At 41.0% G+C, this 142,133-nt stretch overlaps 3 protein-coding genes and 3 long non-coding RNA genes across 6 annotated transcripts in view; 3 read left to right on the top strand and 3 right to left on the bottom strand.

Moving 5' to 3' along the window:
• The window catches only part of LOC109490066, a 3,281-nt gene extending 402 nt beyond the window's left edge, over positions 1 to 2,879 (bottom strand). The window contains exons 1-2 of the long non-coding RNA XR_002143259.2: positions 2,811 to 2,879; positions 448 to 618 (exon numbers count right to left, since the gene is read on the bottom strand). This is a non-coding gene — a long non-coding RNA (uncharacterized LOC109490066). The remainder of the gene's footprint in view (positions 1 to 447; positions 619 to 2,810) is intronic.
• A 9,391-nt stretch (positions 2,880 to 12,270) lies between these two features.
• LOC105238832 lies at positions 12,271 to 13,947 on the top strand. Its single transcript, XR_004626979.1, has 3 exons — positions 12,271 to 12,494; positions 13,138 to 13,306; positions 13,809 to 13,947. It is a non-coding gene; the product is annotated as an uncharacterized LOC105238832 (long non-coding RNA).
• A 9,899-nt stretch (positions 13,948 to 23,846) lies between these two features.
• CEP126 (centrosomal protein 126) lies at positions 23,847 to 105,798 on the bottom strand. The gene is made up of 11 exons (XM_034665633.1): positions 105,401 to 105,798; positions 100,700 to 100,819; positions 68,502 to 68,647; positions 65,963 to 66,074; positions 54,826 to 55,024; positions 49,378 to 51,493; positions 37,140 to 37,252; positions 34,422 to 34,497; positions 32,595 to 32,804; positions 27,841 to 27,905; positions 23,847 to 23,948 (listed from the first exon to the last, which is right to left on the bottom strand). Exons 1-11 carry the CDS (start codon positions 105,526 to 105,528, stop codon positions 23,871 to 23,873), a joined length of 3,363 nt encoding a protein of 1,120 aa, XP_034521524.1. The 5' UTR covers positions 105,529 to 105,798; the 3' UTR covers positions 23,847 to 23,870.
• On the top strand, positions 28,591 to 38,393 carry LOC117803299. Its single transcript, XM_034665634.1, has 2 exons — positions 28,591 to 29,194; positions 38,251 to 38,393. Exons 1-2 carry the CDS (start codon positions 28,615 to 28,617, stop codon positions 38,280 to 38,282), a joined length of 612 nt encoding a protein of 203 aa, XP_034521525.1. The 5' UTR covers positions 28,591 to 28,614; the 3' UTR covers positions 38,283 to 38,393.
• A 4,697-nt stretch (positions 105,799 to 110,495) lies between the features above and the next one.
• ANGPTL5 (angiopoietin like 5) lies at positions 110,496 to 125,914 on the top strand. The gene is made up of 8 exons (XM_011228438.3): positions 110,496 to 110,624; positions 112,430 to 112,574; positions 114,596 to 114,699; positions 115,215 to 115,308; positions 117,445 to 117,545; positions 120,055 to 120,175; positions 122,150 to 122,335; positions 125,595 to 125,914. Exons 1-8 carry the CDS (start codon positions 110,529 to 110,531, stop codon positions 125,912 to 125,914), a joined length of 1,167 nt encoding a protein of 388 aa, XP_011226740.1. The 5' UTR covers positions 110,496 to 110,528.
• Positions 114,653 to 121,676, bottom strand: LOC117803298. The gene is made up of 3 exons (XR_004626978.1): positions 121,260 to 121,676; positions 119,403 to 119,626; positions 114,653 to 115,685 (listed from the first exon to the last, which is right to left on the bottom strand). It is a non-coding gene; the product is annotated as an uncharacterized LOC117803298 (long non-coding RNA).
• Positions 125,915 to 142,133: the final 16,219 nt, after the last annotated feature.

The raw sequence follows: 142,133 nt of genomic DNA, 5'->3' as shown, positions 1-142,133 counted from the left end.
CCTGGGGGCATTATTTTTAAACATGAAGAAAGAAAGAAAAGAAAGAAAGAAAGAAAGAAAGAAAGAAAGAAAGAAAGAAAGAAAGAAAGAAAGAAAGAAGAAAGAAAGAAAGAAGAAAGAAAGAAAGAGAAAGAAACATTGACAGATTCATATGAAAAATTAGAAACATACCTGCATATGTAAAAAAAATAACCAAAAAAGCAAGTCAAATGATAATTGGAAAAATATATTTTGAAATAAATAAAATAGATTAAGGATTGCTATCCTGAATATATAAATGGCTCACAAAGGTCAATTTGAAAATGGAAAATTGGGTAAAGTATTTGAACAACCAATTCATAAAAGAAAAAATATTAAATAACCAAGCAAAATGGACCCCCCCACATTTCTAATAATAACAATAAAAAAGTGTAAGTTAAAACAGGGATGTCCTTTTTCTTCACTTACCAACTTGTCGGAGTATGACACATCCTGTTGGTGGCCTGCCCAAAAGTCTGCTCAGCCTTCTTCCTCGCCCACAGACGCATCGTGATGTTTTCACACTGGGTAGAGGTCCAATGTGCTCAATGAAGGCCGTTCCAGTCCCTCGTTTAGGGGTAAACCTGAGGTCAATTTATGCTGTTGAAATAGAAGGCTAGGTCAGCTAGAAACCTGCCAAGGAGGACTTTCCTCCCTGGACTCCCAACATCGCTGGGCCATCCTGTGAGATTTCTCCTGTGCGTTCTCTTCCCCACTTTCCGAAACCCTGGACCACAACTTCATCCATAGCCTCTCAATTGTACATTCCCTTTCCCACCGCAGCTGGTGGCCTTGCCTCCTACCTGAATGAGAAACAGAAGCAATCAGAGAGACCACCACCATTTTCACAGCATCTAGTGTGTCAGCCTATTTGGATCACTGTTGCCCCTTATCCTGTCAGACTTTCAACCCTTCACTTCAACCCCTCTATGTCCTCAAGGAGTTACCTCCTGCATTCGTAATAATTTTTAAGCCAGGGGCCCCACATTTTTTATTTGGCTGGGTCCTGCCCATTATAGTCGTCTTGATGGCATGATTCCCCTGATCTGACTTTCTAGACACGGTGAAATGCTACTGACCGCAGATCAGAGGGGAACGGCTGTGGAGAAGGAGGAGGAAATTTTTTGAGCACTGAAGATGTTTTACATCATAGATCATGGTGTTGATGACACAATTGTGTTTTTAAAAACTAAATTGTAGATTCAAAATTGGAGGATTTTACTGTGTCTGAATTACAGTCAGTAAAGCTGACGCACACGTGTTTCATACAAAATAGTCACCAATGTCTTCCCTTCACATGTGCAGTGGAGCTCCACACCCCTCTCTCCCCTGCCGGGGGCCCAGGCTGGCCCAGGCTCTCTGCCTCATCTCCCCGCTGCGCTGTGGTTGGTCCCTCAGCCTTCTTGCCCTTTCTCATGTGGGGCCAGCTTATTCCTGCCTTAGGCCTTTGCACTAACTTAGCTACTTGTCTGCAAAATTCTTACCATCATCTTTGCATTTGATCTCAACCCAAGACTGGCAGCGAAGCTTTCTCCGACCATTCACGTGCGAGGAATCTCACACAACCACATCACCTTGTTTTCATTCTTTGCATAGCACCTCTCAGCCCTGCGTTTTCATTCTGTGCATTATTTCCTTCCTTTCCCCTGCAGCAGCCTGACCCCTCCTCGAGGCTGGGAACCCTCTCTGATGCTCACCACGGTACCCTTGGTGCCTAGGACAGCACCTGACATGTGCTGTGTGTCCTGTCACTGTTGGCTGAGCAAGTGAAACATCTGATTAAACATCACTTATTGGTATGGAAAGAGCTTCTTGATACATCATCAAGCAAAAAAGAGGAGCTATGAAAGGTTACGTAATGATGATCCCGTCATTTGTAGAAGTCATACATAAGGAAAAAGCCTGGAATATACTGCAGGTTGTGGTCCAGCTGCTCATTACACTGAAACCTGCTCCAGAAGAGGTGGCCTTGGCTGGCGGACAGGTATGCTGAGGGCGATGGTGGTCTGCAAGATTGTCCCCGTGAGTGATACCTGGGCTCGGATTCTGAGGGTCAGCCATTTCCCTCATTTGTTGCCTCTAAGTCTCAGTCTCTGTTGTTTGGAAACCCACACCCTACCCTCCTTTACCTCGGACTTGTGCCAACAGCATTACCTAGGACTCCCATAAACTTGCCCTAAAGCTCCCCCTCCGTCCCAGCTTCCCAAACCCCACGGGCCTTGAATCCTAAACAAAGGTTACTTAGCAGAGGATAGTTTCAGACTCCCAAGTTTTGCCTTCATGGCTCTTTACACAGGTTTTAATATCTGTTTCTAGATTATTTATTTGAAGTTCACTCTGGCTTCTTGATGTTTAGTTTCCTGTTCTTCTAATTTGGGCATTGTGACCTTGTGGTCTTGGGAGCAATCTGTTTCTGCAGCTTGGGGAGCAGGGCGGGAACTCATACAACTGGAAAATGAACTCTGTGCTAGGAGGGAGGTGAGTTCACTTTGGGGTTTCTTAAATTAAGATGAAGTTTTGAGTCCTTGGACTCCTTCAAAAAAGATTTCTATGGAAAATATTTCACATTTTGAGATGTGTAAGCCTGAGCTGCTCGTGGCTCACGCACTCTTGGATTACGCCAGGCGATAATTTGCCGCTAGTCCCCGTCTGTTTCATAGGCACATCGCTCATGACTTCATCCGAGCTACCGATGAAAGCTGTGCGACGCGACAGGGCCAGATACAGAGTCCGTCCACTAGAGAGGGGAAAATGTATTGTTGCTTAACTGTATTATACGGAGTCGTGTTTACCTCCTTTGTCTACGAGAACATCAGTAGATATTTTGTCCAATTGGCTTTCGGAAAATAAGATCCACTGGGTCTACGGCAATGTCTCTGTCAACCACAGCGATTCTCAGGCTGTCTTCCACGAAACCCCGAATTCTTGGGAAGGGTCTGGGGTCTGCTGGGGAGGAAGGCATGTACGGCTCTGCCTTTCCTACTTTCGATAAAATGACACCATCCTTACCTGTTTGAGAAATTGAAGTGCAGGATAAGATTCCACTTGTAAAGAGAATTCTTTGCCTTTAAAATGTTTGAAATCCCCTTTCTTCCCCCAAGGTAATGACCATTGCTAAAAATGGAGCTAAAATACTCCTTTTGCAACCAACTCCTTCTGTGTCCTTACAGTCCAGCTGTGGGTGTGTCTGGTCTATCGTCTAGACACGTTTCTAGGCTTTTATGGACTCTCGACAGTTACAATATGGGCCAGAGAAGATTCACTCTGGATTTTAAGAGGTACTACAGGACTTAAGAGTGTAGGTTCTGTGCTGAGGTCTCCTGGCTCACAGTTCCAGCTTCTCATACTCTGTGTGTCTTTGGGCAACTTTAACCTCTCTGTGCTTCACTGTTCCCAGGTGGTAAAGGGGGAGGACTATCCCACCCACATGATAAGGTCTTGAGAGCATTAAATGAGGTTATCACACACTGTGTCTGTCAGAATGCCTGGCAAGTGCTCGATAAATTGTCATTAAATTATCATTGTCAGCGTCAGTTGACATCAGTTATAAAGGTCAAGACAATGTCATTACTGCAACTTGTTCCAAAGCTGCCCAGAGCACACGTCACTGTTTGTTTCTGAAGATGCTGCCAGAGCACCTTCACTGATGGAGGCTTGACGCAGGGCCCTCAGCAAAAGCTCAGGGAGACTGCAGTCAGAACTTCCCTGCCTTTCCATTCATGCACTGCTGGAACCTATCGTCGGGTCACAGATGTTAACTTATTTTGTTTGCTTTAATCTTAAAAAAGGCATATCGAAATATTTCATTAATAGCAAGTTTGAGTTTTACCTTAAAACTAAATGTGTTCTGGAAATTGTGGGACATGAAACTGATCACTCTTTTTGAAAGTGGGAAATCCTCCGAGTAGTACATCCAAACAGGCACATTTTCAAGTATGTTAAGGTTATTTTCACAAGAGTAGACGTACTACGTGGATTTTAACATGGCCCTAGCATTTCTAATTCTTGCCATCGAGGCAGACAGACTGGTTGGGCGTAGCAGCACAGCCATGCCTTCCAAATGTCCGAAACGAGGTGCTTGAATGCCCTACACCTTGCTCTGATTCTTGTTTTGTGGTTATGCTTTTTACAAATTTCTAAAAGCCGCAGCTACACGAACCCTTTAAGACCTGATCTCAGAGAGAACATGCTGGAGAGGTCACTCAGCACGTGTTTCTGGGAAGACATTACATTTTGTTTCTATCTGACTCACAAATACGACTCAAATGATTAAAAAACTAACTCTGCCAATTAAATCCCTTGTCATTTCTAGCTTGTTTGTCATGGAAATAAACTGGAAGGTGAGGACATAGTTTTAAGTAACGGCTGATTCCATTTTCCCCATTTAACAGGATGCTGCTGGCTCATGATTCATTTGGGTGGAAGGTCCCCTAGGCTTCCTGGCCACGCACACCTTCCAAGCCCTTTCTTGTAATGCTCCGATAGCATCTCTGGGTCTCCGATGATATTTTTGCCTTCCTGATCCTTTTGGTAAAAAGCCATCTGAAAACCATACTCACTGCAGCTAATAAAGCACATTTGGAAAGCAACCTAAATAAATACAATGGATATTTTGCCCTGGGGTAGGTCAGTTAGACTCTCCAAGTAATTCAGTATTGCTTGTTAAGCCTGAGGCTTTAAGAGCTTTTTTTTAAGTTTATTTATTTGAGAGAGAGAGAGAGAGTGAGCAGGAGGGAGAGGGAGAGAGAATATCAAGCAAAGTCCTCGCTGAGCACAGAGTCCAACCTGGGGCTCGATCTCATGACTGTGAGATCATGACCTGAGCTGAAATCAAGAGTCAGACACTCAACTGAGCCACACAGGCGCCCCGATAGTTCTTTTTAAAAAAAAATCTCATTTTATTTTTTATCTTCTTTGTCCAGCCAAGGAGAAAACAATTCTGCTTCACTATGCTGATAAAATAGGTCCTGTGGTAGGTTTTTACACTAATCTCTAGACCTTAACAATGTCATCTTGAGCTATTTGAACTTGTGTGTGTGGTAATTGGTATGTAAGAAAAAAATTTTCTATATAAATAACACATTAAAAGAAAGATGACTCAGGGCTCCTGGCTGGCTCAGTTGGGAGAGCATGTGACTCTTGATCTCGGGTTGTGGGTTCGAGCCTCATGTTTGGTGTAGATGTTACTTGAAAATACAATCTTCATACAGGAAAGAACTATGACTCATACTCTGTTCGAATTTGGGACGTGAAGTCCAATCTGTGACACCATGAGTACGGATCTCTGTGATGGATCACTCACATATTTAACCATGAAACATATTTGTGGTTTTTTGGTTTTCTTATATCTCCTTCTCTTTTAATCTTACTATTTTCGTCTGCTCTACACTTCTCATTTTTAAAAATATTCAAAATTTTTTTCTGTGGTTTTATTTTTGACAAGTTTTATTGAGATGTAGTTCACATACCATAACATATACAATTCAGTGGTTTTTAATACAGTCACAGAATTGTGCCATCAGGGGCGCTTGGGTGGCTCAGTCGGTTAAGCGTCTTCCTTTGGCTCAGGTCACAGTCCCAGGGTCCTGGGATCCAGTCCCTGCAGGGAGCCCGCTTCTCCCCCTCCCTCTGCTTCTCCCCTGCTTGTGCTCTCTCTCTCTCTGTCTCTCAAATAAATATTTTAAAAAAAGAATTGTGCAATCAACTCCACTATTTAATTTTAGAATATTTTCATAACTCCATAAAATAATGCCACATCCATCAGCAGAAACTCCTCATTTTCCCCTCCACCATCCTCTGGCAACTCATACTAACTAGCACTAAGCTATTTTCTGGTCCTGTGGACATTTCATACAAGTGGAATCATACAACATGTGGCCTTGTGTGACTGGCTTCTTTCACTCAGTGAGATACGTTCAAGATTCATCTACGTTGCAACGTGGATCAAAATACCATTCTTCTTTGCTGCTGGATACTATTCCATTACGTGGGTGCGCCACCTTTCATTTGTCCATCCTTCAGTTGCTGGAGAATGGTATTATGGGAAACACTGGTATGAACATGTGGGCACAGGCTTGTGTGGACATGTTTGGATTCTCCGGGATATACATCTAGAAGCGTGGTCATTGCTTTTTCTATTTTAACCTTAACTAATTCTGAAATGAAATGCCTTTATGTTCTTATTCGCATTTTTAGTTCTCTTACGAATCTTTTTATTTACATGGTGGTATTTGCTTTTGGTTGGTTTGTCAAATTATGACTGCCACATAGGGTTGTCATATTTTACAATCTCATTTTTAATAATTTTCATTTAAACTCTACCAAAGTTACACATAAAAATCTACAATTATTATGATGAGCTCGTCAGCAGTACCAATCTCCACTCCTTCTTATTAGACACACTTTTAATTCTTTCAGCTTTCTTTTGTATTTAATTCCGTATTTCCAAACAAAGTGCCTATGCTGTCATTCTTCTTTTTCCTGACAGTTTAGTTTCATGTGTAGTATGTTAAACTCCTCCTTGACATTTTTCATACCACTCTCCACCCTTCTCCCCACATTTCCCCTCCTCTCAGCCTACTAAAATACTCACCAATATATTATAATTTTTTGTTAATATTTAATAATTGCATTATTATGACTATGTAATTATATATTTTTGCTGTTGTCATGTAGTATACTTTGAATGTATTTTTTTCTTGTTTGACTTTTTATTTTGGTTATTAAAAATTATGAATTTCTGTTTGGATGTTAATGTAATTTATTGCTAGTTTTTACTTGGCCAGAGTGCAGGGAATAGCATTCAAGCACGGTAGGTTTTCTGTTATTTTTATCTTCTTGCAGCCGTCCCTTCGGCGCTGATCTTGACCAGTTGCTTCCTAGGCCTGGTGCAGAGCGCCAATCTTCCTTTATCATCATCCTGGGGACTCTTTTAGCCTTTTCCTGTGTTGGCACTGGGTCCTCTAAGGGTCAGATACCAAGACAGGGTTACATGAGCAAAGATTCTATTAGGGAAATGCCTGTGAGCAAAAATGGAGAGAGAGGTTGAGGGGCTCATCAGCCCATGAGGCAAGTCTGGCTGTGAGGGACGGACGGTGGGATGGAAGGGTCTTCAAGTGGCCCATCAGAAGAGCTGTGTAGGAACATCATCATTTGCTGGGACCAGTGCATGGGTAGTGTGGGCTGGGCCGGATGACAGAGCAGAGCACGAAGGGCCTGTGGTCAGTCATGCGTCTACAGATGCAGGGCTGCAAGTGCATTCTCATGGCCCCCAGAGCTGCCTTGTTTCTCAGATTTCCCAGCTTTGTTTTCTCAGTTTACTCCTTTGTCTTAGTAGATCACATCCTCTAGTTAATCTTAAAATCGCTATGCTCTATGTTCCTGAAATATGTGGTTATTCCCCTTTTCTCAGTGTCTGCTGGGCCCTTCTTTCTGGGGTCCTAGCCGTCTCTTCATTCATCGCTCAGCTCAGGGAACTGAACAAGACATTGTGACTTTTTATTGGGAGCCCTGTCTTTAGCCTCCTGCCCCTCCATTCTTACCCTTTGATTACAGAGGGTCAGTAGTACCTTGCAGGGTGCCTGGCTAGTTTGTCCCTAGGAAAATCATCTTCCTGCCAGTCAGGCTCTCTTGGCCACCTCTTTAACCTTGCTGGTTATGGTAACCATGGTCCCCTGGCTTCTGGCAGGTAAGTGCTGCTCCCTGGGCTCTCTTCCTTTGGGGCTCATTGTGTGCATGGCAATTAATAATATGCTTCTCATACCTTCAGGGCCTGGCCTACAAAGGAGACCGGCACTGACGTTCTTAGTGATACCCCTCCTCTCTGTTAAGACCTAGCACTCGCCCCGTGTGAGAAGGCCCTACCAGGACCTCTCCACCACGAGGCAGCAGGTACCCCTTAGCATTGCCGCCACTTCCTCTCCTGGCTGTTGGCAGATGACTATTGTCAAATCCCAGCACGATGCCGCTAGGGACGTGCTGGTCCTGAGAGGTCTGCAGGAAGCATGGTGAGACGCACCGCATCGCCAAGAGCTAGGGTGGTGGTTCTCTTCTGCAGCCTGGGGCTGAGAGTCTGTTGAGCCCCAGTTCTTGAGCACATCCACCCAGATGTCCCCGTCCCATGTGTCAGGGCTCCGACCGAATGACAGCAGAGCATCGATCGACTCTGTAGCTCCCCGTGGCTGTTCCTCAGCTGCATTCTGTCTTCTAGTGCAGGGAGATGAGGCTCTCTCTGTGACCGCCACAAGACTATGTTGGCTCTCGCAGCATTTACCCGCCCTCAGGTTCCCAGGATTCTTCTGAAGGGCAATGCGCTGGGCAACAACCAGCCACTGTCCTTGGAGGTGGGGGCCCTCCTGTTTTTTAAAGGTCCAAATTACTGCATTGGTCTGTTTTCTCTATGGCGCTGTTTCCCCAGGTCGTTATGTGTGCAACACTCAGCAGCTGAGCGACCCCTGGGGGCCAGGGACAGTTTGTGGCCACCACCGTACTCAGGTCGGAGCTCTCCCCCACGCCAGCCAGTGACTGCTCCAGTCTCTGTGCCTCAGGCTGCTTTTTTGGGGCCTCCCAGCGCCGTCTCTGGTTTGTTCCTGAGAGGCAGATGCCGCCACGGATTTAGAGGTGTAGGGGATTTGCGGGAAGGAAACAGACGTGAAGGGGAGCAGGGCGAGCTAGGAAAGCCTTGCGGCAATGATGCAGGTCTGACCCCTGAGACGGGAGACAGGGAAGGAAGCGCAGGTCTGGGAAAGTCCTGTGCAGGCCGGGGAGCTGCGTGTGGACAGCGGCTGCCGCTGAGAGGAATCCCCGCACCGGGCAAGAACGGACTGCCTCCAGCACACTCGTAGTCCGTCACAGGGACAGCCTCGCGGGAGCCTGGCCCTGTGGGAATGCGGTGCCGGGGCTGGAGGGAGGGCAGCCAGACGCTGTCAGGCAGTGTCCTCCTGGGTGCGGGTTATGTCCTGAAGGTGCGTCTGAGCCGGGCACACCCACGGCTGCCTTGTCCTCCCTTGCCCCGTTGACAGGAAGACCTGCTTTGTCATGAATCAGGTTTCTCTGTGTGCTTGGGTTTACATTCGGGTTCTCTGTTCCACTGATTTTAATATGTGTCCCTGTGCGACCACCATGTTATCATAGGAAGCCCTGTGGATCAAGCCACACCTCCACACCATTCTTCTCACCTCAGTGTATCCACCCTCTTCTTGTTTCTTTCCTCCTTCATGTACATTTTTGGATCCGCTTGTCAAATTTCCAAACAGCCCTTTAATGTTTCAGTTGGAATTGCATTGAATAATTAAGGTCAATGAGAAAAAGTGACATCTTTATGAAACTGAGTCTTCAAGTCCAATGGTGTGGTATATCCTGTTTATTTAAGTCTTTTTAGAAGTCTTTCAACATGTTTTATATATATACACATATATGTAATTTTCCAGAAAAGGCTTGCATATCTTTTACAAGACTCATCATTGGTACTTAAAATTTTTGTCATTGGTGTAACTGATATCTTTTTCTTTCTTTTTGTGTGTTTGTGGAGCCCAATGCAGGAGTTGAACTCAGGACCCTGAGATCATGACCTGAGACAAAGGCCGACGCTTCACCGACTGAGCCACCCAGGTGAAAGGGGCCCGCCTTTTACCTCCCATGTCGACCAGGCAAGGGGTGAGGCTGCCCTAAGGGACTGAGCGTGACCCTGTGTGTGAGCTCTCAGCTGTCAATGCTCCTGCCAGCTGGCCCATGACCCCCGTCCTGAAGAGGGAGTCTTGTTAGATACCACAGTGACCACTGAATACTAACAGGTTAAAAAAAGCTCTTTTATTCTTTTTTCTTTGTTTTTTTCTTTAAAAAGTGAGATCAAATGGTATTTGTCTTTCTCTGACTTATTTCGCTTCGCATCATACCCTCTAGCTCCATCTACGTCTTTGCAGATGGCAAGATCTCATTCTTCATTCTTTTTGATGGCTGAGTAACAGTCCATTGTGTGTATAATATATATATATATATAAAATTAAAAATACACCACATCTTCTTTATCCATTCATCTGTCGATGGACATCTGGGCTTTCATCATATTTTGCTTATTGGGGACATTGCTGCTATAAACATTGGGGTGCATGTATCCCTTCAAATCAGTATTTTTGTATCTTTGGGGTAAATACCCAGTAGTGCAATTGCTGGGTCGTAGGGTAGTTCTATTTGTAACTTTTTGAGTACCCTCTATAATACACCATACTGGCTACATAAGTTTCCATTCCCACCAACAGTGCACTAGGTTCCCCTTTCATCACATCCTCACCAACACCAGTTGTTTCTTGTGTTGTTGATTCTGACAGGTGTGAGGTGGTGTCTCACTGTAGTTTTGATTTGCATTTCCCTGACGAGTGATGTTGAGCATCTTTTCATGTGTCTAAACCCTTGTTTTGTTTTGTTTTAAAGATTTTATTTATTAATTTGACAGAGAGAGACAGCCAGCAAAAGAGGGAACACAAGCAGGAGGAGTGGGAGAGGAAGAATCAGAAACCCCCTAAACCCTTGTTTTTGTATCCTGCCACGTTGCTGAATTGCTGTATGAGTTCTAGTAATTTGGGAGTGGAGTCTTTTTGGTTTTCCATATAAAGTATCCTGTCATCTGCAAAGAGAGAGAGTTTGACTTCTTCTTTGCCAATTTGGATGCCTTTTCTTTCTTTTTGTCGTCTGATTGCTGAGGCTAGGACTTCCAGTACTATGTTGAACAATAGTGGTGAGAGTGGACATCCCTGCCACGTTCCAGACCTTAGGGGAAAAGCTCTCAGTTTTTCCCCATTGAGAATGACATTCATTGTGGGCTTTTCATAGATGGCTTTTATGATATTAATGTATGTTCCCTCTATCCCTATACTTTGAAGAGTTTTAATCAAGAAAGGACGCTTTATTTTGTCAAATGCTTTTTCTGCATCAATTGGGAGGATCATATGTGATTCTTGTCTTTTCTTTTATTAATGTGATCTATCGTGTGATTGATTTGTGAATATTGAACCACCCTTGCATACCAGAAAAGTTATATTTCTATACACTAACAATGTGACTGAAGAAAGAGAAATTAAGGAACCAACCCATTTACAATTGCACCCAAAACCATAAGATACCTAGGAATAAATCTAAGCAAAAAGGCAAAAGATCTGTACCCTGAAAACTACAGAACACTTATGAAAGAAATTGAGGAAGACACAAAGAGATGGAAAAACATTCCATGCTCATGGACTGGAAGAATAAACATTGTTAAAATGTCTATGCTGCCCAGAGTGATCTATGCTTCAATGCAATCCTGATCAAAATACCATGTTCAACATTTTTTTACAGAGCTGGAACAAACAATCCTAAAATTTGTGTGGAACCAGGAAAGACCCTGAATAGCCAAGGAATATTGAAAAAGAATGCCAAAACCAGGGCCTGACCTCAAGCTCTATTACAATGCTGTGATCATTGAGACAGCATGGCATTGACACAAAAAACAGACATTAGATCAATGAAACAGAAAAGAGAGCCCAGAAATGGACCCTCCACTCTACTGTCAACTAATCTTCGACAAAGCGAGAAAGAATATCCAATGGAAAAAGGACAGTCACTTAAATAAATGGTGCTGGGAAAATTGGACAGCCACATGCCGAAGAATGAAACTGGACCATTCTCTTACACTATACAGAAAGATAAACCCAAAATGGAGGGAAGACCTAAATATGAAACAGAAATCCATCGAAATCCTAGAGGAGAACACAGGCAGTAACCTCTTTGGCCTCGGCTGCAGCAACTTCTTGCTAGACACATCTCCAAAGGCAAGGGAAAGAAAAGCAAAAATGAACTTTTGGGACTTCATCAAAATAAAAAGCTTCTGCACAATGAAGTAAATAGTCAACAAAACTAATAGACAACCTACATAATGAGAGAAGATATTTGCAAATGACATTACAGATAAAGGGCTGGTATCCAAGATCTGTAAAGAACTTCTCAAACTCAACACCCAAAAAACAAATAATCCAGTCAAGAAATGGGCAGAAAACATGAACAGACATTTCTCCAGAGAAGACAAACAACTGGCCAACAGACACATGAAAAAATGCTCCACGTCACTTGCCATCAGGGAAATACAGACCAAAACCACAATGAGATAGCACCTTACACCAGTTAGAATGGCTAAAATTACCAACATAGGAAACAACAAATTTGGGTGAGGATGTGGAGTAAGGGGAACCCTCTTATACTGTTGGTGGGAATGCAAGCTGGTACAGCCACTCTGGAAAACAGTATGGAAGTTCCTCAAGACGTTAAAAATAGAGCTACCCTATGACTCAGCAATTGCACTACTGGGGTATTTACCCCAAAGATACAGACGTAGTGGAGAGAAGGGGCACATTCACCCAGATCTTCATAGAAGCAATGTCCACAATAGCCAAACTGTGGAAGGAGCCGAGGTGCCCTTCAACAGATGAATGGAGAAAGAAGATGGGGTTCGTATATGCACTGGGATATTACTCAGCCACCAGAAAGGATGATTATCCACCATTTGCATTGACATGGATGGAGCTGGAGGGGATTATGCTGAGTAAAATGAGTCAAGCAGAGAAAGACAATTATCATACGGCTTCACTCATATGTGGAATATAAGGAATAGCAGGGAGGACATTAGGAGAAGGAAGGGGAAAATGAAGGGGGGGGGAACAGAGAGGGAGATGAACCATGAGAGATTTTGGACTCTGGGAACCAAACTGAGGGTTTCAGAGGGGAGGGCTTGGGGGGATGGGGTAACTGGGTGATGGGCATTAGGGAGAGCACGTGATGTGATAAGCACTGGGTGTATATGCAACTAATGAATTAGTGAATATTACATCAAAAACTAATGATGTACTGTACGTTGGCTAATTGAATTTAAATAAAAATAAATCCACGTTTTAAAAGAGTAAAAGCTGCTTGCGTTGATTGTGGTAGATACAAAGGCGATTGTTTTATAGCCACTAGAGGGCAGTATATCATATTAGTTTTTTAAAAATCTCAAACAGTTCAGTACTAATTGACCTAGTTTTACAACTGATTATGGTAGACAGGAAATTGCATTAAAAGCATTCTTGGACTGTTAATTTCCCATTATTTAAGGACCTACTGGGTGGCACAGACTGACGAGTAAGACCTGTGCTAAGACAGACCAGAGCCCAGGAAGTCACCCTGGACAGTTCCAGCCTGAGGTCCTGCCTCCCTAGACGCACAACCTGAGCCACAGTCCTGCTGTGCTCCCTGAAGTTGCACACGCTCTTCTCGCTACCTGGTGAGCCCCAACTCACACCGCAAGCCCCGACATCCTGATTTCCCCAGCAGAGCTGAGTCAAGGACTGCTTTCTCCACTCTGCTCCTTTGGGGTCATGGCTAGTCCCATTACAGTGAGCGCCTAATGTCTCTTTCCCCCAGGAAGCCGAGCTCACTTTTCCTTCTCTAGCTGTGGCTGTGCCTGTCACACGGGCAGTGCTTCAAGTACGGGTTTCATACGTGAGCACATAGCAGGGGCTGCAGAAAAGCAGCCATCCAACCCCCAGAGCAAACCCCGCACAGACTGCCGTGACTGGCTGGTGCTGAGGGACAGTCACACTGGGCCACGTAAGAAAAGGAGAGGGGGTTTCAGAGGATGACCTTCGGAGGAGGTCTCCAAATATTTCCCATGTGAAAACTTGGGGGATGGTAGGAACTTAGGGGCTGAGACTAGATCATTCTTGTTCTTCCTTTCTTACTAACTCACCAAAGAGGTAAAGGAGTTTTGTTTGCAATCTGATTAGCAGGTAACCGCCCTGACGCCGTCAGCATGAAGGACACAGGGTGCCTAGAACATTCCACGTGTGGTCTACAAAAGCTAACGGACTTAGACTCAAGTTTCAACCCACCCTACGTACTCATACAACTAATAAACAATTCTCCACCCAGACGGCCTATGTGTTTGTTCGTAAAAGTTTCTGATATACCCAAAATCATCCAGAGACTTCTGCTCTGTCATGGAAGCCGGCTGTCCACGACAGGGGTTAAGTGAGCTCTCAAGTCAAACAGACTTTGGTTTCACTGCCGGAGATGTCCTTTTCCTATCTCTGTGAGCTTGGGCACATGGCTCAGCTCTTCGGTGCAGAGCGCGCCCTTAACAACTGGATTCCTAGCTCACTGGGCTGCCGGGATGAGAGGGGATCCTGTTGTTCACACACGGTTGCACCACCTCTGACACAAGGTTTCAAACAACTGACAGCTGTTATTACAGGGAAGGATCTTTATTGCATGACAGTCATTTTTCCTGCCATGTAGGCTTTTCGTTTTCTTTCAAGCGATCAGTACATAACGGATTTTCCCCTGCCATGAAAGGGGTACGTTTTCATTTTGATCAGACATATGCCAGAAGTAAACGAGGGCTCGTGACCACAAGAACCCGGTGGAGGGGAAGAGAAGCCCCCCTGTGTGGGAAGCTCCAGCCCAGGAGCCTCCAGGAGCCCCAAGGATGCCTTCCAGGGCCTCCAGACCACAGCGCTCACCTCTGCTGTCCTGGAGACACAGCAGGTGGTTCTGTTGTCCTCAAGCCCCTGTCCCTCTTCTGCTACCGTGGCAACAGCAGTGCTCTTCCGCAGCATCCCTCACCTTCACTTGGAATTCGGCTTTCAAATGGATACCTCAATGGTTAATTCTATTTAATCCATATTAAAACGGCATATGTAGACATAAGTGCTTAATACATTTTTAAGAAACTATGAAGTATATGTTTTAATGTTTTATATAATTATAGTGGTATTTGTTCTGAGCCAAAAATTGGGACATAAGGTACAACACAAGATTTTAAATATTTTGAGAGTTAAAATTTTAATTTTTCTCTTTTTTGTGGGTGGGAGAGTGGGAGGGGAGGGAGAAAGAATGAATCATAAGCAGGCTCCATGCCCAGTGTGAAGCCTGACCTGGGACTCAATCCCATGACCCTGAGATCATGACCTGAGCCAAAATCAAGAGTTGGACGCTCAACGGACTGAGCCCCCCAGGTGCCCTGTCACTGTTTCTTCTGAAGTAATTTTACACTTATGGAGGACTCGTCATAATAGTGCAGAGTTCCTATATTCTGTTCCAGCTTTCCCTACTGTTAACATCTCACATAACCATGGCAGAGGCATCAAAACTTGGAAACAAACATTGTTTTAAGACTATTAACTACACTACAGACTTTCTTAGGATTTCAGCAGTTTTTTCCACTACTGTCCTTCTCTGTCATATTATATTTTATGTCCTCTCGTCTCTTCTCATCTGTGACAGTTCCTCTCTTATTCCTTTCCTTTCATGACCTTGATGCTTGAAGGTACCAGTGGGGCATTGTGTGGAACGTCCCTCGGTTTGAGTTTGTGTGATGCTTTTCTCCTGACTGAATTGCAGTTATACCCTTTTCACTGCATTGGATCAGAGGTCATGGCATGATTTCAAAATGTGTCCTTACTGGTAAGTATGACCTAGTCTGTTTAGGTGCAGGTGAGATCTGCCAGGTCCCCCTACTACTGTAAAAGGCCTTTTTTCTCCTCGTTATTAGTAAATATTTTGGGAGACACACTTTGAGGGGATGTAGATGTCCTGTTTCTCCTCCAAGCTAATTTTGGCATCCATTTGTGGGTCTTGTTTGCAACCATTGTGTGGCTTTCCAACGGTGATTTTTCTAAGTCCTCATTTCTTCCATATGTCCTGGGAGCCTTCTGTAAAGAAGTCATTACTTCTTCCCCATCTACTCATGTGATCATTTATTTGTGTCAGTATGGACTTAGACTTGTTTTATCCTTTGGGCCATAATCTAGTATCATCATTATTTATTTTCTTGCTAACTGGGATCACTGTTAGATTGCCCCTGTGGACAGGTGGGGCATTTTGAAATGTCCTGCTTTTATTTGTGTATTTCATTTAGTACATCCTTACTCCAGGCCCATGTTGTATTTTCTCTGCACAGTCCCAGAATAATCACTTCCCCCAGAACCTGGGTTCCTTTCATTAGGGAAGAAGGTCTGAGAGCCAGGTCCTGTCGGGGGACAGAGTGAGGAGGCCCATGTGCGTGTCCAGGTCTGTCTGTATGTTTGGATCCACCCCCGTGCGCACATTCATGCTCACGCCCGTGACTCAGGTCCGGCACCACAGGCTCAGTCCTAGCAGTGCTCCTTTCTGGAAAGGGCAAACCAGCACGAGACACAGACCGCTCACTGCTCGGGCTGCATGAAAGAGTGTTCAGCCTGACGGAGTCGGTCCTCATGGTGCAGTGGTGGTGGACCCAAAGGCTCTGTGCCTTGCCCATTCATATACACTATATGCCATGGAAAGGAAATTTGACTCCATGCAAATTTGAGAAAACTTATCTTCTCAATTGGAAAGAGGTCATTTTTTCCTAAAATTAAAAACTCAGTGTACATGGTATTTTTCTCCCTTGTATTTTAAGATGTCATATATATACAGAATCACATCTTCACTTAGTCTTCACTCCTATAGGTATTCTCTTCCACTTTAATTCACAACAATTTCTACGTACCTTTGTCATTGTCAGTGACCCCTCCTGGCTCTGTTAAGACCCCAGCGCCTCTCTCTGGAGGCGTTATGGCCAGTGTTGCACAGGGATTCTGGTTGCCCCAGTTTCACGGACGGATGACATCACAATGTTCAAGCACTAGTAAAATAAAGACTCGTCCTGCTTTATAAGCTCACCGGAGGAGACTGCTCCAACTTGAGCAGAGTCCTACTATTTTAAATGACCTTTTGTTTGTAGAAACACTCTTGGGGACACAGATCAAAGGGTACAGTTGGGGATTACTCTTGGGGACACAGATCAGAGGCACAGTTGGGGGTTATTCTTGGGGACACAGATCAGAGGGTACTCCTGGGGATTATTAGCTGCAACGTGGGTTTTGCACGTGGGCTGCTGCTGAGTACAGCGACAGTAGCACCTAAGTATAAATCCTCGCTGTTTTAAAAAAAAGAGAGTTGAGTTTTAATCTGAGGTGCTTGGAAGGCTTCACAGAAATCATGGTGTAGCCCTTTGCCTGCTTACCCCACTGGAATGTCATCTTGTAAATAATAACCCGACTCACAAGACTGTATCTTGACGGCATAGAAACGCCCCAAATACTTACTAGTAGTGGCATGCAGCTTTCCGTTTTTTAAAATCTGAACTTTAACTTATCTATTGCCTTCCTAAATCCTATGCTTCTCCCCCCAAAATAGGAAAGTACAAAATGTTTCCTGTTGCAGTCATTTTTTCATTTCCTTTCCTTTTCTTTTTTTTTTTTTTTTTAAAGATTTTTTATTTATTTATTCGACACAGATAGAGACAGCCAGCGAGAGAGGGAACACAAGCAGGGGGAATGGGAGAGGAAGAAGCAGGCTCATAGCGGAGGAGCCTGATGTGGGGCTCGATCCCATAACGCCGGGATCACGCCCTGAGCCGAAGGCAAACGCTTAACCGCTGTGCCACCCAGGCGCCCCTTCATTTCCTTTTCTCTTCTCCCTAATTTTGTCCAGTAGTTCCCATTTTCCCCCATATAGCGTTGCAGAAAGAACATAGGGGCTGCAGACAGACAGACCTGGGTTTGTATCGCGATCCTGCCACTGACCAGCTACGTGACCCAGCTGAGGGGCGGGGTGGCATGTCTCTGAGCCTTTGCGCTCATCTGTCCACGGAGATGAAAATGTGGTGCTCTGGCCGCCTGTCTGGATGAAATAACAGCACGTGCACAGTATGTGGCAGGATGCCGTGATTCACCTCCCACACAGGCTTGGCAGACCAGAACTGAGCGGTACCATTAAAAGGCCACAGTAATATGCTCTCTTAAAACTTGTAATTTCTGATTTCAATTCATTACCTTCTAATGAATTCTCCTCCCCCTCCTCCCCTCCTCCCCCTCCTCCTCCTTCTCCTTCTTCTTTTTGTATTCCAAAAGGGCCAACTGTTCGATCTGGAAGACACAGTGTGATCCCAGGGCCACAGGAAGGCCTCCCTCCACCACGCAGAAAGCTAACCTTGGCTCTAATGCTGCCACCAAGGGCCATTTTGGGGGTTGTGGTAACTTCGGGACTCTATATTTATATTATACCAAAATGGACAATTAAAAAAACCCAAAATGCCATTCTTCATAAAATGTTCTCACAAGTTACAGTAAGAGGTTTCATCACTAGAAATTTCCATTTCACCTATATTTCAAGTACTCCACCTGCAGCTGCAAAGCAGCGCTGGCAGCTTGGGAAGAACGCGTATTTGCTCTACTCACAGGGAGCAATGTGTGTGGAGCTGGGTCTGCTGGAGCTCTGCTGGACTTCGCTGCTCTCCAGCCCCGGGTCGGACACGGATTCAGGAGTAGTTCTGCTGCTCACTTGCTTTCCTGGGTATGATTCAAGCAAATGTGTGCGTCCAGTACTAGACAGAAACAAAGTCCTCTTAGTCCGTGAGGCTGTTAGTCCTGTTCTCTCTCTCCTCCTAGAAATGCGAAGAGGAAGCAGACACCTGCCCAAACCCCGCAGCGACACACCTGGCCAGCATGTCAAAAAGTGACATCTTCGGTGAATCCTGCCTTAGTTCTCCCAGGACCACTGACCTCAACTCTCGTGTTACTTTCATCAATACCTGTCTACTCGAAAAGGAAAATTCCCATTTCAGAAATGTCCATTTTAGGGGCGCCTGGGTGGCACAGCGGTTAAGCGTCTGCCTTCGGCTCAGGGCGTGATCCCGGCGTTACGGGATCGAGCCCCACGTCAGGCTCCTCCGCTGGGAGCCTGCTTCTTCCTCTCCCACTCCCCCTGCTTGTGTCCCCTCTCTCACTGACTGTCTCTATCTCTGTCAAACAAATAAATAAAATCTTTAAAAAAAAAAAAGAAATGTCCATTTTATAATTTCATTAAAAATTCAGATTTGAGAGCACAGTTTTATTTTTTTTTTATTATTTTTTTTTAAAAAGATTTTATTTATTTATTCGACAGAGATAGAGACAGCCAGCGAGAGAGGGAACACANCAAATAAATAAAATCTTTAAAAAAAAAAAGAAATGTCCATTTTATAATTTCATTAAAAATTCAGATTTGAGAGCACAGTTTTATTTTTTTTTTATTATTTTTTTTTAAAAAGATTTTATTTATTTATTCGACAGAGATAGAGACAGCCAGCGAGAGAGGGAACACAAGCAGGGGGAGTGGGGAGAGGAAGAAGCAGGCTCACAGCAGAGGAGCCTGATGCGGGGCTGGATCCCATAACGCCAGGATCACGCCCTGAGCCGAAGGCAGACGCTTAATCGCTGTGCCACCCAGGTGCCCCAAGAGAGCACAGTTTTAAATTCTAATTTATTTGCATCTGTATTTCAAGTTCTTTATTTGAAATTTCTTTCTAGATAACTCCGTATACCAAGAAAGCTCTATGGGTTTGCAGAGCTGAAAGGAGGCTCTGGGGCGAGTGGTGAAAACTGGTTAGAAGGAAGCAGTCATCAAAGGGCGAGAGCCTGTGTGGTTGGGGCACTTACCAGGACGGTGTTTTGGACCCTGCTTCCTCCCTGTCTCCTGGCTCTGTCTCATCTACACCTGGGAGGCTCTTCTTTTCATTCTCTAGAACAATATCCATTTGACTAACTCTGAAGCTTTTTTCAAATTCAGAATGTCATTCACCTCCCACGTGTGTCTCCTCCATCAGACTGTATTAGTCAGGAAACACAGCCGCTGTAAGACTTGTGGGACTAAGGGATTTGTTACAAGAATGACATTTTGCCAACTATGGGAGGAGCTGAAGAAGGAGGGTCTAGGAGGGGAGAAGGGGAGGTGCAGAATACTGGGGCAGGGGTCAAATCTAGCCTGCATTAGTGAGGAGGAGGGAGCTTGGGTGACACTGTCTCCGTGGGTCTCAGCCTAATGCCTGGCAGTGGGCCGAGGGCTGCTGCTGTCAGCGGGGCCGTGGTAGGGGAGATGCTGTAGAGTGGAGAAGCCGGGCACCCTGTGTCAGCCTGTCCCCTCCGTGAGCGACCACAGTGACCTGCTAAGAGTAGCAGCTTCCTGTCACTTCCACTTTCCCCTTTGGCCACTTCTAACCTGGAAACATGGAACCCAGCGAATCTGACCACACAAGGGCTATTTCATACTCACTGCGTGCTCTGAGAGTGCAGCAAGCCCTTGGCACAGGAACAGCACTGAATACTGAACAAAGTGAGGCATGACGCGGACGGAGCAAAGCCAAACCCGCTTCCATCAGAGCTCCCCGAATCTCTCCCACTACAGCTGACCACCACAACAGTGAAACAGTTGTTTCCTAACCCTAACCCTAACCCACCCCAGACCTCTCAGACCAGGAAATGCATTTTACCACCATCTATAGGTGATGGGAAGATGTGTTCCATTAGTGTTGGAGGGGCCCTGTTCCAGACCACTGACCCTCTCTTCCCCCTAACAAGCCCCACCTGCTCTGAAATACTCTCTAGAACACCAAGCTTTCCTGCCCTCTGGCTTATCTGCTCTCCGGCTGCCGCCTGGCTGGCTCCCCTTCACTTCACTCCTCAGAGACCTTCTCTGGCCACCCCATCTGTCTCACGTGGCCCTCCAGTACTCTGCCCCTTCCTGTGCTCTGCTTTATAACCCTCTGGTGATACATTCTTATGCTTGAAATCTGTATTCCCGACACAAATGTAAGTTCCATGATAGAAGAAAATAATTACTTTTGTTTTTTTACTGTCTCCCTAATACATGGAACAGCCCCTAGCATGTAGTAGGGGCCTGATAAATCGCACACTTGATTATTTTCTCTTCCTTCATTATTTTGATTTGCCACCACATCCCCCACTTTAATTCCTAAGGGCACAGACCCCAACGACGACCGCTAGCTGCCAGGAGCTCTTCATCGAGAAGAGGTTACATACACAGAAGTGGTTATGGTTCAGAATAAGAAGGACATAACTGACACAAAGGTGGCAGAGGGTTATTAGGAAACACCAGACAACATTCAACCTGAGCAGAATTTCAAAGAACAAGTAAACGTGATTCAGGCGGATGTCAGCGGAGGGAGAGGAAGGCATTCTGAGCTGGGGGACAGTGTGCACTTGGGCAGAGGGGCATGGGACAGAAGCTGGGGGCCTGCCAGACGTCTGGGCATTAGTGCAAGCACGGTCCCTGCAGCGGCCAAAGGGAAAGGGCTGAAAATTTTTAAGATAGGAGCCCAATGCAGGGCATGAACTCACAACCCTGAGATCAAGACCTGAGCCGAGACCAAGAGTCAGACGCTCAACCAGGGGAGCCCCCCACACACTCCTAAGATGGGACTGATATGACAGATTTTTACTCTGCCAGTCCACCGCACGTAAGGAATGCCCTCTGTCAGCTTTCCTGGAGGGAGAGGTAAGTAGTCCAGATGAGAGCCTGAAGCAGAATGGGTGAGGGAAAATAAAAAGATATATGAGATTATCATAATTTTATGAAAAAACTTCTAAAATCATAAAAGGGTTTCATGATTATACAAGGAGTTTCTTTTGGTTTTCTTAACTAACCCCCTTGGCAACACCTCCAAAGTACAGAGACCCTTCGACGGCTTAGTCAGACGGCTTTACTATGTATATGTGGTATTACTGATTAATCATGAACTTTTTATACCACTGTACCAAAATTTAATAGAATTTATTAGGAATTCAGAAAAAACAAAGCTTCACAACTATAGCTAATACATAATTTGAATAACAAAATATCCTCTTTTATTTTTAAATATAATGAATTTGTTTTCAGTAGCATGCTCATTAAAAACAATGAAGCATTTCCACTCACTAAAAATGTGTTTATCAATAAAATACACAGTAACCTTGTAGCATAAATGTAAACTAGTCAATTTATCTCCATTACTCATGTTATGATTTACCTTTATCTATGGTGATAGTATCTTAAATCATTAACAAATGCAGAAATCTACACTCTATTTACAGGAGATTGTCAACGATAACGACTCTGGGTCATACTCGCTGTTGTACTCCGTCAGTATTTTCTCTGCGATCTGGATCCGACTCTAGGAGACGGGCTGCCCCTTGGCTGGCTGTTCTGTAACACAGTGTCACAATATTATTGCACTCTAGCATTCACAGGCTTTACCAAGGGCACCTCTTCACAGATGACAGGTTGTGTAACATGAAGCTCATCACTCCAGTCCCCAAGGGGTACACGATCCTCAGTCCCAGTGTGAGTTCCACTTCACGTAAGGCGTCACGCTTGTTCTAAGAATTCATAACCCTCACTCCTTCTATTGGTGAAAATGTGCTCAGGAGGTGCTTTTGTCATATTGGCCGTGAAAATGGTCAGAATGAGTGGTTTCATGTTCTAAGAGAGGCACTAGCTGCTCATGGAACACCCTAGGAGTAGTTTACAGACATATATTGGGTTAAAGAAGTTAAGTTGCTTGGGAGGGCAACTGTTAAAAATTCATTAAATTCATAAAATTTATTTTTACGAAGTAAATAAAATATTCCAAAATGAAAATTGTGCTTCTCAGATTCAGAGTATTTCGGTGGAAAGACCACCTCTCCGGACGCCCTGCTGCGGGCCTACTCGGCTATGGTGTCTGCGGGCTGTGTCTGGGGGCACAAACCCTGGCAGGCAGGAGCGTGTTTTCCTGGTTCTCATCCCGGCCCTCGAACAGCACCTGACACAGGGGAAGAGCTCAGGCAAGAGCTGTTCAGTGAAAAAAAGAGACCAGTGTGATAACTTGTATGAAAACAAAACATCAGACCACTACAGTTGCCAAAAAGAGGAAGCGGTGGATTTTGGACAGGATACAAGTTGGGCCGAATAAGCCTTCCCAGAGGGGGGATGGCACTGACGTCCAGGGTCAGAGGAGGAGCAGAAGAGAGGCCAGCAGGAGGGCAGGTCCGGGCAGGGGGTGGAGGGAAGCAGGGAGTTTCAGGGAGCTGGGGCTGTGGCTCAGGAGTGTGAGTGATGTGCAGGGAGTGAGCGGATGGCTGGGAAGGTCATGGCCAAGGTGACAGGTAACCACTGGCCAGAAAGCGATGGGATCTGTTCATATTTGTGCTGTACAAAGACTGTTCTGGTGGTGATGGTGAGAAGCACATGCTGGGAGACAGCATATCTGGAGGAGAGACACCATCCATTCTTGACTAAGACATGCTCAGCAGGAGTGAAGAATCGTGGGTGGATGTGAGGTGCACTTAGTATTATTAGGGGGTTTATTGCCTGGGGCTACAGGAGAATGAGAAGCCCGGCTGAGACTCATGCTTCTGTCTGGGAAATCTGGAGGATGATGGTGTCATCAACTGAAATAACAATTATAAAAGGTAGAAGAGATTTGGGGGAAACAGGGGAAAGGGCCACTCCTGGCTCTGCCACTGAACATTTCTTAGACTTGAGAAGATTACACAAGAGAATGTGTGTGAAACCATTTGGCGAAGTACTTGTCAGTGGCAGGAACCCCATAATGTGCCTCCTTTCTTCTGATTATATCTCAAGAATGTTCAGTTGTCACCAAAGAGTTTTAATTGATTAAATATTAACATATTTAGGACTTGGAAGGACTTTGGAAGAACTCCAGAAATAGTGGTATTTTATGAAGCATAAAATCTTGCTCTAGAACACTAAAAGTTTCAAGTTCCAATAAATCACCTCATTTTATTGCAGTCTGACAAAGGTAGATAATCTATATTCAAAGACCATGTACAAAAATATCATTGTCCCCACCCACATTTTCAACTATTTAGTATGTGCCAGTTTCTGTGAAGTGGACAGGTTAAGTGGGAAAACAGCCTCAACACTGTAGTTCCAAAGAGTAATCATGTACAAAGACAGAAATTCCTATGGAGCGTAAGTACAAAACCAGCGATACTGCAGTAATATGTTCAGAGGAAGGTGTGCTCGTCATGGAGGGCTTCGTGGGGCTTCATGGGGGAAGTGACATCACACTGGCACCAGATGGGCTGGATTAGGAAAGTAGAGCAAAAGCACAGCTAGTGCGGGTCAGAACTGGGCACCAACACCAGCAAAGCGTGAGCAAACCACGGAGGAGGAAGAGAGTCCTGCGGACTCTGGCGTCAACCTGGAGGCGGCACAGAGTCCTGCGGACTCGGGGGACAACTGGCGAGGCTGCTTTGTCCGGAACAGAAGAGGTGAGGCAGGTGGGACCGTTAGAGTGAGTCCTACTATTTATAAGGGAAAGTTATGCTTTGCATATAGATTTCACTTAAGTATTTTGAGGAATGTTTCCTTTTCTTGCGACAACGTGAACAGATAAGATGATCATAATAGAGGCAGTAATGATGCTGCACACTGAGCTCACGACAGGCTCTGTGCTAAGTGCTTTGCAGGAGTGACCGTCTCACAGAACCCGCACAGGTGCCCCCAGAGGAGGAAGACGGCTAGGAGGAATCAGGGCAGGGTTACAGGAAGGGGTGGGCTGGGTTCCGGTCCTCTGAAATCTCAGAGCAGCGCTTGCTCTAAGCCCAGCTTGCTGATGCCTGAGGTGTGAGAGATGCTGAGATGAGTCTCCTGCTCAAAATCCCACTAAAATCCTGCTACTAGAAACTCACTAGTGTCCTTCCAGATATTGTTTTTAAGTGATTTAAACGGTTTTATATCTTTTTGAATGATTTTTAAAAATGATAAATCATCTTTTAAAATTCATGCTAAATACCCTAGCATGAATGAATATATCAGTTCTCTTTTTTGCCAAAGAGGAGAAACCCAAATCAACACCGCCAAACTCTGCCGGAGAAAAAACAAAAAGGGCGACAGAATGGGGGGAAATACACAAAACCAGCAATAAAAACATGCATGTGGGGGTGCAGGGTGGTGGATTTATATATAAACTTAACCCAGGTTGTGAATTTTCCAGAGAGATGTACAATTTTTGAGAATTAAACATAAATTCTCAAATCTTAAACCAATGGTATTTGAGTTTTCTGTATTGGGACACCTGGTAGATTTATTATACAATTAATATTCCTCTGCTGAGAATTTCAGTTCCCAAGTTAACTACATAATGCATCTAGATTGTAAAGCTAGACATATAGGACACATATTATCATTTAAAAGCAAAATTCTTATACGTTCATGTGGGTATGAAAACACTGGAGTGGAAATGTAAAATAAAATAAAAAACATTAATAAACACCTTAACTGCAACATCTCCAAACCAATAAATATTTCTGAATAGATATTTCTCCATTATCTGGAGGGAACTAGGCTATACCACAAGTGTCCTGTAAAAACGAGGCAGCTTTGGCGGTCTCTTGTGTCATACACAGAAAGTATAGGAATATGATTACATATTGCCTTTCTAGAACATGCATATTAAATAATTTTACTTATTTGAAATTGTGATGGACGTACAGGAACAAATTTTGAAAGCTTTCCAAAGACCAGGTGATGGGGACTAAGATTACACTTATCGTAATGAAAACAAGAGACTGAAATGTATCTAAAGCCCGCGCACTTTATTCCTGGGGGAGGCACTAAGCACTCAGTTATTCATGCTTTAAACAGAACTCCAAAAGCTTGGACATCTGTTTTCTGGACTCAAAATAAATTATAAGCAGCTACATAGAGAACCTGAAGGCAAGATACAGGTAGAATCTAGAAGGTGGTAAAATGAAAATAGGCTCTAAGGACACAAACGTTGAAACTTTGCATCCACCATAAATGTTAACCCATATCTAATGAGAAAACCATCAGAAACCTGCACATCATGGGACAGTCAAAAGACAACTGGCCCGGACTCTTCAAAGGTGTGCATGAAAGATTGGAGAAGGAAGAGACAATTGTAGACTAAGAGACAAGACAACAATGTACAATGTATATTCCTGGGCTGCTTCCTACATCAGAGAAGACATTTTGTTTTCAAACTGGGGAATTTTGAATATGGAGTGTGTATCAATATCAAATTACTTGGATGTGATGATGGTGCTGTGGTTACACAGGAGAATGTCTGTTCTTAAGAGAACATGGATGCTCAAGAATTTAGTGGGAAAGTATTGTCATGTCTATAATTGACTTTCAAACAGCTCATTGAAATATACGTTTGTGTGTGTGTGTGTATGTATGAATCTCTATCCTTTCCTTTCCTCTTCTATTTATGCTATCCTTTCATCCATCCATCCACCCTTCCATCAGATAAAGCAAGCAGGACAAAATGTCAACAATCAGTGAATCCTACTGAAGAGTAGAAAAGAATAAAAATAGTAGAAAAAAGGCAAACAAGATTAAAATGTTCAAATCCCCATACAGGATATGCAAATGAAGCAATTCTGATGGGGGAGGGGGATGGGGTACTTTTGATGTCAGTTGTTTAAACTGGCAGTTAATGATTCTGTGATTTTATACCATTTCCCCGGAAAATAAATGGAAGCTTTCTGACCTAGGTCAGTGATGATAAAGTAAGAAGAGTGACATCAGGGTTACCAACTGTCTTAATGAATGTGAATAATCTAAGATAAAAATGATGCCAGGCCTCTCAGTGGTCCTCCCTGCACACATCTAACTTTTCGGTTACGAGTCCGATGCTTCCGCGATATAGAGCCACGGTGCACCAATGTGCACACAGAGTGCTTTGCTGAGTGTGTGACCTTCTCTCCTTCCTGAGCAGGATTTCCAGTTCACACTCTGTTAGCTGTCTGGGGTCAGCACACTGTTTTGAGGTTGAGCTGAAGTGTCGAGAAGAGTGATCTCTGTCACTGTGGGTATTATCTCACTCAAGTGAGGTGACAACCATTTATGTTATAAATAACAGAAAACTGTCACAAATCCAGACACACGACAATTATCACTGAAAAAATTACTTACGTTGCTAAATCAACGGAGATGAAAAATTGAGCGAAAAGCCAAACTGGCATGTGCACAGCAACCACGTACACATCTACCCGCAGTCAAAGTGACAGTCACAGCAGGAGGAAGGCCATTTCCCAGGACCATTTGCCCAGAGGGAAATGAAAATCTTCGCGAGGGTAGGGGCAGCCTTTCTGACTACTTACCACCATACCCAGGACATTGCAAAGTCTAAACCGTGGGTAAGACATGTATCACTTTATGTAATAGCAAATAATAAGAAATGAAGTATACTTGTGTAACCTTACTTTTTCCCATCCAGATTTCAGAACCGAGCAAGCATCCAGTTATTTCTCTAACAAAATGTTTCCTTGCTGAACACCTATGTTGAGGATAGTGAGGGTACAGGTAGCCTCTTAGTCTGAGATGCCCTTTCCAGAGACCTGTCTCTGGTCACCTCTGGCCCCTAAGATCTCTTCCTTCCGTGATTTCCTAAGGCTGTGCCACCCACACACGGTCTCAAGTCATATTGCAGTGATTGGTATGCACTCTCCACCAGCTCTTTCTCCCTGTTAGACTGAAAATTCCTTAGTGCAACAAATTGCCATCAATATGTGGATCTTTACCAGAATCAGTTGTCAAGGCAAAAAATAAAAAAAATTCCAAATAACAATGTCTAGTTTTGAACTTTGAAGACATGAAAGGGATGGGAGCAAGGGTGGGATCATTACCAAGATAAAATTCTTAACAATTTTCCAGTTAGGCTACACATCCAAAATCATCTGGAGAGTAGTGCACTGATCCCTGTTGCTGTTACCACGAATGATGAAATACTCTGGATGTAAAAAAATTTTATATTTTGGTCGTTTTTAATGAGAGGATATTTGCTGACTCTAACAAAACATCTCATAATTGGAAGTTAACTGGGGAGGAAAACTCACTAAAAGCCAATCTCAAGAAAAATTAATTTCAATACAGGATACTTACACATGAAATCATGACATTTCCTAAAATGAGAAGAAAAAAAAAAAAGCTTCTTAAAATACTTACCAGAAGTGGTATTATTTGTAAGTTATCTTTGATGGATGGATTCTTGCAAATGGCTTCTTGTACATCTGAAAGAATTATGCCACGATACAAAAATAATTTAGTTATGTATTCGACCAAGAAGAATGACTTAAAGAATCAGATATTAAATTCTGGTATGTCAAAATACTAAAACTGAGTTAAGAGTCTTTTTTCTATCATGCCCAGTAAGTGTTTACACTTACATTAGGTAGGAAACAGGAGTAGTTTGGTTAAAAACAATGACATAAAACCTAAGCTGATAAAAAGGAATTCCTCATACTTTGACCATTCTATAACAATCTTTCTTCAAACACTGGGTTTTCTTTTCTTTCCATTTGTCTTTCTTCTTCCGCTTTTTTAAACCGAAAGGCAATTCCATTCTTGGAGGTGCCAGGAAAGAGGAGACGTTTATTCAGCTGGTGAGACACAAAAGCCGAGGGACTTGCCCCTCTTGCCTTTTCAGGGATTGGGCTTCTGTTCATGCAACAGCAAGGGTCTGGGCAAAAGAAAAGCAGAATCCTTTATGTGAAGCGTTTAAATGTGTGGAAGTATCTAATAGGGAAAAACCCTCTAAAAAATCTGTCTTGCGTTTTTCACTATCTGCATAATGTGACGTCTTAAACTTAGAGCTTTATGGTTCCGTGTGGCTCCCGTGGCTGTGGCACCCTGCTTTTTATGAGTATGCTCTTCTTACATTTTAGTGTTGAAACGAACACAGGGTATACAGAGCATATATACGTGGTGCCGTGAATCCTAATGAGCCAGCAATCTGCGCGCTGCGGCTACTTGGGCTCCGGGAGCCCCCGCCTCCACGCCGATCCCGGGGACTGCACTCCCTGCCCCCGCCACCGGGGGAGCCCGCGAGGCGGACTAGCTTCTTGGTTCGCACATGCGCATCCAGACCCCAGACGAACGGCGTCGGCCTGTTTTTCTCCTCCTGTGATTTGCCTTATTTTGCCCCAAGCTGTGGATTATTTAGGTTCTTCTACGATGCTGACGGGTAGCTGGCGGTCTGTGCACGTCCCCGCTGGACTGCGCTCCCGCGCACATCCAGGCGCGTCACAAGCGCTGATGCTCTCGGCGCGCCCTCCGTGTCCCGGGGCACCTGCGCGCGCTCTTCTCGGTTTTCGGGGGGCGGGGCGCTCTGGAGGTGAGGGTGCTGCGCCCAGGACACGCCCGTGTTGGAGGGTGGCGGCCGCAGCTCACACCCGGCTGCGCTCCCGCGCGCACCTCCCCGGGAGAAGCTCCCGTGCGCTCTCCTCCCTTTTCGGTCTGCGGTCTCTGCTCTTCCTGATTGGTCGAGTTCTTTACCTCTCGGGAGTGAGAGTCCTTCCAGGTACTCAAAATTCTTCCCCACTTTGTGGCTGTCTTTGCATTCTTTTAATGACCTTTTAACGCAGACTTATTTGTTGGAGAGCGCGTGTGCGGGAGGCGGGGCAGGGGGAGAGCCCCCTCCGGCGGACGCGGTGCGTCCCAGGACCCTGACCTCACCACCCGGCGAAACCAAGAGCCGGCGGCTTCACGGGCGCAGCCACCCAGGCGCCCCAGTGATGTTCTGATATGAAGAGAAGTTGACAGTTTTAATATAATTAATTTTCTCCTCTACGGATTATGTTCTTTGTGCTCTAAGAAATATTTCCTCACCCTGAGGTTAGAAAAAAATTTTATATTATCGCCCAGAAGCTTTATATCTTTTATTTCGTATTTAATCTTTAATTAAACAGTAATTTGGCACTAAGCTTTATAGATGAGATTTGATAGGAGTTCAATTTAGCCTCTACTTGGTATCCAGTTTTTCCACTATGGAGTGACAGACAAGCAGACTCCATGCTGAGCCGGGAGCTGGACGTGGGGCTCAATCCCACGAGCCTGAGGTCACGATCTGAGCCAAAATCAAGAGTTGGACCCCTGACCGACTGAGCCACCCAGGAGTTCCTAGAAACGTGCTTCTTAATGGTTATCTTTTTGTTATTCATTTTTAGCTAAATTGCATTGTGGTCAGAGTCTGCATAACTCCAATCCTTTGAAATGTTTCAGGTTTGTTTTATGTACAATATATGGCTCATTTTAATAAATAATGTGTGTACACTTGCAAAGAATGTATCCTTTAATCAAGTTTGTTAATCATGTTTGATACTTACACATCTATTTATTTTGTCTGTTTGTTCTATCAATTACTAGCAATGTAAAAAAAGAAATCTCACACCATGGCTAAAACATATTTTATATATTTTGAGGCATATTCCTAAATGCATATAAAATGAAAATGTTTTATATATTTCTCCTGAATTAAAGCTTCAATCATCATGATCTTTTTTATGTCTACTAATGCTTTCTGCTTTATAGTCAATTTTGTCTGATAATAGTACATTGAAATCAGTTTTCCTCTGGCTAGAATTTGCTTGGTACGTATTTCCATCTTTTTTATTTTCAGCTGTTCTATATCCTTATGTTTTAAATTTATTGTTTATAAACAAAATATAGTTGTGTTCTAAAAAATATAGATTTTTAAAAGATCTTTTAGATGTAGTATATAATCCACATATATTCGTTGTAAGTACATTTGTATATACCATTTTATAGCACAGTATGTCCTCTATGTTTATTTTTCTCTCCATTTTTGTCTTATTTTGAATCAATTTGATTTTTTTTTTTTTGGTATGCCATTTTTCTTATTTACCAGTTTGGAAGTTGTATACTCTATTCTAGTCCTTTAGTTGTGACCCTTGTAACTACCAGAAGCATACTTCCTTTACCAATATCTAAAATTAATCTGACCTAGAAAGTATAATGCTATGTGAAATAAGTCAGAGGAGGACAAATAGTGTACAATTTCACTCACATGTGTAATTTAAGAGACAAAACAAGCAATGAAAAAAGAGGCAAACCAAGAACGAGACTGAACTATGGAAGACAAGCTGATGGTCAGCAGAGGGGAGGTGGGTGAGGTGATGGGGAAACACGTGATGGGGATGAAGAATGCACTTAGAGTGATGAGCACGGAGTTACGTAGACAATGTGGAATCACTACATTGTACACCTGAAACTAATATAAACTAATATAACACTGTATGTTAGTTATACTTGAATTAAAAAAAAGCTAAACTGTATCAAATTCCTTAAGAATCCTAGTACACTTTAATACCGTTTTTGTTCTCCCAACTTATACACTACTTTTTATTTATTTTATTATTTTTTCTTTTTTTAAAGATTTTATTTATTTATGTGACAGAGAGACAGCCAGCGAGAGAGGGAACACAGCAGGGGGAGTGGGAGAGGAAGAAGCAGGCTACCAGCGGAGGAGCCTGATGTGGGACTCGATCCCAAAACACCGGGATCACGCCCTGAGCTGAAGGCAGACGCTTAACGACTGCGCTACTCAGGCGCCCCTATACACTACTTTTAATAGGTGTTTTATTTTATTTAATAGGTATTTTAATGCGCATGTTTTTCTCTTTGAAACACACACCACTTTATTACATTTTTTGTTTAATATAATGTTTGTTCAAATTTACCCTCTCAGACTGTCCTTCTGAGATTACTTTTGGTCTGCTGAAATGCATTCTTTAGCATTTCCTTTGGTAAGAATTTGCTATTAACAAAATCTCATAGAGAAAGTGCTACATCCAACACAGACATACACACACAGAGACAGAGAGAGGTGAAAAAACCTTGCATGTCTTCCTCCTTCATCTGCTCAACCTTGAAACTCAAACGCAAGCTTTTTCCACCCCTCTCTGTCTCACTGTGTGTATCTGCAGGGTGTAGCTCTTTCGGAGGCCCAACTTTATGGAGGGAGGTCTTCTGTGAGACTACCCATCTTGAGTAAGACCTGGGTTTTGTCTCCTGTTCCTTTTTCTGTGAAGCAGTGAAAAGTAAAGCTCAATTTCACTGTGTGGGTTAAATCAATCCCAAGACAACAGCTAGCTGCAGCGTTCTCCTTAACTTTCTGGATTTTTATCTATATTCAGTTTCTGGTCTTAAGAATGAATCCTTATATTCAGGGTGCCTGGGGGCTCAGTCACTCAAGTGTCTGACTCTTGATTTTGGCTCAAGGCATGATCTCAGGGTTGTGAGATCGAGACCCACATCCACACTGAGTGTGCAGCCTGCTTAAGATTCTCTCTTTCTCTCTCCCCCGCCCTATGCCCCTCCCCACCAAGGATTCCCTTATATTCTTACCAGTTTATTGTTCTATTTAAGATTTTTTGAAGTACTTAATCCAGAATTTATGGTTGTTTTGAAGGATGTCAGTAAAGATACCTATCCTGTCCCACTGCTGAAACAGAAGTGTATTCGTACATTGCTGAAAGAGAAGCCTGTCAAATTGACATCATCGTAAATGACATAAGTAGGAAACAGCAGGGTATACCCAACATATATATATATATATATATATATATATATATATATATATATATTCTTCTTAGCGTGTGCGTGTGAGTGGGGGAGAGAACCCTCCAGCGGACCCCCGCTGGGCATGGAGCCTGACCCCTTGCTCACTCTCAGGACCCTGAGGTCACAACCTGAACTGAAATCAAGACTTCACTGACTGAGCCACCCTGGCTCTTCTGCTCAAATATATTTCTAACTGTTCTATACTTGATTTAAGTAGCTAGTAATCTGGATACATTTTGTATTTTTATTTCTGATTTTTAAAATAAATTAAATTTTAAGTTAAAATGTCTAAGTACAAGATACAACAGGTTTTATGAAAGGTGTTCTTCCATACTCACAGTATAACCTTTCGTTGAGACGACTGAGGGACTGTAGGGTCCGCTGTTCTTCAGCTGAGAGTGCACAGATGTCGAATGGCTGGGTCTTATTTAAAACTAGGTTTGGTTTCTGTAGCTGCTTGCTATTCATGACAGTGAGAATTTCATCCTCAGGCACTGAAGCTTTCACTAGGTTTTCAGCCATCAAAAACTGAGAAGTACTATCTGAAACTACAGAAACTTTACATTAGTCATTCTTTGATCCCTTTTTGTCTTTGGGATCTTCCCACATACCTACTTAACTGACATGTGTTTGTATGTATTCATTTCACAAATAGAAACCCAGTAAATCTTCTGTTACTTTGCATTTTATTCAGCAGGATTATCCGTATCTAGCATTTTCCCATCCCTGATTAAAAAATAGAAATTCAAAATGATGGCAGGGAGGCATGAAAACCCCCAGCCTGTTTATCTGAGCTAAAGGAAACCTGCATCACCTTTAGATTATGTGTGTGTTGTGTTTTAGTTATCCACTGGTAGTTCCAAGAGAAGATGAAGTAGATTGTCTTTATAATAACAATTAAGTTAAGTTATGAATAAAAGAGTAAAAGAAAAGGAATGTGAAGAAAAGTTAGAAAATGAGAGGATGAGCTGAACAGGACTACCCAGAACAGCCCCAGGTAGACACAAGAATTTAACATATGATCAAAGAAGCATCAACGTCTTGAGAGAAGGGAAGGATGACTCAATAAATTAGTTTTGCTGCTTATAAGAGAATCAATTTGCAGTTTTCCTGTACATCATCCATTTAAACAAATTCAAAGGAAATGAAAGAATTTAACTTAAGGAATGACACCATTAGAGCAATCTAGAGGAGAAAGAAAGAAACACTTCTGAATTGCTGTATTGCAAAGGTTCTTTGCTCTTAAAAGTAATGGAGAAATAACTAAGGAAAGACTAAAAGACGTGTTTATTTAAAGGGCAGTCTTCCCCTAATGGACTTGAAATTTCTGAAGGGCAAGAAGACTTTTGTGTGTTTTGTGCATTACCATATATCCAGCATCTAGTTGGAGGCAGGAAATTAGCTCTCGATCATTCATTGGATGAAAAAATAAAAAGGAAGTCTTCTAAATATAAACATGTAGGGGAATAAAATGCAAATAATAAAGTAATAAAAATATTTGCAACTAATATGAAGAACAGAACCCTTGATCTTTAAGAATTTGTAGAAATCAGTAAGGAAATACCAAAATTCCAATATCTACTGGGGAAAACAATACAAAGGACCAATTCACCAAGAGTAAAGACACATACAAAAGCAATTAGGCATATTATTAATAAAAGATATGCAATTCAAAACTCATACAACAAAATTTATTTGCCTGTCATGTAAGCAAATCGTAGAAATAATTCTATCTCAAGTTGGCATACATCCCAGAAAAGTTTTAAATGTTATTTCTCAGGAAAATACTTTGGAATCTGGATAAGGAGCTATAACAATGCTTATCTGCTCTGATCCAGTATTCATTTAATACACAGAGCTTCATTCAACAAATATTTATTAGGTGCCAATGACATGTCAAATACTGTAATTGTGATTCTTGGTATCTCCATCTTATGGAAATGATGGAAAAGTCAGGAAAAAGCTTCATGTAGAAAGATGTTCAATACATTATTGCTTAGAATAAACAAACCTGGCAACAGTCTAAATGTGCAGGATAAGGGGGCTCAAATCCCACATGGTGGCTTACCTGTCACATGGTGTGTACATACTTGGGAAAACACACATAACAAAAAATGAAATCACTGGGAACAAAGCTCAGAGAAAAAATTTAAACTGAAACATACCTTCTTCAACATCAGAAGTACCCCTTATAGTGTGTTTTGGCTCACTGGAACTTAGCTGGACACTTGGTCCAAAATTCTACAAAAATATAATATTACATCAGAATAGATTTCCATATTTAAAAGTTTATTAAAAACATGTGCACTCTATCTAGTTTCAGTTATCACTCTCATGTGACCTGTATATTTTCTTTCTCTTGGAGCAGAAACCAAGAATTACTGGGATAAAGCTTTTCTACAGGGTACCTGAATATTTTAAAGAATGTTTTATGTCAATTTTGGAAAATTTTCAGGTTGCAGTGTTATCTTGGGTATTTGGAAGAGGGAGGCAAGGTGCTGCTTAAAGGATGAGCAACACTCTACCTTAAGGGTTATGACCTAAGTGGGTTTTCCTTGTAAGGGCAGAGCCTCCGATGAGGACTAGTGCCAAGGACAAGACTTGCACAGAGCTGCGGGCCGGGCACACTCCTCAGGGCCCTGGGCTGGCTGGACGTGGCCGGCTGTGCTGCCGCATGCCGGTGCCTGGCTGGTGGCCTGGCTACCCCTGTCCCTGGCTGGTGCTCGGTGCTCAGCCGGGTCCCAACGGTCTCTGGTGCAGGTGTCTGCCCTTGTGCTCACGGCCTCCCGGCCTCCCCTGGAGACGGAGATTGTCTATGCAGAGACACAGGCCTGGCACGAAGTGGAACACTGCTTCTCCCACCTTTCAAGGATCTCTCTCAGATTCTCTCCACGTGGAGGTACAATAAAACACATTTCCCAGGGGCGCCTGGGTGGCTCAGTCCTTAGGCGTCTGCCTTCAGCTCAGGTCATAATCCCAGCGTTCTGGGATCCAGCCCCGCATGGGCTCCCTGCTCAGCGGGAAGCCTGCTTCTTCCTCTCCCACTCCCCCTGCTTGTGTTCCCTCTCTCGCTGCCTCTCTCTCTGTCAAATAAATAAATAAAATCTTTTAAAAAAAACACATTTCCCAATAAAAGGTGACAGGGGCCGTCCCTATAGTAACTGCACCCCTGCGGCGGCTCTTTAGTTAAAAAACAAAACAAAACCCCCCAAATCAAAAGAAAACAGGAGGGCTGAAAACTTAAACTTCAAATCTTGATTTTGATTCGGGAACACTGACCTACCCTAAAGCTAACGCGACTGTGGAAGATGTTAAAGCAGGTGTGTGAGTGGAGGGTGGACGTGAGGCTTCTGGGCTCAAAACCAGGGAGACATCGTGCAAAGGGCACACATAGGACAGAGTAAGACCAGAAAGATGAAGATGAATTTAGAGAGTGCACTCATCAGGAACACTTCAAATTTCATTCGTTTGTTGTTATTATAACAGCTACATATTGCTTTAGCATTTAACATACATTAATACTAATCAACACTTGATCACTTACAGAGTCGGAGATGTTGGATGTGAACATGCAGGTTCAAAGGAAGGACTTCTTAGGCAGTCCTGTACTGACGATCAGGAAGGTGGGTTTGTGAGTGCGTGCTGGGCTAGTAAGCATTGAGAATATCATGGTCATGGGCCAGCTTTATTTACACTGTACAGAACTAAATGACTTCTGTCTTGCTCTTAAGAATACTTTATGGTTGATTTTCCTCCACAGTAAAAATCTTATCTGCATAAAACAATTAATAGTTCCTACAATATACAAATAATAGAATCCTCAACTCATAAGTCAGATATAAATTCTTCCTAAGGCACTCTATTCCACTGCTATCAAAAATCAGAAGTGCTATTTAGAGTAGAAATTCCAAGTGAAATGCTATTTACTCATCCATCTAGATGTTTTAATCATTCATTCATTCATTAAAGATTTTATTTCTTTATCTGACAGAGTGAGAGAGACAGAGCACAAGCAGGGGGAGCAGCAGAGGGAGATTCAGGGCTCAATCCCAGGACCCCAGGATCAGGACACGAGCTGAAGGCAGACGCTCAGCCAACTGAGCCACCCACGTGCCCCTGTTCTAATATTTTAAATTCAATCCTTGGATGAAGTTAGACATCCAGAAAATGACATATTTAGGTCACATTTACTTAGCTCTCACAGGATTACCTCCACTAATTTTAAAATGACCTTTATTAGGCTTTGACTTTTACTGAAGATCTCTATCTCGGACAGCTATATGAAAGTCCTGATTCGTCTGCTGTGGACTCTGAAGAGGAGTCTATCCATTATGAACTCCAGGCGCCCCACAGAAGGGCCTCAGGGGAGCTGTCTCTTCCTAAATTGCACCTCAAACAGCATTGTTATCAATGACCCCTGATAACCATATCCCTCATCCTATTTTCCTTTTGCCATATTTTCCAGGAAGCTCAGATCCACAGAGGATAAATTTAAGCAGGTGAACTAGACTAGTCTTTATGATTAACACACTTCCTCTATCCAGGGCTCTCATTTGCTTTTCTGTTTTTCTTTTTTTACATATACTTAAAAACTTTGTTGCAAATAGCAGGTATAAATAATAAAAGAATAATGGTGATTTGTTAGGGTTGGTTTAAAATCTTCATTAGTAATTGACCATATAGGCAAAGAGAATATAGCAAATAAGTCTAGTATAGTAAGTTCCTAGGGCAGAGATTTCTGGGCTGCTTCATAATGACCTTGGCTGTATTTATATTTATGTTGCGGTCCACACTTTACAGCAAAAGCACAGTCCTTTGAGAACATTCTGTTTTCCAAGCAATTTTTCACTACTGAATAGACAGTGTTACAACACCGTACTTACACTCATTTGCTCATTGCACTTCCTTCCTGCAGACCCAGAGTTTTGTCTTTTCAGTTGTAAAAGGCTTCCCTGCTTATTTTCAACAATTCGCTTTCTTCTTACAAGAGTAGAGCCTTAAACAATGCCAACAAAATGTCAAAATGAACACGTGTATGTTATATGCACAAACTTTCAAGTTATCTTCAAACATTGCAAAACGCTACGTTTCATTTGTTCAGTCAGAAAACCCTTATCGAGCTTCTGTTATATGCACCACGGACAGCACAGTTACAATAATGAATTAAACAAAATCTCTGCTTCTGAGGAGTCTATGGTTTTGACCGGTGGCCTCCAAAGTGTGCTGCTGGAACGCCAGGAGGAGAGTAAGACAGATCACTGCTTGTGCGGGAAGGACATACTACAATTCCACCTTATGCCACTTATCTACACGCCGTCACCAGGTCATATGTAGTTGACACTGGCAGCTTGTCCCCTTGCAAGGTAGATGGTCATAGACTGCATACAGTAAAGCGCGTTCTCTCGGAGAAAGTATGGGTTCTCCGTGAGAGATCGGCAGTGGCATCAGTCACCAGTGCTCTCTTGCCTCCTGTAATGTAACTAAATGTTGCGTGTACCCGCTAAGTGCATGTATAGCTATCTCATAGCATCTGAATGAGTCCTCACAAAATGGAAGTGTCTAAAAAACACTTTTGTAATGTCTCCACTGTATGTGCAATGTTTTATTATTTAAGGTGAGTAGTGGGCATATGGATATTTATTTTTTTCTAGGCTTTTGATACGACTAATCAAAAACATTTTCTCAGAGAGAGCAAACCAAGAAACAGACTCTGAACTACAGAGAACACACTGACAGTGACCAGAGGGGAGGTGGGCGGGGGCTGCACTAGACGGGTGATGGAGTTGAAGGAGGGCACTGGTTGTGATAAGCACCAGGTGTTGTATGCAAGTGCTGAATCACTGCATTGTACACCTGAAACGAATATTACACTGTATGCTAACTAACTGGAATTTGAATAAAAACTTAAAGAAAAAAAGAGTGAAATCAGCCACAGACAATATGTAAACGAATGAGTGTGGCTTTGTGCTAATAAAACTTTATTTATAACAATAGGTGGAGAGTTGGATTTGGCCCATAGACTGTAGTTTGCACACCCCGAGACTCGATTATGTAGAAGTTTCTTCGACGGCTAATATTTGATGACGTAACGGCTTTAACAGCAATGCTAGTTCCCTAGGAAGTTAGACTGATTCTTCAATCACCTGTCAGACATGGGAATTTGTGAGGTATGTAAGTATTTTTCTGCTGTTTGTTATTAACAATAGCCAAGATACAGAAACAACCTAAGTGCCCATCAATGGATGAATGAATAAAGAAGACATGGTTTATATAAACAGACTATTATTCAGCCATGAGAAAGAAGGAAGTCCTGCCATTTGTGACAACATGGATGGGACCTTGAGGGTATTATGTTAAGTGAAATAAGTCACATAAAGACCAATATTGTATGGTATCACTTATATGTGGAATCTAAAAAGGCTGAACTGGGGACATCTGACTGGCTCAGTTGGTAGAGCATGCAACTCTTAAACTCAGGGTTGTGAGTTCAAGCCCCATGTTGAGCACGGTGCCTACTTAAAAAAAATTTTTAAAAGCTGAACTAGTAGAAACTGTTGAACAGTGGTTGTAGGGGTAGGGAGTGTGGGACTCGAGATGTCGGTCAAAGTACAAACTTTCAGTTAGAAGATGAGTAAGTTCGGGAGTTCTGATGCACAGCATCATGATTATAGTCAACAACACGGTGTCATATGCTTCAAAGTTGCCGAGAGACTAGACCTGAAATGTTCTTACCACAACAGAGAAATGTCAATTACGTGATTAACGGAGGTGTTAGCGAGCTATGGTAGTAATCATATTGCAATACATAAATACATCAAGTCAACACATAGTACACCTTAAACTTACACGATGTAATCTCAATTATCTCACAATAAAAACAAGCATGTTTCTGCAAAAAAACCCCATATTCTTGCAAAACCATAGATCAAAGATAAAACTAATAACACAAGCACAGTGAATAAGAAAAAGAGCTGACATACCTCTTATTCTCCTTATAAATTCTTTGCCACATAATGACAATGACAGTATAATTATATTTATAACAAAGTTAGAGTTACAAATTGAAAAATTATCAAACAAACTGTAAAAAATAAACCTCAGCCTAAATGCATATTGTACTCTGAGATATTAGCTAATAGTGGGTATATGAAATGAAGTCATCATAATTGATAAGACATTTGAAACTAAACATTCAGAGCATTATTAATAATACATGAGAGAAAAAGTATTTTATAGAATAGATAACATTTTATTTTAAAAATTTAAAAACGTATTATTTATAAAATACAAAATTTTAAAATTATTTTAGAAGTTTATACTTCGTTTTTATCTCATTCTTTAAGTATTTCTATTTCTGATTAGGGTTATGTATTTATTAGTACAGTAATACATGTGTATGGCATGTTTATATGTGTGTGCTCAAAATTTTTTCTAATGGTGGTATATGTTCTGTATTTAACTATATATATCATTAAATGCATACATTGTAAGTATACGTATAAAATTACAGCTGTATATATCTATATCTAAATAACAACAAAGACCCCAAAACTTCCAACTTTCAAGAAAGTTGGCTAGTAATTGAACACCTGACCTTTGACAGTAAGTAGTAAGAACATAATTCTAGCTAATATTTGTTCAACATTTATAATTGCCCAGGCATTGTTTTACAGGTTGTAGGCACAATTACCATCACTATTTTTACAGATAAAGAAATGAGGCACAGGAAAGGAAAAGTAACTTGCCTAAGGTCACAGAGTCAGTAAGGGGCAAAGCTGGAGTTTACCTCCAACCAGTTAATCTCTAAAATCTGAAATTCTACCTCTTACTCTTCATGCTGGTAACTTTTATTCTGATTTGACTGTGTCTCACAGAAAGAAATATATTTTGCATTGTGATCCAGGATGCACATACAGTTCTGTGAGCACATTACCTTTACAATATATGATGCCCTCTGGTAGCTTCTATCTTACAACATTCTGATTCTAAAATTATATTTTATTAAAAAATTCTGATCACCACTCATGAAGTCGATTTCATAGTCCACTAATGAGACACAACCTATACTTTAAAAAGCTCTGTATTATTTTACTCCCACCCATATGGGTAAGCTCAATGCTAAACGTGCTAAGCTACATATGCTGAATGTTGGAGTTTCTAGTGAGATCGTCTGGGCATCAAAAGAGTTTCTATACTGTTTTCTATGCTTAGAAGATCTTGGGAAGTCCCTTTCTTTCCCTTTTTGAAGAGCTTTAAAAATACTCAAAGTGAAAATTTTCTTGGCCACATGACTGCTGTGTCAAGAATTTTTCACTTCCTTTAACCTGTTTGTACACCTTTTGGCGTCAAGATCTGCCAACACTTTTGTACTTTCTTGATTTGCAGCATAATTATTTGTTTTTGAGCTTTATTGTTCTTTGTGTCGAAGTTCAGTATTGTGGATTGTAAATTACTGATCCCGGGGATACAGTATATGTTTAAAACTGTGTATTGTTCCATTCACATACATGCAGTTAAATACTATCTAATAATTAACATAATAGCTGAGAACCTTGGTATATTTGTAAACTAAATATATATATGCACTGGCATCTTTGACCAAATTTCTCATATGAAAATTATACACATGATAGTCTTTCTACCAAAATTCAAAATAAAGCTACTTACCATTAATTATTACATACATAAAATGTATAGTATTCTTAATTATCAACATCAGGACAAATTCTGGAGATGTTCAGAGAATGATAGCTTTGGAAGAGACCTTGGAAGGTAACAGGTCAACCTTTCACTCGGAGACCTACCTTACTCACCCACAGACGTTCAGCCTCTGCTCGAACGGCCTGGCGATGGGGAGCCAGTACCTCTTGCATTGTTAGTGGTTTTAGCTCAAACCCTTCCTTACACTGAGCTGAAAACATCCTTGCAATTTTTACCCTTCATTTAGTTCTGTTTTCTCTTTCTTTCATGTAGTAAATCCTCAAATATTTGTGCACAGCTATCATGTCTCTTAGGCTTGTGCTCCTTTATTGGTCTTCAGACCCAAACCCTGGTTCCAGAGCTCTGTGTCACTCCAGTTTGTTTAAAGAGCCATTGAAATACATAGACAATACAGGAAATAATGTAGACTATAGCAGTACTTCCAAACACCTGTTTATTATTGCCTAAAACTTTATTAAATTTTTAACAGCTACAGCAAACTCTTTTTTGGGGAGTTTAGTTTTGTATGGATTTTTTTTTTTTTTAAAGAATAGTGTCAAGACAGATATCTTTTTTCTTGGAAATGAAAAAAAAAACAACTCTAGCAAACTAAACACATACAAGCAAGCTGCAAAGGAGAAGACCACATTTAAATGAACGTTTATTCATCACAAAGAATGAAACTACAAATCACAAACTGGCAGAAAATAAATGCAACACATATAAGGATACAGGACTCTAGAATGTATAAACAACTTCAGTCAATAAGGGAAAAAGAACCCAAGAACAGATATTTCTCAGAAGAGGAAATGTAAACAGTTCATAAACACATGAGAGCGTTCAATTCATCAGTAATCAGGGTGATGCAAGCTGTTATAAGTAGACATTATTTCTCATCACAAGAAGCATTATCCCTTAAAGCAAGAAACTGGAGGCAACCCAACTGTCCAATGACAGAAGAATGAAAAATATTTGTATGTTCATATAATGAAATGTAATACAGTAATGAACAAGAAGTACAGCTAAATTAATGGCAATGAATCTAAAACATAAAATTGATTGAAAAAAGCAAATCATAGAAGAACACAGACGAAATGGTTTCATTTATATAAATTGTAGAACTCGGCAAAACTACCTACATTGAGATAAATTTATATGTGGTAAAATTATACAAAAAGCATGGAAGGATGAACACCACCCTACGTGGTGGAGGGATGCAGTTGGGGAGGGCATGTGAGGCCTAGCAACACCAGTGAGTTTCTATTTCTGAACTGGGCAGTGGGTACAGAGCTCTTCTGTTATTATTAGCCCTTAATTTGTTCCTATATATTATACACATTTATTTTCTAAGATATATTTCACAATAAAAAAACTTTAAAAAGTAAATTGAATGCAAATACATTACTCTGCAGTTATCTTTGTTAAACTGAACTTTGTTACTTTTGATTTATCATTTCAGTTAGTAAAGATGGTTTGAATATTAATTTCATCCTCTATTTTATTAATGACTTTCTTCGCTACTCTATGCCTTCTACAAATTGTATGGATCAATGTACTTTTAAAAAACATATATCACTGAAAAATCCGTGGTTACTCAGTTTTAAAAATTTAGGTAAGTTGATACACATTTTCTAAAACTTTTGGGGAAGATGGCAGTGTAAGACGATCCTAGGCTCACCTTGCCTGTCCCATGGATACAACTAGATAACACCCTCATCAGCATAAATAACCCAGAAAATGACCTGGAGACAAGCAGAGCAGATTCTCCACAGCTAAATGTAGAGGGCAGGCCACATTGAAGATCGCAGGAGGGTGGAGTTGTGGTCCGGAGCTAGTCGGACCCGGGAGATTGTCCCTGGGAGGGAGGGACTCATGGGCTCAAAGGGGGAGAGAAACAGACCCTCACACCAGGAAGCCTGCATGGGGAAGATGACTCACCAGAACATGTGACTTTGAAGACCAGAGGGGCTAAATTCTGCGAGTTCTTACAATCAGTGGGCCTTACTTAACACCTGGAACTTCAAAAATCAGTGGGCTTAGAGAGCCGGGAAGGTGAGAGGAAAGTTGACTCCCCACCCTTACAAAGACAGGCCTACAAATAGCCCCAAAGAGATACAACACAGGTAGCAATTTGGAAAACAGGGCACATAGGAGAGAGATTTGTTTACTAATTTCAGAGCATGTGGTGAGGGGCTGGACTCATTGGGAGACTCCTCCCGGAACAAAGTAGATGGCAAGTGTCATTTCCCTCCCCTGCCCCACAGCATAAACACAAGGCCACCTGCAGGAACCAGCACAGGGGCCAACGCCCGCTGCCTAACTTACTAACATAGCACTCTGCCCCACTGTGGACCCACCCTCTCCAGCCAGTCCTTGGCTCCAAATCTCCTCCCACAGGACAATCTGCAACACCCCATGTCCTGCCCTGTGCGCTTCTGTGGATTTGGCCCCTCCAACCTGGCCTGCCTCGATCCTGGCAGCGGCAGGTCCCCTTCCACAGGGGACTGGTGCCTACCCCAGCCCCCTGTTCTCCTGTGGTCCTGCCCCCTCCAACAGGCTCTTGGTTGGAGCCCATCAACAGCAGGGCCACAGCCTGGCTAAAACTGCACCGGATGGAAGAAGTGCTAGAGGAAGCGGAAGAATGAACCAGCATCCGGAGGACAGAGTGACACAGAGCAATCCCGCTGACCAGGAGCGGAAAAAAATGAAAATAGACGTAGGGAACTCAGCGACACCATCCAGTGTAAGAACATTGGCCTTATAGGGTCCCAGGAAGGAGAAGAGAGAGGAAAGGGGGCAGAAAATTTATTTTAAGAATTAATAGCTGAATCTAGGAAAGGAAACAGAAATCCAGATCCAGGAGGCACAGACAGACCCCAATAAAATCAACCCAAGGGGTCCACACATAGACACATATAATTAAAATAGCAAAAGGTAGAGATAGAGAATTTTTAAAGCAGAAAGAGAAAAGAAGACAGTTACAGACAAGTTACATACATCCCATAAAGCTATCAGCTGATCTTTCAGCAGAAACGTGGTAGGACAGATGGGAGTGGCATGATATAGCCAGAGTGCTGAAAGAAAAACACCTGCAGCCAAGAGTACTCTATCCAGCAAGGCTATCATTCAGAATAAAAGGAGAGATAAAAAGTTGCCCAGACAAACAAAAGTTAAAGTAATTCTTCACCACTAAACCAGCCCTACAAGGAATATTAAAGGGAAATCCAGAATATTATAGGCATTTTCTTTCCACCATAGGAGTAAGAAAAATAGGAACCACAAAAGCAGTAAAAATAAGTATATCTATAAAAATCAGTCACAGGATCCACAAACTAAAAGGATGTAAGGTATGACACCATATACCTAAAATATGGATGGCAGAGGAATAAAAAAATGGGTTCAAATTTAAGTAACCATCAACATAAGATAGACTGCTATATGCAGAATTTGTTATAAACCTAATGGTTACCATTAAATCATAAACCAGTAATAGATATGCAAAAAATTAAGAGAAAGAAATTCAAGTATATCACTAAAAAAAAAAAGCCAGCAAACCATGAGAGAAGAGAGAAAGAGAAGAAAGGAACAGAGAAGAACTACCAAAACAACCATAAAACAATTAACAAAATAACAGTTAGCAACATACCTGTCAATAATTACTTTGAATGTAAATGGACTAAACACTCCAATCAAAGCACACAGGGTGACAGAGCGGATAGAAAACAAGACCCATCTGTATGCTTCTTGTAAGAGACTCATTCAGACCTAAAGAAAGACATCTGCAGATTGAAAGCGAAGGGACAGAAAAGCATTTATTATACAAATGGAGGTGAAAAGAGACTGAGGTATGGTGTGTGTGTGTGTATATGTGTGTGTATGACAATTTAGAATTTATTTATTTATTTTGACAAAATAGACTTTAAAACAAAGAATGTAACAAGAGACAAAGAAGGGCAGTATGTAATCATGAAGGAATTCAATCCAACAAGAAGATATAACAATTGTAAATATTTATGCATCCAACAGGGGAACACCTGAATACATAAGACAGTTAATAATAAACATAAAGGAACTAACTGATAGTAATACGATAATAGTAGGGGATTTTAACACCTCCCCCCTTACATCAGTGGATGCATCATCCAAACAGAAAATCAACAAGGAAACAATGGCTTTGAATGACACACTGGACCAGAGAAAAAGAAAAAGAGAGAAGACTCAAATAAACAAAATCAGAAATGAAAGAGAAAAAATAACAACTGACACCACAGAAATGCCAAGGGTTGTAAGAGAATATTACGAAAAATTATATGCCAATAAATTGGACAACCTAGAAGACATGGATAAATTACTAGAAACATATAAACTATCAAAACTGAAGCAGGAAGAAATAGAAAGTTTGAACAGGCCAATTATTAGCAATAAAATGGAATCAGTAATCAGAAAACTCCCAATAAACAAAATTCCAGGACCTTATGGCTTCACAGGTGCATTCTTCCAAACATTAAAAGAACAGTTAATACCTATTCTTCTCAAACTATTCCAAAAAATAGAAGAAGATAAACTTCCAAATTCATTGTATGAAACCAGCATTACCCTGATACCAAAGCCAGATAAAGACACTACAAAAAAAGATAACTACAGGCCAATATCTCTGATGAACATTGATGCAAAAATCGTCAATAAAATATTAGCAAACCAAATTCAACAATACATTTAAGAAAATCATTCACTGAGATCAAGTGGGATTTATTCCTAGGATGCAAAGTGGTTTAATATTTGCAAATCAATCACTGTGATATACCACATTAATAATAAAGGATAAGATCCATATGATCATTTCAATAGATTCAGAAAAAGTACATTTGATAAAGTACAACAACCATTCAAGATAAAAACCCTCAACAAAGTAGGTTTACAGGGAATGTACCTCAACATAATAAAGGCCATATATGAAAAGCCCACAGCTAACATCATACTCAATGGTGAAAAACAGAGATTTTCCCCTAAGGTCAGGAATAAGACAAGGGTGTCTGCTTTCACCACTTTTATTCAACACAGTACTGGAAGTCCTGGCTGCAGCAATTAGACAACAAAAAGAAATAAAAGGCATACGAATCAGTAAGGAAGAAGTAAAATTTCCAGTATTTGCAGATGACATAATACCATATATAGAAAACTCTAAAGACTCCACCAGAAAACGACTAGAACTGATAAATGAATTCAGTAAGATTGCAGGATACAAAATCAACAGACAGAAATCTGGTGCATTTCTATATACTAATAATGAAGTGGCAGAAAGAGAGATGAAGAAAGCAATCACATTTACAACAGCATCAAAAAGAATAAAATACCTAGGAATAAACTCAATCAAGGAGGTGAAAGACCTGTACTCTGAAAACTATAAAACACTGATGGAAGAAATTGAAGATAACACAAATGAATGGAAAGATATTCCATATTCATGCATTGGAAGAACAAATATTATTAAAATGTCCACACTATACAAAGCAATATACATATTTAATACAATTGCTATCAAAATGTCAACAGCATTTTTCACAGAACTAGAACAATTCCAAAATCTGTAGGGAACCACAAAAGACCCCAAATAGCCAAAGCAATCTTGAAAAAGAAAAATAAATCTGGAGGTATCACAATCCCAGATTTCAAGATATACTAAAAAGCCATAGTAATCAAAACAGTATGGTACTGGCACAAAAATAGATACACAGATTAATGGAACAGAATAGAAAACCCAGAAGTAAACCCACAATTATATGGTCAATTAATGTTTGACAAAGTAGACAAGAATATGCAATGGGAAAAAGTCCCTTCAACAAATGGTGTTGGGAAAACTGAACAGCAACATGCAAAACAATAAAACTGGACCAGTTCTTATACCATACACAAAAATAAACTCAAAATGAATTAAGGACCTAAACGAGAGACCTGAAACCATACAAGCCCTAGAAGAGAGCACAGGCACCAATTTCTCTGATACTGGCTGTAGCAACATTTTTCTAGATATATCTTGGGAGGCGAGGGAAACAAAAGCAAAAATAAACTATTGAGACTACATCAAAATAAAAAGCTTCTGTACAGAAAAGGAGGCAATCAATAAAACAAAAAGACAACCACTGAATGGGAGAAGATATCCACAAATGACATTTCCAACAAAGGGTTAGTATCCAAAATATATAAAGAACCGATACAACTCAACACCCAAAAAAACAAATAATCCAATTAAAAAATGGGCAGAAGACATGAACAGACATTTCTCTGAAGAAGACATACGAACGGCCAACAGACACATGAACAGATGCTCCACATCACTCACCATCAGGGAAACACGGATCAGAACCACAATGAGACACCACCTCACACCCGTCAGAATGGCTAGAATCAACAACACAGGAAACAACAGGTGTCAGTGAGGATGTAGAGAAAGGGGATCCCTCATGAACTGTTGGTGGGAATGCAAGCGGGCACAGCCACTGTGGAAAACAGTATGGAGGGTCCTCAAAAAGTTAAAAATTGAACTACCATATGATCCAATAAATTATGAAGCAATCTAAGTGTCCACTGATAGATGAAGGGATAAAGAAGACATCACACACACACACACACACACACACACACACTGGAATATTATTCAGCCATAAAAAGAATGAAATCTTGCCATTTGCAACCACAGGGGTGGATCTGGAGAGTTTAATGCTAAACAAAGTCAGTCAGGGAAAGACAAATACCATATGATCTCACTCATATGTGGAATTTAAGAAACAAAACAAATGAAGAAAAAAGTGAGAAATCAAAAAACAGACTCTTCAACTATAGAGAACTGGTGGGATGTGGCATACGTGTCTGTGTGTGTGTGTATACATACATACGTACACATGTATATACACATACATACATACAATGGTTTTTACTCAATCTATATGATTCTTTCTTTCTTTCTTTTTTTTGGAAGTAGTGTGAATACTAAAGTTACACTATAAAATGCCTAGATTAAAAAGGAATAAAATCTTTAGTGAGAAAAATAACTTTTAAAAATCTAGGTTTTTGCCAAGAAACAGACTCTTAACTATAAAGAACACACTGATGGTGACCAGAGGGGAGGTGGGTGGGGGAATGGGTGAAACAGGTGATGGGGATGAAGGAGGGCACTTGTGATGAAAAAATTAAAAAAAAAAAAAGACTAGATTTTTGTAGACAAGTACTGAAAGTTTTTAGATTAGAGTCTTTGCATTTAGCTTCCCATCTGCTAATATGACTTAACATCCATTCATTTAAGAAAAGTGTGGGTGACCACTAAGTGCCAGGACCTGGGGAGACAGTGATGAATTACAACAAAAGCCCGCTGTCCTTAAAATCTCAGTCTAATTAAAGAAAACTTTGAATATTAAATTTTAAACTAACTCCTTCTTTACATCATCTTAGTATTTACTCATACCTTTGGGAAAAGAAAAGAATTACTTTTCTGATTTTTTCCCAAGTCCTATCTATTTCTCAATAGGCCACTGATTCCCACTGGCAGGAAAATGTGTTTCTAGTTAATTTCCCCCAGAGGAAAAGAGCTTCAGGAGGAGTTAGCGGTTACTATGGGTAATTCTAAGGCGTCCTGGGGGGGGGGGGCGGCTAGTCTTCAAACTGTTTAAAGGAATACCGTCACTTTTTCTCCACATGAAAACCAGCTACATAAGGGATAAAAGTAGGGCTGCCAGTCTTTTGGAAAGGGAATGGGAGGGTTAGGCACACCTACCATTAGCTTATACCTATTCAATTTAACAAATATTTTATACAATAATATTTTTTTATTATATTATGTTAGTCACCATACAGAACATCCCTGGTTTTTGATGTAAAGTTCGATGATTCATTAGTTGCGTATAACACCCCGGGGGGGGGGTAATCAGAAGGGGGAATGAAGCATGAGAGACTATGGACTCTGAGAATCAATTTAACAAATATTTTAAAGAAAATTAAAAGAAAGTACTATAACTACATTTATTTACCTATTTAGAATAATTTAAAAAATATTTTCCACTGTGCATATTTTGACAGGAATTTTGACTTGAATATTGGGGTAATGTAATGACAGAATGATATTGGATAAAAATCAGACCCTATTCTTTGTCCTCCCTCTTTTAAACTAACAAGAAAAGTCACAGGAAGAAAATGGAGGCTGGCAAGTTTCTAATTTTAGTTGAGTGCGGGTTGGGTGGTTCTTTTAAAAGCTCCAGCTAGACGGACGAGGAGAGAATGTTCAGGGAGGGACGCTGTTTCTGTACTGCTAAGCTATGATTGAATACTGTATCTCCAGGGTGCACGTTGCTGTGCCTCAATAAGAAAAATTTCACAGGAACTTAAAACGTTGTACAATTTATTTGTAAAAATATATAAGTTTATTCTTACCAGCAGCCTTTTCATTTTGACCCAGAATATCCTTCTGTCTTTTCCACAAGGGAACGGAGTCTTCTCGAGCAGTTCTCAGAGTCACGGAGGGATGGCTTTCTTCAACAGGACACCGGTGGGCACAGTGTGAGGTCCCATCTTGCGGGACCACCACTTGAGTGCCATCTGAACCGTTTACTTTTGCTAAAGTTTGGCACTCGGAAGAACAACATGGAAGAGAAGGCATCATAGTGACGGAGTCCGCACAGGCATCTGTGGGTGGAGAGCTACTTTCCTGATTCCAGGGATTGAACCTGTGTTCTGTCGGAAGCACATGTTTTGAAGGACAATAGTTAGGAGTCAGCACGTTTTGAGAATTCTCAAGTGTCACTGGTTGACACTGAGGCGCTTGCGTACTTTTACCACTCCTAACCTTTGACGGAGACTGAGGAGGAGGAGGGGGCACACTCAGTCTGCCCTGAGCTTGTGAAAGGCTGTTGGCTCTGCCGGCGGACTGGGGCTGAAGGCTGGTGCCTTTTCTGTGCGCGCACACAAAGGCTGACTGCACCTGAGCAGATCTTGTTCCGATCACTCTCGCACCACCTCGTTGTGGATTTGCTTTCTGAGCTTTAGAACCACCACCGTGTACAGGGGCTTGAGTTCCCTCTTTCTTTGAGGGTGGCCAGGCTTGTTTAGCAACGTTATAACCTGAAGGCATAAAACAGTTCAGACACGCATGGTCTGTTGCAGGTTCTCCTAAACCAGCGACCTTTTCAGAGACAGAACCCTCCTTGGGCTGCATTCCATCAGCAGGACCTACAGCACAGGCAGGAACTCTAATTACCTTGCTGGCAGCACCACTTTTAGTCTGACTGTGGAAAGGCTGAGACCACTGTTGACATAGTTCTATTCTGTTCTTCAGTGAATGACCGTCTGCAGCATTTTTGTCTGTATCTCCAGTTTCGTCAAACCACCTCAGTTTTTTAATAGTCTTCGGAATTTCTGTACCTTTTTCTTTTGTTAATTCAATACTATCTCTGATAGCCGCTGCTTTTTGATTTCCTAACTTAAAGCTATGGTTTATAACTAGTGCCTTGAAACAATTGTGTTCGTATTTAGATTCTTTTTTTAAAATACCTTTCAGAAACCTCACACCATTTCTCTCAGGAATGCTGTATTTCATCTTCTTGTGCTGACCAACTAAGTCACAGTTAGAAATTACAGTAGACACTGACATTGATGTTTGGGCTATTTTGTGTTTCTTATCGTTTGAATCAGAGTTGTGAGGTATATAGACAACTTGAAAATCATCTGAAAACAAAGGCAACTCTTCCTTATTACAATGAACATATTTTAACTTCTCATCTTTAACATCTGTCAATTCTCCTAACGTATCAGAACACTGCACCGGGTCGACCTGTTTTATATGTAGACTGCTCTTCGGTAAAGGCCTAGCTGACTGCATATTACATGGCAAAACTATACGTGTTGCTGTAGGTACAAACGAAGTAGGTCTGTTTTCTTGTGTTAATTCAGAATTGTTCCCTTGGTCTGAAAATGTAGCCATTCCCTGTGTTAGACGATCTGGACTGGCCCAGACTTTGCTAAATTTAAATGTTGGGCTCTCAGTGACAAATGGTCTCTCCCTTTGGAATGTTCCAGAAGATGAGTCAGTAGTCCTCACAGTGCTAGTTTCAGAGACTGCTTTGCCTTTTCCATCTTGTACAAATATAGTTGGACTATATACGAAGGCTGCTGAATTATTAGCACTATTTGTCACTCTTTCCACAGGTGGATTTTGTTCTTTACTGTTAAAACACTCACAAGAAGGCAGAACATCAGGCTTACTTACAATATCTGAGAAAGGTGTGACAGTCTGAGTATCTGGATCACTTACATTTATGAGCCAATTATTGATATGTTGACTTTTAGAGAATGCCAGTTTATCTTCATCAAAGCAGCTCAGATTAGCCGATTGCAGATTTACTGATTTGAGAGAAATGGAATCCTTCTGGTTGGATGTGGAAGGCTCCTTGTTAAGTGTTAAGTATATTTCTTCATGTTCCCCAGCCTCAAGACTGTCTATACTTGAGAGGGTTTCAGAATTTGTTATTTGATTAACTTCATCACAAAATTTCTGAAAGGAAAAAAAAAAAGAACAGTTATATAGCTTAGAACTTTTAAAACATCAAAATTAATGATTCGACACACCACTGTTACTGAGCCCTATTGTCCCTGGCATGTAAAATAAAGTAATACACTATAAACAGTGTAAGTATCTAAATAATCTATATCCCTGCAGTAGTCCTCAAGAGTGAAAAGAAGGGAGCCAACAAAGACTTACAATAAATGGTGTTTGCTTTAATTTCTACGCCTAAAGTAACTACCTAATTATTCTAGCCACGGTTATAGCTTAGAAAATAATTTTACTATTGCTATTCCATTTGGAGTTTTGAGTTTCTTGAAGGTTTTATAACACCATGTGAACTTCAGAAAAATAGTTATTTACGAAGGGTATTTTTTCCCTGAAAGCTTCACTGGACTTGAGGGAGGCTCGTGAAAGCTCTGTGGCCCTAATGTGAGTTTCCTGTTGGTAGGGGTGCATCTTCGGAGAGCAGGTAACCTCACGGCCTACACTGTGGGGTTCTAGACTCCGACTGTATATCACAATCATGGGAAGAGTTTTGTAGAAATAACCATGCCTGGGTCCTCCTAATTAAATACTCGGATGGGGTCCATGTATTTGTATTTTTATTTTAAAGTACTCCAGGCATTCTAATGAGGATGTAGAATTGACAATTACTGATTTTAATGAGCCCTTTTTTGAGACTTAGAACAGTAATAATTTCTATGAATTTCATAGACATTCTCAACATTATTTCAATGCAATTTCATGGAACTTGTCTGTCTTTAATAAAATTTCATGATCACTTCAAAGTGTGGTATGTGTTTAAAGATATTTCTAATTTCTCACATATACCTAGAATGCATTAATTTATATCACATGTAAATAAATACATTCAAGAGGATTTTAGATTGTAAATCTTGTCAAAGAGTTAAATGGACTCAAAAGAAAGGAAATGACTGTCCCTTAAGATTTTTCACAAATTTTAGAAATTTAAATATTCTGATACTGAACAAAAATATATCATTTTTCTAGCCCATTAAATAAATGAAGAAGCCCATGAAATCAATTACAGAATAAAAATATTTTGTTTGTATACTTAATGCTTATTGATATATTATCACAAAATAAATTTTGAAAATGACTCACAAGAGTGTGATATCACTAGCATCTATCACCTGCTTATCACATCGTCAGTGCTCTGGTGTCTGTTGAAAGTGATGGTCCCTCAGCCTATCAGGAGAACAAAACAGAGCACACTCTTGACAGTGCCTTTCTGCCCTAAGCTGCTTTAACAGACAATCATAAGGAAACCCTCGAGGCCTTCCTTGGAGATGACATCTACAAGATTAAGAAGCAATGGGAGTTTGAGGGTCTTTCTAGATGTACGTGTGATATTCATGGCTCTGAGACTTTTGTTGTTACAGGTCTGTGATGGCCTCATACCCCAAAGCACCTGAAAAGAAGTTTAGCAACTTCTGATTTCACTGAACTATACTTTTTGCCCCCAGAGTTTTTCTCATCACTAAGAAATGAAACAATATGATCAGCTTGAACTTTTGCTTGTAAGTTAATGATATGCAAACTGTACTAGTTCATACTTTGTGTTTCAGTTTTAAAATCAGTGTCATTGAGGTAGACTTATCTACCAAATGCACCCATTTTAAATGTCTAGTTTGATGGATTTTGACAAATTATTCACCCATACACACCATTTCAAACAATCCATAGAATCTTTCCATCTGCTGGAAGTCCACACCTAACCACCACTAACCACCACTAATCCGCTATCACTACAGATCTGAGTTATCATCTGAGGCATGAAAAACTTTGAGGGCATTTGTTAATCATGCAGATGCTGGTGGAGGGTGGGGGTGTTCAGCTCTTGTTTGTTTGAAGATGCCTATTTTGCCTTCGTTCCAGAAGGATATCGTCAGCTGGATACAGAATTCTAGGCTGGGAGTTTCCTGATCTCAGAACTTTAAAAATGCTTCACTGTCTTCTGGCCTGAAATTAATGCGGTCTGTCTTATCTTTGTTCACCCATATGCTATGGATCTTTTTTCCCCTCTCTAGATAAATTTTCACATTTTTCAAAATAATTTTTTAAGTTTGAGTGTGGTTGACACAATGTTACATGAGTTTCAGGTGTACAACACAGTGACTTGACAAATCTACACATCATGTGCTCACCACAAGTGTGGCTGCATCTGTACCCACATGACACCATTGACTATATTCCTGTGCTGTGTAGCTTAAGTTAATGTTGATGTGCCTTTTGCAGGGGGGTGTGGATTTTTTTTGAGGCTTGTCCAAAGATTATGTCCAGGTAGAAAGCCTATGTGATTATAGGGCTTACCTCATTTATTTTCCTTTTTTCAAGATCATATCCTATATTGCCTGTTGTCTCATGTCTAAAAATAGCTGTTTCATATGTTTTATTCAGAATTATAGTTGTTTATGGCCCAAAGTCATTTCATCATTGCCAGAAGAAGCCTCCTGCTTTCCGTTTTTTTTTTTTTTTTTTTTTTTTAAGCCTTGTCATTATTACTTAGTTACTGGATAAATCAGGCAAAGGTTAGGAATTTAATCTTGATATCAGCCTACTAAAAACCTCATAAATGTGTGTAATTACTCATGAAATGTAGAGTGCATGAACATTTCAGGAAAATCAGCTGAAATCCATATTTTGTGGGGGGAAAAAAACTGAGTGCATGACCAGAGATAGAACAGAAATGTCATTTCTAGTTAATTGTGACATATTTTCATTAAGAACCTAATGTCCACATGTATTATAATTTTCAGGATGCTTTTTTTTTAAGATTTATTCATTTATTTATTTATTTATGTGACAGAGAGACAGCCAGCGAGAGAGGGAACACAGCAGGGGGAGTGGGAGAGGAAGAAGCAGGCTCCCAGGGGAAGAGCCCGACGTGGACTCGATCCCAGAACACCGGGATCACGCCCTGAGCCGAAGGCAGACGCCTAATGACTGCACCACCCAGGCGCCCCTCAGGATGCTTTTTGTAATCCAGTCTCTAACAATGATACTTACGCTACTTTGTAGTTTTAAATAGCTTTCATGTTTGATTGGAAAATAACATTCATAGAGCATATTTTTCCAAATATGAGAGATGGAAAAGGAATAGAGAAAGCAGGGTGAAAAATGAGCAAAAGGTAGAAAAATCTAAACAATTATTTCTGTAGTATCGTGATGGATTTGTGTCGACTCATTCACATCCTATCCTTGGTTAATGGCATACTTTTCTTTAGTGCAGATCACTGCAGAGATGGGACAGAATTATTACTAGGTACTGAAATATTAACATATTTATAGTTTCATACTTGCAAAGTGCTTAGATGCTGATCTTCTAGGAGTTTCTGAGTTTCTTCCAGTTTAAGCTGGAACGCATCTTTGTTAGTAGCCAAGTTTGCCCTGTTGTTTTCCTTCATTTCTTTACCACAATTGATTTTGGACAAGAGATGTTTCTGATGCTTGTGACCATTTTTTGACAATGATGAAGGCAGGGCATTATCTATAGCTCTGTGAACCATACATAAAAAATATTTAGTACATTTAAATAAAGTTAACCTCTATCTATACAAGTGACACATTTATGTTGTATGGGTGTGTGTGTGGGTCTGTGTTCAGATAATCACATTTAAGGATTTTGGAATGGGAATTTAAGGCAGTCAATAGAATAAAAATGATTGTGGGATTATAGTGCCAACAAAACACTCCCCCTTCATGTAGGAATACCCAATTATTCATGGCTTGGATTATTAAGTTCTATTTCTCTATTGTTTGGGACAGATGTAGAAGGAATTCCTGTAGATACGTAGAGTCATTCCTTCGTTCTGTAAGAGCGTTCCTATCTGGATAAAAATGTGCTGCACTACCCTTAGTTCTGAGTTGATGTTGTAGCTGGTAGGTGTTCCCGTAACCTGATGAAGTTGGTTGAAGAGTCAAGCAGATAGAAAATAGGAAAACTGCCTGTTGGCGCAGGCAGGAATTTCCATCCAACTTTACTAGGTTTGGAAGCCTGGCTCTTCCTTGATGGAGGAGAATACACACACTTGTTTTCAGTGGTATCACGAACACAAGCATGGTTTTCAGGCCACGCAAGGGCTATCTTCAGTGCAGGGTCTGCCTGTAGTGTGCCGAAGTGCCACCCACCATTTTCTACTGGAACTTTGCGTCTTCTGGAAAGGTCTAGCAAGTTCTATCTCAGCACGTGTACAAAGTGAGAAGCGAGGAGCAGAGGAGCACTGTTCTGGGGGGCTGGGCAGGAAGTGTATCAAACAGCCGACTGCTGCTGCACTACACCCAGCAGTGTGATTCCCAAGAGCATTCAGTCCCAGCTCACTTCAGTTACTCCTATTTAATGAGGATAAAAAGGTTTGGAGGACACATGGCCACAGGTAACACATACCTATCTCCAATACACATATATATCTTTATCTGGACAAACTGGAATAGTCAAGGTCAATAGTTACTAGATTCCAGCCTATCTTTTTTTGTGACCACAGGGAGGTCACAGACAGCAAGAAGGTATTTAACACAAGTTCCTGAATGCTGAGAGTATGTTTTTCTCTCTGCCTTTTAGGCTCTCCTACTCTCACAGATTCCTTCCCCTTCAGTCACCCTTCCCAAACAAAATATTGCCAAATCTACAAGATATCTAATAAACCCAATTTATTTACCTTTAAAGTTGATGTCTCTCAACTTTTTCTTCTCTATTTCTTTCTTCTCTACTCCACTTGCTTCTCTTCTCTTCTCTACTTTCTTCCCCCAGGGAGGAGGATTGAGGGGATGAACAGGAATAAAAGGAGAGGGGGAAGTAGGAAGTGAGGGAGAGTAAAGCTTGGGGGGAAAGGAGGAAGACACAGGATGGATTGGAGAGGAAGCTGAATAGAGAGAAGAGGAAAAGAAAGGAACAGATGAAGGAGGTAAGGATGGAGAGGCAGGAGAGGAGGGTAAAGAAGAGGAAAGGATAGAGGAAGAGGAAGAGGACTGCACAGGAGATGAAGAAGGTGTGAAAGTGGAAGGCGATGAAGACCAAGAAGAGCATGGGGAACAACAGGGAGGTAGGTGGGAGAGAACTGAGGCAGGAGGATGTCCTACAAAGGCCTGGGGCAGATCTGACAACGTGGTGGTTTGCGGAACAGACCGCTGGGCTGACCAGAAAGGGTCTAAGGTAGCAGGATGTTCAGGGAACGGACTGATATCAGAAAGAGCAGGGACTGGTTGATGAGGGGGGTGACTGGATAAACAGGAAGGCTTCAAAACAGGGAGAGCTTCCAAAGGGGTTGGGGAAACAACCAGTCGAGCTGGAAGGGAACGACGAACGAGGGCAGGCATTAGAGTAGCCTGAGTAGAACGCTGTGGAGGGAAATGTTTGGGTCTGAAAGTTTTGTAAAATAACTTGCTCTGTGTGTCAGAATCAGGGAGGACTGTGGAACTTCGGGGTGGGTGGGGTAAATGGTCAGGTGGGCCAGAAGGAATTGGGGCTGGTAGGTGCGGGAAACTGCTGGGGAAGCTGGGGGTAACTGGGGCTGGAGGGTGAGGAAGATATTTGACTGGGTAGGACGGTAACGGGGCTGGTATAGAGGTCTTTGGGAGAGCAGAGGGGATGGATGGACGAATAGGGAGGGTTTGGGGCTGGTTGGGGGCAGAGACAGCTGGATAGCTGGGAAGAATCTGGGAATGGTGGGACAGCAATGGGGCCCGTGGAGGAGACAGCCGAACTGTTAAGTAGGGATAAGGTGTGGAGACAGCTGGACAGGCAGGAATGGATCTGCACAGGTGGAAAAGCATTTGGACAGGCAGGTAGAGAGACAGCCTTATTAAGATGTTATTTTTGTTGTGGACGCTTATTAGGCTGTCTCTAGGCTTTTGATTCATAGTATATTTTTGTCCTGAGCGTCCGTGTGTGTTCTTCTGATCAACCAGGGTCCTCTCACACGTGCTGACAAATGTATGTAGCTTATTCATGTTCCCCTTTTCTGATTCCTCTCAAGAGTATTTTCCCCTCTCAGGAGTCTGGTAGTCATACAGATAATGAATATGGGCTAGAAAATGTGGTTTAAATTACTGGTACAAAGGGAAAATAGAGGTCAAATAGGTCACTGCTCAGCTCTGGCCAGATTTCTCAGGGTTGCATGTGGTTCAGGATCAACTGTGTCACCACAAATACATGGATATTGGAGATAGATATCTGATAATATCATTTTAAAAGTATAAAAATTTAATATGGGGAAAATATAGCTTCTTTTGCCTTATATCTATCCGAAGGGTGAAGTATATTACCTTTGTGATAAGGATTTGGTTGTGATCGAAGGCTGATTACTTGCATTTTTAATGTTAGTCCCTTGTTAATATTCTTATATATCATTAATCTCCTGAGGCAGCTTCTATTTTCATGTGGATATATTCTCTGATTGGTCTTCAGCCTTTAGCATTGAATACCCTTTAGTTTTTCATACAATTTTTTTGCCTTTAGATGATCACATTACCAACATCTTAAGTTATTTTTATCTGCCATTAATATTTTCCACATTAGAACAATTGTTTATGAGTACTGATGGAATCAACTACTCTGGATGCTCCCTGTTTCCTGCCATTACTTTACTCCTTAACACATTTTAGGTTTATATTCCACATATAATGGATTTTTAATGTGACAATAGCTGATCAATATTTGTAGCTTAATCATATTTTCAATAAATAGTACACATATTTCTATTAACCTAACACCTGATTCTTAATATTCCAATATTTCATATTTGTATAGCATTTTATAACTTACAAAGGATTTTCATACATATCATTTAATACTGTTAGTTATCTGTGGAGAGAAGTTCAACATTCTAATAAGTAAGCCAAAATGTTTTCTCTGTAAATTGTATACATTTGTTGTTTTCCAAATACATAACATTTATTGTGTATGTGTACACAGATAGGTGTACATAGTCAAAATCAAAATAGTGCATCACAATAATAAGTGAAAACTGTGTACTCTAACTTAGAATGGAGATCATCTCTCGTAAAACAAAATGACCTATGCTATTTAGTGGTCCCAGCACAGATCTGGATCATGCTAACTCCACGTTTGTGTGCTACAAGGAAATCAAAGTTGTTTTGACACTTTATCTCTTCTAAGACTTTAAGGAACTGTACAGTGTTGAGCAAAAATAGTCTATACTTCCATTCCTAGCACTAAAGAGCTTTTTTATTGAAAATATCTAAGAACACAAAGGATGACAATTGATGTGTCCAAAGAGAAACCTGTGAGGAAAACCGGTATACAAAAATGCACATTACTTTTATACTAAATGATTTGGAATTTTTATTACTCTAAATTCCCCCTCTAAAGGTCTGTCATCTTCCCTTCCCCACAGAGTACTCTAAAGCTATACTGCCTTCACCCCCGCGACTTCCTTGGCCACTGCTGTCTGGCGTCCACCTGCGGCTCCGAGACACTGCTTTTGCTCATGATTAACTAAAAACAGACACTACCGGACCGCTGTCTTTCTGAATTTAATTCCCTTGGTTTACATGTCATTGTGCTTTCCTGGTTATTTTCCTACTTCTCCAATTGTTCCTTCTCAGGTTCTTTCTTGAGCTCCTTTCTTTGCTTGTCCTTTATATGCTAGAATTTCTTTTTTATAGTAAACTTTAAAGACTTTATTTCCATGTCATTCACTTATACTTCTTGGAATGGGAATATATACATTATTCACTATAAATGCTTAATGCTTTAAATTTACAATTACCCTATTTGTAGAAACTTGAAAATTATTCCAATTAAATGAAAAAAAAAGTACAAAAAATTTCTTTTGTTCTTACCATTGAAATGTATTTTAAAACATTTTTATAGCAGCCAAAACCTTTAACCCAAAATTGAGAACTGCAGTCTCATAAGCATAACAAAATGGCCACAATCTACTTAATTATCTTGGTTATTAACGGTGGGGAAAGTGTAGTGGTCCCTAAATAAGAAAACACAGACTGACAACTGGGATGGATTCTCTTCTGGACACTCAGAGCTCCATCCCTGATCATTAGTTTTATTTCATCGTAACAGACAATTGCTGCAACTTTAACAAAAAGTTTAAATGGACTCTTGGTGTTTATTATTGGTGATGCTTGCTACGATTTAAGAATGCCAAAAATGAGAATCAGGAAATGATCCACAATTAAAAAAATCCTAAGGGACTGACTGCTACACAGTGTAATCTGGTGCTCCATTATCAATAGGGTTTTGAATTAGATGGTATTTTTTTCACAAGCAAACACCTTGTTAAATAGCTGGTAAACACTTTGCAATCATAGTAAGTGCTAGGAGACGAAGTTCCAAAGAGAATTAATGTGATTTGCTTAACCTAACGTTGCAAGACAAATCTCAGGCATAATCAAGATTAGGAACTCAATCTGTTGGTCCCCACAGCCCTAGGGGAAGCTCATCTCTATATGGGCACCATCTTATTAAGACTTGGTACTTTGCTCCCAAAATCCAGAGAGTAGCTAAACATTGCAATGGACTCTTGCTTTATAAATGATCTGTTAAATATACTTGTGAAACTAAAAAAAACTTTCCAAAGGGTCAAGAGAGATATAATTATTTTATCTCCTTACTCCAGGTAGTTCTGTTAAAAAAAATACTGACTGAACTCCAGTTTTTTTTTTTTTAAGATTTTATTTATTTATTTGACAGTGATAGAGACAGCCAGAGAGAGAGAGGGAACACAAGCAGGGGGAGTGGGAGAGGAAGAAGCAGGCTCATAGCAGAAGAGCCTGATGTGGGGCTTGATCCCATAACGCCGGGATCACGCCCTGAGCCAAAGGCAGACGCTTAACCGCTGTGCCACCCAGGCGCCCCTGAACTCCAGTTTTAATTTATATAGTTTTGGTGTAAAAGCAAATGTATTGGGGAGCCTGGGTGGCTCTGTCAGTGAAGCATCTGCCTTCAGCTCAGGTCATGATCTCGGAGTCCCGGGATCGAGCCCCACATTGGGGTTCCTGCTCAGTGGGGAGTCTGCTTCTCTCTCTCTCCCTCTGCCCCTCCCCACTGCTCATTCTCTCTCTAAAATAAATAAAAACTTTAAAAAAAGCTAATGTATTGAAATCCAGTAAAGTTTTGAACTTTCATCTAAATTAACAAAACAACTATTCATTTTGGTGAGTTTTTACAAAGTGTACTTTTGACCTGAAGGATCACTTTTTTTATTATGCTGGAATTTTTGAGAGCTATGTGACCTTCTTTGCTTATCTATCCATACTCTCTGTACTCTAGAGGACTGAATCAACCATAGATAGCTGATACCAAGCTACAGCTTTGGTTTTCCCCGAGTGTGGTAATTCTTATTATTGGACGTGTCTCTCCCATGGACCTCGGCATTATCCATATGGAGCCATTACCAGGAATACTGGTTCCCGTTTGGAACACAGGGTTTCTAGCCAGGGCAGCCATACACCCACACCTGTGATCTTGTTTCCTTGTAGCTGAGCTGTCATGTGCGGGGAGAGGGGCATAGCAAAGACTGACTGCTTTGTGGTCTGCCAGGAGGATTCCTTCTATTGAAGAATGTTGCCTACTGCCGTGAAATGTTTTCTGTCCTCTAACTGAAGCCAAACATGGCTTGCTGGGAGTTTCACTGTTTAGCTGAACTCACGAACAATGTCTTTAACTTTATCCATTCACTGGCAATTACCATATCTAGATCTGTGGCTGACAGTTCTTACCACGGGAAATCGTCTCAGGAATATCCCGTAAGTGTCTCAGACTTACAACTTACTATCCTCTTTTCAGTCACTCCCTCCTTCAAACCTCTTCTTCCCTAATATTTCTTATGGTTTTACTACCTGTTAACTGACCAATCCCAATCTCCAGTCATGCTTCACTCCTTCTGAACACCTTCCGGTTCTTAAACAGTTACCAAACCATGTTGATTCCACCTCCTAAACAGCTCTCAAGAAGTCTTCATTTTTATTAACTGACGTATCACTTTAGCTGATTCTCCCACCTTTAGCTGTACCCCACTCCTTCCCATTCTGGCAGTATTTCTAAAGTATAAATGTTGAATGCTTGCTTCAGTAATTATTTATAGAACAAACTCTTAACAAGGCTCTTCCTGAGTTAACTCATGGCTTCCTTTCCAATTAACCTGTCTACTCACAACTCCCCTTCTGACTGTGCGTGCTAGCGGGACTGAGCTACGTTCACCGCCCTCAACACAGCATGCCCTTTCATGCCAGCACACCTCTCCCCACACTACCTGCTCCCCCGTCTGGAGTTCTCTCTTGGTGTTTGTCTCTGACGAATAGCCTCCTCATCTACTGACTTAGGTCAAGTTCATACTCTCGGAGGCATGTCCACTATGTCAGGGATGTTCCTCCACTCATAGTCTTTACCGAACGGCTCCAACATGCACAGCACTGAGACAGGAACTACAGGGAATACCTGCGTGTGTACCATTTAGCCTCTGTTCCCTAGAATATCACAATCTGGCAGGGGAGACATAACTACATATAAAAATGATGCAACAACGTATACAATCACGACTTTCAAGTGTATTTCTATAGCCTGGATCTCTCATTTCATTTTAGGTCCAATTGTTTTTATATATTTCTACTTGGATATTTATCCCCTCAATTCAGATGCCTGCAATGAAATTGCAAATGAATCTTGCCAAACTTGCACTGTTTCCTTTTGTTCTTTTTCTTTTTAAAATTTTTTATAATATTTTTTTATTATCTTATGTTAGTCACCATACAGTATATCCTTAGTTTTTGATGTAATGTTCCATGATTCATTGTTTGTGTATAACACCCAGTGCACCATGCAATACGTGCCCTCCTTAATACCCATCACCAGCCTATCCCAGTCCCCCACCTCCCTCCCCCCTGAGGCCCTCAGTTTGTTTCCCAGAGTCCATAGTCTCTGGTGGTTCATTCCCCCTTCTGTTTACCCCCCCCTTCGTTCTTCCTTTCCTTCTCCTACCGATCTTCCTTCTATTTCTTATGTGCCATAAATGAGTGAAACCATATGATAATTGTCTTTCTCTGCTTGACTTATTTTGTTCTTTTTATTTTTAAAGTCAACAGATTCCCTCAATCATCAAGACTCAAAATTCTAGCTTTTTTGGGTCTCTTTTGCTTCTTTTCATTTTCTTTATCCCATCATACACCAAACTCATAATCTAATTTCCATAATCTATTTCTATTTCTATGAAATGTCTTTTCCTTCTATCCTTCCTTTTGACTTCACTACTACTAAGTCCTTTCAAATTCATGGCTGGATACCTCCTGATTTTCCTGCCATTGATCACTCCATGCTCCATGTTTTATACTTCTATCTGGTCAATATTCTTAAGTCCTGTTTCTTACATCACTTCTCTGTACTGTGAAAAGGTGTTTGTACCCTTCCTTCTCTTATCCTTTCCTTCTAACCACTCACAATATTTTTATTCCTTCACAGACCTATCATTTCTCACTATTCAAAATAGTACTATTCCAGTTTAAGCGGTGATGATCTATCCTTTGGATTATCCCATTAATCTCTTTTCCCCTAGCCTTCAGTTTCTTTCCATCCTTTTCATTCTTCAACATTCACACCAATTATCTTTCTAAAATGATAAAGAGGATTATATCAGTCCCTCATTGGGGGGCCTGGGGGGCTCGGTCAGTTAAGTGCCTGCCTCCAGCTCAGGTCATGATCCCAGGGGCCTGGGATCCAGCCCTTGGGTTGGGCTCCCTGCTCAGAGGGGAGTCTGCTTCTCCCTCTGCCTCTCCTCCACACCCTGCTCCTGCTCTCTCTCTCTCAAAAAATAAGTAAAATAAAATAAAAATCAGTCCCTGAGTAAAAACCTTCACTGCTTCTCTACTATAGTAAAAGGTGCCTTCAAACTTTCCAGCTAGACATAAAAACATTTCACACTGGATCTCAATCTACATTTCTAGATTATCTCCTGTCCTACTAGCAACACATCCTACAGTCCTGCCACTCTGAGCAAGCTCTTTGTTCTTAGGGGTCTGTGCCTTTTACAACACTGTAGGCCTGGACATGCTCAACCCAACCTATGCTTCCTCATTAGACAATTGGTATTCATCCTTCAAGCCTTCCCAACTTGACATTTCATACTTGATCACTTCGCTAATATCTCTGCAACAGTCCCCCTTACACGTATTACACATATATTATCATGTAACTGCAGGCCTGTCCTGAGAGGAGAACTACATCTCACTCAGCCATGCCGGTCGCTGTCAGGCTCAAGAGATGAAAGTAAGACACTCAACATGGTTAGCCTCCTCTAACTTTCTGCGCTCAGCTCTGTTACTCATCAATTTGATGTCATTCTTTCAGACTATTGTTCTATCACTCTTTTCCTTTCATAAACAAACTTTTACCTTTATTTTCTCTCTGTTCCTTTTCAACCCATGGCAATCTCTTTTCTGTCCTCATCCAGTCACTGACACTACTCCGACAGAAGTCCCCAGGGTGACAGTTTACTGTGAAACAGAGTGGACACACTGCCTCCATAGTGGATACTCTCTCTTTTCCAGATTCACTTTCCATGCTTCTCCACTTGTCTCTGCTTGGCAGAGACTAAATGGTCCTTTGCCTTTTGATTTATGGCTCATTTTGGCCAATGGAAGGCACTAGAAAGAGTCAGGGTGACAGAAGAAAGGAGTTATTGATCCTTAGTCTTCTAGTTTCCACTGTGCTGGGCCCTCCACCGAGGACATGGTTCTGTCTGGCAGCCCCCTTCTGTGGCTACCCATGTCTCCAGGTCAGGTTTGTGGGGGTAATACTGATTCTGTGGTGGTCAGTTCTTGGGGGGCTCCCCATCCTGTGCTGGCTTTCCACTTCCTTCATTAACCCGTCTCCCATTACCTCTTTTAAATGTGCCACCTGTTTGAGGCCAGGATAGCAGCTTGCGTGACTGATTCCCTAGAAGCCATTTGATCTCTATAAACTGTTTTTTTTTTCCCAAGAAACTCTATCCTTCTTTAGTTTCCATGATACAACCCTCTCCTAGTCCTGTATCAACCTTTCTGCTCCTATTTGTAGGCTTCTTTCTTCTATTTCCTTAAACGTGGGTGTTTTCAGGGCTCTGTCCTAGACCAGTCATCACAGCACACAACCTCTGTGGCGTGTCTCATCCACCATGTAGTGTTCAACGACCTTAAGCCTGGATCTTTCTCTAGATTTCTGAACTCATATAATTTCAATTACACATATTGAAATAACCTCCTGTCTTGTTCTCTTCCAATCCATTATTCACATTTGTTCACAGTAGGTTGGAATGACATATTAAAAAAGAAAAGCTGATCTTACCACCCATCTACTGAAGATCCTTCCCTCACTCCTCTTGAACTCTCAAGAGAAAGTTTCTATTCCTTAGTGTACAGATGCTTTTACTCTCCAGTCTCCTGCCTAGCCAAGCTACTGGTACTGTGCACACTCCAACCCCTAGAACACACCATTCCTTCCGTCACTCTTGGCCCTTGCACACGCTCATCCCTCTGTCTGGAGTCCCAGGGCCCATTTGTTTCATAACCAATTTCTATCTTCAAAGCTCTGTTGAAGTCTCTTCTATTCCATGAGGTCCTTCCTGAACTATAATGAAGACTGAGAAAATGAATTTAATTGTTTTTAGCTCTGATCAAGGGAACTATTGGCCACACACAGTCTAAAAATGGAAGTACTTCAGTTCAGTAAATAACATTATGTAAGGTAAAATATTAACATAATTAATGTCTGAATTGTAAATGTCTTTATATAAATAAATATTATATAGTATTGTCATCACTCATTTGGTAGTATTCTATACTTTTTGAAGCACTATTTTGCTTCTCTCCTAGATTATGGACTAGGAATTGTATTTTACAGTATAATATTTCTCCACAACCCCTTTACAATGCTTGACCTAGTGCTATGCATGTTGTAGCTTCAATAAACATTTATAATAAATAAATGGAGAATATAAGATGTCACAGGGTTCTCTAGTTGATCCGTTCTACTGCTCCTAGATAATTCACTTAAGCTACCCTGGAGAGGAAGGAGGAGATATTAGCTTTTTCAAGACAGCCAACAAAGATTTTTCCATGAGGAAAAACCCATTTCTACCATAAATTACTCCTTTTATCTAAACTTGTATCACTACAATTCAACACAACTTTTTTCTCTCAGTGAAGATAAATAATGAACATTAATATTTTAAAATGGTTTTAGTGATAGTTTCCATAGAAAATTACTCAACATAGGCAGCACTGTAATACCAAAGACAATGAATTAGAATTTTGCCTTATTCTTGAAGTAATTTATATTCTACTCTGCCTCAAATTAACCTATGAAAATAAAATAGCAAACTCTACAACAAAGGTGAGGAGTAACTGATGAAAAGGCCTACAAACTCAGCAAAAGAAAGCTATTTAATTATTATATATTAATAATTATACATTATAATAATTACTCACCTCCAATTTATTGTTGGTCTGTGGGAAGGGAGGAGGTTTACTTCCGATTTTAAATTGGATTCCTGAATTTGCTTGAGGGCTTCTTCCAATGGAGGAACCGGTTTTTGAAAAACTGAAGGGATAATAAAGAAAAAGCAAATAGTACAGAATCCCTTCACCTTCAATTATCTTTTTATAAAATTTAATTGGTCAATAATAAAATACTACTTTAAAACTTTTGTAAAAAGAAAATATTTTTTAGGGTAGTGTAAATATTTTAAATTTAGACATCTAATTCCCCACAGAGAAACTGTTACATTGCCAATATTAAGAATATTGATCTGGGAAAAAACTTTGAGAATTGTCCAGGCTCTTTGTTCTAGCATGCAAACCCCACTATATTTGATCTTGGGATTCCACAGATTTCTTTTTTTCTTTTTTTAAGATTTTATTTATTTATTTGACAGAGAGAGAGAGACAGCCAGCGAGAAAGGGAACACAAGCAGGGGGAGTGGGAGAGGAAGAAGCAGGCTCCCTGCTTTGCTGGGACTCGATGCGGGGCTCGATCCCAGGACCCTGGAATCACACCCTGAGCCGAAGGCAGATGCTTAATGACTGAACCACACAGGCGCCCTGAGGATTCCATAAATTTCTGACAAAATTTACTAATATTCTTTTTTTTTTTTAAAGATTTATTTATTTGAGAAAGAGAGAGCAAGAGCGCAACAGCGAGGGGAGGGGCAGAGGTAGAGGGAGAGAATCTCAAGTAGACGCCCTCCCAGAGCGTGGAGCCGGAGGCGGGCTCGATCCCTCAACCCTGAGATCATGACCTGACCTGAAATAAAGAGTATGCCACTCAACCAACTGAGCCACCAGGTGCCCCAAAGTTTATTAATATTCTTACGAAGAAAATGGGAAGGTGTAAAAAACATCAACATTGTTTACTGAGCACTTACTGTTACAGACATTATTTTTAAGCACGCTGTAACTATTAGTGAATTTAATCCTCACTACGGCCTTTAAGGCAGATGCTATTTGAATCTCCACTTTGCAATGGAGGAAACGGGCCCAGAGAAATAACAAGGTCATAGATTCTGTGGACATTTGTCTCCATACTAGGCAGCACAGCCTCTGAGCCAACCCTGCTTCCCATGTGCCCGCTTCCCCGAAGTCTTCCACGGCGCGCTCTGAACTCGACGTGCTCTACTGCCAGTTCGGTCAGTAGTCTTCTCACCTTCCTGCTCAGGCGGAACCGCCGTCTTCTGGGGATGCTGCTTCTCTTGCGGCCCGCTTCAACGGAGGTGCTACTTTCCTACCATCACGTATCACAGACAACCCAAGGCATGGAGGTAGGGTAGCTGAATTTCTAGGTCTCCACTGACACCTCCAAACTGTCTCTCCACCTCCTTTAAAAAGCCCCTATGTTATCAGACTTTTCCGCTATTGTGACGTTTGTTTTTTACTTTAAAATGCCGAAGCAAAGCCAGTATATTATTATATATGGGTTAGGTCACATTGAACTCTAGATACAGTCCATTTTCTTTCTCTCTTTATTTTTTTCTCTTTCTTTCTTTCTTTCTTTCTTTACTTTTTTTTAAAGAGAAAGCACATGAATGTGAGTGGGGTGTAGGTAAGGGGCGGAGGGAGAGGGAGAGAAACAATCTTTTTTTTTTTTTAAAATTTTCTTTATTTATTTGACAGAGATAGAGACAGCCAGCGAGAGAAGGAACACAAACAGGGGGAGTGGGAGAGGAAGAAGCAGGCTCATAGCAGAGGAGCCTTGATGTGGGGCTCGATCCCATAACGCCGGGATCATGCCCTGAGCCGAAGGCAGACGTTTAACCGCTGTGCCACCCAGGCGCCCTGAGAAACAATCTTAAGTAGGATCCATGCCCAGTACTCAGAGCCTGACATGGGTCTCAATTTCATGACCCTTAGATCATGACCTGAGCTGAAATCAAGAGTTGGACGCTTAACCAACTAACCCACTCAGGGACCCCGTCCTTTTTTTTTTTTTTTTTAAACTTTGACATTTTATAGTTAATTACGTGTTGCTATTTAAGGTATAAAAAATGTAGATCTGGTACCAAAGAATCAACCATCATTGTATGTAAATTCTTAATTGATTCCAGGTCTCAGATTGTTAGATTATATTATTTTGTACACTTTCTTTTTAATTTGTCAGCCTCTTCAATAAGAATTTGAACCAAAATGTGAATAAAATGCCAGAATGAATGTGATGCTAATTTACTGACCCTAAATATTAAATTTTATTTTTACTACATCAGTTTTAAAAAGACAAAACACTGTAAGCCATTATGAAGTAGAATAAAACTTGTGAACTTTCAAAATTTACTAATAGGACCAACAAAATATTCTCTCAATTAAACCTAAATCAAATTACAATTTTTCATTTGGTTAAAGTCTTATTGCTCAAAAGGCACATTTTTTAGTTTGAATTTACACTTTCTTTCTTAATTTGTCATTTTATTGTCTTACTCAAGTTAAATATGCTATAATTTTCATTTTTGCCCTCATATTGTTCCAGAAGTTCAGTTACCTGCTCCCCTCCGTTGTGAAAGAGGAATATGAGCACGCTGGAATTTTTCAGTGACTTCTTCAAACTTCTCTTTTCTTTGTTGAAGTATTCGTTCTCTGATTTGTTGTTCTCTTTCTTCTTGTTCTTTTCGTTTCTCTTCAAAAGCTCTATATGTGAAACACAAAGTAGATAACTGAATGAGGCAATAAGTCTTAAAAATGTGAACACAGAAAATAGTTTCAAACTAATGATTTGTTATATAATGATGTTTTTTTATATTTCCAAAGTCTACTTACTTAGAAACAACACATTTTAAATTAAAAAAAAAAAAAGGTCCTTAGCAAGAATTTTTATATCTTCATATGTATTAATTCCAGAACCTTATCCAGGCACTTTGCAATTAAGGGAAGGCTCTGTAATGGGGGTCTTTCTAATTTCTGGCAGTCCTGCATCCATGTTCCCACCTCCCAAAGCCTGTTGTGGAAGAATTCTTTACTAAAAAGCTACACTATTTTCTGGAATGAGAAAAACTAATTCATTGGTGAAGGAAGAAGCATTGCAAATTATAGGGCAGTCAAGATGATACTACAGATTTTTCTTCTGCTTTTAGACCAGAAGTTTAAAATTGACTATCATATTAAGTGTGAGCTATACTAGAAATCCATAACAATTTACATAAAAATTTTGATTTTCACCTTCTCTTGAAAATCTGCAAGATTTGTCAACCCTGGACTCCTATCCACACATGACTACAAACGCCTGCCCATAACCCTATTTTTCTTAACTTTCCTATTTCATTTACTTCTGACTGCCTGGGCACTTGAATTCATGTTCTCTAGTTTCAACTGTTTCAAAAAAGTAATTTTGTTTGTGGAAAACGTGTGTGTGTGTGTTTTAATAATTATTTTCCAGACGAAGAGAAAAATGAAGAAGGAAAATGGCAACTCACTCAGTTAAGAAACTGCCAAGTGGCTTCTCTTTGGAATGTATAGGATTGACAGGTGGTAGATAAGAACTCTAAGATTTTTAGTGTCATGGGTTACTATCAACCATCTTTCCAAAGACCTTCATGGGCCAAAGCATTATTCTCATTTAAATAACTCAGCTTTAAGAAACTACAATTCTATGAAGTAGGGTTACAGATCTTCAAATAGTCCTACCCCTGTGGCAGGTAGGAGATAGTGCTGTAGTGCCACAGATAGGCACCCCAAACCATCTCCTTCAGGAGTCCCCTCATGGTAAGACAAGGAAGCTTGCTTTCACCACTTGAATCAACATAAAACTGGAAGTCCTAGCCAGAGCAATTAGGCAAGAAAGTTAAATAAAAGTCATCCAAAATGGAGAGAAAAAAGGTAAAATGATCTCTGTTCACAGGTGGCATGGGCAGAAAACTTTGAAGGTTCCACAAAAACACTGTTAGAACTAGCAAATAAATTTAGCAAAGTTGCAGGACACAATATCAATACACAAGAATCAGTTGTGTTTCTATATATTAACAGTTAAGAATCTAGACAGGTAATTAAGAAAGCAATCCCATTTACAATAGCATCAAAAAGAATAAAAATACTTGGGAAATAAACTTAGCCAAGGAGGTGAAAGACTTGCACACCAAAACCACAAAATATTGCTGCAATTTTTTAAAAACACACATAAACGGAAAGATATCTTATGTTCATGGATTAGTAGACTTAATTAAAAAATCCATCTTAAAATTCATATGAAATCTCAAGGGAACCCTGAATAGCCACAACATTCTTGAAAAAGAACAAAGGTGGACAGAAAGAATGATTACACAGCATTTGCAGCAACATGGACGGGACTGGAGGAGATTATGCTAAGTGAAATAAGTCAAGCAGAGAAAGACAATTATCATATGGTTTCACTCATTTATGGAACATAAGAAATAGGAAGATCGGTAGGAGAAGGAAGGGAAGAATGAAGGGGAGTAAAGAGAAGGGGGAATGAACCATGAGAGACTGTGGACTCTGGGAAACAAACTGAGGGCTTCAGAGGGGAGGGGGGTGGGGCAACGGGATAGCCTGGTGATGGGTATTAAGGAGGGCAAATATTGCATGGTGCGCTGGGTGTTATACACAAACAATGAATCATGGAACATTACATCAAAAACTAAGGATATACTGTATGGTGACTAACATAAAATAATAAAAAATTATTATAAAAAATAAAATAAAAAACAAAGCTTACCTTAAATTTATAGTAATCAAGGTAGTATAGTACGAGCATAAAGACAGACATATCAATGGAATAGATTAGAGAGCCTAGAAATAAACCCATGTGTAGTCAAATGATTTTCCACAAGGGTGCCAAAACTACTTAATGAGGAAGGAACAGTCTTTTTCAACAAATGTTGGGAAAACTGCATATCCATATGCAAAAGAATGAAGATGGACCCTTATCTTACAGCATATGCAAACATTAACTCAAAATAGATAAAAGACCTAAGCATAGGAGCTAAAACTATGGAACTTTTAGAGAGAAACATAGGAGAAAAGCTTTGTTGGATTTGGCAATGATTTCTTGGATATGATGTCAAAAGCATAGACAACAAAAGAAAAAATAAATTGGACTACATCAAAATTAAAAGGCTTTATGCATCCTAGAACACTATCATAAGTGGAAAGGCAACTGAGAGAATGGAAAAACATATTTGCAAGTCATATATCTGATAAGCAATTGATTCAGGAATATATTTAAAAACTCCCACATTTGGACAACAACAAAAATAATCTACTTAAACAATGGGCAAAGGACTTGGACACATATTTCTCCAAAGAAGATATACAAATACCAACAAGAACATGAAGTGATGCTCAACCTCACTAATCATTAGGAAAATGTAAATCACAGCTGCAATGAGGTACCACTTTACACCCATTAGGACGGCCATGATAAAAACAAAACGAAACGAAACAAAAAACAGAAAATTACAAGAACTTATGAGGATGTGAAGAAACTGGAAACTTCATACGTTGGTGAGAATGCAAAATAGGCAGTTATTGTAAAAAGGGTATGGTGATTCCTCAGAAAATTACTGGGAATTACCATATGATCTGGCAATTCCACTTTTGGAAATATACTCCAGAGAAGTGAAAGCAGAGGCTCAAACAAATGTTTATATACTTATGTTCATAACAACATTGCTCACAATAGCCAAAAGGTAGGAATTAACTTAAGTGTCCCTTGACAGACGAATAAACAAAATGTGACATACACGTACAATTAAAGGGGAAGGAAATTCTGACATATGCTACAACATGAATGGACCCTGAATACATTCTACTAAGTAAAATAAGCCAATTACAGAAGGACAAATATTGTCTTATTCCACAATCATATTACCTAGACTAGTCAAATTTGAGGACAGAAAGTACTAAGGTGGCTGCCAGAGGCTGGGTGAAAAAGGGTATGGGAGTTAAGTGTGTAATGGGTATAGAATTTCAGTTGGGGAGATGAAAAATTTCTTCAGTTGGGAAGATGATGGTGACAGTTGTACAGCAATGTGAATGTCCTTAGTGCCACTTAAGTGGTATACTTAAAAATGGTAAATTTTGTGTTATGTATGTTTCATCACAATAAAAAATAAGAATCCCCCCAGGTCTTTCATACTGAGTATTTTCCCTCAACCTTATATAATGTACAATGCAAGTGTAGCTTTAAGTTCCTTTATCCAACCAGTTGAACCCCTGAGCCCTTCCACAGTGAGACATGATTTCTCAGCACTGTCCACTTGAAATAAAATGTAAGCTACAGGGGCACCTGGGTGGCTCAGTTAGTTAAGTGTCTGACTTTCGCTCAGGTCAGGATCCTGGAATCCTGGGACCGAGTCCCGCATGGGGCTCCCTGCTCAGCAGGAAGTCTGCTTCTCCCTCTCCCTCTCTTCCTCCCTCCTGCTTGTGCTCTCTCTCTGTCAAATAAATAAATAAAATCTTAAAAAAAAAACCCCATAAGCTACATATGTAATTTTAAATTTTTTAGTAGCCACATTAAAAAACACCAGTAGAAATTAATTTCAATATTTTATTTACCTTATATCAAAAATATTTCAAAATGTATCGATATAAAAGCAATGAGAATATTTCATATCCTTTTTGTACTAAGTGTATTTTCATGTCTCGGTTTGGATTAGTCATATTTTAAGTGCTCAGTAGACACATGAGGCTAGTGGCTATGTCAATAGACTAGAATCTCTGCTGGTAGGCAGTGTGCTTTTGTGAAGAAGGAAAGGGTTTTAGAGACAGGCAAGGATTTGAAGACAAGGAAACCAGGTTAAAAACAAAGCAGGTCTTTAAAGGGATTCATGTAACTTCGTAAATAGTTTTCCCTTCAATTATAGGAAAACATATAATTGTCAATTTTATGAAATATTTCTGTTTTTAAGTAGTGTTTTCTTTAATGACTCTAATCCAGTAGTTTTCAATCTGGGCCATTTCCCCTTCACCAGGAGTGCTTAGGAACTTCTGGAGGAGTTCTGATTGCCACAATAATTGGGGTGGGCTACCAGATTTCAGTTCCCCAGGACCAGGGATGCTAAGTAAGTGTTATATAACCCATGGGACATGTCCACCCAAGAAAGAATTATTCTACTCCAAAAACTAAAGGTTCATCGACTCGACTCTTTCAGTAAAGTGTGATATCCCCCTACAGCCTTGTGTGGTGGGATCCTGGAGAACGGTGGACCTGCCAGACCTTGATATTTCTGCTGCCACACATGCAGACTATCAAGGGGACTAATCCAAAAATTCTGGGCAATAACTAGCAGCAAGCCCCAACAACACTGGTGATGGCTAGGGTCAGTTGATGTGGAGAAATAACACCATGTGAACAATTAGGGTGGAGGTAAGACAAAAACCTACTTTCCTACTCCTACCCTTGATTTCCACTAGATTAGAGAAAGGTAACCTTTGAGGGAGGAGGAAGGCAGAGGATCAAGTTGCACATGAATCTTAAGACATCTAAATTAGACATAACTATAAAGAGAGAATTGGGAGTTGAGAAAAGAAAAATAAAATATATGGCAGACCATTCGTTTGTTTAGTGCAGGCTTTGAAAAGAAATAAACCGAGGCAACTAAATGGAAGCGTTAACTGAGTATTCTAGTTTCTGTTAGGCAGAGGGGACTAAGATGCCTGTGGCAGAAGCTGATCGAGTCAACTCAGGAAGTTCTAAATTCATATGCTCTCACTTGAGATGAAGATGGCAGTGTCAAGAGCACTCAAACATGAGTGCACTCCTATGGTAGCTCATCCCCAAAGACAGTCGCCAATGAACCAGGATTATGCAGTTCTCTCTGCTTTAATCAGTCTGGTCCTGCAACTCTCTGCTAATCAATAGGACTTTATGGAAGTGAGGTTAGATTAGAAACGTTGCAGCTTCCAACTTGGTCTGTGGCATGCTTGCTCTAGGAAAAGCCAGATCCATGTATGAAGTCTGGCGACCCTGATATCATCATGCTGATAAGTCCATGCCAGGTAAAGGGAGAGGCAGCATGGAAAGAGAAGCCTGGCTATCCTCCAGCTGTCCTAGTCACCCAAGCCCAAGTCCAAAAACGTGTGCCCAGCAGCCATGTTGGATGTGCAGCTCAGCAGGCCCTTCAGATAACACCACTCACAGCAGACATCTCAGTGCGGCAGCAGGAGACTTCCTCCCAAGCCACAGAACACACAGAACTGTAATAAATTGTTTTTTGAAGCCACTACATTTTAGGGTGGTTTGTTAGACAGCAGAAAATGACCAGAATAACAACTTTAAACCAATTTTTTCTCCAGTTAACATTATTTAGTGGGGATGGGGACAATCTTTATTAATAAAAATTATTTATTTATGTTAATTATAAAGGATTTATTAATCCACTTACTATACATGCTTTTCTGACTAAGAAAATTTAGGGGCATATAGGAAGTTAGTATTTTGATAATAAAGTGTTCTCAGTAAACAGCACGAGGTCATGAATTCAGTTTCAGAGTATCTGTGAACTACAGCTGCCAATGTAGACAGCTGTCATCTTTATGTCTCACTGTTGAGAGCGCACCAAGGAATTGCACAAAACTACTTATACTTATATCTTTTTTTTTTAAGATTTTATTTATTTATTTGACAGAGATAGAGACAGCCAGTGAGAGAGGGAACACAAGCAGGGGGAGTGGGAGAGGAAGAAGCAGGCTCATAGCGGAGGAGCCTGACGTGGGGCTCGATCCCATAACGCCGGGATCACGCCCTGAGCCGAAGGCAGACGCTTAACTGCTCTGCCACCCAGGCGCCCCTTATTATATCTTTTTTTTAAACAGAGATGTCTGTTTCAGTTTCTTTATTTTTGTATTTTTCATCTTAAGTACCATTTCACTGGTAATAAGAACAATTTATATCTGTCTAGTTAGATAAGGAGGAAATCTTAGCTGGTATGTATTACTGATTTATTTTAGTGATGCCTCAGGGATCCTTATAGATTTCCTCTCCCTCTGGAAAAATGCTTTCTTTGAGGGCTGACATGAAGCTAACTCCAGACAAAATTATATACCTGTGAGTTAGCTTGAGAAATCTACGGCTGCCTAAATGCTTAAGGGAATTTGTTAAATAATGGTTATGCAAACCTTCCTCTATCTCAAGTATGTGAAGTTGTTCAGTTAGATCTCTCATCTGAGTCATCAAATTAAGACATTGAAAATTTATGTGGAGTATCAGACACACAAAAAAAGAAGCAAAGGTTTTTCGCTGTTTAGTGTCTCAAAACAGGCAAATGAATGAAGAACCATCCCATAGGTATTGTAAAGATAAGAGAACCTGAAAAGATTCCAGCGAGGAAGGAATAACAATAAAAAATTCATTACACATTATTACCATTATATGAGAGATAAAATGTAATTGATGTTCACAATGGTTTTTTTTTTTTTAAGATTTTATTTATTTATTTGACAGAGATAGAGACAGCCAGCGAGAGAAGGAACACAAGTAGGGGAGTGGGAGAGGAAGAAGCAGGCTCATAGCGGAGGGGCCTGATGTGGGGCTCGATCCCATAACGCCGGGATCACGCCCTGAGCCGAAGGCAGACGCTTAACCACTGTGCCACCCAGGCGCCCCAATGGTTTTATATTAGAAAATGTAAAACAGTAAATATGTGAGGATTTGTTACAGTCTGAGAACTTAAAAAACAAAAACATAGTGAGAAGAGAAATGAAAATTATTTAAAAAAAAAGAACCAAATGGAAATTTTGCAATTGAAATTATAAAATCTGAAATAAAAATTTTACCAGTAGGTGAACTGCAGATTGGTGTTATCAGAAAAGAATCAGCAAACTTGAGGACAGATTCACAGAAATTATCTAACCTGAGAACAGAACAAAAAAGATGGAGAAAAGAATACATAATAGTTTCAGTGAACTGTGGGTCACTAAATGATAAGTGGTCATTATCATGTGTAAGTGTACAATATATGTGTAATTAGAGTCCCAGAAATAAAAGAAAAAGAGAGGCAGAAAACACTTGACTATGGCCTACAATTTTCCAAATTTGGTGAAAAAATATTAAATTACAGATGAGAGAAGTTCAGTGAACTACTAGATAATTATTAACAACACGGACCTAGGCAGATTTTAGTCAAACTGTTGGAAACAAAAGATAAAAATAATATCTTCAAAGTAGTCATAGAAAAGACACATTATATATGGAGAACAACACTCCCAAAGCCTGCTAACTTCTCATGAGAGCGTGGAGGTCAGCAGACGGTAGAATGGCATTTCGATAGTGCTAAAGAAATGGCTGTTAACTCAGAATTCTATACTCAGTGCAACTATCTTTCAAAAACAAAAGCAAAATAAAGTTATGTTCAGATAAGCAAAAACTGAGAGTGTTTATGGACAGAATCCTGCCTTGCAACAAGTGCCAAAGGAAGTTCTTCAGGCTAAAGGGAGATGACCCCAGATGGAAACACGAGCCTACAGACCGCAGCCAACAACACCAGAAACAATAAACATGCGGGTGGATGGAAAAGAGTATGTTCTTCTCTTTGTCTTACTGGTAAAAAGACAACTGAGGGTTTAATGCAGAAATTACAACACGGTATTGGGAACTTTATAACACGCAGATAGACAGAAATTCATTAGCACAAAGGATGCCAGCACGGGGGTGGGACAGACAGAATTATAAAGTTGAAGGATCCTTATATTTATGTGAAATGGTCCAATTATAACTCCAGATAGTTAAGATCGAATACTGTAATCCCTAGAGGAGCCAGTAAAGAAAAGTAAAATTGAATTTTTTTTTTTTTTTACTAACTTAAAGGGAGGCAGGAAAGGAGGAAAAAACAAGAGGGGAAATAAAGAATGAATAGAAAACAAATAGCTAAATGATAGAACTACAACAAACTGTTTTAAGAATTATTAGATGTCAATGGACTAAACATTCCATTTACAAGGCAGGGTCTTGTTTTTGGGAGACAATTCTCTGTAAATATTTCATATTTGTGCACAGCCCAGGTCCTCTGAATGAAGGCATTCACAGCCAAGTTAAAAGTGTACAAAGAGACATTTCAGGATAGTAAAGCTTAGAGAGCTCTCCTTTCCTGGAGACAGGGGAGTAAAGATAAAGATCTCTCCCTCCCTTCTCCAGAGAGTGCTTATGTTGCAGAGTAAAGATAAGGTTTCTTCCTCTCTAGGCGGGAAGATGGGCAGGAGCCTTATGTAAATCTGGGTTTCCACATTTTATGGTTACTAGACTGTAATGAACTAGTTCTCACTCTGTGCAAGAACCATCTGGCCCTCACTGCATTGCCCTTTGGGGACTGGAGTTTAGGAAACTGACAAAAGATGAAGCAAACACAGAACCAAAGGGAGAAACCGATGAATCCACGATCATAGTTGCATATTGTAATATCTCTCTCTCAATAATAGATAGAACAATCAGATAAAAAATAGCAGTAGTACAGAAGATTTGAACAAAACTATCAACTACCTTGACCTTGTTGATATTTATAGAACAACTATTTATACCCAACAATTGCAATATACATTCTTTTTAAGTATAACATAAGAAATCGTATATTGGGCCATAAAACAAAAATCATTGAATTTCATAAGACTTAAATCTTCCAGAAGATGCTCTCTGATCAAAACAGATTTAAATCAGAAATCAATTATAATATCTAGAAAAGCTCAATAACTGGGAATTTTAAAAAACATATTTCTAAATAAGCCACAGCTCAAAAAAGAAATCAAAAGGGAAGTTGCAAAGCGTTTTAAACTACATGAAAATGAAAATGCAGCATTCCAAATTTATAAAGTGCAGTTGTTCCGAGGGAATTTTATAACCTTAAATGCCTATAGTGGGAAAGGAGAAGTTTAAAATCAATGATTCTAGTTCCTACCTTAAGAAGCTGGAAGATGTGCACATTTATTCTGAAGTAAGAAGAAAGAAACTAATGAAAATAAAAGAAGAAACTAGTGAAACAGTAAACTAAAAAATAGAGGCCACACAGACTGAAGTTGTACATGAAAATTTTAGTAAAATTGATAAGCTCCTACCAAGAATGATGAAAGAAAAAAAGCAAACAAAAATGATCACTATCATGAAGGAAAGACAGGATATCACTACAAATACCATAGACATTAAAAGAATAATATGAACAACTTTATGCTAATAAATTCAACAACTTAGATAAAATGGACCAATTTCTTGAAAGAATCAACTTACCAAAACTGACAAAGAAAAATAAAATGTGAAAAACTCTGTATTTATTAATGAAATTAATTTATAACTAGCAAGCTTCCTACAAAGAAAACTCCAGGTTCAGATATTTTATTATTATCTTTTGTCAAACATTTAAAGGAGAAATAACAATCATACAACCTTTTTTCAAATATAGACGTGGAGGAAACATTTCCCCAACGTATTTTATAAGGCCTATATAACCCTGATTTCCAAACCTGACAAAGATATTACAAGGAATTTATAGACCAACATCTCTCAAACATTACACAAAAATCCTTCACAAAATATTAGCAAATAAAATCCATCAGTTTATTAAAAAACTCCCATATCATTACCAAATGAGAGCTACCCCTGGAAGGCAAGGTTGACTTGACATATCAAAATTAATCAGTGAAATTAACCACACTGACCAAATAAAGGAGAACAAGTGTATGATAATATTTAACACATGTTCATGATAAGAACTCTCAGCAAACTAGGAATGAAAGGAAACTTCCTCAATCTAATGAAGGCATCTACCCAAATCCATAGCTAGCAGGATAGTTAACAGTAAAATAGTTAATACTTCCCTTCAAAGGGACAGAGGGCGAAAAAGCTCACTCATATTGCTTCTATTCCTCATTACACTGGAGCTCCTAGAAAGTTCGATAAGGCCAACATAAAAATAAAAGGCATATCAACTGGAAAGATAGGTGTTAAATTCCCTTTATTCGCAAAAGACCTGATTATACAAATGGAATATGCTAAGGAATTTAGAACTAATGAGTGGAGGGGCGCCTGGGTGGCACAGTGGTTAAGCATCTGCCTTCGGCTCAGGGAGTGATCCCGGCGTTATGGGATCGAGCCCCACATCAGGCCTCGCTATGAGCCTGCTTCTTCCTCTCCCACTCCCCCTGCTTGTGTTCCCTCTCTCGCTGGCTGTGTCTATCTCTGTCAAATAAATAAATAAATAAATCTTTAAAAAATAAAAATAAAAAAAGAACTAATGAGTGGATTTAACAACCTCTCGGAATACAGGGTCAATATAGAAAAATCAATTGTATTTCTACATATAACAATGGAAAATGAAATTTAAATAAATCCATCTACAACAGCATCACAGAAAATGAAATGCCTAAGTTACATAACAAAAGACATGTAAGAACTTTCCAATAAAAACCAGAAAATACAGCTAAGAGAAATTATACACACATACAAAGAGGAAAGAGGAAAGGAGAAATATACTAGTTCACAGATTTCATGTATTACAAGACTCAATATTGTTATGATATTAATTCTCCCTAAATGATCTATATATTCATTACAATCCCACTCAAAACCAGGCAGGTTTATTTGTATGGAAAAACAAAAATACCTAGAATAGCCAAACAATCTTGAATTAAAACAAAACTGGAGGCTGTGCACTATCTTATTTCACTATAAAACAGTGGTTCTCAACTGGGGGCAGTTTTGCCCCTTTCCCTCTCAGTAAACGTTTGGCAATGTCTGGAACCATTTTTAATTGCAACCACTGGGGTGTGCTGCTGGTATCTAGGAGGTAGGGGCCAGGATACACAGGTAGTCCCCCATAACAAAGAGTGCTCTTACCCAAAACGTCCACAGTGCTGTGGACAGTTTCTGACATAATGCCACAATAATCAAGGCAGTGTAGTATTGGTATAAGAATAAATAGACCAATGGAATATGATACAGAATGCAGAAATAAACCCTCACATACGCTGGTTTTTGAAAAAGGAGGCAAAGCCTCTAAATGTGGAAAGGAATTTTTTTCCCCAACAAATGCTGCTGGAACAAGTAAATCTACTTAAAAAAAAAAAAAAAAGGAAACTCAACCTTACATAACACCACATACAAATAATTGAGATAGATGATAAACTTAAACCTAAAAGCTAAAAGTATAAACTTTCCAGAAGAAAACAAGAAAACACTTCACAATCTTGGGGTAGCCAAATGTCTTAGGGAGTTCAGAAGAAGCACTAACTACAGAAAAAAAATTGACAAACTATACTTCATCAAAACTTAAAACCGCTTTTTGAAAGATTTCATTAAGAAAATAAAAAGGCAGGCCACAGATTGGAAGAAAATACTTGCAATAGATATCTCTGACAAAGGAACTACATCCAGAATATATAAAAGAATCTTACATCTTGAAGACAAATTATCCAATTAAAAATGGACAAAATATTTGAATAGAGATGTCACAAAAATCACAAAAAAATCGCTAATAAGGGAAGTGCAAATTAAAACCATTTCATACCTACTATATGGCTAAAATTAAAAAGACTGAGTGGGAAAGTTATGAAGCAACTGAGAACTCATGTACATGTACATTGCTGGTGGGTAAAATAGTCCTCTTGGGAAGCTTTTTGACAGTTTCATGTATGGAAAACATACATGTGCCCTAGGATCTAGCAATTCTACCTTTACTCAGGGAAAATGAAACATATGTCCATAAAAAGTTGTCTTACTAACTGATTCTCTCATGTTTTACAATTTCAGCTTGAGTTATCTTTCAGCCAGCAGCTTTATTAATAGCCCCCAATTAGAACAACCTAAAGTCCATCAATAGGAGAATGGATAAACAAATTATGATATATCCTTACAATGCAATACCCCTCAGCAATAAAAAAAAATTATGAACTAATGATGTATGTAATGACATGAATAAATCTCAATATTAGTGAAAGAGACCATTAACAAAAGTAGTGTAGGAACTGGCAAAACTGATTCTGATGATAGAAATTAGAACAGTGATTCCTGAGGGGTGGAGACTGACTAAAGGGATTTGAAGGTATATGCAAGGGAATGATTGTGACAAACCAAGAAGTAAGAAGCTCGGTTTGAAAAGAAATGAGAATAAGAGGGATAGGAACAACAAAGAAAGGATGATAAGAGAAATGGACTGGGATGGGGTCTTAACATTGCTAAACTCAGGTTACTAGAGGAAGAGACATGGAGAGATAGGAGGTATAGATCAGAGACTGAGATTCCTGAAACTGAAATTTTTGAGATGGAGGAATAATTGGTAGTAGCTGAGGTGAGATGCCACTGAATGGGTGAAGTTCAAGAAAATGAAGATACTGAAATTATAAAGAACGATCACTGGAATAGCGGTAAGGAGGCAAGAAGAGCCAGGTGCTAAAACTTTCAAGCAATGACACAGAGGATATATACATCACTGTAACAATGAGAGGTACTGGTGAACAGTATAGTTAGATAGTATATGTTTTAAAAGAGCCTGGGGACCAGGGAACCCTCTGCCCACTTTGGCCCACACCTATTTTAGCTCTGGCTATCCCACCAGGGTAGCCACAGCATAGATTGCCCTGGAACCCCCAGCCCATGCCCCCCATAGTTCCAGTCAGCCAGCCAAAGTCACATCTACACAAGGGACAATGATACACAAAACCATTCCTCCAGGTTTTGGAAAATTAGATGTTCCACCTATTTCATAGAAACAAACACAGAAAGTCAAGCAAAATGAAGACAAAGGAATATGCTTCAAATAACAAGACAAAACCTCAGAAAAAGAACTAAATAAAATGGAGATTACAAATCTACCTGATAAAGAGTTCAAAGTAATAGTCTTCAAGATGCTCACCACATTGGAGAGAAAAATGGATGAACTCAGTGAAAACTTCAACAAACAGAAAATATTAAAAAGAACAAATCAAGAATCAAAGCATACAATAACTGAAATGACAAAATAACACTCGAAGGAATCAACAGATTAGAGGACGCAGGAGAATGGCTGAGCAATCTGGAAGACAAAGGACTGGAAAACAAAACACCCAAGCTGAACAGCAAAAAGAAAAGGAAAAAAAAAAGATAGGTTAAAGGATCTCTTGGACAACATTAAGCAAACGAATATTTGCATCATAGGGATCTCAGAAGGAAAAGAGAGAAGAAGGGGCAGAAAGCTTATTTGAAGAAATAATAGCTGAAAACTTCCCTAACCTGGGGAAGGAAACAGACATCCAGGTTCAGGAAGCACAGAGAATTCCAGACGAGATGAACCCACAGAGGTCTACACGATGATGCATAATAATTAAAATGCCAAAGATTAAAGACCAAGAGAGAATTTTAAAAGCAGCAAAAGAGAAGAAACTAATTATGTACAAGGGAAACCCCATAAGTCTGTCAGCTGATTTTTTCAACAGAACCTTTGCAGGCCAGAAGAGAGTGGTGTGATATATTCAAAGCGCTAAAAGGAAAAACCCTATAACTCAGAATACTCTACTTGGCAAGGTTATCATTCAGAATTGAAGGACAGATAATTAGTTTCCCAGACAAACAAAAATTAAAGGAGTTCATCACCACTAACCTGGCCTTACAAGAAATGTGAAAGGGATTACTTTTAGTGGGAAAGAAAATACCATAATTAGAAGAAAAGCTATAAAAAGAAATAATATCAAGAGTAAAAGGAAACATACAGTAAAGGTAATAGAGCAATCACTTGAGAGCTAGTATGACAGTTAAAAGACGAAAGTAGTAAAATCAATTATATCTAAATAATTAAGGGGACTCACAAAAAAAAGGATGTAAAATATGATGACATTTACATTAAACATGGAGAAGGAAGTAAAAATGAAGTTCTTTTACAATGTGTTTGAACTTAAGTGACATCAACTTAATATAGACTACTATGTACTTAGGATGTTATATGTGAATCTCACAGTAACCACAAGCCCAAAACCTATAATAGACACAAAAAATAAAGAGAAAGAAAGCCAAGCATAACACTGAAGAAAGTCCTCAATCACAAGGAAAGAAAGCAAAAGAGGAAAGGAACAGAGGACTATAAAAACAGCCAGAAAATAATGAACAAAATGGCACTAAGTACATGTCTATCAATGATTAAATGTAAATCGTCTAAATGCTCCATTCAAAAGATACAGGACAGGTCTCCAAGGGAGAAAGAGGATTGAGGAGTGAGGGTTCACTGCCTCCTCTTTGTGCTGTGGGGCCAGTTCTTTCACAGGGGAAGGTTCAAGAGCATATGATGGTGCTGAGCTGCAGGTGTAGCTCAAAGGACTTGAGACCTGGTGTTCTTGGGGAGGACAGACAGACCTCACCATCTCCAGCTGAGGAAGACACATTTCCATTTAGACTAGTCCCATGTCAAGGGCTCAGAAGCAGGCCTTGGCCAGTGTGGCTGGAGCAGCCTGGGGTGTGCAGCGTAAGATACAGGAGAAGAGACAGTTCGAGCCATCGTGCGGCCATCTAGGACAAGCCTCAAACTAAAAGTCAATGTGGGAGCCTGGGAAGATGGTAGAGTGGAGGATCTCCACAGCTCACCTCATCCCACAGATACACCTGGCAGCACCACCTCAGTCACTCAACTAACCTCGAAACTCACCCAAAGACTGGCAGAACAGACTCTCCACAGTCAACGGTAGAGACGAGGCCACATCAAAAAGGGCAGAGGGGTGGAGACGTGGTCAGTAGCCAAACTCCCAGGGAGATTAACCACAAATGGAAGGGACACCACAAGCCCGAAGAAGGGAGAGAAAAAGACCCCACACCAGGCACCCCAGACACAGGGGCCCTGAGCTGGGAAGACAAATCCCTGTAACATTCGGCCTTGAAAACCAGTGGGGCTTCACTTCTTGAGATTTTACAATCAGTGGGGCTTAACTCCAGGTCCTTTAAAACCAGTGAGCTTAGCTCTGGGAGAGCCAGAAGGTGACAGGGAACGGAGTGTCTGCCCTTGAAGAGACAGCATAACAAACCACCTCACTGAGATGCCGCACAGAAGCAGCAGTTTGAAGAGTACCTAGGACGGACACGAAGGAGATTTATTTACTAATCCCAGAGGCTGGTGGAGGGGAGGGAATCTTTAGGACACTTCTCCAAGAACAAAAGAGCTGGCAGAAAACTGAACAGCTACATGCAAAGAATGAAACTGGACCACTTTCTTACATCATACACAGAAATAAACTCAAAATGGTTTAAAGACCTAAATGTCAGACTTGAAACCATAAAACTCCTAAAAGAAAGCACAGGCAATAATCTCTTGGCCGTTAACTTAGCAACATTTTTCAAGATATGCCTCCTCAGGCAAGAAAAACAAAAGCAAAAATAAACTATTGGGACTACATCTTTGGTAAAAAAATCTTTAGCACACTGAAGGAAACCACTGACAGAATGAAAAGGCAATCTACTGAATGGGAGAAGATATTTGCAAAATGATATATCTGATAAGGGCTGAAGAGTCAAAATAAATAACTTACACCACTCAACACCAAAAAATCAAATGATCCATTAAAAATGGTTAGAGGACCTGAATAGACATTTTCCCAAAAGGACATACAGATAGCCAACAGGCACATGAAAAGATGCCCAACATCATCAAGGAAATGAAAATCAAAACTACAATGAGATATCACCTCACACCTGACAGAATGGCCAATATCCAAACTGCAAGAAACAAGTGTTGGTGAGGATGTGGAGAAAAAGGAACCCCCATGCACTGTTGGCGGGAATGCAAACTGGTGCAGCCACTGTGGAAAACAGTACGGAGGTTCCTCAAAAAGTTAAAAATAGAAATATCCTATAATTCAATAATTCCACTACTGGGCATCTACCTAAAGAAAACAAAACATTGGGGTGCCTGAGTGGCTCAATTGGTTAAGTGTCTGCCTTCGGCTCAGGGCATGATCCCAGGGGCCTGGGATTGAGTCCCATGTCAGGCTCCTTCTGCAGGGAGTCTGCTTCTCCACCTCCCTTTGTCCCTGCTCCTGCTGTCTCTCTCTCTCTCTTGCGCTGTCTCTCAAATAAATAAAATTCTTAAAAAAGAAAATAAAACATTAATTACGCACCCCTATTTTTACTGCAGCATTATTTACAATAGCCAAGATATGGAAGCAACCTCAGTATCTATTGATAGAGGAATGGATAAAGTTGTGTTTGTTCTGCTTATCATCAATCTACCTATCTACACACACACACAATGGGATATTAACCATAAAAAGGAATGAGATCTTGCCATCGGTGACAATACAGATGGAACTAGAGGGTGTTATGCTAAGTGAAATAAGTCAGACTGAGAAAGACAAAAACCATATGATTTCACCCTTTTGTGGAATCCAAAACAAACAAACAAACAAACAAAGCAGAAACAGATCCATAAACACAGAGAAAAAACTGGTAGATGCCAGAGGGGAGGGAATGGGGAGCTGGGCAAAATGGGTGGAGGGCTGTGGGAGGCACAGAATTCTAGTTATGGAATGAATAAGTCAGGGGGATGGAAGGCACAGCATAGGGAAGAGAGTCAATGACATCGTGACAGTGTTGTATGGGGACAAATGGCAGCTTCAGTTGTGGTGAGCACAAGGTAGAGAGATGTCCAATCGTTATGTTGTACACTTAAAACTAATGTAACATTGTGTGTGTCGACTACACTTCAATGAAAAAAAAAGTTAAAAAAAAAATAAAAGACCTGATGGATTTTAAAGAAAAGAGAACCATGGTTAGAAGTGACAATGAGGAGGGGCGCCTGGGTAGCGCAGTCGTTACGCGTCTGCCTTCGGCTCAGGGCGTGATCCCGGCTTTCCGGGATCGAGTCCCACATCAGGCTCCTCTGCTGGGGGCCTGCTTCTTCCTCTCCCACTCCCCCTGCTTGTGTTCCCTCTCTCGCTGGCTGTCTCTGTCACATAAATAAATAAAATCTTAAAAAAAACAAGAAGTGACAATGAGGAGCAGTACTGACTCTTCACGCTTCATCCTTTGTATCTATCAAATGCCTACTAGTCTTACCACACTCTCCACAATATCACCTTCCACTTCCCTCTCACATTATTGTTTTTAAAGATTTTATTTATTTATTTGACAGAAAGAGAATGAGAGAGCACGAGCAGGGGGAGCAGCAGAGGGAGAAGGAGAAGCAGACTCCCCGCTGAGCAGGGAGCCCAATGCGGGGCTTGATCCCAGGACCCTGGGACCATGAACTGAGCCCAAGGCAGACACTCAACTGACTGAGCCCCCCAGGCACCCCTCTCACATTCTTTGTTATAGACAAAAATAGAAGCTGTAAGTAGAGAATCTGTTGCACACCTAAAAATTACTTGCATCCATATTTATCTCAATTTGAGTTCTAGCAAATTTCTAATACAATCACATGTCTTCAACTGCTTTGCCTTACTTTTCTTTTTTTGGTGGGGGGGGGGTAAATGCTTTCCATGTCTGCTCTCTCCAAAGGCACTATATTTATGGGTAATTGTTTATATAACTGACACTTGTCTTCTGGAAAGGCTATACAACCAGGATTCTAGGGACTGATTTAGACAAGTTTGGGAGAAGGCTGCTGTCAAATCACAGTTCATCACTGCCCAGAGGATGGATGGTGGGAATGGCATTAAGAACAGTACTCATTTATTACAAGTGCTCACCACAGCCAAGCTCTGTGCAAGTAGCTTATGCTTATTACCTTGCTTTGGCCCACAACAATTTTGTGAGTTGAATGAATGAAAAAACGGAGTCTCAGAAAGGTTACAGTTTTTCAAGGTCACATAATCACTAAATAGAAGAACAGGGAGTCTAAACTAGGCAATCTGACTCTTCCTGGTCTTTAATCACTTTACTAGAGACTGTGCACCTTGTCTCTTCTCTTTAACGCATCTCCATTCCCAACATCAACACAACTTTGTCTTCCCATGGGACCCTAAGCTTATCTTTATCATATACTTATCTCGCTTAATTGTAATTATCTATTTACTTTTCTGGATTGCTTATTAGACTCTAAGTATCGTAAGAAGGATAATGTCTAAGTCAGCTCATAACATAGTGCTTGAAACAAACATATCAGGAACTACACAGAATTGCTGAATAAAAGAATTCATTCACTTTAACTGTCTATCTCCCCCATTTGACTCTAAGTTTACTGAGTGCAGGGACTAAAATTTTAAATTCTAGAATTTCTGTGCCTAACACCAACCCTTGCACCTGAAAGATGTTTAACAAATAATTGCTGAATGAATGCTTGACCATATGTCAACTTCCAATATAATCAGAGCATGTTTAACAGTGATTATGTATTATCTTGACTTACTATTATCTGCTGGGGATATAACAGTAAGCAATACAGATGTGGTCTATGCAGTTATTTATAATCTAATGAAGCAAGCTAACAAAACCAAGTAAGTGGTTATAGATGCTAAGAAGTAAATTAAAAAAGAAAAGCAAAACTCTAGTCCAAGACATAGAGCCAAGGGAACTCACTTTAAATAAGGTGAAAGGGAATATTTCTCTGGGAACATGATATTTAAGATAAAAAATTCAGAATAAGGCCAGTCATGACAAGAAGTGGGTGGGGGAAAAGTGCTCTAGGTAGAAGAAATAGCATGCCAAGGTTCTGAGTTGCGGGGGGGTGGGGGGGAGAAATTAGCATTTTGAGAAAATGAAAATAATACCAGTTCAGCGAAGTTTGAGGCAGTGAGGAATAATGAATCTCTAAAGCTAACATGTGATATTTTCCTTGCTATAACCAGAGAGTGATTCTGATAGTGAGTTATCATGACTATTATCTCATATTGTTCTCTGGGCTCAAATGTATATAGAAAGTAGTAATAATTTCACATAGTACTTTCCAGGACCATAGGAAAGAAAGTGTGTGGTAGATTGAATAAATTAAACCAGGGATGGAACGTGACCACAAAGCGGAAGCTTTTGCTCCTAAACTCAGCGATGGGCCTAATAATAAAAAAGCTTTAATAAGCAATTGTAGAGATGACTGATATGGTTCTTTCCCTAGTTCCCGAGCTCCCTTCATGCTGTTGTGTGCCAGGTGCGATGGGAAGTGCTATGGGAATTGAAAGACCTGGTGACAAAACCAAGAAAGATAGCCTCTCTGTCACTGTAGGGTTCAGAGTTGGGAGAGTATGTTGCTGTTTCCCATTACCACTGGAATTAGCCTTTCTCACAGAAGAAAAATGGTCTGTCGTAGCAACTTAAAAAAACTCATTTACTTTTGAAATAAAAACTACATATTTAAAGTATACAACATGCTGTCTATATATGTACACATCATGAAATGACTGTCACAACCAAAGTTGCGCACATATGCTTCTCCTCCCATAGTTATCTTTTTTTTTTTTTTTGGTGGTGAGAAAACTTGCAGATTTCAGGCATACAATACATTATTAATTACAGTCATCGTGCTATACATTAGATTTCCAGAACTCACTCGTCTCATAGCTGAAAGTTTGTACCCTGTGAGCATTATGTCTTCTTTCCCCTGGTCCCTCCCTCCAGCCTCTGGTAAGCACCATCCCACTCTGTTACTATGAGTTCCATTTTTTTTTGGATTCCACATGTAAGTGAGATCATGCGATATTTGTCTGTGTCTGGCTCATTTCACTTAGCATAATGTCCTCCAAGTTCATTCCTGTTGTCACAAATGGCAGGATAGCCTTCTTTTCTTAGGCTGAAGTCATATTACATGGTGTATGTATCTCCCACATTTTCTTTATATATTCACCTGTTGATGGACATTTTGATTGTCTTCTGATCTTGGGTACTATGAATAATGTACTTAGCAAATTTTGAAGGGTGTGTTTAACGTGTGCAATTGTGCCTCATAAAACATGTATACCACCTGGGCTCAAAGTTAGCCCCTGCATCAAATGATGACACATGTCAAATAGTTCATTCTGGTTTCGCAGGAATTCACAGCTATGGAATATCATTTTCATCTCTGGAAATACTGTTGAAAAGTGAAGAAATAACTGTCAATGGCAACAACTTTAACAACAGAATCTACACATAGTAGTAAGAGTTCCTGAGGCCACAGGAGACACAGGCAGGATTGGAAAGCTGGCTTTTTGTAATGTAATTCTTTATTCTAGATGGAACTATTTTCAGATTTAGGTAGTTACAATTTTCTAGAGATATGATCTTTTTGAAAGATATGATCATATTTAAGTTTAAAACATATTTTAAGATAATTAGAAATTTAAAAAATGTAAAAATAGAATATCATTCCAATTAAAAAAATACAACTGGAGAAAAGGTAGTTTTCAGGAATAAAGCATAACATTTTAAATAAATAATAATGCCAACAGCCTATAAGAAATAAAGTTAACCTGAAGAATATATTGTCACTTTTCATTGCTTCGCAAAGAAACATGTGTCACAGATTGTTAATTCTATACTTGCTAACACTTAAAATTATTTGAAATCCCAAAAACCTACATTGAAAATCATATTTCCAACTGACTGTCTTTTGACTGGAAAAGAAAGTAAGTGAATAGTTTAAAACAACCCCTAGGGGCGCCTGGGTGGCTTGGCCATTTAAGCATCTGCCTTTGGCTCAGGTCATGATCCCAGGGTCCTGGGATCCAGCCCCGCATCAGGCTCCCTGCCCAGCAGGAAGCCTGCTTCTCCCTCTCCCACTCCCCTTGTTTGTGTTCCCTCTCTTGCTGTCTGTCAAATAAGTAAATAAAATCTTAAAAAAAAAACAACCCTTAACACACTATGGGGGGGAAAACACCCAAACAACAAAGATCTATATTCCAATTTGCCACACAGAATTAGTAATGCACATACTACAAAGGGAAACTATAATATTATCTCATTTCTTTTAAAGACTGAGGTGTCAGTCAAAATAAACATGCCAATATCAATTAACTGAAGTTCATAAATTTTAATCATTAGAGAGTCTTTTAGCTTCTTATTCACATATACATTTTTTTCAATTTAAATTCAGTAAGCCAACATACAGTACACCCTTAGTTTGTGATGTAGTGTCCAACGATTCATTAGTTGTGTACAACACCCAGTGCTCATCACCACACGTGATGATACCCATCACCTGGTTACCCCATCTCCTTAATACCCATCACCTGGTTACCCCATCTCCTTAATACCCATCACCTGGTTACCCCATCTCCACACCCACATCCCTTCAGTAACCCTCAGTTTGTTTCCTGGAGTCCAGAGTCGCTCATGGTTCATCTCCCTCTCTGATTTCTTCCCATTCGGTTTTCCCTCCCTTCCCCTGTGGTCCTCTGCACAATTTCTTATGTTCCACATATGAGTACTCACATGTATTCTTATCTCAGATTCAGTTCTAAGAAGATGTCTATTTACTGGGTCACAATGTATTAGAAATATAAAAGAGGAAAGGCTAAGGAGTTAGTTCTTTTTTTCTTTTTTTTTTTAAGATTTTATTTATTTGAGAGAGAGCGAGTGAGCAGGGGGCAGGAGCAGAGGGAGAGGGACAAGCAGGCTCCTCGCTGAGCGCAGAGCTGGGATGATCCCATGACCCTGAGATCAGGACCTACGCAAAAACCAAGAGTGCCCCCCTCAACCCAGAGACCCCCAGGCAGCCAGTTCTCAAAGAGAAATACTGACATCAAAAAGAAACAAATTCTGCTTCAGGTAAGACGGAGGTAGACCTACTTTCTGCTAGTTCTCCCACTAAGTACAAATGCAAATCCTAGACATGATAGATTATGAAAAAATAAGAGGACCGTAAATGGTGGAAAGCAGGAAGCGGACCGACTGGGGACTGTGGGGCAGCCTGACTAACGACTTCCAATAGCCCATCATTGGAAGAAGCAGGCAGCGGGCACAGGCCAACAGGCGGATCCCCCAAACCAGCGGCCGCTGAAGCTTGCTGTCTGTAGCCCAGGCCACAGGAGGAGAAGCCAGCCCTGCAGACGGAAAGCCCGCTACCGCATCCCACAGAGCGGAGAAAGCGCCGCGGTCCTGCTTGCGTCCGGGGCAGCTCAGGGGAGTGCAGAGCCCGCGCTCGCAGGCTTGCCGCTGCCACGGGGCACCCGCCCTCCCCCGGCGCCCGCTGGAGTAGCGGGCCCGCCCCCGACCTTGGAGGGTGGAGGCGCAATGAGCCACCCAGCCCTCCCCAGAACAGTCCCGAGGCCTCTCGCACTGTGGTGTCCGTGGGAACCACGGCAGCGGCCACTGCGGCGCCCACTACTGCTGCAGTCATGCGGGCCCTCGTGCAGCCAGACTTCCACCTCCATCTGCGAGCCCTGACGCAGTGTCCGCCCCCACGCTCCTTCCCTAGCGGGCACTGTGCCAGAGAGAGCGGGCTGAGCGGCCGGTTGAAGAAGTCTCAGTCTCATGACATGACAGGACTACGCCCAGGTTTTAACCGAAAACCACTTACTCCAAGAACCAGGAAGATCTCAAACTGAGTGAAAACCAAGATGACAGAGAGTTTAGAATTATCTGACAAAGATTTTAAAGCAGCCATGATAACAGTGCTCAATGAGCAATTATGAACATGTTTGCAAATGGAAAAATACAAAATCTCAAAAATACAAGATATAGTCAATATAAAGACCCAACTGAAAATTTTAGAACTGAAAAATACAATAACTGAAATAAAATAGGAGACTCAACAAACCATGTCATTTCTCCTCACACCACGCAGATATAAAGGTAGAAGGCAATTCCTGTAAAAATCTCATCAATATTTTTTACAGATATAGATAAGGTTATTCTAAATTTTATATATAAAGGCAAAGGGATTAGAATACCTAAAACAATTCTGAAAAAGAATCAAGTGGGAGGAATCAGTCTATGTGATTTGAAGACTGACCTTACAGGTACACAATCACAATTCCATATCTAACATGATACAGTGACACAATCACAGTTCCATAACTACATATTATATAGCTACACAATCACAATTCCACAACTACACGTGATACGGCGACACAGTCACAATCAAAACTGAAGTATTGGCGGAGGCAAAGACATATAGATGAACAGAATAGAGAACCCAGAAATAGAGCCACATGAATATGCTCAATTGAATTCTGATGAGGGGGTCCTAAGTCTTACAGGTTATACAAAAATTAACTCACAATGTAATCATGGGCTTAACCATGAAATAAAAAATATAAACTGTTAGGAAAAAACAGGAGAAAGTTTTCTGGATCTAGGGTTAAGCAAAGAGTTCTTAGACTTGATACCAAAGCACAATCTATAAAAAGAAAAAGCAGATAAACTGGACTTTATAAAAATAATAAGTGTTGTTCCAGGAAAGACCCAGTGAAGATGAAAAGAGAAGCTCCAGAGTAGACATTACCTGCAATCCACCATGTCTGACAAAGTATCTAGAATGTATATAGTTCTCTCACACTCAACAGTAAAGAAGTAATCTGATTAGAAAACATGCAAAAGACATTAACGGAAATGTCATTAAAGAGGGTAAGCAGATAGCAAATAAGTGCACAAAATAATATTGTGCATCACTCGCCATTAGGGAAATGAAAATTAGGATCAATATGACAGTGTTGGTGGGCACAGTCACTATGAAACACAGTTTGGCAATTTCTTAACACACTAACATGCAACCACCATATGTTCCAGCAATTGTACTTCCAGTCATTTATCCAAAGAAATAAAAACTTACACTCACACAAAAACCTATACATGCATATTTATAGCAGCTTTATTCACAGTAACCCAAACTGGATATTAGCCAGATGTCCTTCAATGAAGGAATGGTTAAACAAACTTTGGTCCATCCATATCATGGAAGCACCAATAAAAAAAAATGAACTACTGATACATACGACAACCTGGATGAATTCCAGAGTACTGTGCTGAGTGAAAAAAGTCAATTCCAAAAGGTTACATACAGTATAACATCATTTATATAACACCCTAGAAATGAAAAAACTGTAGCAATGAGGACAGATTAGTGATTTCTGGGGGCAGGAGTGGGAGGGAAGTGGGTGTCACTATAAAAGGGCAATGTGAGGAATCTTTGTGATGATGCAATGTTCTGCATCTTGACTGTAAAAATGTCATTATTCTGGTTGTGAGACTGAACTTTAATTTTTCAAGATGCTATCATTGGGGGGAACTGAGTAAAGGGTACTATGGGATCTCTATTATTTTTTTCACAACTGCTTGTGAATCTATAATTATCTTAAAATAAAGACTTAAATCTAAAAAAGAGAAATTTCAGCTAACAGTGAAAGAGAAAATCTTTAATAGATAAATGCACCAAGCTTACCTGTCAGGCTACTATTATGAACTAAATAAAGCTTAAGCGCTCAAGGGCAAAACAGCAAGAAAACAGAGTAGAATATTTGATGCTTATGATAATAATCCTAGGGCATAAAGGAAAACTCCAACAATATTTATTATGATCTGTATAAAAGATCACAGAAATGTGCACTATAATTTAGAAAGATTTATATTAAAAATATTAAAGTTTGCGTGACCCGTAAGTATTCCCTTTCTGACAAAGCTCTTCGTGGAGCGCCCATACCTGACCTTAGACTCCTTCCCACGCTACCCGCCCAATCACAACCCGGCCTCTGTGCTCGTCTTCTCCCCAGATCACTAGAACAACTTCCTACTTGTTCTCTCTGCCTCCCGTTGCTTTCATTTCACCGTCTAACCCTTTGCTGTAATGAGCTAAAATAAATCTGATTATGACACTCTGATTTTTCTCCTTCAACAGCATGTCCAAGTACTAAGGAAAAGGTTTAATTTCTTTAGATTGGCGCAGACGCTACACTATAAAATGTCTTGGACCAACTCTTTAGCTTCATCTCCTGATACTCTTCCACATTTTCCTGTGTAAATGACATACATTTTTTGGTCTTATATTTCATGACATTAAACTTTTTCACATAATGTCCTCTTTGTGTTAAACACCCTCACCCCTCAGGACCCTGGACAACACCTGGTCATCTAATAAAACTTGATCCTTCCCGGAGTTCTTCTCTGTCCTGCAGCATGTTAAGTATGTCCCCAGAGAACCTCACTGGCGACTGTCACAGTATTCTATGCATAGCATTGCCATCCTTTATTACTTCACTAATAGTAATTCCAGGGCAGGAATCACACATTTTATTTTTTATTCTTTAGTATATGAAATCTTTATCTCCCAGCAAATATTAGGTTGGTGAATAAATGGCTGTCCTCTGGAACATTTTTAAATGGTCAAAGATTACTTGTAAATATCCAAAATTCCTTTAATTTTCTATTATTATTTTATGCATAATATACCCATGGATATTTACACATACTGACATCTGACCTTATTTGAATCTATGTATATTTTTTAGCTTACAATATATATCCACATGATAAATATGATAAATATGACTTATTGCTTAAAGTATAATTCCTTCTTATTCTAAGGGTACGTATTTCCTGCTTCACGGGAAGCTTCAAACTGCATCATTTTCACAAATAGATAATGCAGATACCCCTTTATTTCATGTTCACCAGGTAATTCATTCCATGATTCTTTAGGTAATTTCCTTCTGCCTCCAGGGTATTTAAGGAAGCTTTTTTGTCATAGATTTTAGTGAGTCTTCCAAAGTGCTTGCCCCTCATTTATTACCTGGTAGCCTTTCTTCTCTTTATTTGGGCAATTTTCTGCATTCTGTCCTTTTCTCTCTTATTCTGATGGTTAGTTACACAGGAATTTTGTCTGATCATCTGAACTTTTAAGTCTATATGCTTACATTAGTATTTTAAAACTATCTGAAGGTTGAGTTGGGTTCAAGATAACAGCCTAGTAGGATCCTGAACCACCTCCTCCCATGGACATAAATTCACAACTACATATGGAATAATTTCCTCTGAAAGGGACCTGAAAATGGAATGAATAGAGCCTCCACAACAAGGGATAAAAGGACAACATCAATAAGGGAAAGAGGCAAAAACACAAATTTGCTAGGGGAAAAACTGCACCCCAGTTGCTGTGAGTCACCATCAGAAGGGATATAAAAGGTATGGAATGTTTCCCTGAGGAGTAAGAGCTTCCAGCTTCATACTAGGTGCCTCAAACTTTAGATCCTGCACAGGAGAGATAAGCCCCCAAACTCTGGTCTTTGAAAATCAACAGGGATTAGAAAACTATAAAACTGTAGGGAACAGAAAACTCACTCTTAAAGGGCTTTTGTGCAGATTCAAACACCAATCTGAACCTCGCACAGACAACAGGTAAAAGTGACCCATTTAGGAAACTTTAAGTGTCTGCCAGAGGGGTGGGAAACAGTAGGGACTCTCCCCTGGGGACTGAGACAATGGCAGAAGCCATTTTTGCTGTCTCAGTTGACCTTACTAACTCCAGCACTGGGGAGCAGTCTTTTGGAATTCTCCCTCTAGCCTGCTGCTAGCAGCAGTGGGTGTGTCCCCCAAGAGCCATGTCCATGATCTGTGGTCAGGAATGCGCTTCATAGCTGGGGTCAGAGACCATCCCTGCCTGCCAGCACATGGCAGCAGTCACAGCTCCTTCCTGCAGCCAGACTGAGCTCCAGCCCTGCCCGCGAGTGTGCATGGCTACGGCCTTACCACAGTAAGAGTGCACACAGCCCACACAGGAGATAGTTCCTGAGTGCTTTGCTCTGGTTACCAGGGGAGACTACACTTCTTGGCCTCATAGGACATCGCTTACACAAGGCCACCCCTTCAAGACCGGGAGAGGTTGCTGCCTTCTGAAATATATAGAAACAAACATAGAGCATTAGGAAAAATGAGGAGAAAGACAAATGTGTTCCAAGAGAAAGGACAAGATAATACTTCAGAAAAAACTAAATGAAATGGTGATAAGCAATCTATCTGATAAAGAGTTCAAAGTAATGGTTATAAAGATGTTCACCAAACTTGGGAGAAGAAGAGATGAACATCAAGTAGCAAACAGAAATTGTAACTGAACTGAAAACTACACCAGAGGGCTCGGCAGTAGCCTGAACGAGCCAGAACAAACCAGTGAGCAGAAGACAAAGCAGCGGGACCCACACAGACTGAGCAGCCAAAGTAAACATGGACGAAGACCAGTGAACACACTGCGAGGGACCTTGGGGACAAGAGCACACAGAATAACATCTGTACTATAGAGAGCTTAGAAGATGGCAACAGGCAGAAAGAGCCAGAGAAATTACCTGAGAAATAATGTCTGAAAACTTCCTCGACCTGGGGAGGGAATCAGACACTCAGGCCCAGGAATCCCAGAGACTTCCAAATAAGATGAACACGAAGAAATCCATAGAAGACATATAATTAAAAAGGTAAAAGTTAAGGATAAAGAGAGAATCCTAAAAGCAGCAAGGGAAAAACAATTTGTTCTATACAAGGGAAACCCCATAAACTCTCGGTAGATCTTCCAGCAGAAACGTTATAAGCCAGAAGGGAGTGCCATGACATAAATTGAAGATGCTAGACAAACAACCAAACAAAAACCCAATACCTTTCAACTGAGAATTCTCTATACAACAAAGGATACAAAATCAATATACAGAAATCCATTGCGTTTCTATACACTAATAATGATGCATCAGAAAGGTAAATCAGGAAAACAATCCCATTTACAATTGCATCAGAAAGAATAAGTTATCTGGCAATAAATGTAACCAAGGGGATGAAAGCCCTCTATATGGAAAACTATCAGACACTGGTGAAAGAATTTGAAGACACAAATAAATGGAAAGGTATTCTATGTTCACAGATTAGAAGAATTGATATTGTGAGAATGTTCATACCACATAGAGCAATCTACGGATTCAATGCAATCCCTATCAAAATACCAATGGCATACTTTATAGAACCAGAATCATTCTAAAATTTGTATGGAACCACAAAAGATCTCAAATAGTCAAAACAATCTTGAGAAAGATTGGTATCACACTCCCTGATATCAAACTATACAACAAATCTACAGTAATCAAAACAGTATGTTATTGGTATAAAAACAGACACACAGATTAATGGAATCGGATTGAGAACCCAGAAATCAACCTACACATATACAGATAATTAATCTATAACAAAGGAGCCAAGAACATACAAAGGAGAAAGGACAGTCTCTTCAATTAATGGTGCTGAGGAAAGGGAACAGCCATGCAAAAGAATGGAATTAGACCACTGTCTTACACCATACACAGAAATCAACTTAAAATGGATTAAAGACTTGAATATAAGATCTGAAGCCATAAAACACCTAGAAGAAAACCAGTAGTAAGCTCCTTGATGTTAGTCACAACTATTGGGTTTTTTTGGGGTGTTGTTGTTGTTGTTGTTGTTGTTGTTGTTTTGGTCACAAAAAGCAAAGGGAACAAAAAAAAGCAAAAATCAACAAATGGGACTGTATCAAACTAAAATCCTGCTGCACAGCAAAGGAAACCATCCACAAGATGAAAAGGCAGCCTGCTGAGCTGCACACCATATATCGGAACCTCAAACCATATGTCCAGTAAGAGGTTAACATCTGAATTCATGCAACTCAAGAACAAAAAAGTGAACAACCTGGTTAAAAATGGGCAGAGGATCTGAGTAGAAATTTTTCCAAAGAAGACATACACATGGCCAACAGGCATATGAATAAGACGCTCAACACCATTAATTACTAGAAAAATTCAAACCAAAACCCTATAAAAAATCACCTCACAGCTGGAATGGCTATTTCCAAAAAGATAAGAAATCTCAGGTATTGGAGAGGATATGGAGAAATGGGAGCCTTTATCCACGGTTGATAAGATTGTAAATTGGTGTAAACACTATGGAAACCCATACGGAGATTCCTCAATAAATGAAGAACAGAACTACCATATGACCCAGCTATTCCATTTCTGGGTATTTTTCATTTATCTGAATAACATAAAAAGAGCAATTTTAAAAAAATATACATTCTTATGTTCACTGCAGAATTAATTACAATAGTCAAGATATCGAGTGCCTATTGATAGATGAGTGAATGAAGAAGATATTTTGATACATTGGGATACTACTCAGCCATAGATTATAATGAAATCTTGCCACTGGTAACAACACGGATGAAACTTGAGAGTATTACACAAAGTGAAATGAACCACAAGGAGAAAAACAAATGCCACATGAATTCACTCATATCTGAAATCTAAAAATACAGACCAAAGAAACAAAATTAAAACAAACTTAAAAAAAAACCTATCTGTTAAAAAAAAAAAAAAACCTACCTGAGGCTCCTTTTGCACACTTCTTAAAACCTGTTTCACTTTCTTTTCCTTATGAAGTCACGTTAAATCAGATTGTTATTTCTTTCTTTTTTTTTTTTTTTTTAAGATTTTATTTATTTATTTTGACAGAGATAGAGACAGCCAGCGAGAGAGGGAACACAAGCAGGGGGAGTGGGAGAGGAAGAAGCAGGCTCATAGCAGAGGAGCCTGATGTGGGGCTCGATCCCATAACGCCGGGATCACGCCCTGAGCCGAAGGCAGACGCTTAACCGCTGTGCCACCCAGGTGCCCCCAGATTGTTATTTCTAGAGTGTAATAACAGAATAAACAAGAAATTTTTTTTCTCCTGGTACAACGTTTAATCGGTGGTACTCAACCAGGTATGCTCATTCAGTAAATAAATGCCTGTTCAGTTATTGACTAAAGATAGTTCTGAAATTGAAAATTTAAAAAATGTAGTAAATAGTTAATTTCTTTATGTGTATGTGTATCTTAAGATCATTTGGTCTACATAGCAGCATATTGGAGAACTCTGTGAGGATGTGCGCCAGTGAACTAATTGTTGTAAAACAAAACAAAAGGGATACTGTGGGAAGCAAGAGCAAAAAAGGGAAGTCCCAGAATGCCAGTTATGCATTAGGCCTAATGATAACCAGTACATACCGGGGCAGTATCTACTGAAGGTAGGAGTGAGGGCAGAGGTCTTGGGAGTAAGACAAACGGGACCTCCATTCTATAGATACTGAATGAGAGAATGGAAAACTTGAGAATGTAATAAAAACATAAAAGAAAAATACTGGCAAGTAGAAAAGCCAAGCAGTAGTAAATAACAAGAAAATTAAAATATGTGTGATTTTAAGCAACTGATGGCAATAAACAGAGAACTTGATGCTATGAACATTCTCCTTTGAAAACTACAGGGGACACAGCACTGTTAATGTCAAAATGTAACTCATTAAGAGTGGAAGGAGAACATCTCTGCTTGTAAGAAAAATAGTTTTTTTAAAGAAAAACTGTGTGAGCATAATGTGAGTGGACAGCATAAACTTAGATAATGTAAAACATAAATGGATAGATAATGGCAAGGCCAAAAAGGCCATGATGATAGACATATTTTGAAATTCAGAAGTGCGCAAATAAGTTAGCCCCCTTTTAAAAAGTAAAATGATTAGCATTTAATAAGAAATTTTTATGTGTCTTTGCACAGCACTGTAGGGTAACAGAAAAATAAAACAAAAATTACATTGGAATATGTTCTGACTCTTAGAATGCCAAACCAAAATTTCTCTTCTTTTTACACCAGAATTCTGGGGTTTTTTAAATGAGAAAAGTGTTTGATGAGAGAAGACAGGAAGGCACTTTGTGCTATTTTACAAAGTAACTCCATTATTAGAAAACACACAATTGACAAATATTAATTATTAATCAACAAAATAAACTAAGAAGAAGCACTATGGTCAGACAGTGCGATAAATATTTTCCACATGTTTTCAACTGTTCCTCTCTAATATTACCTTTTTGCTCTACATAACAATCCCTTGAAATAGGTGTTATTAATTCTAATCATAACTGAGAAACCGAGGCTCAAAGAGATTAAGTAAATTGCTCTAACTCATGGAATGGGGACTTAAACCTAGATCTCTTCTGACTCCAGAGCCCATGACTTATGCACCATATGACTATGCATCTTTATTGAGCACCCATCGTGTGCCTTTTATACGCCCCCCGAGATAAGAGGTAGGAGACAAACAGTAAGACACAAGCTTCATTAAGTAACTTCAACTACACCAGACAGTGAAAGGGTTAATCTAAAGAGAAACTCAATGTCACAACAAAGTTACAGGTAAACAATTCTGTATTCCTCAAATGGGATTTGCAACACATGCCCAATGATGTAGTTAATACACTCTAGGGATTTGCTATTGATGTACTGACGAAACACAGACAAGGTAGCAAAAACATTATTAATAATCTGTCTAAAAAACAAAATCTAATCATTCAAAGAAACCTTGAAAAATGTTAAGCAGTGACTGGGTGGTTCATTCTTCTATTTTATTAGGCTTCTAGCTTAGAAAGCTTTCTTTTTTTTTTTATGGTAGTCACTTAAAATATTCTCTCATCATATTTCCTCCATTATTTATATTTTCCCCCATTTTCTGGTTGGATGAATGAGCATAGCTATATAGAAAAATTATATAGAAGTGAACAGTAAATTAAAATCAAATTACATTCCATTAGAGACTAAACACTAATTAGTAATCTTTTAATTTACTGTGACAGATACAGAAAACAAAGAGGATAGCACATTTTGCAGCGATCCTATGACACTGTGACAAGATGTCTTATGACAAGAAAAGACTGCTATGGTCCCACTCAGTGGAATGAACCACTTTTGTGCATTAGGCAGAAAAACAACAAGAAAATTTATGAAGGCACACAAATCTTGATCAGTGTTTACAGAAAAAGCAATGTCATGACTTAGGTTCATAAAACGCTACAAAGTAGGGAAACTATGAATTTATGACTTTGCATTTCTACACTTCTGAAGAAAATACAATTACTTACTTTTTTCTCCGGTTTGATTCCACAAAATATTTACGTGCTCGATTTCGACATATTTTTTGTTGCTGCAGTAATATCTGACGCTCTTCTTCTAAATTTTTCTGCAGATGGATTTTCATATCTCTAACAACAGCATAAAGTTAAGGACAATGGCTTGTATCTCCAGTGGATGAGCATCAGTGCTACCTGACTGGTCAATATAGTCACAGCCTCATACTAAGGAGGCAATGACTTTCTGTGGAACAGCTAACAGGTGTACAATTAGTGTTAGTATGTGACCAGCATGTGCTCTGTGTAAAAAAAAAATCTGATTTGGTATTAGAACTGAACATTTATTTCACTTGCCCTGGGAAAAAATTGTACTTTTAGACATCGTGAGCTCAGATAAGGAGACTGCATATATTTCATTATGAACCCCCACAAAACCTGCTAAATGCAAATCTGACTGGATTTCTCATTCTTATTCTCTTAAAGCTCCCTGTTACATTCACAATAAATTCTAAATCTCCTGACCTAGTATATAAAGCATTATAATCTGGTCTGTTTTTTCAACTTCAAATCTCAACACTTTCCTGCGTGAATCCTTTGACCACATACAAAGACACTTACCAACAGAACAAGCCCTGACACATCATGCCACCATCTCTCTGCACATGCTTGGCTAACTCCACCCATGATTCAGAGCCATCTCAAGCAGTTCCCATCCTATTTTCTAGGAGAAAACCCTCCCTGGAGACTCGACACCTTCACAAGTACATCGAGTACATGTCTCCTCGGCATTTCTGTAACTCCAATGCCTGGCATGGTGCTTAAAATAGAATAATGGGGGGCGCCTGGGTGGCTCAGTCATTGAGCATCTGCCTTCAGCTCAGGGCGTGATCCCGGAGTCCTGGGATCGAGCCCCGCATCAGGCTCCTCCGCTGGGAGCCTGCTTCTTCCTCTCCCACTCCCCCTGCTTGTGTTCCCTCTCTCGCTGGCTGTCTCTCTGTCAAATAAATAAATAAATAAATAAATAAATAAATAAATAAATAACATCTTTTAAAAAATAAAATAAAATAAGAATAATGGCTTAATAAAAATCTCGCTGAACAAGTTCCTTGGAGAAAATTTTCAGTAGATATACGGGACAAAAGATATATACATTTTTTATAGATTTTAGTGCCTTACAGACAAAAATAGGTTTCTAAAAGTGTTATACAAACTATGTCATTAGAAATGTATGTATGTACGTTTCAAAACCTCACGAGCATAGGATAGTACTTTTTTCCCCTAGAAAGACCATGTGGAAAACCACGTTTTATTATATATGTATTAACAAAATAGACTACTTTCCATGTATGATGACTAATTTTTATTTTCCTCTTTGGTGAATTGTTAGCTCACAGTCACTGGCCATTCATCTATTGAGAAGTTAATTTCTTAAAAAATCAATTTCAATAAATTCAATAGAGACAGTGTGGATATTAATCCTCTACTATAGTGTTAAGTATTTTTCCTGGATCATTGTATTTATACAATTTCTCCTTCTACTAAAGTTTTAAATTAATGAGTCACCTTTGAAATATTTTTCCCTTAAAATTTCTTTCCTTTCAAAAGTTAAACTTACTATATCTTCAAACACATGAAAAATATGAAATTCTATTTTCTGTCAGTATTCTTTTACAATCTCATATTTATATTTTATTAGCTTAAGGTAATTTTGGAATGTAGTACCGAGTGTGACTCAAGGTAGAGATGGTGAATTTAGACTACTCTTTTTAGAGGTCTGAATACGGAGACAGGAGATACTAGAACAAAGTTAAAAGGGTTCTTATGATCAAAGGGTTTGATTGTTAGTTTAGTTTGTTTTAAGGATAGCCAAGACCTGAGGGTGTTTAGAGGCTGGAGGGCAAGAATGCCATTACAAGTTGAAAGTAAATTATATCTAGGGGTACAGAGGAGGAAAATAAAAAAGACTATGTTAATAAGACACAGGTGAATAGACACATCTTCTACTGTAAAAGTGATATCCCATCAGTGAGCCTGGAAAAAAAGATGGGGTTGGGGGTGATGGTTGATAGTATGTGGGTTTGTGTTTTGTGAAGAAGGACCTGAGAGCCTTCCTGGTGTCTATTGTCTCATGATGTAGTAAGACAGTCTACTGAGAGCTGGGGGATATGATAAGATCTGGCACAGGTATTAAGAGGAACAACAGAGATCTGTATTCTTGTTCAGATGAAGCTGGGAACTGTTCACCTGTGTGAGGTCAGTCTGTATTGTTTTGTGATTTTTCTCTGACAGCATTGTTATTACTCCAGTGAAGGAGCAGAGAAGTAGGACTCTAGTAGTTTTGGGGTGGTTAAGGTAGAGGAATAGGGGTGCAAAGGACCAAGGATGTCAGAGAGAACATGTGCAGGTAATCAAGAATAGGGTATAAACCAGGTAGAGAAGGGACAGGCAAAGTGGGTGCTAAAATAAAATGAAAGGGGAAAAGAGATATTTATGAGAAAAAAAGAGGCACAGAGTGAAGGGAACACGAGAGATCTTTCACCTTTTTTTTTTTTTTTAAGATTTTCCTCATTTGAGAGAGAGGAAGAGAGAGAGCACGATTGAGGGGAGAGGAGAGAAGCAGGCCCCCCCACCAAGCAGGGAGCCCGATGAGAGGCTTGATCCCAGGATCCCAGGTCATGACCTGAGCAGAAGGCAGACGCTTAACTGACTGAGCCACCCAGGTGCCCCCTCACATTTTTTTTTAAAAAGAAAAATTTATTCGATTTCTATTCTAGATTGAAATGATAGAAATTTAGGTAATTTTAATTAGATGAACTTTATAGGGTTTTGTTCTTTCATAGCCTTTAGAGTCAGGGGATTCTGACTTGAGAAAGAAAACGTCTTCAACAGAAAGCTGGATGGTATCTGAGTACTGAATTCACATTCAGAAATTACATGTAGAAATTTTACCAAGGCACTTGCTTATTTTATGACTAAAGTTTTTTCATTTGTTCTCCCCCATTTAGTTATTTATTCAATAAATTTGAGCTCCTACTCTGTTAACAGGTATCCAATGGAAAACATTACAGACATTAAGAACATTCAAATACTTACAAAAGGTACTTAAGTGTTTTTCCAATTAGTAATATAATGATATTCTTGATTTAGTGTCATAGCCCTTACTATGTTCAAAAAGAATCTCTTTATCCCAATTTAAACTTATATATGTCATATATGTATACATACATATATATAAGCAAAAGATAGATATGTAGATACATATTTACATATATGTACACGCACATATTAGCAGAAGTTGTTGGATTTCATTAAAGCCTCTTGGGCATCTATTGAAATAGTCATTTACAGCTTTCTTAATTCCAACCATAGATGCAGTATTTAAGTATGTTTTTAGTAATGTATTTCTTTACAGGAAACCATAATTACAATTCTGGAATTAATGTTTGGTTTTGTTCCTTTGAGGTACTACTAATTCTATTTACAACCATTTTCTCTGATGTTTAATCAGTGTTCCCACTACATCCATTTAAAAAACGAAGTCTACGACCATTTCATTCATGAAAATGATGGAAAGATACACTGTGTCAATGAGCCATTGACCCTGCTTCCCCATTTTCCGATTTAGAAAAAATTAGGGTCAGTGTAATAGGACTTCAGTGTTTATGAAAATACAACGTCAAGGGAACAAGATCAAATGTATAGGGAACGAGCCCGTTTGTTTCAGAACACACGTCTTGAGAGCACAGTTTTGGGGACCAGCAACGGGCCGGGGAGAGCGACGGCTCGCCGAGAGGCCAGCGGCAGGAGCCGCACCGTCAGGGGAAGTTCCGTCCACACCTGCCGTCCTCACTGTCACGGGGTCATCAGAGCCTGTGCTCGCTCGCTGTCAAAGCGCAGCGTCTCAGCACCGGGGCCAGCGCGGGGTAGGGACACCGGCAGAGCGGAGACCCAAGTCACTGCATTCTGCGGCGGGAGTGAGTGCGGAGGCCGCCACCGCCCGTCCCGGCCTCCGCCAGCACCGCCACCAGCACCACGCGACTTGTCACCGTCCTAGCGTCCTCGGAAGGGGGACACACGCTCCACATTCCGCAAACACAACTCTTCCCTTCTGAACTCTCTATGGAGATGGAGCAGCCGTGGCCGCGGCGGAGGCGGGCTCCAGCTCGTCCCGGGGCAGGCGGTCCCCCTGACCGCCCGACGCCCACCGTGAACCGACCGCTCTGCGAACGAACCGGGGCTGTGCTAGCCTGACCTGCTAACTCCGACTCTCGCAGGACACGGAGACCTTTCACGCGCGGGATTCTTCCCTCCCGGCGGCACGGTGAACCAGGAGGTGCACAGAACACAGAGGCGTGGTCCTGAAGGCCGCCGAGCAATGCCCCGCACAATGCGGGTCAGTGCTCCGACGTTCCGGAAAACCTCGCTTCGAGGCCCAGCGTGGGGGAGGGGACACCGGCCGGGGATGGGGGGACGGGGCTCACGGACCCGGACGGTGGGGGGATGGGGGGGACGGGGCTCACGGACCCGGACTACAGCGGGGAAGGGGGGCGGCGCTCAAGGATTCGGACGGCGGGGGTCGGGCGCAGGGCCGGGAAGCCCACCGCCCCACAGCCGGGGCTCACCCCCGTGCCCAGCCTGCCCCAAGTCCGCGGGGTCCCTGCCCGAAGCCCGCCGCCCACGCCGCCACCCCGGCCATCACCCCCGGAAGGATACAGGTCGGCGGCAGGCCGGCAGCGCCCGCGGCCCAAGCGGGGGCTGAAGGGGGCTCCGTCGCGGGCGTCCGACGACTCGGGGTCCCGTTCCGCGACTGCGCTCCGGGCTCCAGGCCTCCAGGCCAGCATCCTTCACCACAGCGCCGCCTCCCCGCCCTCCGCTGTTGCCTCCCTCATGGCAGCCCCGGCCTCCTCCTCCTCCTCCCTCCACTCCGTCTCTCAGGCCTCGCGTCACGGGCGGGGAAGGGTTGGCCGCGGCAGTCCGGGTTCCCGTGCAGCAGCGATGGTGGCTGTGGCGGCCGCGGCGTTGACCTTGCCCGGCACTAGCGGAGGGGGCGGCAGCGGCCCCGCCGACGCCGCAGCCATCTTGGCAACCGACAGACGCCGCGTCCTTGGCGACGGAAACCAGGGCGCCGGGGCGGGGCGGGGCTACGCGCCGGCAGCCAATAGGCGGCGTGGGCGGGACCAGGCCTCCCGGGAATCGAGTCTGCGCAGCAGCCCCGACCTGCGTGGCGTGTTAGCGCCTGGCTCAGGCAGTCCTTGCTACCTGGTCCTGAGGATGTTGTCGTGGGGCTGTTGAGGGATGCGAAGGTTGCCACGGGTTCATTCGGGGTAGGAGGGTGGGGATTGCCGATGCGTGGGGTTCGAGCTGGGAGTCTTTGGGGGCATGAGTATCCCCAGACACCGTCCCTTTCCCCAGGCTGGACGAGGTGGAAATTTCCCTTCCTCGGCATTCCCTCACCGCCGCGATGCTCTGCCCCCTCCTCGGCAGTCTCTCCCTTGCCTCTCCCTGCTGTAAAAGTCTGCCTTTCCACGGCTCCCGATGATGCCTGCCCTGCTGCCAGATCCTGGAGACAGCCCATCGCCGCATCGGTGGCCTGGAAAGAAGTCCACATTTAATTTAGAGATCTCCCGGAGGGTCTGCCAAAACACATCACTATGCTCAGAGTGCTGCAGGAGGTGTGCAGAACTGAATGGGTTTCTGAGCCGTTAATGTAATGGCTTTGCAAGTGCAAATGTGAAAAAAAGGCTGAAAATTTCTGTTGGAGCTCAATAGAAAAGTACGTATAAATTCCGACTGTGTTTCGGCCAGGGTTTGGTTTTTTTTTTTTTTTTTTTTTTTTTTTTTTTGTGGAAAAACTCCCAGATTGGAAGCAGAATGTACAAACCAAATAAAAATCACTCACTCAGCTTTGAAATGTCTCTGCCTTTGTGAATTAATGTGCTCATTTTTAGAGTTCAAATAAACTTTTCCAGTTGAAACTATTTAAAACAGTTTTTGCAAAGTTGGATGCAGTGACTCAAATTGAAATGTCATCTGGTGACTGGGATTTTAAAATGCCACAGCAAATCCAGCTTTGATTTAACACACAAAGCACTGAAGTTTCCTTCAGGACAATGCCAAGAAGATAGAATATGTAATTTTGGCAAAGAAAGGCTAAATGTATATGCATGGACCATTATCTTGGCAAGTTTTAGACTGGCCTAGCCAAGCCGTCGACCTTGATTCTGTTCCCAGTGCTATCATCCCAAGTCTGTTTCTCTAGGGCCTATTTAAAAGAGAGTAAGAAAAGCGGGCAGTGCAAAGTGTATGCCAAAGTGAGAAGATTGTGGTTGCTTTTGGGAGTACTTAGGCGTGCTTAGACTTCCTCAAAGCCTAACTTTTGCTATCTTATTAGTTTGGCATTTTGTAATTCCTAGGCACCTTCTTGCTTTGTTGCATGGACTATTAGCATTAGGAAGCACAGCTTGGTTTCTCAAGCGCCTAGAAATGCTTGTTCATATTAATCATTCTTCATTCAAATTTTGTTTTGCAATGAAGACCAAGAAGAAAAGAAACTTTAGGCACAGTGCTGTTAGTTTCTTTTTTTAATCACAGGATCTTCTTTTTTTAAACCTTTAAATTATTTCTTCAAAATATTGATCAGGTTTCCACGTTTATTTAAGTTGTATAGTCCTAGATTCTAAAAAAAAGAGACTTTAAGATTAGATATTTGGATAATAGATAATGAGGCATTTATAAATTTTTCTCTTGACAGGAAAGTATGATTCAAGCAACAAAAAGAATATTACACTAAAGTCTGTATTTTTATCAGAAGATACATCTGAATTGAATACAATGCTTAATTCTTTTGTACTTTAAAACCGCAGTATAACATATTGTATATATGTTATATGATATTTTTATTTTATAAATATTTTATTCATTTTTTTAATATATATAATTTATTCTTTTATTAAGGAAATTTATATTGAGCACTTACTATGTCCCAAAGACTATCTAGCTGCTGGGGATACAGTGGTGAAAAAAACTGCAAAGTCCTTATGCTCATGGAGCTTGTATTTACTTTTCTTGCCCATGACAATATATTAGATAGTGAAAATCACTGTGAGAAAAATGGAGTAGTGTAGGGGAATAGAGACTGATATAGTTCTATTTTAGATATGGTGCTCAGGGAGAGCTTCAGATTAAGGGAAATTAGGGCAGAGTATAAATGAAGAAAGGAGGTTGCCATGCAGATAGCTGGATGAAGAATATTATAGGCAGAGGGTGCTATAAGTAAAAAAGGCTCTGAGGGCAGAATTATATTTGATGTGTTCATAGACCAGCAAGAAGACACCGTGACTAGAACAGGGTGAGGGAGGGAAAGTGTGCTAACACTCGAGATTGGAGAAATGCTTTGGGGATGTAGTTTAGATTTAGCAGGGACTGACACAGTATTCAAGGAATCGATGTAAAATCCAAATGCAAATGAAGAGGAAGCCATTGGAGAGTTTTGAGCTGCAGAATAATATGATCTAAGTTAACCTTTAGAAAGAATCACTCTAGCTTCAGTAGGGAAGCTTAGACTATAGTTGATAAGACTAGACACGATGAGGTTAGTTTGAATGATATTGTAGTAGGTTAGGTGAGAGATTATGGAGACTGGGAGTAGGATGGTGGTAATCAAGGTGGTAAAATGTGTTCATAATTTTATTTATTTATTTTTAGAGATTTTATTTTTATTTAAGAGAGAGAGAGCATATGTGGGTGTAGGGGCAGAGGAAGAAGGAGAAGCAGGCTTTCCACTGAGCCGTGAGCCCACATAGGACCCTGGAATCATGACCTGAGCCAAAGGCAGTTGCTTAACCGGCTAGGCCACCGAGGGGCCCCAGAAGTGTTTAGAATTTTAAACCTTGAGCCAGTAAGAGGTTGACGAATGGTTGTGGCAAGTGGGTGAAATGGTTGTGTTTCAAGTGACGGAAAAAAAGAGTCAAATGTGACTGTGATTTGGGGCTGGACCAACTGGATGAAGGTATTGCCATTTACTAAGATGGGGAGGAACAGGTTGAAGGTGGAAGGAGTAAGATTTGGGCTTCAGACATGAGCTAAGGAGGAGATGCCTAGTAGACACCCAACGTCATTAACATGCCTCATAAACTGTTAATGATGTTCTGTTTACAAAAGAAATAATAACCCCTTTATGTTACAAAGCATATCTACATAACTTACCTAATTTGAATACTCTAATAACCTTTTGAGTTATGCAAAGCAGCCTGTGAGGGACAATTTCCTGAGCTTTCACTTTCATCTTGGCTGAAGATATTTTTTTCCATCTTCTGCTGAAGTATTTTCTTGCGCCAGTAAGAATTTCCTGGATTTGTTTCTGGGAAAGCTATGAAAGAACAAAGAATTTTAACATCTGGCTGATTTAAAATTAACTTAAGTTCTGCCATATTCATTACAAATTTCATAAGACTTCAACCAGAAATTAAAAATAAGTGCTCATCTAGTCCTAATACAGATTATAAAGGTCATGAACATTGTCAGCAATGTTAGAACTGCATTGTAGATCAAGCCAAATAATACTAATAATAGCAATAATAGTAACCCCTAACATTCGAGTGCCTGCTTTCTCCCAGGCACTGTGCTGAGTGCTTATGTATATTAAATCATTGAATCCAGAGCATAATCCTCATTCTACAAAGGAAGTAGTTAAGCTATAGTGATGTTAGATGACTTTGCTCAAGGTCCCAGAGCGAAGCCGTGGTGGAATTCACATTCGAACCCAGGCGGTTTGGTCTCCCAGCCACCTCATGCTGCCCCCTGGAAAAACTCTGAGAATAAGAGAGAAGAGTGTTTGGGATTAATAGCAGGTGGTGAGGAAGTACAGTCAGAGAATACCTAATTGTTTGAAGGTATTAATGCACTAATCAGCATTTGAGTGTCTATTGTGCCCCAGTCAGCATTATTAGCTCCAGAAACACTATGGTGTTGTCCCTGCCCGGTAGCTCTCGGGCTGGGAAAGGGAGTGGAGAGTGTAATACCTGGAACAGGAAGCAAGACTCAGGAAAGGTTTGGATCCTTTTATTTTACCTAATTTTAGTATAGTGAATACTTAGGCATGTTTATAGAATGAAGAGAAGGAATTGGGTAAGGGAGTATTTGGAGACTCCTTACAGACATCGATCTATCAGCTCTCAGAGAGCGGTAATTTTCAATAATATTCCCTGACATCCAGAATTTTTGAAGTTTTAGTAGCACAGATGTAAAACATACAAATCAGAGTCCTAGAAATTTGGCGTTTATGTGGTTACTATGACCATCACTGGAAGCTGGATTCAGGGCAAGGTTTCTTTCCGCTGAATTAGCTGTCCTGCATTGACTAAATTTCTGCTTAGTGTTTTTGTAAAAAAACAATTTCAATATAACATTCTTTCTACTCCATCATTCATGTCTACTTCCTTACTATTTTTATGCAAACTGGTTTACAATTATTAAGGGATATTTTATCGAAGGTGTTTTTCCAAGGCCCCCCAAAATCCAACTCACAAACATTAGGTGGTCCTATAAATTCACGCTTTATCTATTTACTTACTCATCTAGCTGTTGCCTATATTCTAAAAGCAGGCACATAGTCATTAAAAAAGATTTGTATAACTTACAAATGACAGGATCTCTACAGGCTACCTTGTTTTTCATACGAAGGGTGTTGTTTCAAACGAGGGCATGGAAACCAGTAAGTATTGGCTTCTGTTTTTGTTGAACACCTTCCAGAAGTTTTCAACTGAAGACTCTATGCACTGTAGTTCTTTCCACAGAGAGCTGACTGATACTTGAAGAGGTGTTTCATTCCTCCAAGAAGAATATGATGTATCTTCCTCAAGCTTCACTTTTATTCTTAAATACATTTATTTTTATTTGCGGAGGAGTTATTCAAGGTAACTGTGTACATCATTCTACGGTAAGAATTTCAGCAATATTATTTTAGCTAGGAAGTATGATTATATTGTTTTCAAGATACATATTAAAAGTTTGAAAAGATTAACTGTACTACCCAATATAATTATGGAGCAATTAAAGTGTTTGTTTAGAAATGCTGAGTCTCTGCTTAAATGATATTATTTTTAAACTTAAAAAACCATAAACTGAGGATTGACACTTAACACATTTCTTGTGAAAAAAAATTTTTTTTAAAGATTTTATTTATTTATTCGACAGAGATAGAGACAGCCAGCGAGAGAGGGAACACAAGCATGGGGAATGGGAGAGGAAGAAGCAGGCTCATAGCAGAGGAGCCTGATGTGGGGCTCGATCCCACAATGCCGGGATCACGCCCTGAGCCGAAGGCAGACGCTTAACCACTGTGCCACCCAGGCGCCCCTCTTGTGAAAAAATTTTTAAAGAAATCACAGGCCTAGGTTAAAAACTAGCTGGCAACTTTTGGGTTAACGATGATAATGAAATATCTGATAGGTAATTAAAAAAATTCACTTTGCTGTTTAAAAAAATAAGTATGCCATAAGTATTTATAATCAGTCTTGTAAGTGGTTACCTAGGAAATTAGAAACTTTTATTTAAAAAATGTTAGAGTGACAGCTAATAAAGTAGATGCAATATTCTGAGTAGATGGGGATTTGAATCTGTATCTATTCAAATATTAGTTTATAATTTAAAAATGTTATAAGTATATTCACCATGGTATCAATACCAAATTCCAAAGTTCCAAGGTTAAAGAAAGAATAAATTTTAGGAAAGCCACAGAAATATTAATAATACAATTCTCTAAAATACTAAAAATTTAAGAACCTTTTTTTAGATCTGAAAAAAATGTGGTTGTCACCTAGGTTTTTGAAAACATCTAGTATGCCAATTATTACAGGAGGAAGGGTGAAAGAGTAAGAAGTTAAAAATAGGTCAATGTAACAAAATGCCAGCGTCTTTTGGGCAAATATCTTTTATAATATGATTAGCTCTTTACCTTTCTCTCAATATTCGGGTCAAAGGGAGGTAAAGCCTGTTACTATTTTCTTTCAATAACAGTTACTTAAATCTATGTGACTTCTACCAAAGAATGTTTTCATATTGGAAAACCAATATTTACCAATAGAAATAAATACGTTTGGAACGGCAGCTGTATTGGCTTTCCAAGATGACATCTGTTGTTGATTTTGCAAAGCAAAATTCTGTGCTTTTCTATTGCTGTCACTGATATCTTTCAAATCAATGAGTACTTGACCTTTCAAATCTGTAAATAGCTTAGCTTATATAAAAGCAAAAACTTTCCACACATCCCCCCCTTCCAGCCCCAATTCCTAATGGTTGCTGGCGGAAAGCCCAGTTGGCATAGAAATGCAGGTATCCCAGGGAACATTCCTAGTCCTGGTCAAGGAACTTCAGACCTCCAGATAGATGCCTAGAGGAGGCATGGCTGGACGCTGCATCAGACATGGAAACGTGCCAAAGTTCAAGGTCAAGGCCACGGAGCTACGTTGTGGAAAGTAGACCCTAAATATATCCCTTAGGAATTGGAGAAGAAAAAGGCAGAGCAAAAATGTTGAATTAACGCTGACTTTTTATTCTTACCTAAAATTTACCTGTAAGGTTTATTTGTGGAAGCTTAACTAACCAGTTCATTGGTTTTTTTTCCCTAAAGATGATACTTGTGTGCGTCCTGAAGTTTCGTTTCCATGCACTCTTCTTATTATCCGTTATGTATAGAACATACTTCATATATTGCTTCCTTATTTCTGTTTTTTTAATGTAAAGGATTCTCCAGCAGTTAACGTTGTGGAAGCTGTATCTAATGCAAAAGATGAGAGTAAAAGTAACGGTACTGTTTATAAGGAAGACTGTGAGGAGTCATGTGATGGTAAAATCAAAATTACGCGAGAAGAAAAATATTTCATGTGTCGTAAGTATGGAAAACGACCAAATTATAAGGGCACGTGATTTATGATTTCTAGACTATACATAGAAGGAAATAGACCTTAGCTTAGTCTGGGTCATTTTTTAAAAATTTAAATTCAATTAGCGTCATTAGTGTCAGATGTAGTGTTCAACAATTCATCAGTTGCGTGTCACACCCAGTGCTCGTCACATCACACTCCTTGATGTGTTGGGTCATTTTACATGTATCGTGATCATCCTAGGCCAGAAGTTTTCTGTGCTCAGCACATAGTAGGTGCTTAGTAAATATTTGGTGAATGAACGAATGAATCCTTGTACGCAACTCTGTGGCATCTGCTGACTGCAGAGGGCAGAGGATGCTGAGGGCGTTTTATCAGTCCACTGATGGCTATTTTCGATCTTCATCTGAGCCACTAGGAAATTGCACTTAGTTTTGAGGGGGAGTTCATTAATATGGAACAGCTGCTACGATCGGTATATTACAAATCCATAGCCAATTTATGTAGCAAAGCATAAAAATAAACTTTCAATTATCATATGGTTTCTCTCATCTATGGAACATAAGAACTAGGAAGATCGGTAGGGGAAGAAAGGGATAACGAAAGGGGGGGTAATCAGAAGGGGGAATGAAGCATGACAGACTATGGATTCTGAGAAACAAACTGAGGGCTTCAGAGGGGAGGGGGGTGGGGGAATGGGATAGGCTGGTGATGGGTAGTAAGGAGGGCACGTATTGCATGGTGCACTGGGTGTTATACGCAACTAATGAATCATTGAACTTTACATCAGAAACCAGGGATGTACTGTATGGTGACTAACATAATATAATAAAACATATTATTATAAAAAAAGAAAAAAAACTTTCAAAGTCTTGATTTTTGTTTAAAACTATCCAGTAACAGTGCAGGAATTTTTGTAGTCTGTTACATGCACATGGTGGGTGGGATGACGAAGGGGGGTTGGAGAGGGAGGGGTGATGCTCTGGTTTAGCTCTTACAGGGTGGACATCCTAGGACAAATTATGTGCTTAATTCTATGTGCACCATGAGCACCTCTGGTTTCTCAAGCTGGTGAGTGCCCCGTGGGTCCCTTAAGACAGATGTCTAAGTCCAGGAAGAATCTCAGAGAAAGTGAGAGACTGGAAGTAAGAAAGAAGGATGAAGCTGGGTGGGGTGGTTTACGATATGAAGGGTTATTAGTAATGTGATTCTGCTGTGGGAATGAAAATTAGGAACATAGAGATAAAGTAATCTTTTAAAGAATAGCGTGTGCCAGACTATGTAGATGCTTTTGTTATAAAGGTCTGGGAAGTACACAGTAGAGGGTGGTTAGTGCCTGATTGTGAGGGCTGTGTCCTAGTAGAGAATGTCTTTGGTGTAAGAAGCACAGACTGAAACACCCAGGGACAACACGGTAGCCTGCTCGCAGATGATTTGGGTTATCCGTTCTGCTTTGGCAACTCTTCTAAGAATACGACTGCTTTAAAATGAAAAAAAAATTTTAAAAATGAAAAACATATAGTAAACGTTCAATCAGAAATGAACTAACTGAAACTTTAAGACTTATTATTTGTGAATATGTGTTTGCTATTTCCTTATATAAAATATATAGCAGTATTAGAACAAACTAAGAGAAAGATTTATTTGGAAAATTAACTTGCATGATTTGGATTACTGCCTTTTACTTTCTTATATGGTAAAAATTGAGGACTTCTGGACCTCCTGCTTTTGTATCTCTCATGTTATAAAGTGAGAATTAATATTCAGAATGGTGTCTGTTACATGAGATTAAATAATTTGGGGATCATCTAAACTATTAGAAAGCATAGTTTCACTAAGAAGTGTTGAAACAGTTGTTTTCTTGGTTAACCCTGAGTTAAACAAAAATTGTACTAACGAGTACTTAAACTGAGATATTCTTGTGTCTACATATTCACCCAAAATCACGTAAAATCCATTATTTTTCACTCTAATCATTTTCTCTAACAATATAACATTTAGCAAACACTTTTTATTATGATTTAAGGAAATTTGCAGAATTCTATTGTTTCCTACACACGAAGTACCAAAAAGCTGCTAAGAAACATGATGGACGAGCAACAAACTTCCTTGGATTATTTATCCAATCAGGTACGGGCGGGTCCGCTACTGTGCTGCTCTTGCACACCCTCACTGATGCGGGTAGAGGTACGGCTGTTTCGTTTTGTAACGCGTTCATGCAGACGTGTGCTTAGTGCCTACGCTGTCAGAGGCATCACAGCCAGCCTCAGGCAGACGCAGAGCTGCTCAGAGCCGGTGCTGGTGAGGTGACAGGTGGATAGGGACAACCGACCTGAAGACACAGGCCCTAAGTGGGGCCCACCGAGAGCCCCGCAGTGTGTGAGCGGGGAGCTGGAGGGACGGGGCTGGGGCCTGCAAGGCTGCCCACGGCCCTCGCGGGCAGGTGCAAGCCACCTACGGGGACCGTAGCTGTGGCCCTGCCTTTGCAGCCTTGCCGCAGGGGTGGGGAACGCAGAGGGGGGCGGTGGGCATTATTACCTAGTACAGAGCGGGGTTTGTAAGAGGCTCAGGGGTGCCAGCTATAGAATCCAGTGGAGGGGGTTTTGTTGGGCTATAAAGTGTTAAAGGTGCGCCTGTGTCCTCAGGTGAACGAGCTCATGAACCGGGTTCTCCTTCTGACCACAGAAGTTCTCAGAAAGCAGCTGGATCCTCTTCCTCACAGGCCAGTTCAGTCACATGGTGAGAACTTTGCTATTTCAGACTTTTCGTACTCGTCTTTAATTGCTTCAGATTTTCTGGATGACTTGGTGCCTTCAGAGGTTTTGTTTATAAAATGCAGCTCGCTAGTATAGAACAGGCTGGAGGAGTGACCTGCCACTGGGCGGACTTCCACGCGGACAAATGCGCTTTCCTAAGTCGGGAAGGTTTTCCAGCCGCTGAAGGCCGGGGCCGTACTGGGTCTGTCGCAAACTGCGCGGTTTTATGTACGTTGTTTCTGGGCTGGCCTACATTTCATTCACAATCTTCAGTGAGAAGAAAAGAAGGTTTCAGAGTTGTTTCCACCTGTAAAGAGTATTTTTGATATGTTCCAAGTATTTCAAATTGGAACCTAAAATCTGAAAAGAAAAAAGAAACTTAAGACAGAAATAAAGTGGAATTTAGAGCTTTTTGTATAAATATAGTGCAGTAACTCTTAGAGGCTTGGGTTTCTAAGGAAAATACCGTATCATATCTTACAAATATGAATTAATACCAAAGAGTTCCACATAAATAAATATTACCGGGGGCCTAGGGTATGATCTTTCTTCCTTACAAAGGGAAGAAAATAAACAATTACTGAGGATCTCCTATGTGTCAGGTGTAAGACAGGCACTTACGCATGTTACTTTATTTTAAATTATTTTATTGTAGCTCGTGTAGTTAAGAGCGTGGGCTCCGAGGCAAGACCGCTGCTGGCCTTCCACTAACTCAGGCAGTCTCCTTATCAGCAAACTGATGACAGTGCTTCCTCCCGTAGTTGTTGCAAGGACTACGTGACTAAGTGCATGGAAAGCTCTTCGAGTATTGCCTGATGCACAGTGGGACAATATAAGGGTTTGCTGTGATGATGATAATCAGAGGAGGAATATGCAGCCCAGAAAAGCCTAAAGAATCTGTGCACACTTATTTGGATGGTGACCGGGAGGCGCGATTCCAACCCAGATCAGTCCTTTACTGTGAACTCCTATTGTATCTCTGAGATTCCAACCCAGATCAGTCCTTTACTGTGAACTCCTATTGTATCTCTGAGCGTAAGGTTCTATAAGAACATCTCTTAGCAATTCAGAACAAAGGCAACAAATCCATTATCTTCTGGAAATAAAGGGGGATGCAAACAATCTTTAACGGCTACTTTTTGTAGATAATGTTTTCTGCATATGTATTGTGTGCTAGGCCTTGAGCTAAGTGCTTTACATAATGCCTCACTATGCAAATCGCCAGAACAACACTATAAAGTAGACAGCATTGTTACAAGGAGAAAAGAAGGAAAATGGTTGAGTAACGTAGTGACTAGGAGGAGGGCTAGGACTCTAACCCAGGCTTCTGGCTCTGGAGTCTCAGGCTTGCCTGTGTCTGTTTCTCCGGGTAATTAACAATGTCAGGGTTGCATTTATTTTATTACATTTATGAAAGATAACACAAAGTGCCTTAGAATAAAATGTAATACCCACATCCATGTAATATGCTTACAATTCCCTAGGAAGTGGGATCTTTGGAGAAGGTGACTATGGGATGCCACCGTTCTAACTGTGGGCCACAGAGCCTGCTCTGGCCTCAAGCATAATTTCTCCTTGGTGAAGAAAGTGATTTCCCCGTCCCCTCCCTTTGGCTCCCGTAATGGTGGTTCCCGACCAGAGTCTCTCAGGTTTCCAGTAGTCAAGGATGTGTCTCTTGTAGTTAATCTATTTATTCCTTTGGGTTTCTCCTTCCCATTCATATAGATTTCCTTTACACATTATGCCCCCCCCCGGAAAAGCCTACATTCCAGAAAGAGTGTTATTTATTGGGTGAGAGAATGCATAACTATAAAACTTATTAAATAAATGTGGATCCCAACTGGAACGTTTAAGCAGTATGGTGTACTAATCACTAAGAGTGATGTTATTAGTGAAGGTTTATTGCAGAAGGAATTCCTCAGTCCTGTTTCTTGCATGTATTGTCTCCCGATTTCTAAAATTGAGATCATTTTTCATTTCTAAGAACTTAAAATCATCATATCGTTAATGGAAGTTATACTCATAATTTCAGATAGCACTGTCAGAGCTCCACAGTAAAGTGATTAAGTCTTAAATGTGCCCTTGAAAATATCCTAACTAACTGATTTTACTTTTCTAGGTTTAGATTGTACTGATATTAAAGAAACCATCGGCTCTGTCACCAAAACACCAAGTGGTTTATATATAATCTACCCGGAAGGATCTAGCTACCCATTTGAGGTAAAGTTTTCCCTTATCATATGAAACAGGATAAGCAGCCAGTCTACTTAATTAATATTAAAATTTTAATTGCTTTCATATTTTATGTTTTCTTGACATTTGTAATATAAATGGGTAGAAGTTTCAGTTTCAAAATTTTGGTTTTCTGAAATTCTTTGCCCAAACCACAAACCCGTAAAACAGCTTGAGAGTCTCTCACTTTTCCATTTGAGGCTTCATGTTTATACTCTTCGAAGTAAATCCATTTGGTGTAAGAGCTTATATTATCTTTACAGTAGGCAGAAATATGCCTATAAATTCTTGCTTTAATTAGCTCGTTGATATTAGAAAGTAGTGGGGTGCTCTGCCTTGGAAACTGCTAAAAAAAACTTTGATTTCCCTTCCTATACATGGAGGTGACAAATGATTTTATGTGATTATATAAGAAGTTCATAATTTAAAAACAACTTTCACTAAAGTATGAGGCAGATTGAGAAAATCTTTTCTCAAATTAAAACTATTTTTAAATAGGGGCGCCTGGGTGGCTCAGCCTTTAAGCGTCTGTCTTCAGCTCAGGGTGTGATCCCAGCGTTCTGGGATCGAGCCCCACATCAGGCTCCTCTGCTATGAGCCTGCTTCTTCCTCTCCCTCTCCCCCTGCTTGTGTTCCCTCTCTCGCCGGCTGTCTCTATCTCAGTCGAATAAATAAAATCTTTAAAAAACAAAACAAAAAAACCATTTTTAAATTGAATAAGGTAAATTACCCTCATGTCTATCTTTAGTAGTCCTATGCTATGATTTCTGGAAGAAATCTCTATCAGAAATTACTGTTATTGGGGCGCCTGGGTGGCACAGAGGTTAAGCGTCTGCCTTCGGCTCAGGGCGTGATCCTGGCGTTGTGGGATCGAGCCCCACATCAGGCTCTTCTGCTATGAGCCTGCTTCTTCCTCTCCCACTCCCCCTGCTTGTGTTCCCTCTCTCGCTGGCTGTCTCTATCTCTGTTGAATAAATAAATAAAATCTTTAAAAAAAAAAGAAATTACTGTTATTGACAGGATATATACGTAATATCATATTATGTTAACCTAGTAATATTACATATACAATAACATATAAATTATTTATATATAATTTTTTCTATTTACTCTTTTGTGCATAAGAAAGTTTACGATGTCACTATTACACCTTATTGATAATCTCATTACACAATAAAATAATTTTTCTCCTGAGTAGATACTACCAGTTTCTCATCTTGAAATTACTAAATTATTTATGTATTTTTTGCTAACATTATTTTATCATCTATTGACAAAATGTCAAAAAATTGGGGTCTAGAGGCCCTGCAACTTATGGAGCTGGTCTCAGGAGCAGAGATGACATGTGCTTATCAGAAAATGTAAGTGTGGGATGATGAGCAAGTTACTCGTGGGGAAGGAGATACAGGTAATTTTTGGAGGGGAATTCACATAAAAATTAATGTTGGTCCCAGAAGGAATCTTGAGGACCTCACTCCAACCTTAGAACTCAGCAAGCAGCGGTCGAGGCTGCAGTGAGATCCTTTTAACCATCGTACACAGGTACATACACCATAACAGAGGTTGGCTGATGGTGGAGACTTTCTTTTATCTTCACTAAGAAAGTGTCAGATATTTTACTCTTCCGGTGATGACTCCTCTCTGAAAGTCTTTCGTGTACCCTCAACTGTCAGAGTAAATGACTTGTTCTAGAATGTTCTCATGGCAAAAAAAAAAAGGGGGGGTTTAGGTGGGAAATAATTTTAAAATTACCTAAGTCACTTCACCTACAGATTCAAAAATGAGCCTGAACATATGTGGAGAGGAAAGGCTTCTAATTTTGTTAAGAGTGGGATGCATAATTACCTTTTCAAATCGTTGATTCCCTAACTTCCTCCACGCTGCCTTTCTCTGCGTGCATGGAGTTTCCGATGGGGACGCTTGCTTGGATTTTCTCCCCATGTCATTCCTCTGGATCCCTCCAGCTGTCCTCTAAGAGGCATTTACAGATGCAGCCAGGAACACCTGCCGAGGTGGGGGAGATCACACCTTTCTGTCTGCAGATCCCGTCTGAACACAGGTCTCTCAGGCTTTTGGAGAAAAGAGTAATCAAAGACAGGGACACAGGCATATTTAATGAACACTTAAAAAAAAAAAATCAGTGTTTTCATTCAAAGGGAAAGTTAATTTGCAGATACCTCACTCTGCTACTGCACACTGGTAGCATTACCGCTCAACTGAAAAATACCCATGGCATTGAGGAATACGAGGGTACAGCTCTTACATGGAAACGGATGACTGACACAGGGGACTGTAATTAGCTTGGCTACGAGTTTTCTTAGAATAAACAGCATTATTTCTAGAGATTTACGTCTGAATATATGAATAGCGTACAACTGCATTGAAACTTTCGGTGAACTGTCTTCGCTTTCTCTAGGCTTAAGGGTGAAGCATGAGTTTTATGTCAACAAATGAAAATGATAGTATATGATTTTTGTCTTTTCTGGGTCTGTTTTAGGTAATGTGTGACATGGATGACCGAGGAGGGGGATGGACTGTGATACAGAAAAGGGCTGACGGGGTCGTTGATTTCCAAAGGCTGTGGTGTGATTATCTGGACGGATTTGGAGACCTTTTAGGTCAAATCTTATTTCTCCTCTTTTTTTCTTCTTTTTGGCATGACATCTGTGGACTGTTTCTCTGTTGGTCACATCATTAACAAAAACAGCAAATCCTCTCTCTCTCAAACTACACTCTCTTCACTCCTATTACTTAGAATGAGTGGGTCTTAGGTTGGGGTCTGGAAATCCCTATCTTCAGATACCTTTTGAAATGGGGTTGAGAGGAAGTTCTAACCTGGGTATTTATTAAGTATTTACTGTGTACCCAGCAGAGTTCTGGTAGATGCCCAACAACTGTAGAATGGACAGGCAGGGTTGTCGTGAACCTTGAAATTCTTGGCATGTGTGGTGTGTCTCCGAGAATGGAGAATTGAGGTGCACGGCAGTACAAGTTCATATCACATGACCTGGGAGTAGTATTTTATAAAAATATCAGTAAAAATCACTATGCTTAACATTTGAAAACTGTAAACCTCAAGAGAATTGTAAAATCTATTCACATTATTGCTGCACAACAGTATCACCTTTGCCGGCAAATGGGAATGCCTATATTTCTGAACACTGCACAATTTTAACTTTGTTGGAAATTTTGCAGGTGACTTTGATCACTTTCATGCTATTATTTTAAGTTACTGTTGTTTTAATTTAAAAGCTTTAACATCCCGTAATAACATCACCCAAGGATTTAGTAAGTGGTGGTGTTAGTTCTGTCACTACAATCCCGACTGCACGCTAATGATTTTAGAAAGGATGTGACATGTGATGAAGTGTTATGAACGCGGCTGGACAGCTGCAGTTAATATACTGTAGTGCAATTAAGATATTGTATTTTCTCAGCATTACCTTTAATTTTCTGGCAAGTGCTACCTCCTGATTTCAGTAGTTATAGACCTACAGGCTCTGATTTGTCATCCTTCCTACTTGATGCTTATTTCTATGGGGAAGTAATCTGAGTTTTGAGACAAAGGTCTCCAGGCAGGTATATTTCATGTGAACAGACTATACTTGGTATAGTTTAGAAAATAAACTTGGGATTAAGGAAAATATATTGTTAATTCAAATTAGGGGTTGGTTAGAGGGGCAAGATGGCGAGGACACTTACAATGGAGTGTCATAGGCTGGAGACACCAAGGAGACCCCCCTCCTTCCTGTCCTTCTTCTGGGTATTTTTCACTTGTGAATGGGTGTGCAGTTAGAGTGCCCCAGCCAGCCCTGCTGGGGGACTTGGTATCTTAGCTAGAGTTTCAACGATGTGAATGCTGTCACTCCACCTCCCAGCTTTCCGAGGTTTGTTTCCACTAGACCCGACCTTCCTTCAGTCATCTCAGGATTCAGCTGGGGGAAAGTATGTTAGAGCAGAGCCTATGCCAAGGTGGGCAGGGGGAGGTCCAAAGCCAGTGGCTAGAACATGCAAAGAGCACGCAGTCCCAACGCTGAGTTTCCTAATTCATCCTGGAATTCATTTTCATTCATCACATGACATGACATGTTTATTTGTAGGTAGCTGACATCCTGCATTCTAATGAAGAAATGCTTATTCACAGAGCGTCATTCTGGAAGACAGGAAAAATAGTTTCAAGCGAACATTTTCAGGAAATGTTTCTTTAGAAGCTGCTGATTTAGAGGTTAAATTCTTAACATTTATAAGTACACATTATTTTGTTCCCTGCCATAATATTTCAACAGCTTTTTTGTTGACATACCTTAAGGTAAATTTTGAAATTTTAGTTAGTCGTTAAATGAATTTTTGAATTTATTTTGGTGAGATAAAAATAAAACAGTCTAGTGACCCCAGCCTGGTAAAGTAGAAGTGGGAAGGTTGTATTTTGTAAATTAGGCAGACACTGATATTTGAGCTAGGGGCATCTAGTCTCTCAAATAATTTATGTGAGCCATGTCAGTGTTCAAAAACTAAACAATACCAAACACTCAATAATAAAGGATTATTCTAAGTTGTATTAAAATATGTTAAATAACTTTTTTTTTTAACAGGCGAATTTTGGCTAGGACTAAAAAAGATTTTTTATATAGTAAATCAGAAAAATACCAGTTTTATGCTGTATATTGCATTGGAATCTGAAGATGACACATTTGCTTATGCATCATATGATAACTTTTGGCTAGAAGATGAAACAAGATTTTTTAAGATGCACTTAGGACGGTATTCAGGAAATGCAGGTAAGTTTTTTATTCCCCAAATTATGCAGGATATTTAAATAGAGCTGACTCAATATTAGGTGAAGATAAAGTAATGTGTTTCTCTTGGTCTAGGACACGTAACAAATAGATCAGGAATGAGAGAACTGAGTTTTGAAGCCCTGCTATGATCACTGAACCACCTCATGATTTTGAAAAGCTTATATTCTTTAAAACTATTTTCCATGTGTAATTGCAACGGACTCTTCAGAAGGAGAGTCCATGGGGCAGGCTGGGAAGGAACTGCTGACATTTTCATGTTTGGAGAGGCTAGCAAATTGCAGAATGCTAGAGCTGACCTCCATTCTTCTCACTTTCCAGGTGAAGGAACCTGAAAGATTAAGGGGCTTGACCATGAGTCCCAGCTCATCACACCTGAGCCAGGGCAAGAAGCCAGGTTGATAGAACAGCTGGTTTAGTGGGTTGTTTTTTTTTTTTTCCCACTATACTTTGGTGCCTCTAGTCATTTCCAAATAATTTTAATTTTTAAGAATTTCAAAATACTTCATGTTAAATTTATAATTTGATGCTGAAATCTTAAATTTGAGTTAATACCAAATTCAACTCTCTTACTGCTGCTCATCATGGGATTTGCTTATTGTGTATATTTAGTGTTAGAAATCCAAAAAACAAGTGAGGTATGTTCCCAGTTCTTTACCTGATTACAATATAAAGGGAGGTAAAGAAAACCCCAAACTTGGAATACTGAATACTGACCGAGCTTTGGGGGTTTAAGAGAGGGAGAGAAGGATCCCAATTGATTGTATCCAGAAAATCTTCATGGAAGGGTGGTTTCTAACAAGGAGTTAATGTTAGATTCAACGTGGGAAGGTTTTTTGAAAGTACATACTATTCAGTAACTTTGGGCCCAGGTATTTGTTTCCAAAGTTGGAGATGTTGGCATCCTTTTAGTTGAGAACCACTAATCTGTACTTGGAGGAAGGGGTAGGCTTCTGGCCAATGACTGTTGGCAAAGAGAGCATTTTGAGCCAAGGCACAGCAGGAGGAAAATAGCTGAGCATGAAGACATGCCAAGTATGGTTGGAGTCCTGACACCTGATGGGGCTTAGCCTTGCGATATTAGGTGAAATTCTGAAATTCCAATCTTGATATACAGGGAAAATTTTCAAGAGTTACAATATGTGATCTTTAATGCTGCATCTGTAAAAGTGTGAAGAACTATTTCAATATGGACAATATTATGTTAGGAAAAGTTTGGGTGGGTTTCTCTATCAGAGTGGGATCTAGAGGATACGATTCTTAAAGGCTCAAGTGTTTTATCACAGAGCCCTCAGACTGCCCTCAGAAAATACTCTGCATTTTTCCAACAAGGTTAAGTAACTTCCTGCAGATGATCGCATTATACAATCAAGATAGAGGAAATGTGTCAGTAGAACATAAATATAGAAACAGAGATAAAACCAGTAGGTTAAGTGTGATCAGGCACATGGTAGAGGTGAGTTGCAAATTTGATTTTGACCTCAGAGCAAAAATAGAAATATGAAATTTGAACATTTGAGCAACACAGTTGTTCCAGGAAGACAAATATTCTTGATTCTAAAACTTGAGAGAGCTTTATTTGGGTTCTCAGAGAAAACAGTGTCACGTTCTAAGTATACTCTCACAGTAAATATGGCAGTGGGTTTTACTGGGCTAGTTCTTAAAAATAGAACTGTGCATTATATTATATTATAGTATTATTTTTTAAGGATTTTATTTGTAAGTCATCTCTACACCCAACATGGGACTCAAAGCTACAACCCTGAGATCAAGAGTTGCATGCTCCACTGACTGAGCCGGCCAGATGCCCCCTATGCATTGTATTTTAAGAATCATTTATTAAATACAACCCAGTGAGGAGCCCATATAATATATAATCCTTCTGGTGGTTGGTCTTTGTCCATAGAAAGTATCTGTGGAGGGATCATATAATTTAGGCAGAACTCCTCAAGTGTCGTCTCTCCTCTGAACTTCCGAGAGGTATAGCTCTGTGTGGGTGTTGACAATTATATTCTCCCTGCAGATCCCTGCAATGTGGGCATTTCATTTCCTGTGAAGTGCAGGGTAAGAGGCTTTGATAACCAGCTGAGCTGGGGTATAGGAAGGGTCTCTACCACTTAGGAAGTTCCTACGCTCCTCAAAGACCCAAGTATTCGGAACATAATGAAACAAATGTGGGCTTTGGATTCCTCAAAGATTTTGCATGGCTTCGCTTTAAGTCAGTGTTTGAAACAGATTAGCAGAGGTTTTGTTTTGTTTTGTTTTTTTAGAGATGTATTTATTTATTTTAGAGAGACTGAGCGAGAGAGAGAGGGAGAGAGTGTGGGGGGATGTTGGCGGGGGAGGGGCAGAGAGAGAATCTCCAGCAGACTCCCTGCTGAGCCCAGAGCCCAATGTGGGGCTCAATCTCATGAACCCGAGATCACGACCTAAGTGAAACCAAGAGTCAGACACTTAACCTACTGCACCACCCAGAGCCCCTAGATTAGTGCCATTTACCTGTAGGTGAGATCTCGGTGTAATGGGACTAATTAGAACCTCCTGTTTATATAGTTTTAGTAAAACAGAGCATGACTCCCACCCCTGCTGCTTACTTACATGGGTGGCCTTGGCCAAGATACTTACTCTGAGGTTTTCGTGACTATTGGGGCTGCCATAAAATGGTTCTCCTTTAACTGCTCGTGTGGGAGCCGTGAAGGAAAGGCAGCCCTCGGTGGCGTGGCTGGCGACACGCTGGAGGCCACTGGGTGTTTTTTACCAGCTTGGTGGCCCCCACATAAAACCAAACAACATGTGCGTTTACAGACGTGAGCATCTGGCAGCTCCCTCTCCAGCCGAGCGATGGAGAAGGGTGGTGGCATGAAACTATAGTTATTACGTAGAAATTCTTCTTTTCCCTAAATTACCAAGTACCGCATTACCCTTCCCCAAAGTGTGACAGGTTTGTATAGCATCATTTTTGGCCTGAGTTATCTGATTCTGTCTACAGAGCCAAACTTCCATTTGGATTGTGATTTTACATCAAATATCCACTTCCTGATGCCTGTCATGCTGAGGAATTCATTTCCAGGTTCTGCTATATTGCAATCTGGAGAAGAGGTTTTAATACGATACCTAATAGAAAATAATTGAAACCTTAGCTCCAGATGCAAAGCTTTGTAACAACAGTTTTGGTAAAGGTCAATTAAAATGACAAAACCTGCCTTAGATATAGTCATGTAAAAAAATCTGTTTTGCCCAGGTGATGCATTCCGGGGCTTCAGTAACGAAGAAAACCAAAATGCAATGCCTTTCAGCACATCGGATGTGGATAATGATGGGTGTCGCCCCGCATGCCTGGTCAGGGGTCAGTCCGTGAAAAGCTGTAGTCACCTGAGTAACAACACCGGCTGGTGGTTCAACCAGTGTGGTCTAGCGAACTTAAACGGCATTCATCACTTCCCTGGAAAATTGCTTGCAACTGGAATCCGATGGGGCACGTGGACCAAAAACAATGCACCCGTCAGGATTAAATCTGTTTCAATGAAGATCAGAAGAACTTACAATCCATATTTTAAATAATCTCCTTTTAAATTGTAATGTGCGTTCTATAGTTATTTTTGATAATACAGAAATGATTTCACATAGTTTCTCTTTTTACTGTTCAAACAATTTAGCCAAAATTTAACTATAGATGACATCTAGGTGTTAAGGGTTTATCATAAATTTTTAACCTTGTAGAGTTTTATAAAACATGGCTCAATGTTTGCTTTTCTACAAACTACATTAGCGCTATATAATAAAATTTGTTTTAAGTGAATTGCATCGTCTTCCTGGAGTCTGTTGTCCTTTCAAAGAATTGTACCTTCTCTTCAAAGCACATGTACTATAGTAGATTTTTAGGAAAATTGAAGACAGCATTATACTTATTTCCATATCTGTTAGAAATGGTTAACTCTATAATTACAGATAATTTCTATTGAAGACTATAAGGAATAACTGTGCAGATTAATATACTCATGGTTTAAAGACTTTACTATTTCCAGGTGATTCCATAATATTTTACAGGTAATAAGAGTTTGGTGCACAAAGAAAGTCCTTTTCTTCACATTTTATTGTGGCTGATAATTTTATTCTTGTTTGTAATAAATGTACTATACATTTATATCCTTTATATCCTGTATCAAGCCAGTGGGAATGGTAGGAACTTCATTAGTGAAGAACAACGAGAAACAGCCATGACCCAGCTGTCTAGCGGGAGCTCTTGGAACAAGCTTGTCCCCTCCACTTCTTCCACTAAGTTGGAAAGAGTTGGAGTGGTAAGTATTCTGTGGGAAAACACAGCAGGGGACATCCTGAGCCAAGTGTCAGTCATTGATAAAAAGGACGAGGGAGACAAGAATCAGTACTGAACTGAAAAGCACGTTGTACAGAGTGAGGGTGATACTCTAGGCGGGAAGAGGACTGAGTCAGAAATACATGCGAACATGTAGATCAAGGTGAGACATCAGCCCAGATAGGGCTGAGCTTGATCAGAGCAGAGAATCTGACCTGAGCTCAGGGATGGGCGAAAATGCCGGGGTGGTCACACAAGACTGCTTTCGCTTTGATCCCCTCTCAAAGCTGTGAACAAATCACATCTGGAATCTGCACGGGGTCAGGTCACACGTGGGGAACACGGTTCCCCACGCCTCCCATGCATTTCACGGAGGCACCGTTGAGTGTCTGTGTCTCGGCATTGGAGAAGACATCTACCGGGCTGGAAGGACACAGAACCGAGGGTCCGCTGGTGTTTATACCTGCAGTCATATGAGCTCCAGAAACAAATTTACTTACAAATTCAGGAGATCACTTTGCTACTTAGCACGCTGTATCTTACGTGTGAATTCTGGACCTTGGGATTCTCCCGGAGGCTCTCCTGGAACAGTCTTGTTCACCGCAATGCCAAGTTCAAGGACTTCCATGGTCATCCCACTGTGAAGGCCTGCAGACCATGGGAACACTGCAGGTAAAAGCAGGATGGAAGTACATGTTGAGAGGTGAAGGGAAAGGCAGACCCAGAGAACACCAAGGAAGTTTTTTAAAGATTTTATTTATTTGTTTGAGAGAAAGAGAGAGAGCCTGAGTGGGAGGGAGAGGGAGACAGAATCCCAAGCAGACTCCATGGTGAGCATAAAGCCCAATGCAGGGCTTGATCTCATGACCCTGAGATCATGACCTGGGCTGAAACCAAGGGTCGGACGCTTAACTGACTGAACCACCCAGATGCCCCAAAAAATTTTAACTTCTCTGGGTCTGAGACTAGAAAGATACACTTGACTTTGAATGGCTAAGGGGCAACAGCCCCCTAGAAGCCTTGTGCCCCCACACTCTGACTCCATGGCGAAAGAGAAGGTATATTTTGGTTAACAATCCTGAGCTCAAGTCTCCCAGAAATGAGGTGACCTGATCCTTGGGAGAAGCTAAGGGATCAGGACACATATTCCTTTTTTGCTGTCTACTCCCCAAACAGCACAAGCGCATTCTCAGCACAGACCACATAGTCCATGGTCTCAACAGCATCATTACAGAGCCAACCTTCCAGTGTCTGAGGGCCGCCCCAGATAAATGGTCCCTTGTAACACACACACACTTAAGTTAAATAAATCACAATAAAAACACGCTATTGTCAATTACACCCTCCTTATTAGTAAACACCAAAACAGTGTCTGGTTAAAAATCAAAAGAAAAATATGCAGACCCAGAGGCCCCTCTCTAGAGCAGCTTTTATATTAATTATAAGTAGAAAAAGCTTAGCAGTCATGGTAACTTTGAGAACTATAGTACTTAGAAGCAGGCTAGAAACAAGCTGTAATCCATTTAAGCATAATTATAAAACATCACTGGTGTGTCTAATACATCCATTCTCTGTGTTTTCTGTAAAAGCACAGGTTAAGAAGTCAGACATTTGGTTTGTGGTGTTTGAGAATTCGGTGCATTCCCAGCTGGGAATAAGACCTGAGGCATTGCATTTTCCAGGATTGCCAAAGGTTTTCATACTTGAGCAAAGCTAGATTCCTGAAACCAAAACAAATGGTATAATGACTTTGATTTTTTGGTAAGTCACACAAATTTCTGAGAAATGTATCTGAAAACGTATTTAATTTACATCTTTAACAATACTTCAATTTCACACTTGGATGTAAGTTTTGTTACAAAATACATTTTTTGGGGGTAAAATTCCATAAATATCTCAAAATAAGACTCCTAAAACCTGCCAGATATTCAAGCAGTAAACAGTCCGAGTATCATAAATCAGAAGTATTAAAGTAGCTGATAATCTGAAAACTAAGGACTTTATTCAATGTTCTACCATCTGGACACAGGACCCGAATTAAACTTGCATTTTAAATGAGTATGCATGTAACAGACATGGATTTCTCATACTGCAGTTGTCTCAGCTCCAACGTGCTGATCCAGTCAGCCCCTGTGAGGCGTCCGCCAGCCCTGGGTGTCCACGCATGCCCGGGCCCGGGGCGCACATGTCGCACGAGCCGCCACGTGACAGCTCAGGCTGCCTGGTGTCCTCATGACGTGCTCGGCCGGAGACACCTCACAGAGCCACCTCAGATGAAGACGTCTGGGCAGAAAGATGGTTTATGTCTGCCCCCCACAAAAGTGAGGAAGAATGAAGTCAGCTCTGTTTATCGTGTGTGCGTTGAAGTACTTCACTGCTTTTCCAGCTACCAGGTAGAGTGCAGCCATCCTATGGGGACCAGGACTGACCCCAAAGCCTCTTCCTTGGAGAGTCTGGATCACCATTCCTCAGTTCTCATTCCTTCTAGGACACAGATGGTCCTGGAGGAAAAGTCAACTGGATCCCCTCCCACCCAAACATGAACGAACAAAAACAAAGTTAGGAGAATCTGTTTTCTCCTCTGGGCTGTCTGCTTTCAGAGAAAGAGGCAAAGGTATTTTAAAGAAGAACAGTGACTCTGTGGCTGAAATGGAGTTTTCAGGGCCTGGGAGGGTCCCCTAGAAGGAGGCCCTGCCCTCGGTCTCTTGCTGACCCCGGGGTCCACCCCAGCAACTAAGCAAGTGGGAAGGACGGGCTGCTGAGCCAGGACGCTGTCCAGATGCACGGGTCTCCCAGGCACATGGTGCCAGGTGGTGCCGTGGAGGATGTGCCCGTGAGAGGAAGGGACAAGATCGAGCCAGTACTGTCAGAATCCAGCAAGCCTGGCCATGCACCAGTGATGTTTTGGGTGGAAAGGGGTTAAGTAGCAGCCAGAAGGGATGGGTCTGGTGTTAGATTCAGGGAGCGGTGCCTTCCCTGCACACGTCCATAGGGTGAGCTCAGGAAAAGCAGAGGGAAGTGTCTGAGGTTCACTCCAAAGCAGTGAGGATACGATGTTTGTGCTCTGATACTTTACCCCTGGTGTAATCTGGAGAAATTGGAGCACCCGTGCCAGAGCCCGGGTTAGACATGAGGAAAGCTCTGTTGGTCAAGAGGACCTGACTGTGCATTGTGGAGGTAGCAATTTGGGGGGAATCTTGTCTTCCTAATCCGGATGTTCTGGTGAATTGTTTAGGGAAATTTCAACCCCAAACCTTTCTCTACCCAGACACAACTGCTGATGTTTGTCATAAATTTGCTGAAGCCTTGGAAGGTCATGAGAGTCTCTGACTAGGACCCTAGTCCACGAGATAGATGACGTATGTGGGTACATAGAAGTACACTCTTAGATTCAGAGCTTGGTGGCCTGATCCTTACTGCCCGACGCACCGAGAAAGTTCTTGTTCTTTCACAAATAGGACTTCTGCACCTTGTCTGTAGAATGTACCAATTATGGTGGTTTGAACTGGGGACCTGGTTGAGTTTCCAGGTGTGGGAGGGGCAAGATCTTTCTTTCCTTCCTTCCTTCCTTCCTTCCTTCCTTCCTTCCTTCCTTCCTTCCTTCACTTCCTTCCTTCCTTCCTTCCTTCCTTTTTAAAAATAGTTATTTATTTACTTTAGTGAGAGAGAGCAAGCATGGGGAGCAGGGAGAGGGAGAGAGAGAATCTCAAGCAGACTCCCCACTGAGCGTGGAGCCTGACGTGGGGCCCGATCTCAGGACCCTGAGACCATGACCTGGGCTGAAATCAAACGTCAGTCGCTTAACCAACAGCACCACCCAGGCGCCCTTGGGAATTTCTCTTCACCAACAACTGCAGGGTACATTGGCACTATCCCAGGGTTGGGGGACTACCCTCTGCTTACACTTGTTAACAGGATTTTGGGGCCTCACTGAAATAGAATTTCTGAGGCTGTCCCCTCTTTACCTTTTACAAAAAGAACAGTTCGCAGGAGGGGATGCGTTATCAGGACAAGGATTGCGTTTGGTTGGAGAGCTGGAAGATTTACCAGGCCTCCCAGACCACCATCAGTAAAGACAAAGGAAGTAGGGCAGAAGGAGAAAGAGTCCAAGCAAGCACTGGGAGCACAAGAAACTTCCTCATGTAGCTCCCCAGTGTCCTTGTTATTTGCACAAGGATGGACTTTGTCTCCAGACTGCACTGCCAAGAGCTGTGTGATGATGGATCTCTGTTCTGGGAGAGGCACTTCAAAGTTTCCATCAGGGTCTTTTATGTCTCTTGCGGTCACGTAGCCAAGCCAGGCTGTCCAACTGGTTACACCGGGTATAAGCCGTCAATAAACAAACTGGTCCTGCCTGACACCAGCAGACTCCGAACTTTAGACAGCACATCATAAATCATTAGCTCACTGCCCTTATCTTGGCTAAGTGTCCATGCCAGAATCCCAGGCATCCCGGAGATAAGCACGGAGTCGTCCTGTAACTATCCTATACAATCTACCCTCTGACACTAGGTCATGCCTTTTAAGTTATACATTGTGTGTTATTCTTTTCCCTGGAACTTTGGCTCTTTATAGAACAAGGGAGAAAACATTTTCCAAAGTAATAACTGTCTCCCAATGAGTATTGTTTTAAATAGGTATTGTTTTATACACATTTCAGTTTACCAAATTTCCAGCGCAAGAATGCCCATAATTACGTACAAGCTTAACAATGGTTTTACCTCCTTCCACCCCTGAATATGTTTTGGGGAGAGGGGATTGCTTTTTAAAGAACTGAGATGTAATTTATAAACCATAAAAGCCACGCTTTAAAAGTGTACAGTTTGGTGATATTAATACATTGACAAGATGTTGTAAACATGACCACCATCTAATTCCAGAAGATTTTTATCACCCCCAAAAGAAATCCCATACCCATTAGCAGTCGCTCCCCATTTGCCTACCCCCCCAGCCTGTGTGAGTACGAATTTACTTTCTGTGTCTATAGAACTATTGGGAACGTACTCAGATCCTATGTGACTGGCTTCTCGCACTGAGCATGACGTTTTCAATCTTCATCCACGTGGTAGCAGCTCCCAGCACCTCACCCTCTTCTTTTTTGAGCTGTAATTCACGTGCTACACGGTTTACACACACAGCGCACTCTGCTTAAGGAGTACAATTCAACGCCTTCGGTATATTCAGAGTTGTTCACCACAATCAGCTTTAGAATATTTTTACTTCATCTTCGAGTGTACTCTATTTGGATTTCTTGAGCTTCTTGGATATGTAGATAGATTATTTTCATCAAATTTGGTATGTTTCTGGTCATTATTCAGAATTTTTAATGCTTCTTTCTCTCTCTTCTCTCCTTCTTGGACTACCATTTTGCTTATGTTGGTACCGTTGATGGTGCCCCATAAGATTCTGAGATTCTACTCATTTTTCTTTATTCTCTTTCTTTCTGTCCTCAAACTGGGTAATCTCAATTGACCTATATTCAAGTTTGTTGATTCTTTCTTCTGCCTACTCAAATCTGGGCTCCTTCTCTTCGATTATTGTACTTCTTAACCCCAGGATTTATGTTTGTTTTTTTTTTAATAATTTCTATCTCTGTGTTGATATTCTCTATTTGATGACATATCATTCTTATACTTTCCTGTAAGTCTTTATATATGGTTTCTCTTAGTTCTTTGAATATATTTAAACAACAGATTTAAAGTCTTTGTCTACTAAGTCCAATATCTGAGCTTCCTTAGGGACAGTTTCTATTAACTGTTTTCTATTTGTTTGTATGTTTTTTGTCCAGTATGTTGGCCATGTTTTCTTGTTTCTTTGCATGTCTTATAACTTTTGTTGCAAATCAAACACTTAAAATAATGTCATGTGCCAACTCTGGAGTTCAGATTCTTTTTCACTCCTCAGGACTTGTTTTTGCTGCTTTTGTTGTTACTCGTTTGTTTGCTTAGTAAATTTTCAGAATTAATTTTGTAGAGTCCTTTTTCTTCTTCAGGTGTGCCCATTCAAGTGTCTGCTTGATTATCACTTAATGGTTTGATAGAGATTTCCTTAAATGTCTGGAACCACTAAGCCTCCCAATCTGCTAACTGGCTCTGTGTCTGTTTCAGGGGCCTGCTGCCTTCAAGACTCAGCCAGGAAGTTCACAACTCTGTTTTAGCCTTCATTTTCTCCTTGGGCAGAAGTTCAAAGTGAGCCAGAGGTGAGAGTTTAGGGCCTTCTTAAATCTTTCCTGAGCATGTGCAGAGCCCTGTGAGGGCATACAGCTCTCTACATGCAAACGGCCTTCCAGATTCCCAGGAACCTAGAAGAATCCCAGGAAGATCCCCAAGCTTCATACTAACAGTTATATAGCTTTTTAGAGCCCCCATCAACATCTTATTTGCTAGCTCTTCCTTTTAAGTTTTTTGGTTAGTCTATTGTTTGGCCCAAATCTTATCCACTATTTTAGGCAACCACCATGTTACATAATTGCCTCTAATTGTTTTTAGCAAAGGCCCCTGGAGAAAAGACTTCTTAGCAATGGAAGGGTTCCAAGTAAGGTAAACTACAGTATTATAAGTGGGTTCTTCTAGGGAACCACCAAGCAATAAAATCATAATAATTCTCTATGAATGTGCTTTGAAGGAGCTCTGACCCCATTCTACCCTCTCCAGTGTATTCCAGGCTGCTGATTTTTACTGTGATTGCAGACTATTGGTTTTCAAAACTTTGACTGGTCTGAGTAGAAGTAGGAATGGATCAAATTATAAAAATCACAAAGCTCACTGTTCTTACCAAGATTAAGCAATTTTTCTTGAGTAAATTATCCCTAGATCGTTGCAAGCCTTTGGTTAATTTCTAAAGTTCTTCAACAGCTGATTCTGACCATTTCCCTCCAGCGTTCTCTTTGATTTTATAGATTTTTGGAAGATTATAGAAAGGAATAGTTTTGGAGATTATTTGTAAGAATCAGGTTCAAACGGAAGAACATCTTGTAGATATTTTTAACTAAATCTCCTGCTACATTTTATTGTTGATATTGGTAGTATCATAAACTGTGTTAAAACTCAACTTAATCTTACTAATTATACCAGATACTTGTTACATTATGAGTTAAAGTAAAATCATTACAAAATTAACTAGTCATAATTACACTAATACTTTCTTACTAAAACTGACAATATACCAACTATTGTTATGAATTGGAGAATAAATCAAGGGCCAAGTCTCATTTAATTCTAAATTGCAAATCTTGTGGGCATACCATATGCCATGCTTCATACTAAGGGTTATACTGACATGAGATCTCAGTGGGCTTTATCTTTAAGTAATGATCAACTTTTCCTGAATGTTACAATGCTAATCAGTCTTTTTTAAAAAAGATTTTATTTATTTTGAGAGACAGTGAGAGAGAGAGTGCACATGCATATGAGTGGGGGGAGGGGCAGAGGGGGAGAGAGAATCTAAAGCAGACTCCATGCTGAGCATGGAGCCCAATGTGGGGTTTGATCCCAGGACCCCAAGATCACAACCTGAGCCAAAACCGAGAGTTGGATGCTTAACCAATTGAGCCACCCAAGCACCCCACTAATCAAGTTTAATAGGCATCCTATTCTAACTGCAAAATTGGGTACATCTAGTTTTTGGTTATGCATGGTGCCTTGGCCGTTAGAGAGGATCTATGCAAATTATGCTTTCCATGAACTCCCATAGGCTAGGGGGTCCACACATCTTTATATTCATTCCATGTACTTCCACTGCCAAGATTCCAGGCCATTTTCCTTAAACTATTTCTGTTTCTATCTCAAGGGGCATGTTTACTTGTCTATCTTGGATCAGTGTGATCCCTAGTATTCTTTATTATTATTATTTTATTTTTTATTATATTATGTTAGTCACCCTACAGTACATCCCTGGTTTTTGATGTAAAGTTCGATGATTCATTAGTTGTGTATAACACCCAGTGCACCATGCAATATGTGTCCTCCTTACTACCCATCACCAGCCTATCCCATTCCTCCACTCCCCTCCCCTCTGAAGCCCTCAGTTTGTTTCTCAGAGTCCATAGTCGATCCCTAGTATTCTATCTAGCTAGTTGTTGAGTCTTTATTCACTTCTCCAAGGCTGTACTATCTGTCTAGGCTGCTTGTTGCTCTTTCTTTTCCTCCTGAAATAAAATCTTTGCTAAACATCCAACATGGGCCAATAATTTTTTTCCTTAGTATGTCTTTAAAGAAAAGACAAATTTGAACTTTTAGACCTGTGCCATTTTCACCCAAGGTGCTTATAGGGTGTTTTGACCAATGTGGGTTTATTTATCCAATGGGCTGTTGCCATAGAGTAGCTATTGCTTCAGTAGATTTGAGTATATATTTTGTACCCCAGAATGTGGAGCTCCACACAATAATGTCAAATGGGCATCAGCACCCAAAATACAGTTTGAGTATGCAAGAGCTTCCCATAGATGCTCTTGGCAGACAATGGGCTACCATCAGTAGGTATATAAGCCCACCAAGTTACTGCAACTGACATTGATTTGTCTGCCTAGTATTATTTACCTTCGATTTTTGGCCTCTGCCCACAAAAACATAGTCTCCAGGCATTGGGACACATGATACAAGGACAAATTTAACATGCTACAGTCGATTCCCCTTTGAGTATCCAATGTCTACAACTTTAGGAATTTAAATCATTTGGGGATAAACTGGAGCAGAGTGTTGGTGGTGAGGGGTATAAAATTTCTGGGCTTCCAAATGGCCTCTTCTTTGAAGTCAGGGAGAAGCTGTGGGTTAAGTCCCTGGTAAACCAGGCTGAGAGACACCCATGGGCACAGGCAAAAAAAACACCTTATGCTGGGGATTGTCAACAGGGTTCCTGACAGTGAATCACAGCTGTAGAAACTGAACCTATGGAAGGGAGGCACTTAATTTTGCAAACCTTGCTCGAACTGCCTAGTGAGGGCTTCCATCTTCAAAATGTTTGGTTAGGAGGCGCTGAAGTTAGAAATGTGAGACATCAGGGTCCTGGGGATGTACTCAAAAGTCACATCGAGTCGCCAGCAGGAAGAACATTAGAGTGGAAAGAACTAACTACCAGTCACGGTAGAAGCAGGATCTTGCCTGGGATAAGGGGCAGCCTATGTATAGTGGCCTTGCATTCTCTCCTGGGAATTGTTGTGCACTCTGTTTAAGGGTTGATTCTGTACCAAGGAACCAAGGATGGATTGCTCTAAATCTCCCTGAAGCCTGAAACCTCTGACCCCAAATTCTGCATGGAGTTTTTTCTTGCAGGGCCCCAGCGGTTTGGAAATGTCAGTGGAATTCTTAAGGAATTCTCCTGCTGGTTTTGGGCTGCTGGCTGTCTTGCCAAGAACAGCCCCATTGCGCAAGCCCGCTTCCTTTGTTCTCGGTGGGCCCCTCCCCCCTCCTCCCCCGTGCTGTCAGGACATCAGAAGGTAGTTAGCACAAACATCTTTTCTGGGCTTCAGCCACAACTTGTGTCGTGCTCCCTCCAGCGGGACCTCCGTGGAACTGACAGTCTAAGTTTCCCCCAGAGCGGGTGTCGTGGTTCCTGTTCATATAGTGTTTGGCCTGGGATTGCACTTGCTTTCTTTCCTCCTGCAGCCTCCAGCTTGTCTTGCATCCTTCCTCGTCCCCGTGTTCTTCCAGGAACTGGCTTGGTAATAAAATGCAGCCCGAGTTTAGAGCATTAGAGAAAGAGTGTGAGATTAGTGAGATGTTCTGGCACTGGTAGGGCTGTTTCTAATTCTCGTGTAGGCTTGGTAGGTCTTCACAGGGTCTGAGAGGGCAGTTCCCCACTTGGCATGAGGTCCTAGATGCTTGCAGTTAGATATTGCCAGGTTTTCGTGCACAAGAAGGGTAAAGGGAGTCTCTACCTGGTTAAACTTAAAATATTTCTCTCATCGTCTAAGATGTATGTATATTCATTAGTGGCCAAACCAGGAAACCGAGTGGGAATGTAGTTACAAATCCTTACCCTGAGTTTCTCCAAGACTTTAGAGATGCTTATATGGTCGAGGCATTGCTTTTGATTGATGCGTGATAGAACTGGAGAGCTAGAGGGGCTTCTGCCTGGATTTTTCTCTTTTTTAAAAAAAGATATTATTTATTTATTTATTTGAGCCGGGGGAGGGGCAGAGGGAGAGAGAGAATCCCAAGCAGATTTGCTGACTACCGAGCCAACACAGGGCTCCATCCCACGACCCTGAGATCATGACCTGAGCTGAAACCAAGGACTGGACACTCAGCCAGCTGAGCCATCCAGGAGCCCCTGGATTTTTCTGTATATTATTGTGCAGATTCTGCCAGTGACCAAAGATACCTACTCAATAGAACTTTGAGGAACTGGGGAAATAATCATGTGGTGTCTTCGGGTCCCAGTGGGCTTATGAGAGAGCAGTCTTGGGTCAAATATCCATTTATTTGATCCCTGCTAGTCTCCATAATGATGAGACGATTACAGGAGCATTTTATTTTTCCTGGAATTAACCACCAAGACTACAAGCCAACAATCCCTCAGAGGTTTGGGTAATTTGCTTTCTCCAGGGCACGGTTAGCCTTGAACCTTTCCGCACTTCCCCCTGGACAAAGCTAGGACGGACTTGCCTCCCTACTTGTGATGGTTGGGTAGGATTCAGCACCAGGTGACCCTCTCTGCCAGGGTTGACACTGGACAGATTGGAAAGCAGCCCCTGGTCCTCAGCATACCTTATCGTCTCGTGCTGCTAAACGTCCCGGTGGTGAATGGCATCCTCTAAAGTTGTGTGCTGCACAGTCTGGCTGTTTGTGTTCCCCGGTCCTCCTGGCCTCCTGTTGTTCAAAGGGGTGGTCTGTGACCTGGCGGGGTTGTAGGAATTAGGTGACCGCTCCTGGCTCTCTGCACTGCAGGCTCAGCTGCGACCCTTGTGTTCAAGACACAGGATTTCTGCTACACCAATGAAGCTGAATATTCCTGGGCTGCCCATGTGTTCAAATAACAATGAGCAGAACCAAAAATAGCATCTATAAAATGCTGCAGAGGTTTTTAATACAAAAGGTTTAAGCAGTAGGGCTTGTTGGGCCCTCTGGTGAAGAGCTGTCACTTCGCTGCTCCGGGGGCTTCTTGCCTCTGAAATGAGTGGGGCCACCTGACTCTCAGCGTCTCCCGCCAGCGGGTCTGTCCTGTGGAGATCCGGCCCGGGCTCCCCAGATGATGGCCTGCGCCCCTCTGACGACTCTGTGCACAGTGTGACTTCCGCACCCCTAACAGGACACAGTTGAGGGTGGGTACTAATCATCTAATTCATGTTATAAATCCACTCAGGACTTTCATCCTGTGAAGTCCTCAGTTGGCAGAAAGGCTTTGTTCACAGCCTAGAAGCCAGAACCCAGCTGGGGCCGCCTTTGAGTTCAAACTTCTATCCATCAGTTGAGAAGCAAGAGAGCAACTCCTTCACGGCTCCTGCTTTTATACTTGAATCCTTCATCTGGTAATTCTATCCCTGAACAGCCTGACTGAGGGTGCTGCTTGCTGGGTCCCGCAGCTCGGACCCGCAGCTGCCGCACCTTCTCCGACCCGCCGGTGCCCGTTCTCCGTCTCGCAGCCGCGCGTTCTCGGATCCAGTCCCAGACGCCTTCCCCGGGTTCTGCGCGCTCCAGGCTGCAGCCTCCCGTAGTGGTTCCCCCCAGTCTCAGCCCGGTTCCCTACCGCCACCGCGTGGTAGACGTGGAGCCGGGCGACCCGCCTGGCTCCAGGTCAGGATTCACAGCCCCCGCGTGGGGAGGGGAAGGCCCAGCCGGCTGCCAGCTCCTCAGGCTCGGCTTTAGTGTTACCTTGCTGAGCAAGGTCACTCCCTGGTTGGGGAAGCTCACACCCAGGGACCAGGAAGCCCAAGGCAAACGGGCGTGTCATTGCAGCGAGGCTGGAGAACTCCGTCCGGTGCGCAATATTCACTCTGGAATTGCTGGGCCTGCACCGCAGTTCGACTTCTCCTTCTCTCCCCATCTGCTTCCTCCTGCTCCTTTCATAGATGTTAATTCCTAAAGAAATATCTTGCACCCCGAATTCCGTCTCAGATTTAGCTTCTGGAAAACTCTATGTGCAACAATTAGTACCGGATGTGGTAAGGACTAAAAACAGGTGAGGAGATGGGGTTTTGGAGGCAGGACACTCCCTGCGCCACTGGTGACAAGGACCCCATCGCTGCTGGCAGGAGAAGCACGTACAAACTTTCACCGGTGGCTTGCTGCCACGGTCTGCCATGGAAAGGGAAGCTGTGGCAGGGGCAAGCCTCCAGTGTTCGAGACACGGAACAAGGAGAAGCAATGAGCATGAATGAGTTGGGTTCCTATCACTAAGCATCTTCATGACTCAGAAAGATAATAAACAGACAAATGAAATTAGGTATGAAAGCCAGAAGGACTATAATTGTGTATAAAGAAACGTTTACCCAATGTTCATAGCAGCATTATCAACAATAACCAAATTATGGAAAGAGCCCAAATGCCCATGGACAGATGAATGGGTACAGAGATGTGGTGTGTATACACACGCTGGAATATTACTCAACCATCAAAAAGAATGAAATCTTGCCATTTGCCACAACGTGGATGGAGCTAGAGGGTATGATGCTAAGCAAAATAAATCAGTCAGAGAAAGACAAATACCATATGATTTCACTCACATGTGGAATCTAAGAAACAATAGAGATGAACATAGGGGGAAAAAAGAGAGAGAGAAACCAAGAAACAGACTCTGAACTACAGAGAACACACTGATGGTGACCAGCGGGGAGGTGGGTGGGGGATGGGGGAACAGGTGATGGGGTAGTGCACCTGTCATGATGAGCACGGGTGATGTACAGACATGCTGAACCTTGTAAACCTGAGACTAATACTACATTGTATGTTAACAACACCGGAATTTAAATAAAAACTTGAAACTAAAAAAACCCAAACACCTCTGCTATCAGGAAGGCAGAGAAAAAATGACCAAGCCCAACATCCAATTGTTGGAGTTGATAGAATGTCAAAAATGGTTAAAATGCCCAGTCAAGACAGACCCATCATGTCAAGTTTAGGAACCTTGTTGGGAGAGTCTGCGCCCCTAACACCTGAGATGGGGACATCTGGGTAGATGACCGTGAATTTTGGCTCCTCAGAATTCCCTGAGTCTGCAGAAATGGCCCACGCCTTCCTATTAGAGCTCATGGTTTCCTGTGTGGAAAGACAGTGGACGCATAGACAGTCCTCCTGCAGAGCAACACGTGCCCCCTCACAACCTGCTCCCCATTTCCCGTCCTGGCCGGGAGGTCTGTCACAGTCCAGATACAGAATAGTCAGTTTGGTAGGTACCGGATCTGATAAGGGAGGAACGGGAACACAGCCCGAAGGAGTTGCAGAAGTGTCCAGCGGGAGTCAGAGGAGGAGAATGGACACTGGACGTGAGAGCGCCTGACGCTGGGGCTGAGACACCGCACTTGAAAGCGTTTCTTGCCTCGGTAGCGCTCTCCTGAGAGAAAGGATCGAAGACTGGCAAGGATACCAAGAAATGAGGCAAACTTACAGTTAGGATGGGTCTAGAAGCATAAAAACATCACGGCTCAAGCTGAGGGACGTTGAAATGCGGTGACCCTCACACAGACCCGGGGGTGGGCTGGGAGGCTCTGGGAGTAGAGTTGGGATACTCAGCTGGTGACCATGTTCCAGGGGCCCTTGTGGGCCATTCATGGAAGCCTAGCCAGTTGGTTATGTGCCTGGAAGGAAAAGGGTTGGGAAATGAGACAAGGTCTCCACGGTGGTCCTCTGGATGGATATGTTGAAGTAGACAAGAAATGTGAAGATTTTTTTTTTTAAATCACAGATAATGTTCACCAGAAACGTTATCCATGGAGGAAATACGAAACGACCAGAATTACCGAGTGACTTGGCCCATTGACATCAGCCAGCCTCGGCACTGACCGGGCGCCCGAGGCATCCTGGGGAGGCCCTGTTACTGCCCTTGTGAGAACCCCTCACCTTCCGTGTGCTCAGACTTCTAACCAACACAATGAACCAGGAGTGAGAGGGAACAGAAGAAAATCTCGTCGAGATACACGTAACTGCGCATAACCCTTAACATCGTTGTCACTGCTTCCATGAATATCCGTGTCTTCGATCCAGGACGTTAAGTCTGCAGAGCGTCGGACCCAGCTAACCTAGTGCCATAACCCTGAATTCAGTGTGGGGAGCTTAGATGTGACCTCAGTAATGCGAGGCCGGCACCCCTCACTGCAAGAGGAAAACTACCTCTGTATTCGTTTCTTCCTCCTGCTGAGCAAATCATCAAAGTTTAGTAAATTACAGCCAAACTCGTTTATTTTCTTATGGTTTCTGTGGGACAGGAGCCTGGGCATGGCTGACCTGGGTTTTTGGCTTGGGGTCTCCCAGGCTTCCATCAGGCGTTCAGCCAGATGAATTCCCGACCGGGGTCTTGCCTGGGGAAGAATCTTCCTTCAGGCTCACTAAGGCTGGGGGCGGAGTTCCCATCCTGGGGGCTCAGGAGCCGCCGTGTGGCCTTCTCGACAGGCTGTCCACAAATGGCTCTTTGCTTCTTCATGGTGGCAGCAAACCCATTCTCCAGTCTGCGAAGACTGAGTCTTACAAAGGTAGCAGTGACATCCCATCACCTTTGTCATATCCCGTTGGCATGGAGGTCGGTCACAGGCTCCACCCACACTAGGGGAAGGGAACTTTGCCAGGCTGCACGGGCACGAATCACTTTAAAGAGATTCCAAAGGTGTGTTGACTGCAACCTTCCAGATGCTGAATAGCTTTAAAAAAAAAGGTGAACATATATCTAGGAGAGTAACCTTACACGACATCAAATGCTTAGGATACTTTGTTATTAGAAGACATCAGTCTCCCTGTCTGATGACTAATGTGGTTTATCAGTTACCCTGATGGGGGAAAGTGCTAGGGAATAATATGCCTCACTTAACCTGTAAGTGACCTTCTGTATAACTTAGTAACTTTAATTTATTACTGTGATATTACTCAGGAGTCCCCAGAAAAAACAGAGCTCATACATCTCTTGTTCTGTTTTTAATTAGAACTTTCAACTGATGGGACGAGGCCCACCAGATTAGAGAGGATAATCTGCTTTACTAAAATGTTTCAATGATTTAAATGCTAAGCTTGTCTAAAAAGTATTTTCATACAAATATCTAGAATACTGTTTTAACAAATACCTGAGTAACCCTGCCTAGCCACACTGACACATAAGTTAACCCTCATACCACGAAACCTAGCTGCCTTCTTAGTCTGGCCAACAGATGAGAAAACAGAGGTGAAGCGACGTGCACCTGACATGCACCTGACTTCCCTGCAGGGTTCTCATAAGGCTGGCACTCCCGACTCTTCCCTGACTCCCTCGTCCATGGATTCCAGCTGGAACGAGAGCACCTTCACTTTCCGCAGGGGAGTTACTTCCTTACTGAACAGTGTTACT

Source organism: Ailuropoda melanoleuca, chromosome 8 (genome assembly GCF_002007445.2).
Source record: "Ailuropoda melanoleuca isolate Jingjing chromosome 8, ASM200744v2, whole genome shotgun sequence".
NCBI classification, from domain to species: domain Eukaryota; kingdom Metazoa; phylum Chordata; class Mammalia; order Carnivora; family Ursidae; genus Ailuropoda; species Ailuropoda melanoleuca.
Note: the sequence above shows the minus strand (reverse complement) of the source record. Positions and strands in the feature narration are given on the sequence as shown.

What these genes read in the sequence shown, in the direction of transcription:
- LOC117803299 (XM_034665634.1), top strand. Translation starts at nt 28,615, where the DNA reads ATGAGCCAGCAATCTGCGCGCTGCGGCTACTTGGGCTCCGGGAGCCCC. An exon ending in GGGAGTGAGAGTCCTTCCAG is followed by an intron (nt 29,195 to 38,250) that starts GTACTCAAAATT and finishes TTATAACAATAG; the next exon opens with GTGGAGAGTTGGATTTGGCC.
- ANGPTL5 (XM_011228438.3), top strand. Translation starts at nt 110,529, where the DNA reads ATGATGTATCTTCCTCAAGCTTCACTTTTATTCTTAAATACATTTATT. An exon ending in ACTGTGTACATCATTCTACG is followed by an intron (nt 110,625 to 112,429) that starts GTAAGAATTTCA and finishes TTTAATGTAAAG; the next exon opens with GATTCTCCAGCAGTTAACGT. An exon ending in GATCTAGCTACCCATTTGAG is followed by an intron (nt 117,546 to 120,054) that starts GTAAAGTTTTCC and finishes GGTCTGTTTTAG; the next exon opens with GTAATGTGTGACATGGATGA.
- CEP126 (XM_034665633.1), bottom strand. Translation starts at nt 105,528, where the DNA reads ATGCTGGCCTGGAGGCCTGGAGCCCGGAGCGCAGTCGCGGAACGGGAC. An exon ending in GAATCAAACCGGAGAAAAAA is followed by an intron (nt 68,648 to 100,699) that starts GTAAGTAATTGT and finishes TTTCACATATAG; the next exon opens with AGCTTTTGAAGAGAAACGAA. An exon ending in TACAAATAATACCACTTCTG is followed by an intron (nt 23,949 to 27,840) that starts GTAAGTATTTTA and finishes TTCCTAATCCAG; the next exon opens with CCCATCTGGTGCCAGTGTGA.